General features: G+C 41.2%; 2 protein-coding genes across 5 annotated transcripts; one reads left to right on the forward strand and one right to left on the reverse strand.

Moving 5' to 3' along the window:
* Window positions 1-740: 740 nt before the first annotated feature.
* pomgnt2 (protein O-linked mannose N-acetylglucosaminyltransferase 2 (beta 1,4-)) lies at window positions 741-18,384 on the forward strand. Of its 2 annotated transcripts, none has more exons than XM_080039322.1 (3): window positions 741-799; window positions 939-1,072; window positions 15,092-18,384. In XM_080039322.1, exon 3 carries the CDS (start codon window positions 15,174-15,176, stop codon window positions 16,980-16,982), a length of 1,809 nt encoding a protein of 602 aa, XP_079895448.1. In that variant the 5' UTR covers window positions 741-799; window positions 939-1,072; window positions 15,092-15,173; the 3' UTR covers window positions 16,983-18,384. The 2 variants fall into 2 exon arrangements, with proteins under 2 accessions (XP_079895448.1, XP_079895449.1); XM_080039323.1 differs by having other exon boundaries at window positions 970-1,072.
* A 15,046-nt stretch (window positions 18,385-33,430) lies between these two features.
* gask1a (golgi associated kinase 1A) lies at window positions 33,431-118,754 on the reverse strand. Of its 3 annotated transcripts, XM_080039087.1 has the most exons (6): window positions 118,567-118,754; window positions 74,472-75,614; window positions 68,097-68,528; window positions 64,188-64,310; window positions 38,224-38,327; window positions 33,431-36,736 (listed from the first exon to the last, which is right to left on the reverse strand). In XM_080039087.1, exons 1-6 carry the CDS (start codon window positions 118,567-118,569, stop codon window positions 36,532-36,534), a joined length of 2,010 nt encoding a protein of 669 aa, XP_079895213.1. In that variant the 5' UTR covers window positions 118,570-118,754; the 3' UTR covers window positions 33,431-36,531. The 3 variants fall into 3 exon arrangements, with proteins under 3 accessions (XP_079895213.1, XP_079895215.1, XP_079895214.1); XM_080039089.1 differs by lacking the exon at window positions 68,097-68,528; XM_080039088.1 differs by lacking the exons at window positions 33,431-36,736; window positions 38,224-38,327 and adding an exon at window positions 54,327-55,084.
* Window positions 118,755-137,107: the final 18,353 nt, after the last annotated feature.

Here is a 137,107-nt window from a genome sequence, read left to right on the forward strand (position 1 = left end):
TTTTGACTGCAGGATGAGTTTTGTTGTATTAAATAAAATAATTTTTCCTGAAGACCTCATCATCTGCCTCAAACTGCGTCTTCTTTCATCAACCCACTACCAACGCCGTTTTTCTGAGTAAAGGCCGGAAAATTAACTGCACAGTAAAATGTAAAAAATACAGGCAAGTACTATAATTCCTCAGCTATAAAATACGATAAAAGAAGAAGAAGAGTTGAGCTTCCCTTTGGAAAAGGTGAGGCCAAATCTTAGATAAGGGAAGCAGTGAGGGGTCGACCCTTTATTTAATGAATAAGTGTTTGTCAGATAAATGTATTCAATGTAATTTTGTAGAAAATGTTGAACATGTAATTATGTGTGAAGAAAATTTGATCGGGAGGGGAACATCTTGCGTGATAATATTTATTAATTAAAACTGTCCTGAATGTTGAAGGAACTTTATGAATGAGTTAGAAAACTAGGTGATAAGCCTACGAAGGGCACTTTTTAGTTTTCTTAAAAATCTTGGGATAATTATCAAATGTAGGTTTTTCTTCTCTTTTTTTTCTATTTCGTTAACTTTTCTAATTTTATTATCTAAAAATGTAACCTGCAGTTTGTGAAGCCTGGTGTTACACCCTCCGGTACAGTTGGTGGCGGTATGCACCTACACGTCGGTTTGCAATCCGCAATAAAACAGAAGAAGAAGAAGGGCCAAGCTTCATCGCGAGACCCGAGCGCGAGATTCCCACCCGCGGTAGGTGGAGACCTATGGTGGAGACCTTTAACAGTCTATGGTGGAGACCATGGACATATTATGGTGAGTACACAGCATTTGCGGAGTCGGTATCCAGGCAGCTGCATCTATCCTCTCTCTGCCTTTCTGAATGCTAGGCTAGCTCATTAACAATACGGAATGTAATGACTGAACACCAACTTGTTTTTACTACTGGTGGCAGTATCCGTCAGTATTCTTCATTTATTGCCCAGTGTTCCTGTTAAGGACCGTCTCTGCAAGAGTCTACACTGAGGACTTGACTAGCCAACCTCTTCACTGCATTATAACAATAAAACAACAGTTTCCAGACCTGAGGTATGATTGTTTTAATTTATTTATTTACAGAAAACTGTTTGTTTGTTCATGCGCAGAAAATACGGATTGTATCAATACAATTCTTCCAGACGACTGTCACTAGGCTTTGCCTTTGCAGATGTTGGTAGCCTATAGCTTACTGTATAAGAGATGTGTATGTGTGGCTGCATCCTCGTGAAAAAATAAAATAAACAGTTCAGTAAGAGTTCAAGATGCTTATAGATGTGTGTATAGATAATAATATATATTTCGAAAAGGAGTTATCTAACTCAATGATATATCCTCCTTAAGTGCTGTTAATGTCACATACTGCTAAATATATCATTTAAAATAAAGGCCTACTAGAAAACAATTTATGATTCAAAGGAACAATTCAACCTCTTTAATGTTAGCTTTTTGCCTTACTCTACAGCTAAAGGAAAGGCGAAAGAAACCATTCCTGCAACTGCGTGATTTTTTTATTTATAGGAATAGGTCGCTTATTCAGGTTAGCTTAGCTCAAACACTGGTAGTCAAGGGGAGAAGGTAAAAAGATAAACTTTACAACATCACTTCGCACTCCAGTGTGCTTGTTGGGACTTGTTTATTTATTTACTAATGTTGCGCTCCATATTTTTATGCTTTTTGTGATTTTAGAATGGTTTCTTTTCAGCATGTATTTGATTCTAAAATGACACAACGTGTAAGAATATAGAGCACAACATAATGTTAAATAAACAAGTCCCAACAAGCACACAGGAGTGTTTCGTGATGTTGTAAAGTTTTATCTTTTGACCTGCTCCCCTTGACTAACAGTGTTTGAGCTAAGCTAACCTGGATGAGCGCCCATCAATCATTTCTATATCAAAAATGGATGCACAATTACAGGAACGGTTTCTGTCGGCTTTTCTTGAGCCGAAGAGTGAGGCAAAAAACCAAAACATTTAAAGTGTTGAACTATAACTTTTTTAATGACTTAATGTTTAATGTCAACGGTGCAGCTTGAAAGACCCCTCGTTTTAATTTAAATTGAAATGTTACTGGAATAACTGAGTACTTGTTGTCTATGTTATTTTTCGAGTAACGTTTCACTACTTGCACCTATTATTTACGACTGGTAACGGACAAGAGTTATGGAATGTAGTTCCTCCATGTTTTTATTGTGTACTGTAGTGTAATGTTGGGCATGAAGAAGAGTTTGTACACCTCCGCTATCCACCTCGGCATATGATCTTCAATGCATGTATGCTTAATAGGGCCCAGTTCCTTTTTGGCCACTTGGCCAATGCGTCGTAAAATCCGCTGTTTGCGGGTCTGACAGCAAATTTGCTATCTGCACCATATGAGCAATACAGGGCATGTGCTTGAATGGAAGCTTTTTCATGGCAACAACCACGTTTTGGGCACTGTGCGTGCAGACTGTATGTGAGGACCTTTTGTTGAACTCCCCATGACTCAGCCACTGACAAACTGTTCGGTGCAGGCATCAGCATAGTGCCTGGTGTCAGTTTTTAGAATGGCTAATGCAAATGACTGAAGTTTCCACTTACTGTCAATTATTATTGCTAAGAAGTCCAGTGATTCCCAGTCACCGCAATGTTTTCAGCTCCCGCCACCATCTTTTTTTTGTTCTCTTTTCTTGGTTGTAAAGCTGCTGGATTTTGGACACAATTGTGCTTCTCAATGGCGGCTCGTAAGTTGTGTCAGTAGATGCTATCTGTAAAATCTCTGCTAACCCCCTGTCCTCTACCACCAAAGGCAGTAATGGCTACGCAAACATTCACCTAACTAAAAATTGTAGTGCTTATATCCATTAAAAATGTTACAAATACGTTTTGAATGATCTCTTTTAAATTTATTTTTTTATAATGATTTTTTCCTCTTTTTTAGTATCTACACTCATAAAGGTAGTAACAGTATCAATTATGTTATCTTATTTCATTCCCCAAGTCTGAGCTAAATACAATAAATACAAAAGTGCAAAGAATTAAGGAAAAAGGAATAAATAAGTTTTAATTATCGTAAAGATCTCCTATTATACTACTTTTCTGGTCTTAATTTCTTGTTAAAAATTTAGATTTTCGGGAAACTCTTCCTCTCATCTGAGCGAGCACAGCAGTCTCTCTCCACACTCGGCTTTGTGCTTCTCCGGAGCAGATATTAGTTTCAATTTGGTCAAACATGATTTAGGAAGCTATCAAAAAAATTAGATTTTCATTTAGCATTTTCACAGCATTAGATTGTCCGTGCACAACGTTTTCACATGTTTTCAGAAATAGCCTAGTCGAGGTAGTTTGGGCGGGGAGCGGCCGTGCGTGCGTGCGTGTGTGTGTGTGCGTGCAGCATGCACACTCTCCGTTATAATGACAGCCTACGTTATGATAACAGCCTACTTATGGCGCTTTTCCACCGCACATGTAGCTCGACTCGACTCGACTCGACTCAACTTGGTTTGGTAGCAGCACGGGTCGTTTTCCACCGCAAATAGTACCTCCTGAACGTGGGCGGGGTCGTCGTAAGGGGCTGAAAGCCTACTCCGGAGCAAAGTAGCAAAGCAGAAATTACGAGCAGTTGTTTAGCACTATTAACTGAACCAACCGCCAAAAACACGGATGAAAAATGTTTAAGAAATACCCCCCTTGTATCTGTTTGCTAAAAGAAGTAGAAGAATATTGCTACGGGCCATTAAAAGGGATGGTTGTTGTCCCGATGTGTGACTCTGCCACACAGTCAGCTGTAGGGATGCGTCACGTACATCCCTATGCACGTAAACACGGGCATGATAAAGTTGACTGTTTAGTGCTTGTTTCAGGATACGTGTTTTCAAATGCAAGCCGTGTCTCAGCCTGAATATTTTATTTAGGTAATCAGTTCAGTCCGAGGCTTGTAATGTAATCGCTCGCTATCATGTCTGTCCCAGCTGGCTACTATTTAACCTAGCTGCCCTACATGTCTCCTCTCGTATGTAAGTAACTTCCCCAACAACCAACACTGGGCGAGCTTAGCGAAATATATGGAAAATAAATTCGGATCTGTGATGCAAATCAAAAGAAAGAGAGCCAGAGAAGGCTGCACACGGCGTAAATACACTCAAAAGACCCGGAGAGTTGGGGAGAATAAACAACAGAATGAAGCCGGTAGTCTCTGGCCACTGATTGGCCAGACAATAGTCTCTGGCCAATCAGTGGCCGGCCGTCTGCCGACGTCACCTTTTAGCATCGGCTCAGCTCGCTTGGAACCTAGAGCGAGGCGATACCAAAAAAGCAGCCGCTACCAGGTACCATGAAATTGCGGTGGAAACGCCAAAAATGCGAGTTGAGTCGAGTCGAGTTGAGCTGATACCATGCGGTGGAAAAGCGCCAGTGTCATAGCACTTTCTTGACCGTGTCGGGGAGACTGGAGCTGACTGAATCGTCCGACTCATCACTCTGCAGTGATGTCAAAAATAGCCCAAGAACCTGCAGAACAGAAAAAGCAGAAATCCACAAGAAAACAGAGAGGGGGGGGGGGGAATGAGTTCAGATTGTGTAAGGAAATAAAACTAAAGCATGTACAAAATAAGGGAGAGCATTCTAAAATAGTTACGGTAAAATAACTACAGTGAGTTATTGAACAGCCTAGGCTCTGTAAACGGGCATGTTGCTAGCTAAGGCCCCCCCCCCGTTGTTTACATACATTTTACAGAGCCTAGGCTGTGTATTAACACCAGATATTTTTTTCAACCCGCACAGTATGGACAGGTAGCGCATCGTGAGGAGATATTCAGTGATTTTGACTAAAAGTGATTTTGGCAACAAGCATTCTCCAGAATTGCTGAATACACTTAAAGGTGCTGTAAGCGGAATGGTTCTTTTAGCTAACTTCCTGTCAGTTACTGCAGTTAGCAGTCCCCTCGCTCGTCCCTACGTCACCACATTAATGCACTGCGGTCTTCAAGCAGCGAGTTATCTAGCATCATCTCAAACCCATAAGTGTGATAAAACATGGGAAAAAACCTCAAAACAGACATTGGGAACGATTTTTACCTGCTCTGCCATTGTAGGAGCATAAGCATTCACCCATCTGTCGCTCTGGCGTGCACCGGCAGTGAGACCATGAGTGAGACGGGTTTCGGTTTGTAGCGTTCTCTCTTGTGATTGGATATTAATTTCGGGATCCCCCGTAAAGTTTATTTGCCGATTACATGCAGAGCAGTTGACTGAGAGATCGGCTTTATGAAACGCGCACATTATGTAAATGATCACTGTTTGAATAAAGAGCGATTTAACACTTATATTAACATAAATAAATCGCTTACTTCACCTTTTAATTAGTGCAGTGTATTAGTTTGGGTTGACCCAATATACATTATTAAATAGGGAAAAGGTGGCTGGAATAACATGTTAAGTAATCATTCAGGAAAAGCCTTTGTTGTAAGGCGGATAAGCTAACCTTCAGATGGGTATTTAGCATGCTAGTTCCCTAGTTGTCAGGCAGCTGCTGGCAGTTGACTGTGGGTTTGATTTAGAGTCTCAATAAGGCACTTGTTCTCACAGTATGCAGATGAGTAGAGTTGAGAGCAATACTTTTTCGTTTTCCTGTGACTCCTTAGGGTCATTTATCCTGACATAATCAGTGAGGGTTTAAGGTTAAGACAATGTCTCACCAAACTAAACTGAATCCCAAAGTTGAGAGCTGAAACCTGCTCTGTTGAATCAGTGGATTCATAAAAATAATCATACTACTATAAAAGCAGGCGAGTCGCACCAGTTGGTCGACAGTTGGTGCACATCCAGTGCGCATGTGCCAACGCCCGGTGCGCACGCAGTCTCACAGTGCGCATGTGCGCCCAGTGCAGCAGCATGCAGGTATCATACCTATACTGCTACATACCTGCCACATGAAGCAGCAACGGCCCAGATAACGGACATAAAGTTTAACGGTGAAGCAGCAACGGCCCAGATAACGGACAGAAGTTTACGTACGGCAGGTTAGAGTTTGGATGCAGACTCAGAAATGGGACCAGACTCACAGTGGTCCAAATGATGGACAGGGCAGTGGAGTGCAAAGTCGCAGTCGGCCCTAACAGGGGATTGCGGGTATTCCTTCCAAGGATACCGCATCATGACAGGGCCCAGGAGTCAGTTCCCCTTTACAGTGGTCCGCAGACAGTTCCCCTTTGCCTGGTATTTGCTGTTACCATCAATAAAGGTGGCTCCATAGGCTCCACCAGCCTGGTAAACAGCGTTTTCCACCAGCCTTTCAGGAAGCTCCACTATCTCCCCTCTCTTCCTTCCCTCCCCTCTGCCCCACAAATTCTTGATTTTTACACCCCGTCCCATTTGCCCCAAAGACTCCTGGACTCTGTACCTATTTATACTCAGTCTGAACATTGAAATACACATATAATGTACACTTTAACTTTCCTCAGTTTACTGCATATTGCACATATTGTAAATAATGTTCATCATATTGCACATTTTAATTTGTAATGTGTTATACTGCCTTACATTTTGCACTACTTAAAAATGTATTTATTGTATATTTCATCATCTCTTATTTGAACCTTTTGTACTTATTGCCACCTGGTAACTTGCACAACCGCACTAAACCGTATATATTCACGTGCTATAAAATAACTGAACTTTCACTACAGCATCACAGCTAGGTGATATTACCCTGTGAAAATTGTGCAATACAATGTTACCAGTTCACTTACAGTCCCCTCCATAAGTATCGGAACAGTGAGGCCAATTCCTTTATTTTTGCTGTAGACTGGAAACATTTGGGTGTGACACCAAAATATGAATATGAGACAATAGCTTAACATTTCAGCTTTCATTTCCAGGTATTCACATCTGGATCCAATACACAACTGAGAAGATATCATTATTTGTAAAGGAACACCGCATTTTCAGGCGAGCATAAGTATTGGAACAGATAGACTTTAAATAAATTAAAGTGAATAAAACGTACTATTTTGTTGCAAATCCTTTGCTTGCAATAACCGCATCAAGCCTGTGACCCATTGACATCACCAAACTTTTGCATTCTTCTTTTGTGATGCTTTTCCAGGCTTTCACCGCAGCCTCATTCAGTTGCTGTTTGTGTTAGGGGGTTACTCTCTTAAGTCTCCTCTTTAGCAAGTAAAATGCATGCTCTATAGCGTTTAAGTCTGGAGATTGACTTAGCCAGTCTAAAACCTTCCACTTCTTGCCCCTGATTAACTCCTTTGTTGTGTTTTGGGTCATTATCTTGCTGCATGATGAAGGATCTTCCAATCAGTTTGGTTGCATCTTTCCTTAAATTGTCAGACAAAATGTTTCTGTAAACTTCTGAGTTCATTTTGCTGTTGCCATGATGTGTTACATCATCAGTGAAGAATAATGAGCCCGTCCCAGAAGAAGCCATGCAAGCCCAAGCGATGACATTGCCTCCACCGTGTTTCACAGATGAGCCTGTATGTTTGGGATCATGAGTAGATCCTTTCTTTCTCCAAACTTTAGCCTTTCCATCACCTTGGTAAAGGTTCATCTTGACAACAACACAGTAACACATGATGGCAACAGCAAAATGAACTTAGAAGTCTACAGAAACATTCGGTCTGCCAATTTAAAGAAAGATGCAACCAAACTGATTGGAAGATGCTCCATCATGCAGCAAGATAATAATCCAAAAAAACTGCAAAAACAACAAAGGAGTTCATCAGGGGCAAGAAATGGAAGGTTTTAGACTGGCCAAGTCAATCTCCAGATTTAAACGCTATAGAGCGGGGGTCACTAACAGGCGGACCGCGGTCCGGGTCCGGACCCAGACGCCGTCCTATACGGACCCGGACCTGTAGTCAATCAATTATTTAAGTATTTAAAATTTTGACGGGGCGCTTCTATTTTGACCGGCGCAGCTTTTCTAGACTTTACGGTACTGGTTTCGCGAATCAGGAAATGCTTTCGAGTTAAGCCATCCCGCCTCCTGCTACTCAGGCAGCCAATCGAATCTGCATTCCCGGCTCAGGCTGGCTCACAGACAGAGACAGTGAGCTATCATGCGAGAGATGTCAGAGAGAAGTGCAAGAATTACGAGAATTTCAGCGAAATAAGTCAGATTAGAGTGAGAAAGACAGCGGGAGGAGAGTGAGAGACAGCTTTCTCTCTCGCTCGCCCGCTCGCTCACCGGCTCCGTGTGTCGCGAGCGATCAACAGCTGAGTTTTTTCCTATTATTTACTATCTGTGGTTTTTTCCCCTTTTGTAAGACTGGTGAAAACCGGTCAAGGTGCAATCATGTGGACTCTCTATTACCCTGATGTAGACCTATGTGTGAATGACACAGACATAAGATTGACATAATCACCAATCGCCAGCAGCACTGCATCTACTGCCCACAACAGCAACAGGAAAAACATTATTTAAAAAAAAAAATTGTATGTAGTTACAATTATCTACATTTTAAGTTTTACATATTCTTAGTAATGGCAGAATTTATAAATACAGGTTAATTTTTTAGCAAGATATTTGGCAGTAGCCCCCACTAACATTAGCGAAAGCTAGTGGTCATCCGTCCCTCAGTCCAGTTATCTGGCTGCTAGCAAGTTATGTTGTTTTGTTAATTTTTCTATTCATCTTAACTATATTAAATGTTGACCTTTTCTTTTATTATTTTCCCCAGAATGCACCAGAATGCTCCGATTACATTCTAAAAACACAAAAAAAAATTACTGGGGGGGAAACCCCCAGACCCCCTACAGGGGTTTAGTTTCTGACATGTCACTTTTTCAGAGCTTTTCAAAATTGCAAAATAAAAATCCAGTATTAGACAAAGTGGGAGATTACTATGTTAAACAAACATAGTAGGTATAGTGAAGTTTAGAAATGATACATTGAAAATATTTCTCAAAATTATTTAATTTTTCAAAAATGAATTATATATTTTATCTTTATTTTAAGATTATTATATTTATTTTCACCATTTTATTTTTAAATGCAGCCCTTCTCTATGAAGAGATTAGTTTCAGTTGAGTCACTTAAATAATACATATATCTTCAGTATTATATATCTATAATTATTTAAAAGTGAGAATAAATATTGTTGAAATGTTTTTGAATTGTTCTTTCTATATTGATCTGACAGTCAGTTGTTAATTACATGCAGACGTTGATACAACTACTAGGCTACTTCACTATATATCACACTGAATCACAACGCAAGTTAGACATTATGATGTTCCGGACCTTTTCTTGAGGACATTTTCTCTAACTGGACCTATTTGAATTTTAGTTGAATACCCCTGCTATAGAGCATGCATTTTACCTGCTAAAGAGGAGACCGAAGGGAGTAACCCCCCAAAACAAACAGCAACTGAATGAGGCTGCGGTGAAAGCCTGGAAAAGCATCACAAAAGAAGAATGCAAACGTTTTGTGATGTCAATGGGTCACAGGCTTGATGCAGTTATTGCAAGCAAAGTATTTGCGACACAATATTATGATTTATTTACTTAAATGTATTTAAAGTCTATCTGTTCCAATACTTTTGCTTGCCTAAAAATGTTGTTCTTTTTCAAAAAATTATATCTTCTCAGTTGTGTATCAGATCCAGATGTGAATACCTGGAAATGAAAGCTGAAATGTTGCGCTATTGTCTCATATTCATCTTTTGTTGTCAAACCCAAATGTTTCCAGTCTACAGCAAAAATAAAGGAATTGGCCTCACTGTTCCGATACTTATGGAGGGGACTGTATGTGTGGTTGGGTCTACTTTATTTTGTGCTTTCATCTCACACTTCATAGTTTGCGTACACTGAGAGGAGTTGCTATAGATTCCATTGTACATGTGCGATGACAATAAATGGAATCTTAATCAAACTCCTGACACGCGAGGTAGAGCGCGCGCGAAAACTCTAGTAATAATAATATATTGGATGAGCTTTTCTAGAAACTTAGTGGCTTGATATCGCTTCCATAAAGAGCCCTGCTGCATTATGGGCTTTACTATTGACTTATTAATTATATCAGTTATTTTCTGTGTCCTGCACTGGTATTCGGGTCTTCAGAAATTTGTTGTGTTTAGTAGTTGGCTTTATAATTTGGTGGGATGCACATGACTAGTCGGTTAAACTTTTAAATGCCCGCTGCCTCACTAGTCAGCACCAGGAATGCTAGTCGATTAATAATAACTTGCCAAGCACGTGGACTTGACATGTGTGAGAATGCATGTGTGTGTATAGGTATGGGTCGGTAAAAGAGGGAGAGAGATAAATTAGAGAGAGCAAGAGAGTTCCATTGGAGATAGTCATGCTCCACTAGAGCTCCAATCAAAATGACAAGTGTTTTAAATTGCTTTTTAAATTGAGATAAACTTCAACTCTTTATAAAATGACCAACTGAAGGAAGCCCTTGAGTACAGCAGCTAATGGAAGGAAGACCAGCGGATTGGGAAGACAGATACCCCTTTCACACCAACAGGAACCAAAAGCCAGCTCCGGGCTGGTGCTGGGGCCAGTTCAAAACGGGTTACAGCCATATACCAGTTATGAACCGGTTGGTTTCACACCGACAAGAGCCAGCCATGGAGCCGGCAAGAGAGCAAGGTCATGACGTCACTGTAAACGTGTGTGCACGTCGCCCGACGCCGCTACTCTCGTGGCTAATGCTAAAACTAGCGCTAGCTTTAAGCACAACACCGGCGGATAAATCTTATATTACACATGTTGCCTCTCGCTTTGCTTTGTTAACCAAACAGGACCCATACAGCGTATCTTTGCTGGTCAATTTGATCGCTACGTTCGGTAATTATGTTGCGTTTACGTCACGTAGTAGCGGTGTTTTTGAATATGGCGGGCATGAGGTTTGGGTTGGTCTGGTTGGTCAGGATAATCCCTCCCCCGGCTGCTGGCGCAGGCAGTTCTCATTTTTAGCCCGGCTCAATCCTAGGGCTGGGATTGAACCGGTTTTTACAGCCCGGAGCCGACTCTGGTGGTGTTAAACCAAAAAACGGACTCTAGCTCCGAGTTTGCGGCGGTTTGAAAGGGGCAAGGGAGAACCAAAAGGAAAGCCCATCCAACAGGCGGCTAGCAGAAGAGGAAGCTAAAACCTAAAACCTCAAAACAATGGTGAGACTACAGGCTACAATACTAGACTACATAATCAGAGACACCAAACACAAAAGGACAAATTACACAGACTAATTATATTGAGACCCTATAGAAGCCGTAACCCTAACCCTTTTGAAAAAATAAGGCTGAAGCACAAAACATTTTAGGGCCAAGATTTTAGGGCAGAAGCCAGACACTCTGAGGACTGACCTCAGTGGGACTGGAAAAAAGGCCAAAATAAACAGCCTGCTAATGTTCACTGAAAACACCGAGGCCTGACATAAGGCCATATGTACCCACTACAGCCACTCTAAGAAAAGGGGGATCTGTAATGGGAGACAAATTGTTATTGAGGAGGCCGACAGCGACAATCCACCTTTCACCGTCAACATTTACCACAATGGCACTGCTCCATAAATGAAAACTAAACAAAAATCAAAAGCCTGACTGGGACCACAAATCAGACTCTTAAAGACAATAACAACAACACAGAGAGACCAAAAAGTACACTGTGGCCCCCTACCTGAGCACTGTGACTGAGTGATGTTAACAACGTACAGACTGAGCGGCCATAGAGACAGGCCGATGTAAGAAGGCTTGGCTGTGCCAGCAGTGTGGAGAAGCTGCTGTCGAGACCCAGCAGTACTTCCTCCTACTATGCCCCAAATTTAAAAATGTCACGGAAATATATTTTAGCAAATTCGGCCAAAAAAGCAAATTTTCAATTGACCTGAAGACCAATTAAAAATATTAATAGGCGAGAGAAAAGAAAGCTCCCTCCTCACAGGACATTTTATTTTGACATGTTACAACATGAGAGAATGATCATCTACTCCAGGCCTCACTGTTTTACCAAATTTTCATGATTATTCGATAACCTATAATGTGTATTATGTAGCTTTTCTTTACATTAATTTCATTTCATTTGCAAAATGTTACTATTATTTCTTATCATTAATATTAAAATCATAACATTTTATTTTTATTTATTTTATCTGTATGTTATGTTGGTAACACTTTACAATAAGGTACACAAAATTGTAGTAGCTACTACATACCTACTACATAGATATGTGTTACCTACTACATAGGTTTTTTTTTTGTGTTACCTACTACATAGGGTTTTTTTTTGTGCTACCTAACACATAGGTTTTTTTTTGTGTTACCTAACACATAGGGTTTTTTTTTTGTGCTACCTAACACATAGGTTGCGTTCCGAATCGCATACTTTCTACTATATAGTATGATTCTTGTGGCCAGATTTAGGATGGTTAGAAGTACCCGGATGTCCTACTTCATGCGGCCAAGATTGTTAGTGTTGAAAAGTGCATCCTATTTGGGCGATTCTGACCCACAATCCAGTGCGCACGTGAGGTGACGTAACATCGACGAAGCCTCCATATGAAAACAAACGGGGATGCGACGGATATAAAAGCAAGAGGCAAGATCATGTTATGATGAAATAAGAGAGAAAAGTATGTCCCAATAGTATGCCTACTGCATCCTAACTAGATTCTTTTTATCGTCGGATGTAGTATGTAGAATAGAAAAAAGAAAGAGTATGCTGGGGTTTTTTTTGTGTTACCTACTACATAGGGTTTTTTTTGTGCTACCTATGTGTTAGGTAGGACAAAAAAAACTATGAAGTAGGTAACACAAAAAAAAACCCCTATGTGTTAGGTTTTTTTTGTGCTACCTAACACAGGGTTTTTTTTGTGCTACCTACTACATAGGGTTTTTTTTTTGTGTTACCTACTACATAGGGTTTTTTTTGTGTTACCTACTACATAGGGTTTTTTTTGTGTTACCTACTACATAGGTTTTTTTTTGTGCTACCTAACACATATGTTTTTTTTGTGTTACCTACTACATAGGGTTTTTTTTGTGCTACCTATGTGTTAGGTAGGACAAAAAAAACTATGAAGTAGGTAACACAAAAAAAAACCCCTATGTGTTAGGTTTTTTTTGTGCTACCTAACACAGGGTTTTTTTTGTGCTACCTACTACATAGGGTTTTTTTTTTGTGTTACCTACTACATAGGGTTTTTTTTGTGTTACCTACTACATAGGGTTTTTTTTGTGTTACCTACTACATAGGTTTTTTTTTTGTGCTACCTAACACATATGTTTTTTTTGTGTTACCTACTACATAGGTTTTTTTTGTGCTACCTAAAGGTACGAACACACTGCACATCGCCGCGCGGCGAGTTTCAATAGAAAGTCAATGTATTTCGAGCGCCGCCGCGCGAACCGGCGGCCGGCGGAGAGCGGATCACGCGGCGCGGCCAGGGGCGGCGCGGCGCGGCGCGAATGGGGCGGCGCGGCCGCCGCAGAAGTTGAAAATATTGAACTTTTCGCCGCCGGCCGCCCCGCGATAGCCAATCACCGTCGTTGAGCTCCTCCCGACGTCACTCGGGTGAGTCTGCTGAGCTACAAGACACGTGAAACCTGGCTGGCGGTGCAGTCGGGAAAGGAGGGATAAAGGGAAAAAAGGAGAGAGAGAGAGAGAGAGAGAGAGAGAGAGAGAGAGAGAGAGAGAGAGAGAGAGAGAGAGAGAGAGAGAGAGAGAGAGAGAGAGAGAGAGAGAGAGAGAGAGAGAGAGAGAGAGAGAGAGAGAGAGAGAGAGAGAGAGAGAGAGAGAGAGAGAGAGAGAGAGAGAGAGAGAGAAAAAAAGTTCCAACACATCGATAAAATGTATGACAGCAGTTTAATGAGACACCTTTTAGTAAAAGGAGCAAGGAATAGACTCACATTATAGAAGAGAGAAGGAGAGAAAGCCAGGGAAGATGTAGCCTACTGCAGATGAGTGAATATGCAGAGACAATAAAAACTAAATACGACAACTGACACTTCCAAACATTTCCCTAAACATCTGAAAATCTGTTTGGGTTTTCTCTACATGTTGATATGCCGGCGTGAATGTGTAGCCTATATGCACGGCCATCGATACATATGTGCGTGTGTGTGTGGGCGGGTTGTGTGTGTATGTGTGTGTGGGTGCATGTGTGGGTGTGTTTACGAGGCTTGGGTGGCAGGTGGCGGGGAGAAATGTGTGAGAGGTGCAGTGAGACCAATACAAGGGCTGATGGCAGAGATGATGAAGGCAGAATAGCCTACTTCAGAGACGCTACCAACAAAAACAAATCAGTGAGGATGACGACGATGATGAGAGAGATGTAAATAGCGGGAAGAAACTGGGCGTGCACATTCAATGAGCCATCGGGCGGCGGGGGGCGGCCGGCGGCGGACACAAATGAGCCAAAATGACCACGCGGCGCGGAACCTGCGATTCGCGCGGCCAACCGCCGCGCCGCGCTGTGCAGTGTGTTCGCACCTTAACACATATGTTTTTTTTGTGTTACCTACTACATAGGTTTTTTTTTGTGCTACCTATGTGTTAGGTAGCACAAAAAAAGCCTATGTAGTAGGTAACACAAAAAAAACCTATGTGTTAGGTAGCACAACAAAAAAAAACCCTATGTAGTAGGTAACACAAAAAAAACCTATGTAGTAGGTAACACATATCTATGTAGTAGGTATGTAGTAGCTACTACAATTTTGTGTACCTTATTGTAAAGTGTTACCGTTATGTTGTATGTTCTGATGTTTTCTTTTGTTATTATTTATAATATTTGTAATGCTTTGGCCACACTGTTTACCACAAAAGTCATGCCAATAAAGCGTTTTGAATTGAATTGATAAAAAGGGTTGTTGAACTCTGCAGAAAGGCAAAGCAACTGTATTTAATAACTCATTCGTAATCCGTGCTTTTTTTTTCTTTTCCCTGTCAGCTGTGTTATAGGCTGATAATGTGGTTTTCCGGCTTTACACGCGGCAGTGGAGACAAACTCAAAACAACACAAAATGCGACTAGGCGGTCCGGCGCTAAGCAAAGTATAGCACTTAAGTTTAACTAGAAACCTTGTCAAAACACACTTTAAATAACTAAAGTCCTTTTCTCCATGTCTTCAGTCATTTCCAGGCAGCAGATGTCTCATTGCCATCCTTCTCGGTCTGAGGTCAGGTGGAGTCAGAAGGTGGGTCCTCAGCAGTGATGCGGGCTTCAGTGGGCGGCTGCAGGATGACGGTGGGTGCGCTCCTTAACGGGCTGTTGGTCTCTGTAATCGCAGCTCTGCTTTGGAAGTATTCCAAGCTGAGTGAGCATGCTGCTCTGCTGGAGGAGGAGCTGCACATGACCAGACAGTCCCAGGAGCTCTCACAGGCACATATCGACTACCATGTGGCCCTACAGGCTCTTCAGGAACACGGCACCCGCATGGTCTGCACTGGCAAGATGCACACTGACCGTGTCTGCCGCTTTGACTACCTGTGCTACTGCTCTGAGGCAGAGGAGTTTGTGTTCTTCCACTCCAATTCCTCTGTCATGTTGCCTAACCTAGGGTCTAGGCGCTTCCAACCTGCCCTGCTTGACTTATCCTCAGTAGAGGATCACAACACCCAGTACTTCAATTTTGTAGAGCTCCCAGCTGCTACTTTAAAGTTTATGCCCAAGCCTGTGTTTGTACCAGATGTGACGCTGATCATAAACCGGTTTAATCCAGACAACCTAATGCATGTGTTCCATGATGACCTGCTCCCAGCCTTCTATACTATGAAACAGTTTTCAGACTTAAGTGATGAGGCACGTTTGGTTTTTATGGAGGGCTGGGGTGAAGGCCCATACTTTGAACTCTACCGACTTCTCAGCCACAAACAGCCATTGCTCAAAGAACAACTTAGGAACTTTGGCAAGCTCATGTGTTTTACAAAATCTTATGTTGGCCTGTCCAAGATGACCACCTGGTACCAGTACGGTTTTGTCCAACCACAGGGGCCCAAAGCCAACATGTTAGTCTCAGGAAATGAGATTCGACAGTTTGCCAGGGTTCTGATGGAGAAAATGAATATCACGAGGGTGGAGAATGTTGAGAAGGATGAAGGGAGTACTGAAGATGATAAGGAGAAAGAGAAGAAGGATGAATACATTGTTGTGTTTAGTCGTTCAGCAACAAGGCTTATTTTGAATGAAGTGGAGCTCATTATGGCACTGGCCCAGGAGTTCCAGATGAGAGTGGTCACAGTGACCCTGGAGGAACAGTCATTCCCCAGTATCATCCAGGTCATTAGCAGTGCTTCCATGTTAGTTAGTATGCATGGAGCTCAGCTTATCACCTCACTCTTTCTCCCCAGAGGAGCTGCTGTTGTGGAGCTGTTTCCCTTTGCTGTGAACCCAGAACAGTACACCCCATATAAAACCCTGGCCTCCCTTCCTGGCATGGACCTTCACTATGTCTCCTGGAGGAATACTAAAGAGGAGAACACCATCACCCACCCAGACAGAGCCTGGGAACAAGGAGGCATCACTCACTTGGATAAGGAGGAGCAAGAGCGAATACTGGCCAGCAAAGATGTTCCCAGGCACCTCTGTTGTCGCAACCCAGAGTGGCTCTTCCGGATCTACCAGGACACTATGGTGGACATCCCTTCCTTCCTGGGAGTCCTGAGAGACGGCATAAAGACAAAGCCTGGCTTAAAGAAGTCAAAGCCAGCCAGCACAGTTCACCCAGGCCGGGTCAGACAACCCCACTGTCAGACCTCAGTACAAACCACTAGTGAGGCTAAACTCACTGTCTCCTGGCAGATCCCATGGAATCTGAAATACCTAAAGGTGAGAGAGGTCAAGTATGAGGTGTGGATCCAGGAGCAGGGAGAGAACACCTATATGCCTTACATACTTCCCCAGCAGAACTACACCTTCTCAGAAAACATTAAGCCCTTCACCACCTACCTGGTGTGGGTCAGGTGCATCTTCAATAAGAACCTCCTCGGCCCCTTTGCAGATGTTCTTACGTGCAAGACCTAGTGCAAACACCTTACCAGTGTAAAACCAATGAGGAATTTTTCAGACAATCAAAATGGTAAAGTGGACCGTTTGTCCTGTGGAGGTTGTCAAATGTGGTCTGGCATATCTCTACAGTCCTAGAACAGGCAATTAAATTATTAACAAGTGAAGTTTCCTTCACCAGGACAGAGAAAATGGAACAGCTTTCCGGGTGAACTGCAAAATACTTGAACAACAGAGTCAGAACTCAACTGCAACATCCATTATGGATGGAAATTATATTTCACGTCTACTGAATTGGTCAGAATTTCATTTGAAGATTTATTCATGTGCAAAATAATATATACATTTTTTGTAGAAGTCAACACCTGTTTCTTTAACTTAAAGTATGCAATAAAGCTTTTCTGTGGAGATAAGGGAGAATTTAGAATAGCAAGAATATTTTATGTTTTCTGTATTGTCCGACGTCTACTGTGTGTGTGCTTCCTGTTTGAGTTAGTTTACCTATTGTTTGGTTGCATATTCTATTCATTGCAGAAACTAGACAACCAAAGCAACTTTTTCCATATACTTTTAGCCAATCATTATTCATCCCACAACTTTCCTATGATATAGATCTCTCAGACCCAAGTATAAAGTATACAGTTACACCTTGTCTTTTAAGACAGTGTGAAGGATTTGTGTAAAAGTGTCGAGCTCAACACTTTTTTAATTAATGCCTCGGTAATCAATCCTTTAGACCCTGAAATTAAAGATATGTTTTATCAGAATACTTTATGGAGCATGTAATGAAAGATGAAAGACAGTTATTTTTTTCACATGTATTTTTTATTGTTTTATATAGTCATTAACAAAACGACAGAAAAAAAAACAACCCATCTAATTAACCCAACCTGAGGGCTAAGCTTACAAAGACAAAAAAACTTCAACCATGAATTATTAAAAGTAGCCACCAATTGCAAACATTTCAGTCATCCTGTCATTGCATGCAATCAGATTTGTGAAATAGATCCAGGGGTCATGGGCATAAAGTGAGACCACATGTTTTATCGCAATACTGCAAATACCCTTTTAAGTGAAGACCTCCTTAAAGCCAACAAAAGCTGTTCACTTGCAATAGCGAAACAGCAACCACGTCTGTGGAACTATATAATATACTAAATAAGTCTTATCCATGAGAATTGTTTTTGGCCAAAACCAAGAACAGCGCTTTCAAAGTTACCCACAGAAGGGATGGAGAAACTGAATCAGATAGGTTGCTTTGAATGAATTGAGAAATTTTCTGAGAAATAAAATCCCAACATTTCTTAGAGGATAATAAACCTAAATCGAATCAAATCAGTTTAATTTGTATATCCCAATATCACAAATAGACATTTGCCTAAATGGGCTTCACATTCCGTACAGTATGCCACCCTCGTATGGGCAGAGATATGTGTCAGTAGAACTTGAATTCGAATTGATCGACTTGAATATGAATTGATCAACCTGCATTTGAATTATTGATACTTGAATTTGAATTTATACACTTGAATATGAATTAATCCATTTGAATTAATTATACTTGAATCTGAATCAGTTAATATTCGAAATGACACATTCAAATAAAAGTTCTAAAATTCAAGTTTTCAAATTCAAGTAGAAAAAATTCAGACTCAAGTAGAGAAAATTCAGATTCAAGTGCACATCCGGTTTCTTTGAGGAAGAGCAATCGAGTGCAGATCTCTGATAATAGGCTACAGCGTCCGACCGTTATTTAACGTTCAGGAAATATAAAGTCATAAATGAGTTTGTTTAATCATCATCTGTGTTTTTGACCTCTTGTTTTATAAACAAAGTATCTTTTAGAACACTAATCACGTTTCAGTAATGAAACTGAAAGTAGGCTAGTTATAATATCGCCAATAGGCTATATCAATGAAAACAGACGGTCAAAGCAGCGTCCAAATGAGCTAAAATCCTAAATACAATAAACAGTAACATGGCAAACTTATTTTTAGGTAAGCTCTAATTGATTATTCAAACATTTTTTCACACGTTTACATGTTTTGAGGCGGAGGATTCCTCCGACGCTCTCTGTCCGGCTCATCAGACAGCACTCAGCAGTCAGATGAGCCGGGCGAGCCGTGTGTGTGTGGAACACAGCGCTCAGTTCTGATCTCTCTCCACTATCAGACTGGCATCACTCAGTTCACTTAGTAACTCTAATGTTGTTAGGTATTTATCTTCATCTCTTATTTATTGTAAGTGTTTATGAATGACTGCACGTACAGTGGTCAGATCGCGGACCCCAAACAATGCCGTTGCCTAGCAACTTGCTCGAGCTGACGAGCCGGAGCTTCACTTGTGTTAACAGTGTGTGTGACTCAGGTTGGCTGTGAGCGAGTCTCCCCCTTTGAGAGAGCAGCGGTGCCACACACACACAGAGACAGTGTGCGGTAGTCGCTCACACTCACGTTACTGAAGACAGCAATAGTGTGTGGCGATAAACTCAGGCTGCTGGATAATACATGCGGACGCGATCCGGACGCAGCATAGCTTTAGCCTAGCCTAGCTTTCCCACTTCATTGTATAACTTCCCCCGGGCAGAAATACACTCATAAACTCTGGGAAATGAAGCGCAGGGGGCTGGATTGAGCAGCGGACCCTATAACCAACTAGGCTAAGACCCGACGTTCCTTTACTTTGGTGATTTTTACGGGACATCGGGCGGCCGTGGTTAATGTTACCAAAATAAACACTGCAGGACGAGCTCACTCCCGTCAAGTTGTTTACACGTTGCTTAGCAACGCGCTCCGCTCTGACTGCTGTTGTTGGACTATTTGTGTCTTTCTTAAATGATTACAGATCTAATTGTAAAGTTAACTTGTGAATTTAAGTTGTAAAACTGCTGTTTAAAAGCAACATCACACTCCAGGTCGCAATGTTGTCGCTCTATATCAGCACTGCTGTGTTCGGACGCTTTACTATCAGAGATCTGCACTCGATTGCTCTTCCTCAAAGAAACCGGATGTGCACATCTCTACTTGAATCTGAATGTTCTGTACTTGAATCTGAATTTTTTCTACTTGAATTTGAAAACTTGAATTTTAGAACATTTATTTGAATGTGTCATTTCGAATATTAACTGATTCAGATTCAACTGTAATACATTCAAATTGATTAATTCATATTCAAGTGTATAAATTCAAATTCAAGTATCAATAATTCAAATGCAGGTTCAGTGTTTCCCCTACCATTGAACAGGCCTGGCGGGGCCGCCAGGCCAACGGGACCCCCCGCCAGGCCAACAGCAGCCTAACTTTTAAAAAAATAATAATAATAAAAAAAAAATTATTACCAATTTTTCATTGATTACGTAATAATAATATGCGAGCGTCTGCGCGGCACTGTCGGTCTACCCTTCGTGTGCGCCTGTCTTTACAACCTCTCGTTTGATCGTCCCATCAGCTGATCTGTGTGTCTGCGTGTGTGTGTGTATGTGTGTCTGCGCGCAGCGCGATGCGTGTGTGTATTCGGTGCGGGTGCGCACTTGTTAAAACACGGAAGCCAATGAGCAGGAGCATGACTAGCAAGCAAACGTTGATCTAGTGGCGAAAATAAAACCAGCGCCTGCTCTATGGAGATATTAAGGACTCAGTAACAGGGACGTTGAACAGGAAAAAGTGCTGCGCAAAGTTTAGAAAGTTAAAATCGCTACGTCGCCGTGGCAACACAACCAATCTGTATCAACAGCTGAGACAGCGCTGAAAAAAACGGCATGCACTCGTTTCAGTAAGTTTACAGAAGTGCCACATTGCTACTGCCTTTGACATTCTTCTCAGAAAAGCATTCATTTATTTTCAAGGGACATATTAATTTATTTATTGTTTTAACTGTCAAGTTATCTTGAAAACAGCAGGCTGTTGTAGGCCTACACGCTTTATTTTTGTATTTTCAATGCTACTTTATTTGTATGTTTTAAATTGAGAAATAGGCTAGATGAAATATAATGGTCGGAATAGGGAATTTGCCTTATGTAGCACACATGTTGATAGGCTAATCATGATGTGTAGCCTATGTTAATTCATTTATTTTCAACAAGGCTATTTGCATAAAAAATAAATAAAGAACATTTTTCAATAGGCTAGCTTCAAGGTGAGGTGATTCAGATTATTCCAGAAATGAGTCTAAACAGGACCTGTCTATATTAGATCTCAGTGTTTATTGTTTTTTTATTGAAATCCATGTGTTTTTCTTCAATAGTTTACATGGCTTGTGTCTCCAAATTATTACAGAAAATAGTTATAGGCAGGACATATGACAGTTGTTTACAGAGCACAAAATTAATCAGATTTCGCCTCTCAAAGTGCACCAGATTGATGCATTTAACTTTAAAAGGATAAGGTTTCTTCTGCAGGGGCATGCCCCCAGACCCCTCTAAAAGGTCCATTCTCACCCAGCAGGATCTAAAACTCCTGTGAGAAACACCACATGTACAAACGTACTGAATGTGAAAGTATAACCCTATGCCCTCATTTTTAACAGGCTGTCAAAAGAGGCTCATCCCAAATGGGGTTCGTTTTGGTCAATTTCTTCTAGAAATTTGGTACGCACGCGGCGCGCATACTCTTTATCAGCTCTTACCACCGGGCCTAAAAAAAATTCTAGGGGAAACACTGCAGGTTGATCAATTCATATTCAAGTCGATCAATTCGAATTCAAGTTCTACTGACACATATCTCTGCCCATACACTCTGCCCTTAGCCTGTGTTTAGTCGCCAGTTTGGGTGTGATTTTTGTTCAACAGAGGTGGACGGTGAATATTCGCATGACTTTACTGAATGTAGGAGAAATAATGTGGGAATGTGTATGGTGAATATGGGCATACAATAAAAAACTTTTGTTGTTGGGTGACTAAAAGGCCATACCTCCATGCCACAATTTGATACATTAGTGCTATCAGAGCTCTGAGGGGGAACAGAAAAGGAGAAAACAAAACACATTCACAAACTGAACTACAAACAATGTCCTGATAGACATCATTAAACCCAACAAACACTTATATTCGTGTCCTAGACTCATCTTCAAAACACGGATACACTTCAAAAATTAAATCCACATATACAGCGATGTGCAGAAGAAATTAGTCGTGTTTATGTGGTATTAGATATTGTAAATTAAAAAAAACAAGTCTACCACATTACCAAAAACTAAATAAAACATTTTGAAATAGAAGGGCATATATAAAGTATTTTTAACTGCAGAGAATGAAGAAAAATCAGAGGGCATCTGTCGAGTCTATTTAATCTATCTATCTATAAAGCAAGACACGTCTGTCAGTGGCTCGCATATCTCTCTGAGTTTTAGTCAGATCGGCATGAGCTTCGGGATATTGCTTGCGCACAGCACGAAGGTGTGCATCCTTCATCCTTCATTTTGAAGTTGTAGAAGTTATCATATTTATATCATGCTGGCGAATAGTAGCTTACGTGCGCACGGAGCCGACTAAACCCCGCCTCCCTCTGGCGAGCAGGACACACACAGCAGACCGACACAGCCTTACTTCCTCAACAACTCCTCACCTGCTCCACCTGTCCGCTTTAGTGGTAAAGACTGCACTTTACGCTATTTCCACTGTAATAATACAACACGTCTCGGATGCTTCCCCAAAATGTTTTATATCCGTTTAAAATCTAAACTGAAAGCCCGAGCGCGACCGCGCGCACACACAAGTCCACTCCCACACACCGAGCGCGCGCACACGAGTCCCTCCCCCCCACACACACACAGCTGCCTGCTACTGACACGTTAACGTTAATTGACAGCACGGTCTCGGATGCGGTTGCCCGCGCGCGCACACGATTCCCCCCCCCCCCCTACACACACACACACACACACACAGCTGACAGCTACTGACACGTTGACGTTAATTGACAGTTATCCAAACTCTGTCTTAGCTTTCAAATACCTAACAGTTTTGGTAATGGAGTTGACAATGTTGTCTTGGCGTGCAGCATAGACTCCTTTTATACACAGTGCAGCCATTTACTGATTTACAGATTGTATAGGTAACACCTGTACAGCTGGATTCTTCTTTAGGCTTCAACACTTAATTAATTAATTAATAACATTTTCTGTTTCATTTCACTTAACAAAACACATGGAATTAGTTTGTGGTTATCTTTACACAATACACTAAGGAATGTTGCCCTACTCTATAGCCAACTTCTTATCGCAAAAACTGCAAAGAGTGTTACAACTGTACCTGGTCTCCCCTAAGTTACTGATAATAACCTTCAACAGTGTAAAAATTTGCCATCAATGATAGCAGCCAAATGTACTGTCTAATATCTTTCTTTGTTTACCTGCTTCCTACGGGCACTGCACTAGTTTATTAAAATAAAACAAAAAATATTCAAAGGCCATCTGTTCTGGTTAATTATGAAAATACTGAGGGTCTATTCACATTGGGAAATTCCACTCGTTCACTTGCTGTGGTCTAGACTAAATAGAATTAAGATTTTTTTGTTTGGTGTATAGTCCACTTTCAAATTTTTTGCAAGTGAACTAGCATTATGAAGCAAAACCACACGTGAGCTGAGGTCATTCATTCATTGGACAGACATTCTGCGGCGGGGAAAAGCAGGAAGAACGAAGTGAAAACTGCCATAGTGTAAACAATCATAGATATATTCCATACTGCAATAGTTTTTAAAGGGATTTCATGCCACAAGCAAATAACAACTGTGCTTCATTAAAACTTTACGTTGTTTAGAGAGGGAGGGTAGTATCACAGGGACACAGGGATAGTATCAACAGTCTAACCGTTAACATGGGAAGCAAAATAAAAACACTTACTTTGTGCAAAGTGCAGCGTGAACCTGTTGGCACTGCGGGAGACGCTCCCCTCTCCTTCATCTGATCGCTGAACATATCAGCATTTTTACTCATCCTCTCGATCAAATGTAATATATTGGCTCGGGGCTCCCGGTCAAACCTCAACTAATCTTCCGAACAATGGCGGCAAAAACACTTTCCCATGGCCAAATGTGAAGCTGACGGCGATTTATTAAAAAAAAAAGGCACAGTGCTTGCTGCAGCAGAGTGCTTTTGCTGTATTCACACCTGCCTGAAAGATGGGCACCAAAGGCAGAAGTGCACCTGAGTTTGTTCCAGGCGAACTAAACACGGCAGGTGTGAATACGCCCTGAAATACAATAAAAAATACACTTCGATGCCATCAATAAAGTCCCTTTTGTTTGTTAAATGTAACATAACCCTATCAATTCTGTTACTTGAAATACAATGTATTTTGCCTTGAGGTGAAGAAGTATAATATTCAGTTTTATTTAAGTAAACATTCAAAGCTGTCGTTTAAATTTTTGATGAATTGCTGCTTTTAGGTAGTTAGAATGCAAAAATGTATTTAGATACTTGAATTGAAAGTGTTAGTATGTGATAGACATGTAGCGAGGGATGGTTAATGGAATGGCAAGTTGAACACTGTTATTTTTAATGTTCGAGTACTTTACACTGACGATTATTTTCCATTACCTGAAGTCTTGAATTGTCTTTTTTCTGTTTTCTGATGCAGATGTATTTGTGTGTGTATTATGTAGATTTAACAGATTTTTATATTGGTATTGTGTGTGCAGTGCACGATATGATGGTTTGGATAGGTCTTCGTTTTAATTGATGGTTAGATTTGGGTGTTTCTCTGCCCCACCTCATGATGAGAGTGTACATGTTTACTAAATAAGCAAAAAGTTTAAGTTTTTATTTTTTTCAGTTTCTGTGAATAAAGATGCTGTCTACCAACACTTATTGTGTCTGTTTAATGTGTACAAATAGAAACAACAGGTTTTGGTTTCAGTCCTTGCTAGTCAGGTGGTAGGATGTCCTAGAGTTTGAGAGGTTCCTCCCAGTAACGATGAGGTCTCTGCTTGGATCTGTCAAACGATTAACATTTTTAATAATTCTACCATTCGAAATAGGCCCAAAATTCTACCATTCGAAATAGGCCCAAAAAAAAAAAAAAAAATCTGTATATTGTATGAATTGAAAGATAAAGGACATAATATATACATTTAAATGTAGTTTTATTAATTGAACATCCAAATGATGGTGTAAATACTGCAAATAAATTATAATCAACTAAAACATATGCTACCACACCATACTTCAATTTGGCTGTCTCTATTCCTATGTATTTGAGCAAATATAGCATAGGCTGTTATAATAATGGCATTGGTGAATCCATGGTTTTGCATTCCTGAATACAACCTGATTGCTGTTTGTGCGTGTGTGTGTGTGTGTGTGTGTGTAGAAAAGGCCCCAAAGTTCATAAGTTAGTGTTTGATATTTCTTACAGTGTGTTAAGATGTTTTATTCAGTGTGGATAACTGTCAGTTAGGGCCGTGACGTCAGTCGGCCGGAGAGTCTGTTTAGTAAGTTTCCTTTCTCTTCTCCCTCGGTCAGATGTGCATGTTGCTGCAGTAATCAATCATTCCACATGTGAAATGTGTTTATTTGAGTTTATGTGAATCACCCGTGTGTGAGTAAGTAGCCTACATGCAGTCCCGATCGCTGTTATGAGTTAGTTAGGCTATAGTTTATGCATGTTAACGGCCACGATTCGCGGGTCGCAGCAAAAAATTAAAGTTAGAACAAATTTTCAAATGACCTGTAATTGATTTGAATATATTCTAATACCCCCTCAACATTAGCTTGGTTTACTGATAGGTCAAGAGGGTATAAAATAGGTCAAACTGATAGTGAAGTTAGAAAGCGCCCTCTGCTGGGTCAGAAGGGAAACTACTTTGAATGCTTATGAGACTGCAGCACTCATCGAACAGGAAATTACAGTTTGAATATGAACTTTTCATCCCACCTTCTAAAAAGTGACAGCCCTAGTATATATCATTTTCACATGTCTCCTCATGCACTGTGTCTTGTGTACTTTCAGGAGATGAAAGAAATAGCTGCAGAAATCGACTTCTGCTCCAATATCTTGAAACATGTCAGGACTAAATCAGTCACAATAGGTTTGAAGTACACGAGACAGGATCACAGGTCATTTCATATTCTATAAGAATAAGATATTAACTAATGCCTACAACCAGTAGAAATAAATGGATCAAAAGTGATTGGATGGATGTCTACAGTTTTTGTATGCCTGCAAGGCAAAGCCAGTAGCAACACTTATAACAGTGAAGGGGTCTACCAATTTCATTGTTGGGATTGAAGTTGGCACCTGTGTTAGATGGAAGAGCAGTGCAGATAAGTATACATTGGCGTAATGACGTGGCTCGCTTTACCTGTGGATAAGTAAACTGGTTCTTTAAAAGGTTTTTTAGTTGAACCACCCGCAAACCAGCATCAGAACAGAATACAACCAGATTTGTGTTGGTAGAAAAGGGGCATGTGCCTATGTTACACCACTCAAACACAACGGTAGAAGTAGTATAATAAAAGTAAAGTTTAATTTATTTGCAGCACGTAGAGACACACAAACAGCCAGTTCAGAGTCAGGAGTTCAACAACTAAAAAAACTAATCAAGCCACCCACTGGCCAGGAATGGAAAATGCATTATGGGTAATTCCAGGTGCTACATTCCTCCCCTGCAAAATAAATGTTATCCTTAACATTAGCTAAATGTTCTAGTACCACATGAACTTTGAAAAATCAACATTTACTCACAATGGCAATATCTTTCTTTTGAAAGTAAGTAAATAGTTTAAGAGCATTTCACAGGTTTTACCCTTATAATATATCACTATTGCATACCATGTGATATAATCACATTTTACTCTTAAATGACAAAATTAAGCATTTTAAACTTCAGTTTAGTTACCTCTGAGCAGTTGCAACAATAGTGTAATTATATGCGTTTTCTTTGACCCAAAACCATTTCTGTTCATTCAATATCTTCTCCGGAGACTTCTCTTTTTTCATAGTCTGAAATATAGCTTTTGGAAAAAAAGTTGTCTAGTGGCACAACTTGCCCCCGGTGTGGTGTAAGTTGTGCCTTTGGAAAGAATACCATGGGGTATATTGTGCCATTGATATACAGTGTGTTCCAAATTATTATGCAAATTATATTTTTCTCAGATTTTCCTAAATAGTCGATGCAAATGACAGGCAGTATACATTAAGTCATCAACCGTTAAAGTATTCACATTTTATTGAACAAACCTCCCAATGATAACAGTATTTTTTTTTAAATAAAAAACTCAAAATGCACTGTTCCAAATTATTATGCACGACAGAGTTTCAAAACATTTTATAGGTTGTAAAGAACTAAAAATGGCCATTTGTTGAATTTGCAGAATGTGGAGGTCATATTTATTGAAATCAAAAGCTATTTCAATCAAAAACATCTTAACAGGCCAAGTTACATGTTAACATAGGACCCCTTCTTTGATATCACCTTCACAATTCTTGCATCCATTGAACTTGTGAGTTTTTGGAGAGTTTCTGCTTGAATATCTTTGCAGGATGCCAGATTAGCCTCCCATAGCTGCTGTTTTGATGTGAACTGCCTCCCAACCTCATAGATGTTTTGCTTGAGGATGCTCCAAAGGTTCTCAGTAGGGTTAAGGTCAGGGGAAGATGGGGGCCACACCATGAGGTTCTCTCCTTTTTATGCCCATAGCAGCCAATGACACAGAGCTATTCTTTGCTGCATGAGATGGTGCATTGTCATACATGAAGATGATTTAACTACGGAAGGCACAGTTCTTCTTTTTGTACCACGGAAGAAAGTGGTCAGTCAGAAACTCAACATACTTTGCAGAGGTCATTTTCACACCGTCAGGGACCCTAAAGGGACCTACCAGCTGATTCTGGCCCAAAACATGACTCCACCATCTCCTTGCTGACGTCGCAGCCTTGTTGGGACATGGTGGCCATTCACCAACCATCCACTACTCCATCCATCTGGACCATCCAGGGTTGCACGGCACTCATCAGTAAACAATACTGTTAATTAGTCTTCATGTATTTCTGAGCCTACAGGCCCAGACTGACTACTGAAGGGAAATAAAAATTGAGCGGAAGTACGTAGGCGGGCGGTGCCAGGCTAGAATTTTGTACTTAAAACCACAAAAAAACAAGCAGGCTAAATGACGTCTGTCTATGACCCCGCTTCCACTTGGCATTAACATCTGATTTGTCATCTGATCACATGAATACAGCTCTAACTACAGGTGGAAACACTCTCAAGACGCATTGAGATCGGATCACAAAAACCACATTAGCTTGTGTCTGAATTCAAATAGAAGTGTAAACAGCAATGTGACTCTTGTCCACATTAGGGACCTCCTACTCAACTGCCGCCCCCTGCCTGAGCGGAAATACGTTGAAAATGCATCACTGTTCATGCAGCTTTTATAGAAGCCTCATGAACGTTAGTTGCATCCGCCAGTATTGCAAATGACAAGCTTTCTGTCCTCTGTTTTCATTTCACTGCGTAAATCTGAAAACACGGAAATCGCTGCTATTGACTGGTGCGCTGCAAGCCAGCGACTTCCTGTTCTTATCTGCTTAAAAATAAAAGTCAACTCGCGTTTGGCTAGTAATAGGCTTTTAATGTGAAGGCGCACAGGAAATATCCTGTTCGCACAAGCAGTTACTTTAATGCATATAGAAAGCCGTGTAGCCTACTGGTGGTGGTGATAAGAGTGTATCAGAGGCAGACGTTAGAAAAGCCGCCCGGGGAGCACCAAAGTGTAGGGCTGGCCCGAATTATTCGAATATTCGAATACTCGTTCGGAAAATTAGTATTCGGAGTTTAAATTAGTATTCGGAGCTTCGTTTTTTTTTTTTTTTTTTTTTTTTTATAATTTTTTTTTTTTTTTTTTTTTCAACATTTTTTTTTGCAAGAAGCTAGTACTGCAGTATAATGTCATCAAATAATTTTATATTTGGATATAAAAGTTAGTAATATTGTAGTAGTAGTAGTAGTAGTATTGCTCATTTAGGAGGATATTACATCACTAAGTGTCATAGCGCATCCATTACTTCACCTCCGAGCGCGTAAATCTTCAACAAAATATGCAGATACTGTCAAAATCGGTTCCAGGGAGTATATAGGGATTATTAACGTTTAAAAAAAAAAAAAAAAGATTTAATTTTTTTTTTTTTTTTTTTTTGTTGTTTTTGATGGTGTGTTTTTCTGGAACGAATATTCGAATATTCGCTCGGAAAAACCAACGAATATTCGAAGCCTGAAAAATGGTATTCGGGCCAGCCCTACCAAAGTGGCGTAATAACTTACTTGCCTAAGAGTTTTTACTTTTATATACTATCTATGATATTTACCCGCATTTGGCGAGTGTTAATGTAGAGCCCTCTAAGCAGTGTTGTGCATCGCTCCTCTTTGTCTAAATGTCACCTGTAATTATCTTTGCACGTAATGCATTTTAATAGCAAATGCGATTAAAACTGTGGCACTGTACAGCCCTTTATGTTACTTTACTTGTTTGAAGCCCACCGGTTAAAAACAGCAATGCAAACGGAAATGATATACGTGTTGATTTACATACAGAGCGGGTAAATGCAATCCGATCACAAGTAGACAAAGAAGTCACATGTGGACAGACAAGTGTGAACACACGGACTGAGAGCTGGCCACCTTTGATCGGATTACCAAAATCACATCATAATCCCAGGTGGAAACAGGGCCTATCACCAACTACAGACAGCGCTGCACCACCACAGGTGCGTCCTATTTGCCCAAAGCATTCCATAACACATCCATTGTAGTCTAGATGGAAGAATAGGTCCACGCGCATAGGGTGTCTTTTTTTTTGCAACCTGTTTTTTTCTAATCCTTGAAGTGTCTATTTTAAGATTCTGCCAGGTAACAGGCTGAACTAAGGGGTTTTGTGGTTTATTTTTAACAGTTTATTAAACATTTACCAATTTCGAAAATGAAAAAAGCAAAATTAAAGAAAGCATAACTTTTGAAGAAAAAAACATACAGAGACAAATTAACACATTTGTCCATATAATTCTGACTCAGGGAATTCAGTAAAATAGTTATTTTTAACATTCAAGTACATTGTCCCTGTTTTTCTGGACAAAAACTGTGAAAAACAGCAAAAAGAAATTTATTACATCTATATTTTCTTTTTTTATTATTAAATAAACTAATAAATGTCGTAAAAATGTAACTGTTTAGCAGTAGCTAACTATTAAACTAACTAACTAACCTAGAATTTTGATAAGAACTACATATTCCTACTCCCTACAGTCCAGGGAATAGGTATATGCAGTTCAAATTTAGAGTCTTGGGCCTGCCATATATAGTCTACTTGCCAGCCCATAGGGCCCCATTGTGAACCCAGACATGTTGAGTACCCCAAAGTTTTATGTTAGAAATGTAAAGTATGGGTCCCCAGTAGGTAGAAACTGCCGGATGCTAACTTGCATATGTTGGGCAATTAGCGTAGCATAGCATAATTAGCATAATTACCATATTGACAATATTTCAGCAACTGCTTTGCCGATTTGGACAATATTGGAGTGGTTTTGGGGATTATTGAGGATGATAAATCCATTTCTGACATTTTCAAAATTCAACATGGCCGTTAAAACCGGAAGTGGCCATATTTCCACTCAAGGTGGGACGATTTTGATGAATTTGGAGTCTATTTTCCGGGTTATTTATATGCTTAATACATTGGCTATCACAACAACCTTTGTGCTAATATGATACAGGAAAACCTAGTTAATTCCTATACAGATCCATAGTTAGGTAGCTAGCTAGTTAGCACATTAGCTAGCATGCTAAGTTAAAGCAGAAGTAAGCAATTTGATTATTTTAGCTTTCTTCTTGTCATGTCGTCCTTACAAACATTTTACTGTCGCGGAACTCTCACGTCACATCAGGTGTCAGGGGAGGGATTATTCTGACCAACTAGATCAACTAAAACTTAGTGACCGCCATATTTAGAAACAAAAAGCTACTCCCAGACCGTCGATTTTGATGAATTTGGAGTTGATTTTCAGTTTATATATGCTTAATACATTGGCAATCACAATTAGCTTTTGGCTAATGGGATATAGGAAACCCTACTGAATTCCACTCCAGATCTGCTCGCGACTTACCTTGCCTGATACTGGAAAATATGTAAAATTCCGCTAATATTCGATGGTTTTACCATAATTTTGTTCCCTGAATGCCATGTACATGTACTTCAGTAGTTTCCAGCATGTTTTAAATAGTGCCACTGTCTTCCTCATCCTTAAAAATGTAGGATTAGCCACCAGAACCAAGACCCTAGGTGGTCTAGAACCTAAGCTACATGTAAAATAACAACCGTCGGCGTCCATTTTTAAAATGGCCGCCACTGGTGCCATAGGAAAAATTGGTGATGGCCCTATAGCCAAAAATCTTCCTTAAGGCATGCTCTAACAGTGTGCCAAAGCTCATATTTGTATCATCAAAAGCACAATTCCTTCATATATTGCACCTACCTGATGGACTATATGGCAGGCCCAAGACTCTAAATTTGAACTACATATACCTATTCCCTGGACTGTAGGGAGTAGGGAGTAGGAATATGTAGTTCTTATCAAAATTCAAGGTTAGTTAGTTAGTTTAATAGTTAGGTACTGCTAAACAGTTGCATTTTTACTACATTTATTCGTTTATTTAATAATAAAAAAGAAAATATAAATGTAATAATTTTTTTTTTGCTGTTTTTCGCTGTTTTGTCCAGAAAAACAGGGAAAATGTACTTGAATGTTAAAAATAACTATTTTACTGAATTCCCTGAGTCAGAATTAAATGGGAAAATGTGTTAATTTGCCTCTGTATGTTTTTTTCTTCAAAAGTTATGCTTTCATTAATGTTGCTGTTTTCATTTTCGAAATTGGTAAATGTGTAATAAACTGTTAAAAATAAACCACAAAACCCCTAAGTTCAGCCTGTTACCTGGCAGAATCTTAAAATAGACACTTCAAGGATTAGAAAAAAACAGGTTGCAAAAAAAAAGCCACCCTATGCGCGTGGACCTATTCTTCCATCTACTATAGAGCCCTTTGCCCTGCTTTATTTACGCTTTACTCTTTAATCCTGTGCGGACCGTGTCCACAAGCAACAGGTGCAGCTATGCTATCATCGCACCCCTTTTGCACAGAGTCAAAGGGCACTATAGAAGCGCGATAAATCTGCGTTATTTTTTTTAAACGTGTTATTTTTTCTGTGATTAATTAATAGAACTCTAGTGGAGACGTGGGCGACCCGATTTCGGATAAGCGGTTGAAGATGATGATGACGTTAATTTGACAGCCGTAGAAAATAAAATTCAAACAAAGAAATGTAATTATTTTTTGTATCGCTTTTTGAGATGATCTTCTTTGTCACAGTAAAGGCCTGCTCTATTAATATCTCATATAAAGGGTGCTAAATTGTGTATGATCGTTATGACTACTGTTATAAAGTGTCATTCGGTCAATTATGTCACCGTTATTGCAACGTGTCGTTGACACTGTATGAAAGATCTTTATAATGACAACCTGTGATGAACTAATACATCATTTCTTGTCCATGTCTTGGTCATGACAACTTGACATTAATTAAGCAATAACATTACCAAATCAAATCAAATCAGTTTTTTGTATAGCCCAATATCCCAAATAGACATTTGCCTCAGTGGGCTTCACATTCCATACAGTATGACACCCTCTGCCCTTAGACCCTTAGCTCGGCTGAGAAAAAACTCCCAGTAAAAAACCCTTTACCGGGTTTCAAAAAATGGAGCAATCTCGGAGAGTTGACAGAGGAAGGGATCCTTCTCCAAGGATGGACATAATGCAGTAGATGTCATATACAGAAAAGATGACCTAGCTTTATGTTGAGCTAATGCTAGCAAATTAGCCACGTAGCATTTCTGCTAGTTGGCTTCCTGTCCTGTTAAGCTAATGCTAGCTAGCTAGCCTCGTAGCATATTCATGTCAAAGTAGGCTTTATCATCAAATGTAATAAAAAAAACTATTTAGGGTTATTTGGTAAGATTACAGTAAACATTAATTTATGGAAGTTTTGACGTGCTGTCATGAAACCTTTATTTTACTGTCATGAATGATTCTGTTTTCCTCAAGTTAAGTGAAACCATTTGGACATTTCAATAATATGTCATGAGACCTTTATTACACTGTCATGACTGTGCCAGTTTGTGTCCAGGTGTGGTGTGGAAAGAACATCTTTCTATTTATTTTTAACCCAGCAAAACTACATGTAAACATATAGTGCTTAACAAAACAATTGTGAAATTAACTAATTGATTCACAATAAAAATTAGTAAAGCATTTTATACTTTAAGATCAAACATTATTCAAACCCTACAATGGACAACGAATGGCATTTAAAATGCTTTCATTCCAGCGGTTTTTCATTTATTTCCTTCAAGCACACTGCTTCAGGAAAGAAGAAAACAAAAGTCTGTTTTAAATAACATTCAAAACACAAAATATACTCGTTTTTTAGAGGCTCAGTACATAATATTAAGTCTATTAGCCCTGATAGCCTATATAACTAGGTGGCTGTAATGGTAGCTAGCCAGATGAACAGCAACACATGTCAACAACTAAAATTACTTTTCATCTACAAATTCTTATCGCAGCTAAACTGTGCTGTGCTGATCTGCTAATATCAGAAGATACACTTCAGGTTTGTCGGCCAGAATACCACTTAAGGCCCAATATGTCAGAATATGAAGCAAGAGAGATGAGATGAGGAGTGAGGATTGACCCGCTGTTTATTTCTCCTTTTTTGTACAAGCACAGCAGCATACAGAACCCGGGAAAAGAACAGACGTACAGACGCTCAGGCTGACTGACGTCACCTCCGCTAACTGACAGTTACTAGGCCTACGTCATTTGCACTAAATAACACACTTCTTAATAACAGTATAAGGAAATAATAATCACTAACTTATTAACGTTGGACTCCAAAATTGCATCAAAAAGGGGAGAAGTTTCTGTAGCATGTATTGTTGATTTATTATGATTTTTTAAAGTTTAAAATTTAGAAGAGTTTTGTCATCAGGGGCCTGTTTCAGGAGGCAGGGTTTACAAACTCTGAGTTCAACCCTGCACTCTGAGTTGACCAACTCTGGGAAGAGCAACTCTGGGTGATCAGTTTCAGAACAGGTGATCAGTGTTGGGTCAGTCAACTCAGTCTGCTCACATTTGGTTAAGCGTGTGCGTAAAAGCCATCATCAATGGATCGCTGATAACATGATTCACCATGGAAACAGGAGAATCAAATGCTTGATCCTCCCACTTATTCACTTCTGAAAAAAAAACCTTCCCCACGTCTCCACTCCTCCCACTAGAGTTAGAAATATTAATGAATGAGGACTTGTTGTACGGAGAAGAATTAACAGGGATATTATCTCATAACTCTGATCTAATTACCTCGACAATTCAGAAAAAATGGGGCAAAATTTTTTTGTTAAAAGCATCATTACCTTTTCCGTATGAGAAGCAATGGCCTATTTTAAAAAGTTACGCATATCAGCAGCAGCAAAAGTATTGAGCTGGTGCGGCACAAAATAGCTGACAGCGTTTTATATTCGCTGTATAATAGCCTAGGTAGTCAAGCTATAATCATGTGCAGTAAACAGACTGTCGTCCTTTTTTAAATGAGGAGTGACGGATTTAACGTCAGACAAATTAGGCGACACTTTTCATTGAAGAGCCTGATTGATTTATGACCAAATCCATGTTCCTCAAGTGATCACGGTTTAAATGATTTAATATTTTCTATAGGCCTATTCATATTAGGCTAATTCATATTTAATGAGGCTCCTCTGTGACTTTGGGATCACACAAGTGAACAGTAGGCCTAACGATCGCGTGCAGCCTCAGCATGAAACATTTCAACCTGACAGAAATCTGTTCAGTGGCACAGATGTAAGAAAACTCCCTTTAATAAAAAAAAGTATGAGATACAATACAAATAGGTTTATTAATCTGAATGTAGAGCATGTTCATAGTGTGTTAGGTGGCCGCCTTTATGAACGACACAAGGGCTGAGAATACTGATCAGATAAATGATCGATCAAATGTAAAAATCATCAGGAAATGATAAAAACATCCCGATGGAGACTTCTATGGAATGATTCTGCTTCAAACTGTACATTGTGACATGCTTCCTTCAGTTGGAGCTGCAGCGTAAAGTCACACAAACTCAGAGTCGGTTCCCTCAAACCTAGCAAGCAGGTTAAGGTGCGGCCACACTACACGCGTTACACACGCGTGTAACATCGGCAATTTTTCCATAGGGAACCATTCGTTTACGCTCGTAGATGCGTTACAAGCGCTAAAGCAACACTCTAGGCGCGTTAGCCGCGTATATACGCACCCAACGCGCCTACGCACAGAGTTCAAAAAGCTTTTTACGCTCCTACGTGTGACGCTTAGTCGCGTTGGCCATTCAGCGTTGGGCTTGACCCGACGTCACATACATTGGCACGGTCGGAGAACAGTGTACACAGAGGCTGAGAGACACCGAGGAGGAAAATGTATTGCGAGCGGCCGGTGCTGTATGACAGCAGCTCGGGAATAGAAGACGTGGGGAGAGTAAACCAGGAGAATGGACTTCCTGGTTTATTCAGTGAATATGTGTAGCTGTGCTTTAGCCGATGAACCAAGTTAACGCCGGATAGCATTAGTTAACTCACCCGGTTGTGTGCGGGCGGCTAGCGCCTCATATTATGAACCCAAACATGACGGCTATGTCCGGGGGACTTTCACGACAACTACAGCGAAGCACCGGTGTTTATCTACGCCAGTCACGGTCCCCTGTCACAGCCAGGTAGGGTAATGTTGGCTACTTGCCTTTATTTTGTGCCGCCGTGCATCGATGCTGCTGTAACTGTGTTTGTTATGTAGCTGCCTTGCTGTTTGTATGAATTTCCGAGCGGCGTGAATATGCAATGCTGTTTTAATGCTATGCTATTTGAGCTGTTCAGTTTGTCTTTTGGCACAGTTGTTGGCCGTGTTGTTGTTTTTGTGTGGACATGCACACTGTTGTGTCGGGTCGGGTCTGATCGCAGCCATGGTTGATTAGGGGAAATAAATTGTCGGGAGGGAGACTAGGCACGTTACACGCGTAGAACCATTTTTGACATAAAATGATCAAGCAACATTTTAGCTGCGTTACGCGCGTAGTGTGGCCGCACCTTTAGACTCACGGCGTATGTTGCCGCAGTAACGGATTCTGAGTTGCCTCAAAACCCACTTCCTGAAATGGGCCCCAGGACTACTAGCATACAAATAAGACTGATTCACTTTGGCACAGGACTGGACTGTGTGTGCAAAGTTTAGTGAGTTCACACATGGGAACATGGATTTCCACTGAAGAAAAAGGAGAGGAATACTACTGGCAAAAGAAGAGGGTAGCATTGCTGCTTGGCCTGAAACATTTCACATCTTAAGGTTCTCTTTATGCAGGAACCCTTTTATTTTGGTACAGCATGTCTCTCTTTGATTCCACTAAATAGATGTCAGAATCAGCTCATCAAATCCAATGATGTGATTCTATTCTGTTTGAGTTTGGTGGTGTCAGTTAACTCACAGGTCCCTCTCAGGCTGTAGTTTCATGTTCCTGATGTACTGCAGTAGAAGCTTGCCTCTGCGCTCTACAGTGTGGATGAGAGGCCTGATCCCACTGGCGCCTCCTCGGCTGGCCCACAGCTCCCTGTCTGAGTAAAGAGAGCGTAGAAGAAGACTCTCCAGACAGCCCGACTGGAGCACTGACACTGCTTGTTCTGGAAACCTGACAATAGAAACAGCATTGAATTGGATGTGTTTAGCTCTGCTGACTTGTTTACCGTCTAGGTCTAATGAAAGCCTCTCTAACGGCTGAAATAGCCTTTCTACCTTACCGTTATTACTGATTCTAAAGCGATAAAGCCAAGTTGCCTTTTATCTTAGCATCTTTAGAGACGCCTTACCACTAGCATTGCAAATTAATACAAATAAGAACGCTTTGTTTGCACAGCAGATTGTAAAAGTGCCTTACAATTAAATATGCAAGATTTTAATGAGGCTGGTGCTAAAGGAAAGGTCAAAAGTGTCAAATTCACATTTTTACAATAATATTTTTTGTAATTGTAGTCAACTCGAATCATGTCCATTCAAGGCAGGGAAAGGCTCCAGTATGAAGCAACCAGACATTGTCTTTCAGAAGATAAATGTGACGTTCCCTTGGAAAACACTTGTTTCATAATATAACTCCCGAAACTTGGCAACTAAACTCCAGACAATTTTGCCTCAATGTTCCAAACCTTCCCTACAGGGAGTTTTCAGGACTCAGCAAGGCTGCTTTCACCTGATACTGTATCTTCTGTCATTCACTCTAAAGGCCTAATTCCACCGGCTGCCTGTCCGGTCCTTCTCCTGTCAGGTTTTTACTTTGGTCAGTGTGTGAGCGTCCACTAGCTCCGCTGCACCGTCTCTCTGCTCCGCTGCTGCTCCAGCTGTCCGCTGAAATACGCACTGCTTCTATTTCTGCTGGATGCCGGAGCTCATCGCATCAATTTAGCACAGAACACATCGAGAGAGACAGGAGCACAGACGCCGACAAAACAATAAAACCTCCGGTTAATTTTCAAAATAAGACACTCGGTGTTCACTGCAGGTAACAATCTCAAAACAGAGACACATACAAGCATGTCCACTGTTCTTTTACTCGTTCAGATGGAAACAATAACCTTCCGTGCGTTCGTTGTTGTGTAAATACCATATAGGAGAATCATATTATCAAGAGCGGTCACCCGTCACATTTATTACCGCGGGAGCTCCTCGGTCTCGCGACTCCAGCTGTTCAGCGGAGCTGGCCGTGCCTGCTTTGAAAACGGAGCCGTTGGGTGTTGACGGACGTGGGCGCACGGAGCAAAATCGTTGGACAACGCACGCACAGCCAGTGGAATTCCGAGGTAACTGTTCAGAAAATGTTCAGTTCATGCAAACAACATGTGAAAACTGGAGTTTATACAAAGGGTAACTTCTATCAGTCATTCGGCATGAATCCAATGCAAACCTTGTCTGAAAGATATTGTAAGAAAACAATTTGATTTGAAAGTTGTTAGATGTGTTTTATTTTCTCATGAAATATTTTCTTACATCAGTGTTAGGATCTATAAATCACACAACACAGAGTTGGAAAGGCATTTGCAATCACAGCATGGATGCCAGAGTATAGAAAAAATTTAAGAACTTAAATGTGTATCTCCGTGCTTTGAAATGGTGTGTTACACTCACTCATCGATGCCTTCAAGCAGCCTGAAGTTGAGGTTGTCCTGGGACTGCTGCGGTCTGCCAGCGTTGTCTATGAACACCAGTCTGGAGGGATCTGCCTTTCTCACCTGAACAAAGGGACAAACACACAGTCAGCAGGAAACCAAAGTCTCCTGGGCTGGGCACCACCTGAACAGACAACACCACTCAGCAGTGAAGAAGGCACAGCAGCAGGATCCTCAGGAGAAATAACCTGCAGGAGCAGCTGCTGGTGTCCTTCTATGGCTGCTCCATGCTGCCGTACTGTAGCTATGTGCTACATCGGATGCTAATGCAGCGGTTACAGGTGGTTCAGATTAATCCTGCTATTAGAAATTAATCTGAAGATTAATAATACCTTAATAATTTATTAAAGTTCAAAGGGGCACCACCATTCATTTAAGAAATGGAAAAATAATAGTAAATTGTCTCGTTTAATCAATGATTTATTCTCAAATGTTGATTAGTTTAATGTTCAGTTAAATAAATCAATATTAATAAATCCTGTGCTGTGTCTGAAATCGCGCACTTCTGTACTTACACTTACTTTTTTGAGTGCACTTTGCGCAAAACCGGAGAGTGTGCCAAAATGCAGTGCACTGTAAATTCCTCGGTCGTGCACTCAAAACAGTCTAAAACGTGAGTGTGGAGCGATGGACACTTTCCACACTCAACGGCCGCCATCTTGCCTACGTAACGGAGAGGACGGGACATTCTAATCAAAATAGACGAGCTTGAAGCAACCATGGAGACGGACGCGCTCTACAAAAGTTAAATTACACGTTGTTGTTTTTGTTTTTCCACGACTAATGTGCCTGTTTTGGTAACACAAGCAGAAAAAAATATGCAAAGTAAAGTCAAAATGCAAAGTAATTTCCGGTAGGTGCGCGACGGCAGTTGTGACAGTACACTGTAGAAATGAGAGCACTGCGTCTATAAGTAAGTGTACTGTAGGGATAATAAAGTGCACTCAATGTAAGTGCACTTACCTAAGTGCGCGATTTCAGACACAGCACTAGTCTCAATGATCATTTCCATAAAATAATGTAATCAAATAATTACTATTATAAATTTGGTAATATGATCTTAAAGGCCTACTTCACCGGTTTGAATATGAAGGTGTATTGAATTCTGAGATCCTATGTAGTATAAATGTGCAAAAAAAATTAAAATCGGTTCATCCTAGCCTGAGAAAAGGCAGAAAGAGGGTTTTTTTAACCCTATATTTCTCTTTCTCGTGACATCACAGAAAGAGAAATATAGGGTTAAAAAAAACGTACTTTGTAAATATTACTGTGATGTCACAGTAAAAGACATCACAGTAATATTTACAAAGTAAGTTTTTTTTAACCCTATATTTCTCTTTCTGTGATGTCACGAGAAAGAGAAATAGAGGGTTAAAAAAACACTCTTTCTGCCTTTTCTCAAGCTAGGATGAACCGATTTAAAAAAAAATCGCACATTTATACTACATAGGATCTCAGAATTCAATACACCTTCATATTCAAACCGGTGAAGTAGGCCTTTAACACTAAAGGCTACAGAATCATTGTACTTGTTGGTTGCGGACTTCCCAATAATATTCACACAAATGAATGACAGAAACTTTTAGTTACAAAAGAAAATGCATGTAATTTATTAACACAAAGTAAACAAAATCCAACACATTTAAAAACCACTAAAACTAAAGCACACAGAGAGAGAGAGAGAGTGTGTGTGTGTGTGTGTGTGTGTGTGTGTGGGGGGGGGGGGGGGGGGGGGGGTATCTGTGTCTGTGAGTGCATGTATGTGTAGATGCAAATTGGCCGGTCTTTCACACCTTCCTCCCTGTGGTGGGGGAAGAGAGGGAAGAGAAACAAAAGGAGCCTTTGGCCAAAGGTTCCTTTAAAGGTAATTCAAATCAACATAAATGTTTGGGTATCTAACCAATAAGTTCAATGTAATATCACAGTATTGTAAACCCAATTACTAAGTAACAATGAACAGTTCAAAATCAGTAAATATACATTTCCAAGTTAACAGTCCTTTAAGCCATGTGTTCTGGCTAAGCTAAGCTAACTGCCCAGTGGTTCATACGATACCAGATGCTGATACACAGCGTTTGTTGCAGTGTGAGAGGTTCTGGATCCTTTGGCATGAAACAGGGGTTTTGCTTCGCGGGTCGGTCTTGATGCAGTTCGGATGAACTGGTGCTCTCTGGATCTTCAGTAGCAGCATGCTAACTGGCGTTGTTGCCTCTGGGCTACGGTTGTAGCTCTTAGCTTGATTCTTAGACCCTGTTTCCACCTGGCATTAACATCTGACTTTTTGAATCTGGTTACAAGTGGACAGCTCTCAGTCCGTGTGTTCCCACTTGTATTTTCAAATGTGACTTCTGTGTCTACTTGTGATCGGATTCCATTTACCCGCGCTGTATTTAAATCAACACGTTCATCATTTCCGTTTGCATTGGTGTTTTTAACCGGTGGGGTTCAAACAAGTAAACATTCAGTGCCACAGTTTTAATCGCATTTGCTATTAAAATGCATTACATGCGAAGATAATTACCAGTCTAGGTTGACGAGATATGCTACTGTCTCATTTGGACAAGGAGGCGCGATGCACAACACTGCTTAGAGGGCTCTCGCCAAATGCGGGAAATCTCATAGATAGTAGCCTATATAAAAGTAAAAACTCTTAGGCGAGTAAGTTATTACGCCTCTTTGGCTGGTGAAAGATGTGTGTTTACCGGGCGGCTTTTCTAACGTCTGCTACACTCTTGTCACCACCACCAGTAGGCTACACGGGCGGCTTTCTGTATGCAGTTAAGATAGGCTACTGTATATGCGAACAGAATATTTCCTGTGCGCCTTCACATTAAAAGCATGTTACTAGCCAAACGCGAGTTGACTTTTATTCTTAAGCAGATAAGAACAGGAAGTAGTTGCCTTGCAGCTCTCCAGTCAATAGCAGCGATTTCCGTGTTTTCAGATTTACGCAGTGAAATGAAAACAGAGGAGTAAGCTTGTCATTTGCAACTCGTTCATGAGGCTTCTATAAAAGCTGCATGAACGCCAGTGATGCATATTCAACGTATTTCCTCCCAGGCAGGGGGCAGCAGTTGAGTAGGAGGTCCCTAATGTGGACACAAACCACATTTGTGTTTCCACTACCAAATGAATGCGAACACAAGAGACGTAAACCACCTCCGAATGTGGTTTTTGTGATCCAATCTCAATGCGTCTTGAGAGTGTTCTCACCTGTAGTTAGAGCTGTATTCATGTGATCGGATCACAAAAACCACATGTTAATGCCAGGTGGAAACGGGGTCTTAGCTTCTTCGTCTTAAGGGTCTGGCCTTGGTGGGAGCTTGGTTCGTTTTCTGGTTCTTCTGGTTGAGAGGGGCTTCACAGCTGTTTGGACAGGCCGTGTTGTAGAGCCTGGATCAGGGAGACCAGAGCTTGTCTGGGTCCAGAAGGTTGAGCTACCCCCGGTCGGGGTGGTTAGCCAGGCAGGAGAGAGCGTGCTACCTTCCTTGAGGTCGTAGAGTAGAGCGTTCCACCACCTCAGAGGGTGGTTGAAGAGGAGAGAGCACCGAGCACCTCGGATGGTGCTTGAAGAAGAGGCTGGCTGCACCACTCCGTTCGGAGATGCAGAGACAAAGAGAGAGAGCTGTATCAGCTCACTAGCTGTTATCAGAAACAGCATAAGACTTCTGACCAATGACAGAAGAGACAGGGGGGGGACATCCTGGCTTGGGCTGGCTAGGACAGAGGAACTGATAGGTGTGAAAACACAGATAAAAGCCTTGGCTCAAACATTGGAATGTTGGGGGTTTTGACACCAACATTTTGCTGTAGAGTCAGAAACAAAATAATTCACTTTAGAGTCAAAAGTCTTAATGAATGAATGAACCCATGTACATATTCACTACACTAACAGCTCTGGGCCCGGTTTCCCCGAAGCCTTCTTAACGCTACGTCATTCGTAACCACTAATCAGAGTTCCTTCTTAACATTTTGCCTGTTTACCGAAACGTTCTTTGCTACGAATCTCTTTCATACGTCATACGTTGGTAAGGTTGGTCTGGAGCGCCCTTAGAGCCTTCTTTGCTCTATAGTAGTGATGTTTCAGCTCCTGACGCTAGTTGCCGCCACTTTACAGTAACACCTCGTTTCAACATACTATGTCACTCGTGTCCGTTTTACGCTTGGTGCTTCTAGTGTCCAACGGAAGGAAATGTGGGGTCTGTGTCTCTGGCGATGCCGCTGCGATCGCAGGGACTCTCACTTGTGTCATTAAACTAATAAATCTGACTGTATTTCATATCAAACGGACACAGCGATGACTGTATTAAATAACAAACTGTTAAAAACGATCCAACTGTATATAGTGTATATCACGTAGGCCTATATTCAGTGTTGGGAGTAACGCGTTACAAAAGTAATGCATTACTGTAATGCATTAAGTTTTGCTGTAACGCGGTAATGTAAGGCATTACAAAAAAAAAATGGTAATATGTCACTCGGTACAAATCTCTGTAACGCGCGTTACAATGCATTTTAAACCCAACATTTACTGGTTTGTTGTTTTTATACAAATTGGCCAACACCGCGAGATTCGCAGAGGAGAAAAAAACTTGCGCTAATGTTAACTTTGTGTTACTGCTAGAGGAGAAGAAAACTCCATTTGCTGCTACAATTGATTCCAAAGATGCGCTACTAGCTTCCGTCTCACTGCCCAAGTTTAAGCTGCGCTGGGTAAAAGAGGAAACCAGAAGAGACCACATCACTCACCTGCTCCTCATCAGTTAATCAGCCCCAGTATATATCTCAGTTCAGTTCCCTCAGTCAGTTGCCAGATTGTCAGATGTCCTAGTGTGTTCACCCAGCTTTCCAGCATTCGGATTTCATCCTGTGTTCTGAGCCTGTTCGTGTTTCGACCTGTCTTTGGACTTTCCCTTTTGCCTGCCCCAACTGGACTTGTTTGCCACATTGTCTTACTACCTGGTTTGTCATCCACTTCATTAAAATCTATTTTTGAATCTGAACTGTTTCCTGTGTCCTGCAATTGGGTTCTTGTCTGTCTTTCCCTGAAACCCTGACACACAGTAAAAGTTGATGGCTTTGTCGATTCATGCCTCTGACACGTCGACTCCCAACATAATGAGTCGAGGCTTTGAATTCAATGCTGGGGATGTTGCGCTCTTTGGCGATTTCCCGTGCCTTTTTATAGCCTACTATAGTCTCAGCCCACCGCGTTCTCTCCCCCAGCGCAAAAACGCACGTCCCAGCCGCTTCAGAGCGAAAAAAAGAAAAGAAACAAGGTGGACACAGGCCCTTAAGATGAATAATCGCTCTGGTAACGGGCATTCCCTTACTGGACGCCGAATATTAGACCCCAAATATAAGACGACCCGACTTTTTACGACCTTTTTGTAGGGGAAACCCCCAGTCTTATATTAAAACCATCACCGCTGCATGTAACACTATTACATTGGTGAAGTTTGTATTTATCAATGTAGCGAGTTGCGAGACAAGTGCAGGCTGAGCTTTTTTTTCAGCACCCCCTGTTAAGAATATGTTCCCGCGGCTATGTGCGCGTCTGTTTTATGTTGGCGAGCCTGAGTAAGTAGCCTATATTATAGAGAAGTTTCACATCAGGCCAGCCTATTATGTAGCCTAGTGATGCGGCGAGTCCTTTTATTTATTTATTTATTTATTTTTGCCTCGCACCCGGCCGAGAGTCAAGCAGCTCCGCCGGGCGGAGTCCGCCCGACAGCATGTCATTCGAATAGGCTGCTGCATCCAAATCATCCCGCAATCACCAATTTGATACCAGAAAAGTTGCCAGCGTGTCTGTTTCTCCCCAGCGCACATTCAAAATTCCATTTAGTCCAGGACTAGGCTTAATCCATGTCTGTGAAACTGGCCCTTAATGTTTATAAATATCCTATATTAACCATACATTAATTAAGCATGAACCAAAAGTTGATTAATATAATAATAAGCATTAATTAACTGTTAACAAATGTCATTTTTGTAACATTACTTAAGCATAATTAACCATTTATTAATGCTCTTTGTGACCCTTATTGTAAAGTGGAAACAATTTATCCATTAAGTGACACTTAATAAATGCACACCAGTGCTGAATAGGCATTACTGAATTATAATTAACCTTAATAGGCATTACTTAAGTGTAATTAACCATTTATTAATGGACTTTGTGACCCTTATTGTAAAGTGGGAACCATTTCTCATGAATTAACACTTAATAAAGGCATACTAGTGCTGATTGAGCATCACTTAAGCATAATTAACCATTTCTTAATGTTATTTGTGACCCTTATTGTAACGTGGAAACCATTTATCACTTGTTACACTTAATACATGCAAAACAGTGCTGAATAAGTACAATCCATCAGTCAACAATGCTCTTTGTGACCCGTGTACATTCTCTATAATAACAATATTAAACATACTGAAAATACAAAAATATTTCCAACTGGAAATCAATTCATGACATCATTCTGTTATCAACACAATTCAGTCACAATTTTAAAAATAAAGAAAATGTTATTTTATTTTGAATCTTTAGTTTTATTTGGGAACACGGCTCTCACATTTGATATGAATATCGTCAAAGAATTCCAAAATAGTTTCTTCAACAAATTATATCCAGTTTAATGATTTTCTCTGAAAGGAATACACAGGAGGAAATGGATCACTAACATCAATGGTGAAACAAGACACAGTGACTCAGCAGTTAGGTTTAACAGGTAAATGTAAAATATATGTATTTTCTACTCTCTTCCTTGAAATGTGTATCATTGTTGCAACATAAACAAAAGTAAAATACACTAAGAACATAACAGTTCTATTTTTAATCATGGACTGAAGATAAAACAAAATAATGATCACTCTATTGTGACTAAACACTAGTTTAACCTGGTCTTATCACTGTTATTTCAATGAGCACATATGTAGGGGAGAACGGGGTAATTTGTCACACGGGTTGGTTGTCACAATCGTTATATCTCGGAACCAGAAGGCGCTGTCTGTGAAATTTTGGTATGTAAATATCCAGAATTGGGATCAGAGGTCACCTACATAGTCTTCCTTGGAGTTAGACCGCTGAATTTGAGGTGAGACGACTGTTTGTGTTTTTCATGTCAAATTGAAAATATTTAGCTCCTCAGTATTTTTCTTCTAGGCTTTTACACAATGGGTTTATAACAAAACACTTGTTACCCATACAAAGTGTGAAGGGTAAACTATAGTTTAGATTGTGGTTAGCAAGCTAATTAGTTGTCAGATGGTTGTTGGCCTTGATGCTAGCAAGAAATTCAAGTTGGGGTTGGTCATCACATTTTTTGGGGGGTTGGTTGTCACATGTTATCTCAAGGCTGCAGCCAGAAAAGGAACCCAATAACGAAATAAATTGTCAAGCTGTATCCTCACTGACACCCCAGAGAAGGAAAGAATAGAGCAGGAAAAGGCAGCTAGCATGCAAAAGAAAAAAGGGCAACAAAATCAAAACAACCCAGTGCATCCCAAACTAGACCAGCTGCCAAGGCTACAGTAAGTTATGTAGGCCTATTTGTCAACTTGACAATGCAATTAAACTTTCAAATTTAGTTCTACTTTCTTGCCTTCTTTTTAAGATTATTCCCATTAAGATAACATTGTGACAAACAACCCCATAGTGTTTGACAACCGACCCCTTGATGGGGTTGGTTGTCACAATGTGTAAGGGTGTCTTTGATGATTAATTTCTTCTTTATTACAATAAGATAGAAAAAGTGAGGGGTACACATTTCAAGCCAACACCTTAAGCTTCAATTTAATGTAGGAATGACTATTGAAAGATGTTTAGGTGATAAGCAATTCTCACTAGAGTAAAAAGTGTGCCTACTTACCCCGTTCTCCCCTATTTCATTTAACCTTTATTTATACTTGAAAGATCAGTTAAGGGGTGACCCTCATTTATAATCTCTCGCTCTCTTTAGATCCAGTTCTTGGGTTTGCTGGCCACTCCAAGCCTGTGCTCCTCTCCAAAGCAGCTGGAATCCAAGAATCTTAAAGATATTTTTTTGGGGCATTTTTATGCTTTTATTGATAGTGCAGAGAGACAGAGGTGAAATGGGGCAGAGAGGGGAGTGACATGCAGAGAACGACCGCGGGCGGGAATCGAACCCAGGTCTGCTGCTGGGCCCGGCCCGGGAGGGGGACGCCTTACCAACTGAGCTAAAGGCGCCCCCCTTGCCATTAGCCCAACAAAATTATTGATGAGTTAACCAAGATTTTCGTGAGATGATATAGTGGCGTGTATGTAAGAAATGAATAATGTGAAATATTTTAGCGACGCAGCCTCCCGCTAGCATAACAATGTTAGCGTTAGCGTTGCAGCTAGCTTGCTAACTAACTATATGAGCACCGTTAGCATGAGGCTTGCGCTGGCTAGCTTCACAGGTAACTTTTAGCAGTAATTGTAGGTGGCTAAATAAAGTGTGTGTTTATAGACACCAAACCATATGTGAATACATGTTAGCATTTTCTATATTCAAAGTGCACGTTGCTATTCCAGGCTAAAATGGGTTTAAGCCGAGCATGTGTTGTGTAGATATTAGGGCTACATGTTTTTTTAATGAAAAAATAGTGTCCACTTGTTAAAAGTTCAGTGAGAATTTTATTTGATTAAGGTACCAAAGATATTTCAGTTAAGCAATTAATAATAATAATACAGAATGTGGAACCGTAATGCTATGCTATAATGATTTAGATAAAGGAAACAAAAATGCATTTGAACTGTTTACTGATTATTTTAATTTTTTCCCTACATCAACTGGGTGATTAGACAAGATTCTTGGATTCCAGCTGCTTTTGAGAGGAGCACAGGCCTGGAGTGGCCAGCAAACCCAAGAGCTGGATCTAAAGAGAGCGAGGGATTATAAATGAGGGTCACCCCTCAACTGATCTTTCAAGTATAAATAAAGGTTAAATGAAATACATATGTGCTCATTGAAATAACAGTGACAGTTAAACAAGTGTTTAGTCACAGTAGACATAGAGTGATCATTATTTAGTTTTATCTTCAGTCCATGATTAAAAATAGAACTGTTATGTTCTTAGTGTATTTTATTTTTGTTTATGTTGCAACAATGATACACACTTCAAGGAAGATAGTAGAAAATACATATATTTTACATTTACCTGTTAAACCTAACTGCTGAGTCAGTGTGTCTTGTTTCACCATTGATGTTAGTGATCCATTTCCTCCTGTTTGTTCCTTTCAGAGAAAATCATTAAACTGGATATAATTTGTTGAAGAAACTATTTTGGAGTTCTTTGACGGTATTCATATCAAATATGAGAGCCGTGTTTCCAAATAAAACTAAAGATTCTAAATAAAATAACATTTTCTTTCAGGCATTTCTTTCTTTCTCAGCTGAAATTTGTTCTCTCACACTTTGAAAACCCCTGGCTTAAGTGATGCTCAATCAGCACTTGTATGCCTTTATTAAGTGTTAATTCATGAGAAATGGTTCCGACTTCACAATAAGGGTCACAAAGTCCATTAATAAATGGTTAATTACACTTAAGTAATGCCTATTAAGGTTAATTATACTTCAGTAATGCCTATTCAGCACTGGTGTGCATTTATTAAGTGTCACTTAATGGATAAATTGTTCCCACTTTACAATAAGGGTCACAAAGAGCATTAATAAATGGTTAATTATGCTTAAAGTGCGTATTGGAAGTTAGATACTGCAGTGAAGAATCATATAGGAAAGAAATTCTAGTATAACATTTTAATATTTGTTTTTATAAACCTACACTAGAAGTGGCCTCTGGAGCCGTTTTTGTGATACAATTTTACTTCTGCATCTCAAAACGAGTTTTCGAATGTGACGTAGCAATTGGTCGACGAACATTCTAATCCATAGACTACTTGGTGAGGGAGATTGAGTTATGGTGAGAGGAAAATCAGTGGAGAATCGGTCTGGTGAGTGACTGGCATTAGAGTTAATGTTAGCTTATGACAGAAAATGCTGGACATATTTCAACACTTAACAGTCAATCACTTTACTGGTATTAGGTTATGAAGCTGCATGATGTGTAACTCCACACTACCTCTTGCATCGCTCTCTCTCTCTGTCTCTCGTCAAGCGAGAGACAGAGAGAGAGAAAGAGAGAGCGAGAGAGAGCTAACGACAGAAATTACGACATTTACCTCTGTTGAGTGAGGTGAACTTGATGCAACTTTTTACTTGTGCATATCTTGTGACATTTGTATATCTTTTTGTCATAGGTAAAAGTAGGATATTTGTAATGAAACAGAATAGAGTGTGAATGCTCATCAGGTTAAAAACTGACCATAGTAGGGGGGAGGACCATAGGGCCATAGGAAGTAGTAGGGGGAAGGACCTTATATGGCCATACAGTAGGAAGGAGTAGAGGGAGGGGGCTACCGGGGTTCCCCCGTGCAGCTGTTCCTTTTTCACTCCTCTCCCAAGTCTCATTGGTTCTCAGTTCACTATATAACAGCCCGTTTGGCGCAGAACTGGGCATTACTATATACTATATAGTTTGTCACGGTCTGTTCCAGCACACTCTATCTGTCCCTTCAACCATAGAGGCAGAAGAAAAACTTAGAAAACTGTGAGTTCAAAATACTCTGAAAACACTTCCTTGAAACTCTTGACACAGATGACTTGGTCCAATGGTAAACGAAAAAAGGGGGAAATGATAGAATAGGAAATCGGACAGAATGTAAAGGAAGTAGCAAGATATTGGTGGTCTAACAAGGCTCCTTTAGTTGGGCAATACCTGTTTAAGTCCTTATCATGTTTGAAAATTTCGAAGTAAAGCTTTAGACGATACTTATTTGGCATGCATGCATATGTCTGTGTATCGTTTCAAGATTTACAAAAATTCGGAAAAGAGATCAAGTCAACAGATATTAGGGGAAAAAGAACTCTATTGAATGAGTTATAGGCATACAACCTCTTTTCTTTTCCTTTCTTGTCCATTTTATGTATTATACCTATACTCTTTTGTATTTTGTAAATAAAATCCCTTAAATGTTGTAAAGCCTCAGTTGTGAATTAGTTTATAACTGGAACAGAAGGACTTTAGGTATAGGTTTGTTCTTCAAAGAGATGGTTCCGTCCTCGGGGAGGTAAGTACAATTCGATTCCACACAACGGCACATTACTGATTTAAAACACACACAATCTCATACACCTAATCTTTAAAAATAAAAGAATAGGTTATAATACCTTCCCAGGTTTAAACGAGGATGTTTAAATTCTGAAATAGTTAAATTCTGAAAATAGTACATCTGTTCTATTTTACTAGAAGGGTGGTTTACAAAACTAAGTTGCGTACAACTTATAAGCAATAACTTGTGAATGATATCTTCCGTGAAAAAGGAGGAGGATTTTCTGAAGCAATATTTAAAAGGGTTTATACTACACGGAGATCGGCATCATCATTAAGGATGAGGGGGTTCTGATGAAGTAAAACGCTGAACACGGTGGTATATATTGAATATTGTACTTTATTTAGAAGTAAACTCAGGTAGTCCAGAGGGTAAAATCCCGCGCTTTTAACCGCAGAGGCCGGGGTTCGCATCTCTTGCAGGAACTGTGGTGAGAGGAGAGACTTCTTTATGAAGAAATAATAAACAAATAAAGCATTGTGTTACAAATTGGTTAATACGGGTTTGATAGGACATAACTAATAAACTTAGATACTAGCTTTTCATTATAGATCAGACTTTGGAAGTCGAGATCGCTTTACCTCACACACCTTTTATTTGATAGGTGCCTGTGTGGGAAAGCCAATGAGCTCAGCTGAGCAGAGCATGTGCTGCAGGGAGGTGGATCCCTTCTGGGCTCTGGTGGAGACGCTAAACACCAGACCAGACATAACATGCCTGACTCAGTATCCAGGTTTAGCTTTGAGCCCCTTAGTGCTCCAGATAGCATACCTGAGCTTCAGACAGGAGCATGGCCCTCTGCAGGCCAGCAGACACGAGTATGTCAATCAGTATAACCCATAACAGAAACTATTATCTCCAATTAATTATTCCACACCATGCAGCTAATGTGTCCACAGGAATTGAAACCACACCGATTGTTTTCTACAATTAGAATATAAGCCTTGAGGGCAAAAGTAAAGTAAATAAGTCTTGATGCCGAGTAAACACGTAAAGAGCTTACCCCACCAAGAAATCACAAATGTAGGGCTTTTTAAAATATATATTTGGTTTAACGTATATATGGTCAAATGGAAAATACAAATTAACCAATTTAAAATTAGAATGCACTCATAATAGCATACCTCCTAGTATAGCTGTTTAATCCTCAGATATTTTATTAAGAGAAAATGTTAAATTTTATATCTGGCTCTAGATAAAACTACCCCCAATCCTCAGGTGTTTCCAGAACAAGACTTTATTACAAAACACAAAACTAAACTAGTAACCTTATCCTTGGTCTGTGGCTTAATTCTTTACCAAATTTAGTGTGTAGGAGCTTAGCTCAAAACAGCACCTTTGCTCTCGGAATCAACATTCTTATGTTTTGAAAAACAAAGAAAATCCTACATATTATTTTTCAATGGGCATGTCCATAATAGATTATGTATAAATCTATAACTATTTTTAACTTCCAATACGCACTTTAAGTAATGTTACAAAAATGACATTTGTTTATTATTATATTAATCAACATTTGGTTCATGCTTAATTAATGTATTAAATAAGGTTAATATAGAATATTTATAAACAATAAATAATGTATTAATTAATACCTTAGTTAACATGAACACATTAGTAAATGCTTACTACACACATTAGTTAACAGTTAACTAATGGTTAGTTAACCCTTATTAAGCATTAACTAACCATTAATTAGCATCTGAAAATTTAGCTAGATAACTTCCCTGATGAGAGGACCTACAGCTATCTGTGTACATGATGAAAAACAGGGGTGACAGTACACACCCTTGGGGTGAACTAGTGTTGTTTTTGTCAACGAAATGTATGACAAAATATCGTCGTCAACGAACCTTTATCACGTGACAGAAACGAGACGAGACGCAACGTAAATGGTGGTCATGTGACGAAGACTATAATCAAATATATAATGCTTTATTGTTGACGAATAAAAACGTGACTAAATGTAGTTTGCAAAAACGAAAACTCTGCTAAAATATATTTTCATGTTCATTGACAAAAACGAGAGGACACGAAATGTTATAAGGCTATTTTGTCTCGCCATTATTATTATTTTGGAATATTTCTGTTTCCTGAGTCTCGGGGCTGCGAACAGGCTACGGCTTCAGATTAAAAGCATTTCACTAGTTTAACATGAGCATTTAACTAGACAAATGTGAGTTGGCTTTTATTTTGAAATAGCAGGAAGTTAGCAGGTGACGTTACTTCCTCAATCCCCACTCGCGGCAATACAGAAGCTAACAAAGCATTATCCCCCAAAATCAATAACACGGAGAAAATGACTGCTGAACATTTACATTGCGGGCTGCAGCCTGAAGTTAGGCTAACTGTCAATATGCGGCCAAACGTACTCGCGTCGTCTTGACTGGATTCCTGTCGGACATTAACCATGACTCCTGTGTTCCCTGCTCTCCTGATACATGCAAAGTCATGTTGAAAAAGTATTCCATTGTTTTCTGAAGGAGTAGTAGCCCTGTTTGTAGACGTCTATCCATCAAAACTATGACGTAGGTCCTTAGCAACGGTCATTATACCCTTGACAGCGGTCTTGCTGAAAATAACAGACCTGTAGAATGCCGTGATTTACATAGGATTTTCAAAGTGCCATGTATTAAGTTCTGTCAACAAATTCCACTGTATGCCGTCTGTGCTTCCAATCGCATGGTTCAAACCATTTGTGTTATATCTTGTAATACATAATCTGACTTCAGTTTACAAGCAATACAAGTCATACACAAACATTTTATTTGCACTTTGTTATTATGTTGTTGTAGCTCTAGCATTCAAGCACCTCGTTTCTCTTAATTAAACTTGAATGTAATGTCAATTTTTTGCTGGCATTGTCATTTGAAGCTATTTTATTTAGGCCTATTTATTTTATATAAATGTACGTCATTAGACAGGAGATTTTGAAACACAAAGAGAAGCTGTCCGAGCTCCACCAGACTGCTGTTCAGGTTGAGGAATCCGGCATTCTTTCATGTTTGGTAGCTCAAATAAATATGATGTAAATTAAATCAGAGCGTCTTCCGTGTCTGAAATAGCATGTATTCTTGAGTCTATAAGGTAAAAATAATATAGTAAGATAAGATAACCTTGTTTGACTTGTGAAATGGGGGACTTAAAGAACATTTTGATTTTGTCTGTACTATACTAGGTAATTGTACTATATTAACTGGGTATAATTGCATTACTAAAAAGACTAAAATACAAATGTCATTGACTAAGACTAGACTTAAATGTCATCAGCTTTTGTTGACTAAGACTAGACGAAAATAGTCCCAGATAATTCTGACTAAGAGAAAACTAAAATGCTCTAACAACAGCAGAGTGAAATAATCTCTTGCTATGATTTTCAAAAACACAACAATACTAATCACATATAAAGTAATCAGTGCAAACCTGCCAGCCTGAGAACTAAAAACACACATACATTGAGGCTTCTGGGAGGATAATATTTGCTTCTGTTGTATCATTTAAATATACATCCTTCTCCTGGGGTAATGTGCAATTAGAGATGAATTCATTAGTCTTTGAGCCATTACTGGGTTAGATAAAGAGAAAACACACCAAAGGCCAAGCCATTTGATAAAAGGCACTATATTAGTCAGTATACTGTCTGTGGAGTACCACTACAGTAAGGGTGTATTCACACATGCCGTGTTTAGTTTGCCTGAAACAAACTCAAGTGCACTTTCGCATTCAGTGCACATCTTTCAGGCAGGTCTCAATACAGCAATCGCACTCGAGGGCGGACAAAACAAGCGCTCCGAGACCCAGCTGAAGAGGCAGTCTCGGTTCGCTTCAAAGCGCACTCTGCTGCAGTTCGTTTGTGGTGTGAATTTGGCCTGACTCGATCCGCCCCAAATGCGGATATCCTGCTGGATATAAATCGGCCCGTAGTCAGCTGTGTCTGTTGTTGTTGTCGCAATTTAAAAACATGAGTCGTGGCTATTTGGGCAGACGCCCATATATGTGATGCAAATCACACAACACGTTGATTGTGTTTAGTAAACATGTTTATCTATATTTATTAATAGCTGCTCATCAGGCGTTCATTCAGGTCGCGTTGACTTAGCGTGAGCTCATGGAGTGAGACACGGGTCTCTATCTCACTGCTTGCCTCTCTTTCCGTCGCTTTCTTTCTCTCCACTCTGCACTCCCGTTCTGACAGCTAGATAAAAACTATTGCCGATCCTCCCATCAATCGCAGATAGTAGCATACGTTTCCTTCGCCAATCGGTACAACCCTAATACCCACGGTTTATTAACCTGAACGCCTGCAACAATACTGTATGAAGAACAAATTACTTTGCCCAAATTACCGCAGGTCCTGTGAGCATGGATGTAAATCTACAGTTGGCTAGGCTAGGCCAACATACACAAACGATTTTGAAATTGCAAAAACCTCCCTTGACCTGTGGAACCAATTTTTAAATAGTTTCTGCCATAAGTTCTGAAAAAGAAAGTTAATGGACTAAGTTTGTTATTTATTGAATAAGGAATTAAAATATGAAGAACATTCAGATTATTCTTCCCCAAAAAATATCCCATTTTTAATGTAGTCTAATTAAAATATTTTATTCTGCACCTAACACATATTTTCTAAATTGATTAAACTGTTCTTGTTACTCGATTAATCAGAAAATGTAAACCAATTGATACAGTTCTACAATTGGTTGAAAAGGTGGTAATGATGGGTTCAGACTGCTGAACATTTTTTATTTTCTGTAATTAGACAGCAGTTGTTAGTGCATTGAATATTTGTTAGTCATATTTAATGCAACCTTTTACAGAGTATACTGTAGTGTAGTTTGTCGATTTCTGTTACCACGGCATTGGTATTATTGTTTCATTTTAGAGGTCTTAAAAAGGTATTAAATGTCTTTAAATTTGAACATTAAAAATGTGCAGATACCATGCCAGGGGAGTAATGGATATGCAGCATCTCCTTAGTAGCACATCTACTCCCTCAAATGTTTCTATCCATGGTGGCAACAGTATGCCACTCTGACCTCGATCAAAAAGAGTAGAAAGGGCAAAAACCCGAGCATCATGTACTTTGTCAGGCTGTCCAATATTAATGTCCCAGAACTTCAATTTGTGGTCTACCACGGCTTGGAGTATGACTGAATATTGACCCTTGCGATTAAAGTAGTCTGCTGGGGTGTTAGGTGGAGCCTTGATGGGAATGTGGGTGCCATCAATGGCTCCAACAACTTGGGGGAATCTCCACTTATCCCTAAATCCTTGTGTGATTGTTCTGAAATGAGTAGCAGATGGTGTTGTGATGTAGAGTGGTTTCATGATTGTGTTTATGGCGGTTACTACTTGTTGAGTGATGAGGCAGCAAGTGGACAAACCAATACCAAAGAGGTGAGACATGGACCTGTACTCAAGGTTGGTTGCTAGCCTCCACAAACAAACTGCTACCCGCATTTCAACTGATAGAGGTCTTCTATATGTGGTTTGCTGGTGGGTCAAACAGGGCCGGAGAATACAGCAGAGACACAGGAATGTACATCTTTGCATTCGGAAATTTAGCAGCCACTGTGTGTCAGTCCATGTATCATTAATCAGGTGCCACCAATCTTGGGAGCGTGGATTGACCCAGATTCTCCTGTAGTGAAGGGAAAAAGATACATTGTCATATTGTAGAAATGTGAAAGTACCTGAGTTAGCTGGCCTCTATATGCTACACACATTGTCAGACAGAGAGGAACATGCAGAAACAACAACAGACAAATCTGAAGACATTTGCAATTGACCTTTTCATTATCAGGGCTAGTCAATGGGGACTTTTTGGTTTTATTTTTGAAATGGGTGTAAATAAGCCAAGCCACAAGGGGGCAGTAGAATAATGGCCACAGGTCAAATAACCATAATCAAAATAACCATAATCATTGATAAATAGAGTGCGTTTGGAACTTGGGATAAACAATAGTTCTTACCGCAAATTATACAAAAACACAAGTCATTTTTATTGCATGCCTGGACTGGTGGTTTTTAAACGTTTTAAGACAAAAGGAAATTATAAGCTAAAATCAACAGCAGCAGCAGAACAAAAGAAGTGAACAGCAAAAAGGTAGGCTATGCACGTCGTTAAAAGCTCGCTATCCAAACACCACCATCGCGCTTGGTGTTAAACCAATAATGTGCAAACCGGAAAAATAATAGGTAAATAAATAGATTAAATGGTGTCTAATGTGTGATAGCAGTAGGCCTACATTGCAGTAGCAGATGGAGTAGGCTCATAGCACTATCCTTTTCTGATGTAAAAATACAGTGACAGGTTGAATCATCTCTCTCTCTCTCTCTCTCTCTCTCTCTCTCTCTCAATTCACATTCAAAAAGGGCTTTATTGGTATGAAAGTTTTAAAAAACAATATTGCCAAAGCAAAGCATTAAATATATTTCAATTAGGGCTGTCAAAATTATCGCGTTAACGCAGGGTGATTAATTTCTGGAATTAACGGCGTTAATTTTTTTAACGCATGTGCATTATGATCCGCCCCGTGCATCCCACCCGCTCTACACTACAGTCACTCTAACGTTGTGGCTGACCCAGGATCAGTAGCTATCGCACGGCCAAACATAGCAGCAGCTAGTCTGTGTTTTAAACTAGTAACCACAGACCTATAACTGCTGCTAACGGCCACGTCTGTGTCGTGGCTGGCAGTTGCTCTCGGAAGCAACAGGAGAAACATTCTGCTCCGTTCACGGGAGGAAACAAACGTCTGCAGTTTTCAGAGGTGTGTGTGATTAACACGTGACATCAACATAACGTCGGCTACACACAAACACACACACACTGTAGCGGAGGAAACTGGTGGATGTACCGGTAGCGCGCTGATCTGCTTGTATCACTGGTTTCACTTCAGAGGTGTCGGCCAGAACAACACTTATGGCCAAAAACGTCAGACTATAAGCATGAGACGAGGAGAGTAGGAGTATGTTTTATCCGCTCTTTATTTTCCTTCTTTCACAGACACAGCAGCATAGATCGCAGGAAAAGAAACACAGGCTTAAACTCCGCTCGTGACTCGTGAGGAGACGTTACAACAGCTGTTGCGACCCGCGAATCGTGGCCGTTAATAACATGCATAAACTATAGCCTAATTTATAACAGCGATCGGGACTGCATGTAGACTACTTACTCACACACGGGTGATTCACATAAACTCAAACCGACCTGACAGAGGAAGAAGAGAAAGGAAACTTAAACAGACTTTCCGGCAGCACCTCCGGGTTACAGAGCATGGGGTAGGTACGATCGCTCTATAGCTCCCACAAAATATTGCAGACCTAACTGATTAAACCCTATTTTCGTCGATTTTTTTTGTGCTTGTGTTGCCGGTAACACTGATACTGTTTTGGAGAAATGCCTAGAAGCAAGAAAAACGCAAAAAAAGATTCGGCAGAGTCAGATATGTCCTCGGACAGCGTGGTTAGCATGGTTAGCGTGGTTAGCTAGCTCAGTGGCTTCCATTTCGGATCTGCTTGAACAGCATAGAGCAGCCATAGCCGCTGAGTTTAAATAATCTTTCGCCAGCATGAACACTAAGCTGGACAACATCCAGGCCGTGGTCTCAAGCCAGGGGAAACGTATAACCGATCTCGAGGAGAATGCAGAAACTGTTTGCGGACGCCTGGAGTAACTTGAGGCTACGTGCTCCTCACTGCAGGAAGATAACAACCTGTTGAAAGCTAAACTATCGGATTTGGAAGGGAGAAGCAGGAGACAGAACGTTCGTATTGTGGGCTTACCAGAGTCACTTGAGGGTGCGCGCCCCGCCGCCTTTTTCTCCGAGCTCCTCGTCGAGGTGTTTGGTGGTCGAGTTCTCCCTTCTCCCCCAGAGCTGGACAGGGCTCACCGCACTCTGGCACCCAAACTGGGCCCGCATGAGAGGCCGCGATCTGTCGTCATCCGCTTTCACCGATACCAGACTAAAGACCTGATCATGAAAGAGGCACGTAAACAGGGCGAGCTGGAGTACCACGGCCACAAGCTCCGGTTCTACGAGGACTACAGCGCGGAGGTCGTGAAGCAGCGGGCTGAATACAAGCGGGTCATGGCTGAGCTTTATCAGCGCGGTCTCCGTCCTTCTCTTCTTCATCCTGCGAGGCTTCGTATTACTCTCCAGAGCGGCGAGAGAAAGTGGCTGCGGTCTGTCTCTGAAGCATCCAACTACATATCTACACTGGGTGTGAGTCTGTAGTAAATACGATTGCCTGCTGTGAGTATACAATGTGGACAAATGCTCTTTTCATATCCTCAGTCAAACTCTCAGACAGATGGTACTAGGGGAGAATGGGGTAAGTAGGCACACTTTTTACTCTAGGGAGAATTGCTTATCACCTAAACATCTTTCAATAGTCATTCCTACATTAAATTGAAGCTTAAGGTGTTGGCTTGAAATGTGTACCCCTCACTTTTTATATCTTATTGTAATAAAGAAGAAATTAATCATCAAAGACACCCTTACACATTGTGACAACCAACCCCATCAAGGGGTTGGTTGTCAAACACTATGGGGTTGTTTGTCACAATGTTATCTTAATGGGAATAATCTTAAAAAGAAGGCAAGCAAGTAGAACTAAATTTGAAAGTTTAATTGCATTGTCAAGTTGACAAATAGGCCTACATAACTTACTGTAGCCTTGGCAGCTGGTCCAGTTTGGGATGCACTGGGTTGTTTTGATTTTGTTGCCCTTTTTTCTTTTGCATGCAAGCTGCCTTTTCCTGCTCTATTATTTCCTTCTCTGGGGTGTCAGTGAGGATGCAGCTTGACAATTTCTTTCATTATTGAGTTCCTTTTCTGGCTGCAGCCTTGAGATAACATGTGACAACCAACCCCCCAAAAAATGTGACGACCAACCCCAACTTGAATTTCTTGCTAGCATCAAGGCCAACAACCATCTGACAACTAATTAGCTCACTAACCACAATCTAAACTATAGTTTACCCTTCACACTTTGTATGGGTGACAAGTGTTTTGTTATAAAACCATTGTGTAAAAGCCTGGAAGAAAAATACTGAGGAGCTAAATATTTTGAATTTGACATGAAAAACACAGTCGTCTCACCTCAAATTCAGCGGTCTAACTCCAAGGAAGACTATGTAGGTGACCTCTGATCCCAATTCTGGATATTTACATACCAAAATTTCACAGACAGCACCTTCTGGTTCCGAGATATAACGATTGTGACATCCAACCCATGTGACAAATTACCCCGTTCTCCCCTATACGCATTTTTTCTCCCTTTTTTTTTTTTATTAGTAAATTAGCTGGGCGAACGTGACATTTTTGTTGCTTGTCATTTTGACGTATTGTCTAGCTCACTCGCTTTTTTTTATTTGTATCTCTATTTTAAAACGGCTAGATAAGCGTGTCTGTTCTTTATTTTTTATTTTTTTGCCATTTGGACAGATTGTCTAACTCACGCCTTGTTCTTTTTTTTTGTATTTCGAATTTGTTGGTTGAGCACGGTATGTTTGTTTAGTGTGTTGTCATTTTGACAGTTTGCTGGATTGTTCATAGTGTTACTAGCTGTTATGGGGTGAATTGTACAAGACTTACGTGGGAAGCTAGCACAGGTTAGAAAGTTAAGGCTTGGAATGTTTGTTGTGAGACTAGTAAGGGTCTTTTGGGGTTTGCTGTTTAGAGCAATATATGGGGTGGGTTCTGGGTGGGATGGGGTGGTGTTAACTGGGGGTTTAGCTGATGGGTTATCACCTGCTGTGTTTTCAGTTATCTGTGTTTTCCTTTTTTTTTTGTGTTTTTTTCCCTCTGTATTTTGCTACTCTTTTTGTTATCGGAGCAACTCTTTTTACTCTCACTATAACTGAGCTAGATGAAGGGCAATCTTAATTTAATTAGTTGGAATGTCAAGGGGCTAAATCACCAAGTGAAAAGGGGTAAGGTCTTAACCCACCTAAAACGGCTCAGGGCTGGAATAGTTTTCCTTCAAGAAACCCACTTACATGACTCTGACCATGGGCGACTAAGTAAATGCTGGCGTGGACAATTTTTTCATTCTAATTTCAGGGGTAAGGCTAGGGGCACAGCTATCCTTATTGATAGTAATATTCCTTTTGAGTCCTCAAACATTATATCAGACAAAAATGGACGTTTTATTATTGTTTCAGGCAAACTTTACAATAAGTCAGTCATCTTGGCCAACGTCTACGCGCCTAACGTTGATGATGTAGAATTCTTTAAGAGATTTTTTTCTCAACTCCCCGATCTCAATTCCCATTCTCTTATTTTTGGTGGGGATTTTAATTTTTATCTAGATCCAGTCTTAGATCGCTCTTCCCCCAAACTTGCCACTCTTAGCAGATCTGCAGGTTATATCAAATCATTCCTTGCTGATTATAGCCTCTCTGATCCATACAGGTTTTTATACCCCACAGGAAGAGAATATTGATTCTTTTCACATGTCCACCACACTTACACCCGAATTGATTTTTTTTTTTGATAATTCATTGATGTCAGACCTAAAGTCATGCAGTTATGAAAGTATTGTGATCTCAGATCATGCTCCTCTGCTCCTTCAACTGGCTTTCTCTGACGTTGAGTATACAAGAAGACAGTGGAGACTGGATCCATTGTTGCTCACAGATGAGAGTTTTCTTTCACACATCTCTACACATATTAAAACTTTTTTGAGTATAAATAAAACACCAGATGTGTCCAATGCAACAATTTGGGAAGCCCTGAAAGCCTATTTGAGAGGTGAAATTATATCATTTGCAGCATACAAAAATAAGTGTACAAAACAGAAACAAACTGAAATAGCTGATCAGATTCTGAACATAGACAGACAATATGCTAATTCACCTTCATCTGAACTTTACAAAGAACGTTTAAAACTTCAGACAGAATTCAACCTTCTTTCCTCTCGTCAGGTTGCTGACCAGTTGCTTAGGAGCAGAAGTACTTTTTACGAGCATGGTGACAAGATTGGCAAACTCCTGGCCAATCAACTGCGCGGATTTAGAGCGAAGCAACTCATCCCTGGAATACGGACAGACAGTGGGTGTACAACATCAGATCAGTAATTGATAAACGAAAAGTTCAAAACATTCTATTCAAATTTGTATAGTTCTGATTGTACAGTAGACGCAGCGGTGATGGAAACCTTTTTCAGGAACCTAAACATGCCTTCCCTTTCTCAAGACCTGAGACATAGCCTTGAGGCACCTATTACTCAGAGGGAAATTATTGCAGCAATAACATCTATGCAACCAGGCAAATCTCCTGGTCCAGACGGACTTCCATCTGACTTTTTAAAGAAATTTTCAGCCGAATTATCGCCTTTTTTATGTTCAGTATTCTCAGACTCATTTGACTCAGGTAAACTTCCGCCTTCGTTCTACCAGACCTGTATTTCCCTGTTGTTAAAAAAGGATAAAGATCCTCTAGATTGTGCATCATACCGACCAATTTCACTATTAAATACGGATGTGAAGATACTTGCTAAAATTCTCGCCCACAGTTTGGAGGATGTTCTCCCCTCTATCATATCCCCCGACCAAACTGGGTTTATAAAGGGACGCCAATCATTTTATAATATCCGCCGGCTAATGAACATTTTATATTCTCCCAGAAATATTGAATCAGAATGCCTCGCTTCTATGGATGCTGAAAAAGCATTTGATAAGAGTAGAATGGATTTTTTTTTTTTTCACCCTTGAGAAATTCGGTTTGGGTCCTGTTTTCACTTCTTGGGTTAAATTATTATATGCATGCCCTTCTGCCTCAGTATTAACAAACAGCCGTTACTCAAGTAGTTTTGATCTGCACCGTGGGACCCGGCAGGGTTGTCCTTTGAGCCCGCTCCTTTTTGTTATTGCAATCAAACCACTTGCGATTGCCATCAAAGGTAACAAACAGATTCAGGGGATATGGAAAGGAGGAATTGAACATAAGGTATCATTATACGCCGATGATTTACTTTTGTTTGTCGCCAAGCCAGCCACCTCTTTACCGGAGGCACTTTCTGTGTTGGAGGTCTTTAGTCAGTTTTCTGGCTATAAACTTAACTTGAGCAAGAGCGAACTCTTTCCGATTAATAAAGAAGCTCTTAAACTTGATTATACAGCTCTCCCACTCAAAGTGGTGACAGACCATCTGAGTTACCTTGGGGTATGTTTTACCAGAAATTTTAAAAACCTATTTAAATCGTACTTCCTCAAATCATTGGATCAGGCGAAGCAAATATTATCGAAGTGGTCTCCTCTGGCTTTCTCTCTCATAGGTAGAATAAATTCAATTAAAATGACATTACTCCCAAAGTTCCTATATCTATTCTTATGTCTCCCCATCTTTCTCCCCAAATCCTTTTTTCAGGCCCTTGACTCTTTAATGATAAATTATATTTGGAATGGTAAACACCCTCGGTTAAGGAAAGCATTTCTTCAAAGACCAAAACAAACAGGTGGAATGGCCCTCCCTAATTTCCAATACTATTACTGGGCTGCTAATATCTGTTCTTTAGTGTATTGGGTGCATTTTCACCTTGACGACTCAGCCCCAGTCTGGGTAATAATGGAGTCCAGCGCTGTTAGCCCATTGTCTCTATCTGCCCTCTTAAGCGCCGCACTTCCACTCTCTTCGGCTATTCCCAACAGTAATCCCGTGATTAAGCACTCCCTTCGAATCTGGACCCAATTTAGGAAGAATTTTGGAATGCAGAATTTTTCACTTTTCAGCCCAATTGCAGTTAATCATTTATTTATTCCCTCGACTGTGGATGGTGCATTCAAGATCTGGCATAAAAAAAGCTTAAAATGCATCGGTGATTTATTTATTAATGATGTATTTGCTAGTTTTTCCCAATTGACAAAACATTTTGGTATCGAAAAGACAAATTTTTTCAGATTTCTGCAAATCAGGCATTTTACGCAGAAGTTAATTCCCCAATTCCCTTATAAACCGCCAGCCAATCATGTCGATTTGTTTCTTTCTGTAAACCCCACATTAAAAGGCTCAATTTCTGTGTTTTTCAACCTTATTTCAAAGTTGCATAGCCCCTCTTTAGCAGCTATAAGAACCCTGTGGGAGCAGGACCTAGGCTCTGCCTTCACAGATCACATGTGGGATTCAGTCCTGGATCGGATACACTCTACCTCCATGTGCGCCCGACATGCTCTTGTGCAATTTAAAGTAGTACATCGTATCCACATATCTAAAACTAAATTAGCTCGTATGTTTCCCGATGTAGACCCAACCTGTGATAGCTGTAAGAGCGCACCGGCATCACTCTTTCACATGTACTGGTTGTGTCCCACCTTGACTGAGTTCTGGACATCAGTTTTTCAAACAATTTCTGAAGTACTTCAACATCGAATTGAGCCGAACCCTTTCACTGCAATTTTTGGCATTGCTCCAAATCCGGGCTTGCCTAAAGTGAAGCTGAAGGTACTGGCCTTTACTTCATTACTTGCTCGTAGGGTTATCTTACTCAAGTGGAAAGATCCTGCTCCTCCTTCCCACTCACATTGGATTAGAGACATTATGGCATGTATGAATTTAGAGAAAATACGTTACACTACCCAGGGATCCGAGAATAAATTTGACAGAATTTGGCGCCCCTTCCTAAATTATTTAAAAAAACCAACAATAATTATAGAAGAGTAGCTACCCCCTCCCCTCTTTTATTTGATTTAATTTTATTTCTTTATGTGTTTTTTTTTAATTTTTTTATTGATTGTTTGTTTTTGTTTCTTGTGGTGTGTGTTTCGTGTTGTTGGATGTGAGGGTGGGATGTGGGTGGGGTATGTTTGGGAGAAAAAGGGGAAAAAATTTGTTTCCTCGCTGTGCTACAATTCCGTTGTTACTAACATTTAATAAAAAAACCTTTGAAAGAACAGACTCTCCGGCTGAATGACGTCACGGCCCTAACTAAACAGTTATCCACATTGAATAAAACACATCTTAACACACTGTAAGAAATATCAAACACTAACTTATGAACTTCGGGGCCTTTTCTAAACACACACACACAAACTGCAATCAGGTTGTATTCAGGAATGCAAAACTATGGATTCACCAAATACATGCCATTATTATAATAGCCTATGCTATATTTGCTCAAATACATATAGAGACAGCCAAACTGAAGTATGGTGTGGTAGCATATGTTTTAGTTGATTATAATTTATTTGCAGTATTTACACCATCATTTGGATTTTCAATTAATAAAAAACTACATTTAAATGTATGTATTCTGTCCTTTATCTTTCAATTCATATAACAATATACAGAATTTTTTTTAATTTTTTGGGCCTATTTCGAATGGTAGAATTAATCGTGATTAATCCACAGAATCCTGTGATTAATCTGATTAAAATTTTTAATCGTTTGACAGGCCTAATTTCAATAAATCCAATATTCAAACAATACACAATATGAACGATATATACATTATATATATATATATATATATATATATATATATACACACACACACACACACACACACAGTTTTCACGTCGTTCTTTCTGCTTTTATACGCCCCAGAATGTCTGCCCAATGAATGGATGACTTGGCAAACGTGCTTTTGTTTACAAATTATAGTTCTATTGCAAGAAGGGCCGTGTGAAACTGAACCGCACCAAACAAAAGGATCAACATAGTACTTGGTCCGGACCAAAGGAAGTGCACTAGCGGACTTTCCTGGTGTGAATACACCCTAATACTACCTGTGATACATACCAGGATATGAACCAGCAGAAGGTCCTTGGTTTTGCCACACCTGGTGTGCAGCAGATTCTCCACACAAAGCTCTGTGGGCTCAGGCATGAAACCACAGCAGTACCTATCCAGCCTATCATTGACCTGCAACAATACACAAACAACACAAAGGCATGAGCTTTCATTGTGTGATTGTATATATTTTTTTTTCTTAGATCATTTTTTGGCATTTTCAAGCTTTATTTGATAGTACAGAGTTGACATGGGGAGACAGAGAGAGAGAGAGGGGGGATGACCTGCAGTAAAGGGCCACGGGTCGATGATTGTATCATTTCTAGCTAGGTAACAAATAGGCCTCAGTTTGGCCTCTCAGATTGCTGGTGGATTGCCCCCTGGTGAATGTAAGATATATGCATCCTGAGATTGGAACTATAGTTTTCGTTATTATTTGTATAATGCGGTGGCTAAAATAACCCTGAGCTGGAATGAGCTAGAAACAACTTGAAATGCTATGCACAAGCTCCCCAAAAAATATGATCCATAAAATATGGCAGCCTTGTTTTTTATGGATCATATTTTATATATTTAATATATGAATAGGAGCACAAAAGCATTTGTAGCAAGACATGTACGGCACAAATGCAATAAGATTCGTGCAGCAAGAAATACTAATTACTTTCAATTTATATAACGAAGTTACTTAAGTTAACATTAATTTGTTCAAAATGAAATACAATTTTTTTCCTACTTATATTAACAAGTTACTGATGTTTTATATAAATTGGCTCAACTAGAAAAATTATTGTTTTCCAATTTATATTACCAAGTTTACAAATTTCTCCAGAACAAGTTTAATACAAAGATTCTATATAATTAGGGTCCCACTAATAATCGGCCTGGATTATCGGGCAATATTTGTAATTTTACAGATTATCGGTATCTGCGCTTTATTTGAATGATAACCGATAAAGTCAATTCATTAAAATGTGTGCTACTATGCTACTATGGCTCTTACTGCTCTGTGTCCCTCCCTCTGCTACAGTTTCATTCATGTCTCGCCTACAACACTATCTGATTGGCTAGTTGTTATAAGACTAATAGTAAATCGACACACTGAAGCCATATAATGTCGTGCACACTACCACCCATCACAAATCCCTGGATGTGCTAAAAAAAGTTTAAATGCACATACAATTGTACATGATTTTCAAAGCGAGGAAGGTAAAATTTAACCAGGCACTACTAAACTTTAGGAGTTTACGTATGAATGTCCCATGATTGTCCACACCGAATTTAGTGTCAAACCTTGCACCAGACTAGACTTTAGTGGATTTAGCCATATGTGACAAATTGTACTTTATTCATTTTTTTATCATAATTATTATGTGTTTTTAAATGTATTGATTTTTGATATTTTCTTTATTCTACGGTGACCTTGAGTGTCCAGAAGGACGCCAGCAAATAAAATGTATTGATATATACACTGCCTGGCAAAAAAAAGTCACACACTCAAATATCTTGTTGGACCATATTTAGCTTTGATTAAGGCACATATTCGCCTTAGCACATTTTGATAAGATTTATTTGGCACAAGGTTGCTTAAAACCTTGACCTGACCAACTGAAGCAACCCCAGATCCTACTGTACACTGCCACACAGGCTTGTACAGTAGGCACTAGGCATGATAGGAGCATCACTTCATCCACCTTTCTTCTTACCCTGATGCACCCATCACTCTGGAACAGGGTCAACCTGGTCTCATCAGACCACACAACCTTTTCCATTGCTCCAGAGTCCGATCTGTACGCTCCCTGGCAAATTGAAGCATTTTATCCTGATAAGCCTTAACGCTTCGATCTGCATAGTCCATATCCATTATGTTCTCTTTGCATTGTGAGTGTGGAAATGCTCTTACTTTCACTATTAAGCATAGCCAGGAGTTCTACTGTCGATATTTTAAATTGATTCCACCAAATAATTGTATTTATTTTAGGTGATCTCCCATCATGATCATTAAATTTTTTTTTCAGACCGAATTTCTTCCTCAAAGACGGTTCACCACTATCTATCCAGGTTTTAATAATGCGTTGGACAGTTCTTAACATGATTTCAGTAGTTTCATCTTCTTCTGATTAGTTTTCTTTGTTTCATGCAGCCAGGCCAATAATTTCACCCTTCTGAAACATTGTTACATCCTTTCCAAAACCACAGTATATGTATTCTGTCATGGTTGTTTAAGAAATAAGAAACTATTCACTGCATCAGTTAGGGTTAAACAACTTGGTGCCAACTGAAACATATTAATCACTGCAGTTTTTGACCGATAGAGGGCTATTACTAGCCTGGAAATCCAGACCTGTGCTCAGCGTGTTGGTCTGGGCACGGACGTAACTGAATGCCGTCGAAGCCGTGATAGTAAACAACGGAGATGGCTTCGGATATGTTGTTTGAGTTTGAGACGGCTTTGGCCTCGACACTTTACGATTTGGAAGACGGCACTCAAATCTTTCATTAGCAAGGAAGAGGAATGTTCTACTTTGCCGACCGACCACGGCAAAAGTTTAATTTACCAGTTAACCCGCTGTTCGCTAAATGAACAGGGCTTAATACGTCACCTTGTTCATTGCTCTGATTGGTTGTAGTGCTATCCAATTGTGTGCAGTGGTATTTAAAATGCATGCGTAGGTGACGCCCCTTGAGTTGGGAAGGTCTATTGATCGTGGCCAGACCCTCTATCTTTCTAGCCTGGCACCACCCGCCTACCTACTTCCGCTCAATTTTCATTTCGCTTCAGTAGTAAGTCTGGGGCTGCGGTGTATTCATGTGTTCCAGCTCAGGCAGATTTCTGCCAGTCCAATCAGCGAACAGAGCGAGTGGCTGAGAACGATGACGTCGAAGTTGCGTGCCAGTTTCAGTTGAAGTCATAAGCCGGCTCATGACATACATCACAACCAAACGTTATGCGATTGTTTGCAGTTTGTGGTTGCGTTCCGAATCGCATGCTCTTTCTTTTTTCTATTCTACATACTACATCCGACGATAAAAATAATCTAGTTAGGATGCAGTAGGCATACTATTGGGACATACTTTACTCTCTTATTTCATCATAACATTGCGCCTTGATCTTGCCTCTTGCTTTTATATCCGTCGCATCCTGATCGATGTGACGTCACTTCACGTGCACACTGGATTGTGGGTCAGAATCGCCCAAATAGGATACAGTTTTCAACACTAACAATCTTGGTCGCATGAAGTAGGACATCCGGGTACTTCTAAGTAACCATCCTAAATCTGGCCACAAGAATCGGGACATCCTAAATCTTTTTTCTACATACTATATAGTAGAAAGTATGCGATTCGGAACGCAACCTCAGTTTCAGTTGAATGCTGCGTTCCTTTATACTCGGAACACGGAAATTTCCGACTTGGTAGTTCCGACCTGTCTGTGTTCCAGTGCATCTGCTCGGGAAAGTATGGACGCCTACAACCTTTCTCATCCTAATAACTAAACATTAGGCTCTAGCAAGTTACCGTTGCCAGGTACCAGTAGATCCATAGACTACAATATGTAGTGAAGTCGGAAATTTCCGAGTTCCCTGTACAACTGGAACGCACCGTCAGAAGCCGGCTCATGACATACGTCACAACCAAACGTTATGCGATTGGTTGGCAGATCCAGAGTGGCACTGGGCAGATCCAATAGTTTTAAACTTCTACAGACACCCGCCTCCAAGTGAGTGAACGTTTGTCAATAGAGCAGTTCCAGACCTTCTGTAAAAATGAAATGAAGTACGATGGTCTGGTAGGACCAGGCTAATATCGTTCTAGATATGGGTCTTGATTTCCAGGCTAGGCTATTACCTATTTGCTTAGTAAAATCCAGGTGGTAACATTTATTTTGGCGGGGTAGTGTATTATAAAATATCTTACCTGTAGTAAGAAGTCAAAAATAGCCAGTCTCCCCCACTCTGTGTGTTCAACTCCCACACAGGGCGCTGATCTCAGGTCTACCTCACTCCCACAGTGGACCTTCAGCAGCTCCTTGTACTGTACCCAGCTGAGTGCTACTGAGTTCTGGTCGTTGTTTCTATCAGAAAGGTGCTGAATATCTGGATCCCACCACACTACAGGTCTGGGGCTGCCTCTTATGTATCGATACGGTAAAATCTCACTGTGAAAGGTCCGCAGCAGCGCAGGAAGACTTCTGTTGAGTCCTAGCACCCTGTCCAGATGGAAGGCAAACACTTCAAACCAGTCATCAGTGCGTTTGATAAGGATGCAGTGCCCCTGCTGACAGCGCTCACTGTGGGTTTCTGGATGTCTGTGGCTAGGTCCATAATTAGATGAATTCTTCAATGATGGCTGTTGTAATGGATAAATAAAGTTATATAGCGTTAAACTTTCATTTATAAAACACAATGCACTCAATATCAGGAGAAACAGGCTATAGCCATGAATATTTTGGTGAAATGGCTTCTATTAAGATAATGTGGGGGTTGATGTACTAACAATTGCCAGACATTGATAGGCTATGGGGAACAGCCATCACTGCAAGTCCATGCTGTTAAAAATGTGCGTACATGAGGTGAGAGCTGCCCTGAGATGTGATCGTACCCCACTCACGTCCAAATTGATCAATGCCGAGGTTGCATGGAAATGTGCTTATGCCAACTATTCTGGTGTACGCACCTTTGATAAATGAGGGCCAAAATGCTTTCTGTCTTGAAGATTTTAATTGAACCAATAAAACAGTTACAGAAAGTCCCACATATAATATGTATTTGTACAGTTTACAATAAGGGTCACAAAAGAATAAATAAATGGTGATATAGTATGTATTTATTAAGTGTTACTTAATGACCAAATGGTTTTCCACTTTACAATAAGGGTCACAGGAAGCATTTATAATTGGTCAATTATGCTTAAGTAATGATGATGAAAATAAAGGAACAAGCAAACCTTATGTTAATTGACATATTTATCAATCATTAAAAAATTACTTAAATGTTAACAATAGCAACTAATTAACAGCTAATTAATTGTTGGTTCAAGCTGTATTAATGTGGTAACTTATGTTAATACCAAATGTATAAAGATTGAATAAATGAATAGCTTGGTCATCAATAATAAATATTTACTAAACACGTTAGTAGCCTATACAGTTAACTAATGGTTAGTTAATGCTCATGAAGCATTTACTAACCTTTATTTAATATACCCTACTAGTAAAGTGTAATTTTTTTAATTATCTTTTGTATCAGTAGTAGTGTAGTCAGCAGCAAAGTTTATTCAAATACATATTTTTGAATTAGGTATTCATCTTTATGTCTTTACTGCCAGTGAGCTTCAAGCTAAATTTAAAAGCTGATTACTAAACAAGCGATTCTGGAGGATGCTTGTTGTCAAAATCAATGAATATCTCCTTCAGATACCCTACTTGTCTGTACTCTGTGTGCGATGATGTTTTCGGTACATGGTGGTGTCTTATGGCTAGCAACATGCCTGTTTACAGAGCCTAGGCTGTGTATTAACACTGTTTTTTACAGGGCACACACAGTATGGAAAGGTAGCAATTTGAGGAGATATTCACTGATTTTGACAGTGATTTTGACCATAAGCATTCTACAGAATAATTGACGGCACCTTAAAGTAATTTTGCTATTCTTATCCAATTAGTCATCTATTTGTTTCAATAACTGATAGATTAAAGCTGGGGTATATGATTTGGGAGAAAATAGTAGTTGGGATAGAGACTCGAATCCAAATACCCCAACCGCTCCACTTGTGTTCTCTCTGGTCCCTCCCTGACAGCTCTACACCAACAACGTCGGTGCCAAAGTGAATGGACAGTCCCAACAGCCAATAAGAACGGAGAATCAGAGCGTCGCTCTGATTGAGCAAAGTGATGAGTAGATATTCTGAGACCACTTCACCTACATACAGCTGAATGGCCAGTGTTGGGAAAGTTCTTTTTCTACGTGAACTAGTTCAAAGTTCAGTTCACACCCTTTAAAATGAACTAGTTCAGTTCATAGTTCATAATTCAAAATTATGAACTAAGTTCACAGCTCAAAAATGAACTAGTTCATAGTTCTTTTTTTTAAATATGTTGCTGCAGGCTATTATTTTTCTAAATAGTTGCCACATTCCATATAGAACCACATACAGAAATTATTTCAATAACATTCAGTCCACACTAGAAGCCAGCTGCAGCTTTTACCCTTACAGTATATTCTCAAAAACATGAGGAAAATTTGCTGTTTGAATGATCTTTTTAATGAAGAATTATTCAAACAAAAACGGTTAAGGTGCAAATGTTTTTCCATTTTTATAATTTTACAAACCTGGAAACAATTCACATGAAATTTCATTCAAAGAAAGCGATACTGGAAAAATATACCAGGGAGGTTCTACAAACAAATTAGCCTACAACTTAAACTAGGAAAACCCTCAAGGAGACCATTCTAAACTGCAGTGTAGGGCCTACTGTTAACAACAAAGTCCAGAAGATGTGTTGACATACTTATTAACACAAACACAATCTGAGGTAGGTAACAATCATACGAAGAAGAGGGTATAGCCTGAGGCTAGGTCCATGGCCTGAGTAAGTGCTGCTGCATTCATTTGTTTTTGTTTTTTTCCGCGGTGTTTCGCATTTTGATGACGCAGCGGCGGTGCGACGCTGTGGTGGCATGTGTTGCCAGATTGGGTGTTTTTCAGCTACATATTAAGGGCTGTTTACGCTGTCTTTTAGCGGGGGTTTTCTATGGAAATCTGGCACTCGATGAACGATTGAACGACTGTAAGAGCGCCGTTCACAAACGCCAGAATGAGCGCGTTCGCAAAAACGTTCATGAGGCAGAAATACATACGTTCAGTTCACGTTCGCCCCCAATATGAACGAGTTCATGAACGATCGTTCATTGAACGCGTTCAGGCACAACACTGTGAATGGCTACATATAGCTTCATGATTGATTTAGTACCACCAACCCACTTTGCATAGTTAAAATAAAATGTGTGGACAGCTTTTAAGATATTTCAATAACATTTGAGGAACAGATCAACATTAAAATCTGAGCTTTAAAAGGCCCTGAACAGCTAACATGACTCTGGTCATGACTGACCTTTCATCTTCATCTTCCTCCTTGCTGCTGGTGGATGCTTGCTCCCTTTCTTTTTCCTTTTTTAATCTCTCCTTTCTAGGCATTATACTGCAATTTGTAAATAAAAAGAGACCAACCATATAAAATAAGACTGCTTGGTTACATTACAACCAGGCACAAGGCTACTTTTTCTGCAGGCAATTGGGAATTGCCTGTTTGTCATTGATTTAGCAAATAAATGACTGCATGTGTTAATTATATAGCCTAAAGTAAACCTAAACAACACTAAATATTCAGCATACTGATAGATTCACATGCTGTACCAATGACAAACTCCGCCGACATTAGTTGTGTTCATCACGTCATATCTATTTTTTTTTTGGGCTAGCTTGTTAAGCAGGACAGTCGGCTAATTTATGCCCAGCTGTGTGGCGCTGCATGATAGAGGCTACTTTATAACAGAGACAAATAAATGCAAGTTATAGCTTGGCAACTGAGGCTTAGGGGGCAAACAATACACTCTTGACTCCATTCATGTGTGTTACCTCGCTGGTGGAGCAGGGCAGGCCGGGGAGTAGGTGTGTGTGTGTGCAGCAGCTGTGAACTGCTGCGGCAACGCGCCTCCGTTTGTGTCCACTCTGCGCGTTCACGTTGACAAAGGAAGTGTGTGCAGAGGAGGAGGAGGGGGGGCATATTTATTGGGGCATTATTGTCAAACGTTTTTAATCGTTGAGCATTTATATATGATAATGTCGGCATGGGCCACATACACTGTATGAAAAAATTTTTTAAAAAACGGACTTTCAGATTTTTTTTTTCTTTTTCAAAAGGGCATTTGATTGGGCCAGGGGAAAAGGGCAGGTGCTTCAGCACCACTTCAGGTCTACCTGTGCACGCCACTGTCCAGTTACGTCCGCCCCAGAGCACCATACATAGGGCTCTGGCCCGCCCATATCAGATAGAACCAATTGAAACATAGCTCAGGATTTCTTGACATATTTAATGAGCTTCAATGGAGAGTGCCCAGACCAACACATTGGTGTTGGTCCGCAGCACATTTCATTTACCGGCACCTAGTGGTAGGTCTGGATTTCCAGGCTAGTGCCATTTCCTTTCCTATGCCAAATAGACGAGATGTAGAATCACAGCCTGAAATGGCCTGGAGAAAGAGGAGATTGTCACACACCTTGGGACCAAGTAACTCCTTTGTCTACTTTATGCACCATATCCGTCTTGTTTTTGTTGCTTTCTTTGGTTCTTGTGCCATAAACAGCTTGTGTGCATTCAGACCAGCATGATGCAACAAGAGTACTAACAAGTCTGTGTCATCACCTACTGAGACTGTGTCTTTTGTTCTAGCAGAGGTAATGGCAGTTTGGACAATGAGCACATCTGCATCGTGCTTTGCATGGTTTTTGATACACCATTTTTTCTCTTACAAGTTTCTTTGAAAATGAATTTTAATATGCAAATGAGCTATACACTAATCAAATACAGGCTACCCAAAACATATCTGCATAGGCAATGCAGCTCAGGGTTCACAAACTTTATTTGTTTTATCTGTTTTAACAATTGATTTCCAGAAAAAAAAAATGTTGGAAGGATAAACAAAAATCTGTAATTTCATATAAAAAATACTGGCATTGATAAAAATTAATTAATAATGGTTAAAATAAATACAATTCATAAAGGCTCAAGGGGTTCACATACTTTCAAGCAGCACTGTATGGTGCATAAAGTAGACAAAGGAGTTACTTGGTCCCAAGGTGTGTGACAATCTCCTCTTTCTCCATGCCATTTCAGGCTGTGATTCTACGTCTCGTCTATTTGGCATAGGAAAGGGAATGGCACTGAAAAAGGTAAAAAATGACACTAGCTATCTAATTCATGAGAGACACCTGTTATACCCCTGGCAGGTAAGCCAGGCAGTTTTTCAGGTTAGAGGCCAGTCTAAAAGCAGCATTGCCATCACCCATTGGCAGTAAGATGATTGGATATTCAATAAGTGTGGAGCTCATGTGCATATTCAAATTAATTTAAAAAGAAACTTGTAATACAAAAAAAGTTAGTTTTCAAGTATACTTTTACTTTGTAAAGTTTTATTGTGGTAGGAGAAAAGGAAAAAATTAAGCCCATTTGGGTTTATTTTGGGCATGTACGATTCGTGTATAGCTCATTTGCATATTAAAATTCATTTTCAAAGAAATGTTTTAATTATCATGGATACTTTCATTGTGTAAAGTTTCATGTTGATAGGACTAAAGGAAAAAAATAGCCCTATTGGGATTTATTGGTGTCTCACCTAATTGGCACACATCTCGGATTGATGAGAATTAAACATATTTCCTCAACTAGGATTTTTTAGTATGTTGTTCTGGACACCTCATAGAAATTATCTGAGCTGAAAAAAAATCGTTTACAATTTCGCTATTTCGCCTGGTCTATATTGGCAAACGTTCACTCACTTGGAGGCGGGTGTCTGTTGAAGTTTAAAACTATTGGATCTGCCCAGTGCCACTCTGGATCAGCCAACCAATCGCATAACGTTTGGTCGTGACGTATGTCATGAGCCGGCTTCTGACGGTGCGTTCCAGTTGTATAGGGAACTCGGAAATTTCCGACTTCACTACATATTGTAGTCTATGGATCTACCGGTACCTGGCAACGGTAACTTGCTAGAGCCTAACGTTTAGTTATTTGGATGAGAAAGGTTGTAGGCGTCCATACTTTCCCGAGCAGATGCACTGGAACACAGACAGGTCGGAACTCGGAACTAGTCGGAAATTTCCGTGTTCCGAGTATAAAGGAACGCAGCATTCAACTGAAACTGGAGCGCGACTTCGACGTCATCGTTCTCATCCACTCGCTCTGTTCGCTGATTGGACATCCAAAAATCTGGATGAGCAGGAGCTCATGAATACACTGCAGCCCCAGACTGACTACTGAAGTGAAATGAAAATTGAGCGGAAGTAGGTAGGCGGGTGGAGCCAGGCTATGAAGCCATACCATACAATTTACTTGACCTGACATAACAAATAATAAGACAGTACGAAGTCATAAGTGACTTGTTGATTCACTTTTAAAATGTAACAGCTGTTAAATACAGATCCTATAAATCAAAGTATGTGGCTGCGAGATAAATAGTTTAAAAATACAGATCTACACATTGTGTGTGAAACTTGATCAAATGATCTACTGACCTGAACCTTCTGGTGTGCAGGGGGCTCCAGAGCCACTTGGAGAACCTGTCCATGGGCTGGTACACTGGCCTTACTAACCACCTCACCCCCAGCAAGGAACTCCATCTTCTGGATGTCATCCTCACTGAGCCAGGGAAGAGGACAGAGATCTGAGCCAATCCTGATCCTCCTGAGGTCACTGTCTGGGAAGTCTGGCTCTTTAAATCCCCCACACCAGCATCTGTCATCTTTCTTTATGACTTGCTTTGGTTTGGACAAAGCCTTTCTGCGCTCCAGCGCTCCAGGTTTCTTTTTCACTTCAGAGGAATCCTCTGAGAGATGATGGTGTTTTTTGAGATCCTTAAAGGGCTTTTTCACAACCTGCTGCTCCTTACTGACTTTGTCAGATTTCCCAGTGTGCTGTCTGTGTTTTTCCAAAGACTGGTGATATTCATTCAGCTTTAGACTTGAATGACTGGTATGTAATTGTGTGTCTGTGTTCCTGTTAGTGGGTCTATCCTCCCATTTGCCTGCATGTCTGTCTACAGCTGCTCTGACACTTATTGGGGTATCTGCTGGAGCAGGGATAGGTACCACTGTAGACTTGCTCCTTTCCAGATGAAGGTATGTCTTTGCAGTGTGCTTTACTACAGCACCATGGTTGTTTGGTTTAGTTCTACGCTTTGACCCTGTCTTTTTGACAATAAACTTTGGGATATGGGGATGACTGGTATTATACTGGATGACACCTGCCAGTTCTAGCCTTTTGAAAGCAATGTCATTGCTTTTGTGTTTAATTTTGCGCATGTCTGTGTGACTACTCTTGTAGAGGCTGTTTTTGGCATTCCTAACAGCGTCCCAAAAGTATGTAGGTGCCATTGAATGGTTTAACCTCTCTTTTAGAGTGTTGGATTTCCAGGCTCTGCTGTAGATGTTAGTGAGTGGCTGCTGGAAGGCTGGAGAGGGCTCCATAACCCTGGTGCTACATCTGAAGCCCTGGCTGGAGCTCAGAGATGGGGAAGACTGTTTGTCAATGTCAGCCAGTGGCAGAGGAAGGAGGAGAGTCATCGTCATCACAGAGAATATAAGGAGGAGGAGGAAGAGTGGGGAGAGGAGCAGCAGCCATTTATGACCACAGCACAGTTTGGTCCACACTCGCCAGGCCTGGAAGAAAACATAAGTAAAAAAGACAAGTTAAAGGGAGGCCATGAATTGAAAAGAAAGCAATTGCACTAAACAGAATGAGAAGTTGGATTCCTGTCTGGTTAACTAAAGACTACACTGACAAATCTGTGATCTAATCATAGTGATAGGACCTTAGAGTGGTTATAACGCAAAATAAAAATGGCATGACGAAGAGAGAGCAGAGTTTACAATTCCTGTTTCAACTGCTATAATCTGAATATGTGAGTAGCAAAGTATAAAGCTAGTGTCAGCTGGGTCAGTGTGTCTGACAGTTTACAACAAATTAGAATTATCCTGCTGAGAACAATACATTTGTGGAGTGCCCTTAATTCAGTACAGCCTTCAGCTTGCTAAGCAGCAAGGGGGAAAGCCATATTTCACAAGAAATGAATCATTTCTCCAATATGGCTTATATTATCCTGAATGCTGCATGAAAGGGATTTTGCTATAGGATTTCAAAGTGCTGGTCCTTTATATACTGTTAGGGTGTAGTACCTGAAATATTATACACTGCTTCCATTAAAGGTCAGTGAATAAGGGCAGAACATGTGGAGCTCTATCAAACTGAAATCCAAATGAGGGTGTGCGATATTGAGAAAAAATATCACTATTTATGGGGATTTTGCCAATAGCGATAATTGCATCCCTCAAACATTTGTAAAAAAAACAAACAAACACTCACTAAAAACTCAAAATTGTGTTTGTAAAACCTCTGGTTAATAATATATTAAATGTCAGTGATTATATTAATATAAAACTTATTTAAGAAAAACAGTTCTTATTTATTGACTTAAAACTGAGGGTTGGGCAATGTTTGGAGGGGTTACTGTACTGATGCAATTCATGAAACAAGTTAAATATGTGTATTTATTTATTGGTTTTATTTTTATTTTTTTTATATTTACAACAACATTATCGACACCATCAAATGAAACAACCCACTGCATAAACAGACAATACTAAAATCAATGTTGATATCGCATTCCTTCAGGAGACACATTTACTTACAGTGGATCACTTTCGGCTGAAAGGGAGTTGGGCAGGACAATTTTATCACTCCAATTTCCATTCCAAAGCTAGAGGGGCAGCAATACTTATTAACAGAAACACACCATTTACTATGACTAGCGTAGAGGCTGACCCCTTGGTGCGATATGTTATTGTAGTGGGACAACTTTACTCTTTACCAGTTATCTAGGCCAATATATATGCGCCAAACTGGGACAACCCTGGGTTTTTAAAAAAAATAAAAAATCTTGTCTACCAAATATGTCATCACACCACCTTATTCTTGGTGGTAATTGTAGTTCATCCAAAAGGGCATCCTTGTCTAAATCAGCACGTTCAATTAAAGTATTTCTTAAATCATATGGCGTTGCTGATGTGTGGCGATTTCGCAATCCTACCTCCAGAGAATACTCTTTTTTCTCCCCCGTTCATAAGAGTTACTCCCGTATAGATAATTTTTTCCTTGATAAAATACTTCTTCCTCTTGTAACCAAGTGTGATTACAAAACAATAGTTATTTCAGATCATGGTCCACTAGCTATGGAAATGCGTATCCCTAACACACAGTCCATTTACCGTCCCTGGAGACTTAATTCTCTGCTTTTATCAGAAGAAACTTTTACTAAATTCATATCTTCTGAGATGACATCATTCCTGGAGAGTAACCAAACACCAGGGATGTCTTCTTTAACTGTATGGGAGTCACTAAAAGCATATTTATGGGGCCAGATCATTTCATATTGCGGCTACATCCACTGCCAGCCAGGCTACAACCACAGCTAGCCAGGCTACATCCTCAGCTAGCTGGGCTACATCCACTGCCAGCCAGGTTACAACCACAGCTAGCCAGGCTACATCCTCACCTAACTGGGCTACATCCAAAGCCAGCCGGGCTTCAACCACAGCCAGCCGGGCTTCAACCACGGCCAACTGGGCTTCAACCACAGCCAGCCGGGCAACAACCACGGCAAAAGGTCTACACAGTGGTGACTCAGTCTGCCCTGCAGTCTGATACGCATGTTGACCCACAGCTTCCTGGTATCGAAGGTAACAATCCAATAGCAAAGTGTAACATTAACTCAAATAAAAAGCTACGTGTGGCCAGAGGGCTAAGGGATGTAAATGGAAAACAAATCATTAATCAGGCAATCACAAAAAACAGAAAGTGGAAAGTCTTTCAAACTGTCAACCACTCCAGAATAATATGGGATCCCAAAGTTAAACCTAAGGGTTTATTTGGTGGTCATCTTAACATAAGAAGTATTGTATCTACTAATGTAATCAAATTTTGATTTTCTCTGTCTATCTGAAACTTGGCTACATGAAAACTCACCAACTGCAGCACTAAACATACCAGGCTATCAAATGCATAGAAGAGATAGGGTGAAATCAAAGGGAGGCGGGGTTATGGTCTATCTGAAGGATTGTATCCAATGTAATGAATTACTGCTGTCAAACTGTGATTTGGAATGTATTGGCTTGAATATCACTCTATCACCACAAATGTATTTTATTCTTATTGTAATGTATCGCCCACCCTCCTCAAATAATGATTTTTATGAAAAATTCCAAAACATGCTCAAGGAATGTAATTTTAAGAAAGAGGTGATAATAATGGGAGATTTTAATGTAAATTGGGAGGATAGATCAATTAGAAAGAACCTCAAGCAAATAACCGATGGGCTAGATCTCTCACAGCTGATTAAAGGTCCAACAAGAATAACCCAATCCACCAGAACTCAGATTGATTTAGTGTTCAGTAACAGACCGGAGAGAACCTCAAAAACTTACAACATGATAACTGGGCTTTCTGACCACAATCTAACTCTTGTGGTCAGAAAGTTAACAAAAAAGAGATTTAGCTCCTCTACTAAGGAACATGAAAGCATTAGAATCCCCAAGAACATGCAAGAGTGTTTTAAAAACGCTATTCATAGTTTTAACTGGAATGATCTGTTATTTGGAAAAAACCTGAGTGAGGGCAGTCAAATATTCTCAAGTAAAATTCAGAGTATAATTGCAGAATTTTCTCGTAGCATTAGGAGTAGGAAGAGAGAACAGTCTTCCCTGGATAAATGCAGACATTTTGAAACTAATGAAAGAATGTGATCTTGCATTAAAAATGGCCATTAGAACAACATTTTATCATGTGATAACAGGTCTGAGGAAAGCTAGGGCTGATTTCTTTATTGCTATAATTAGTGAGGCACGGGGTAACCCGAAAATAATATGGACTCAGTTAAAAAAACTCATGGGACAACATCATAGCGCAGGAAGGTCAATTGAACTTGACTTGAATGGAAAGCTGACCAAGGACCCAGCTGAAGTAGCAGAGTGTGTAGCTGAGCAAATCATACACCACCTGAACAACAGCTCATTCCCCCTCCATCCAATGCAATTTGGCTTCAGATCCAACCACTCAACCGAGACGGCTAATTGTTTTTTCATTGAGAAAATTAAATCACTGTTGGATAAGCGTGGCGTTGTCGGTGCTGTCTTTCTTGATAATAATAATAATTGATTGGATTTATATAGCGCTTTTTTCCCTTAGGACTCAAAGCGCTTACAGGGTTCCAGGTTCAATTCGTTCACACACAGTCATATCGGTGGTGGTAAACTACGAGAGTAGCCACAGCTGCCCTGGGGCAGACTGACGGAAGCGTGGCTGCCATTCAGCGCCTACGGCCCCTCCGACCACCACCTCAAACATACAGCAATCATACAAATTCACACAAGGCAAGGTGGGTGAAGTGTCTTGCCCAAGGACACAACAACCATGACACAGGCGGCCGGGCGGGGATTGAACCGCCAACCCTTGGATCGTTGGCCAACCCGCTTAACCACCTGAGCCACAGTCGCCCCGTAATCTCCGTAAAGCATTTGACACTGAATCACAGGGTTCTTTTATCCAAGTTATCCAATTAAATTTTTTCAGTTGAGGCACGTCAATGGGTTGAATCATACCTTTTTAACCAAACTCAAACTGTTAGGATAAATAACCAGCAATCTGACACCCTCTCCTTGTCCACTGGTGTCCCGCAGGGATCCATACTGGGTCCACTTTTATTTTGTTTGTATATCAATGACTTGCCGTCTGTGTGTCCGGAGGCCCACATTCAAATGTATGCTGATGATACTTTGCTGTATGTGCATGGATTGACAAAAAACGAAGTTGCTGCCAAACTCACAAATGCTATGGTGAAAATTACAGCATGGCTCAATCAGTGCTGTCTCCAACTAAATGTGTCTAAGACTGTTGGTATGTTCTTCTCTAAAACAAATGACTCTAGTGTAAACCCAGATGTTCTTGTGTCAGGAGAAAAATTTGAAATTGTTAAGGAATTTAAATACCTTGCCATTATTCTAGACTCCAACTTTAATTTCAGGGCACATGTAAAAACTGTCTGTAAAAGGATCAAATTCAATCTCGCCAATTTCAAATTTATATGAAACTCTATGTCCACCCAGGCAGCCATGATGTACATGCATTCAATGATATTCTCTCACATGAGTTACTGTCTGACGAGCTGGTCTCAGGCTAATCACACAACACTAAAACCACTACAGTCTTTGTATAAACAAACACTGAAAGTTCTGGACAAAAAACCAAGGCAATTCCATCACTGTGCAATTTTAAGAAAACATAATCTACTGAGCTGGGAAAACATGATTAAGCACAAAAATGCATGTCTCTTTTACAAAATCATACATGGCATGGCCCCTCCCCCACTTAGAGAATTTGTAACTATTAGAACAAACCAACATCGGATCACAAGAGGAGTCACGAGAGGGGACTGCATTATTCCATTTAGGAAAAGTGCCTTTAGTCAGTCAGCCTTCTCTGTTGCAGCCTCACGTGAATGGAATAACATCCCAACATGTATCAGAGACCTAAACACATATCGGTCATTTAGTTTACTTCTTAAATTTTTTTATTCCCGAGCTAAGGGTGTAAGGGCAGGGTGTCATATTGTATCATATTTCATATTGTATGGAATGTAAAGCCCACTGAGACAAATGTATTTGTGATTTTGGGCTATACAAATAAAACTGATTTGATTTGATTTGATTTAGTTCTAATCTGAAACAGTGGCTCATTGATAATATGTCCTGCCAGCACTAAACTTGACCCGCCTGCTCATGCCTCCTTGTGTCAGCGTGTCTGTCTGTGAATTTGTCCTGCGTCTTGCAACACTTACTTTGCTTGCTTGTTTGTATGCTTTTGTGTAGCTCGTTCTGTCTCTCCTGTACTATTGTCATGTCGACTTTTTGTTTGTTTGTTGTGCATGTACTGTTTTGGTGGGCTACTGCCTTGATGTCTAACACATCTGATGTTGCTATAAGTCCTGGTCTACCTTTTTAATTTGTGTTTGTCTGATGCTGACTCTTGTTTGTCCTGCATGCTTTATGTATTTTAATGCTTGAACTACTGAATACTTGTGGTTACAATTAATGTTTTATCTGTTGCTTTTATATGTAATATTTTTTTAACTCTTTCTTTTATTTGCTTATTTGCTTTTTAGGGAGCCTATTGTTACATCTGGCCAAGGACTGCAGATGGAAACTAGCCTTCTGGCTAAATCTGGCATATTTACAGAAATGTTTATTAATATGCACTGTCCTTGTCAAATAAATAAATAAAATCAAGAAAGAGCAAAACACTGCACGCCTTAAAGAGCTGACGGATGATATTCTTCAATTAGACAGGCTATATAGCCATATGCCCTGTGCCGATACAATGAAAAAGCGTATATTTTTGCAGACCGAGTTTGATCTCCTGTCAACACGGCAGGCTGATAAATCTCTAAATCGCGGCATGGATCCGATGAGCACGGGGAAAAGGCTGGGAGAATACTTGCTCATCAATGAGACAAAGAACTGCCAATCAGACCATTCCTGCAATCAATGATGAGCAGGGCTTAAAAAATACGGATAGCCAAAACATTTATTCTTGTTTTCAAACTTTTTACCAGTCACTGTACACCTCTGACTCTAGTGCAGAGCCTTCCTCGTTGGAAGATTTTTTTGATAATGTACATGTCCCCTCCATTAACCTTGAGGTGGCTGCTCAATTGGAGGAGGACCTCTCAACTGAGGAGATAACATTAGCAATTAGATCAATGCAAGGTGGCAAATCACCGGGGCCCGATGGTTTCCCCACAGACTTCTTTAAAATATTCTCAAAACAGCTCTCCCCTTTATTGTTATAAGTCTTTGAAGAATCTCTTTCATTGAAATCCCTACCACCAACCATGCGACAGGCAGTTATCTCTTTAATCTTTAAAACAGACAAGAACCCTCTCGAGTGCGGCTCATTCCGTCCAATCTCCCTTCTTAACACTGATGCCAAAGTTCTTGCTAAGGTCCTCGCGCGCCGTTTGGAGGAGGTTCTGCCCTCTGTCATATCACCTGACCAAACAGGCTTTATTAAATATCGGTATTCTTTTTCTAACATCAGAAGACTTCGAATATTCTTTATAGCCCTTCTCCACCCAGTGAGCTAGAGGTAGTGCTTTCATTAGATGCTGAAAAGGCTTTCGACCGGGTGGAGTAGGACTATCTGTTTAGCACATTGAAGAGATTTGGATTTGGCCATAAGCTTATATCATGGGTCAGACTTTTATATACTGGCGGCTGTGCGCACTAATAATAATGTATCCACTTACTTTGAGCTACAACGCGGCACAAGACAGGGATGCCCTTTGTCCCCATTGCTATTTGCAGTTGCAATGGAACCACTTGCTTTAGATCTCAGACAAAATGTAGACATTAAAGCAGGGGTCCCCAAACTACGGCCCGCGGGCCAAATGCGGCCCGCTTTTTATTGGCCCGCGGCCGATTTTAAAAATATAATGATTTTTTATTTTTATTCTTTTTTGCATTTCTTAGTTAACCCACTAGTGCAGGGGTGTCTAACACTGATTGATTGGCCCGTGGCACATTTTAAAAATATAATGTAATATGGCGCTTTTAGTTTTTAAATAATTTAAATGCACTCATTATATTACAGAGAAATATGTCCCATAAAAGAAAATGAGCAACAAGCCCATCCCAGAGGACCCTGCATAATATTTTATTTTAAATTAATATTATTATGGAAAATCTATGTGTCCTTCTCCAATAGCTTCTAATTCATCTGACACAGTGTCTCCATTTTTTTTTCATACAAAATTCTTCAGATTTAGCCTCTTAATTTCCCTCTCAAAGTGCAACAGATTCATGCATTTCACTTTAAAAACTTTAAAAAATCTCCCGGGGGTATGGGTCGGGACCTCGGCTGGATACTATTTTCACCCTGCTGGACATTGGACGCAAAGGCAGAAAACACTGGGTGTATCATTGGCATATAAATAATAGGGGAAATGTGTCTGTTTAATGTGCAAGGAAAGTGTTGCCGTGAAGAAGGATTACAATTTACGAAGACACTATGAAACTAAACCTCAGAGCAGCTACATGTCCTGATAAATGTGTTATTTTTGCAAAGTGGCCCGGCCCTTCGTAGATTTTTCTGTATGTAGCCCTCAGTGAAAAAAGTTTGGGGACCCCTGCATTAAAGGAATCCAGCAGGCAGGGCTGGAACACAAAGTTTCACTTTATGCTGACGACATGTTATTGTACATGTCCCAACCCCTCTCAAGTCTCCCAAAACTAATGACTTTACTTACAAAATTTGGCAAAATGTCTGGCTATAAAGTCAATATTCACAAAAGTGAACTCATGCCTATTGGTGATGGGTCGGATGTCTCTCGGCTCAATTCCTTTTAAAATTATCCCTAAAAATGTTAGGTACCTTGGGGTAGGGGAGAACGGGGTAATTTGTCACACGGGTTGGATGTCACAATCGTTATATCTCGGAACCAGAAGGCGCTTTCTGTGAAATTTTGGTATGTAAATATCCAGAATTAGGATAAGAGGTCACCTACATAGTCTTCCTTGGAGTTAGACTGCTGAATTTGAGGTGAGAGGACTGTTTGTGTTTTCCATGTCAAATTGAAAATATTTTGCTCCTCAGTATTTTTCTTCTAGGCTTTCACACAATGGGTTTATAACAAAACACTTGTTACCCATAAAAAGTGTGAAGGGTAAACTTTAGTTTACAGGGCTGCCAAGTTTCACCAAAAGTTTGGAGTGAGATTTTTTGGCCGAGGGACCCAAAACCGTGTCCTCTCTCCCACCCAATAATTTTTGCTAGTGTCCTGCAAGTTTATATATTGTTCATAATAAATCAGAAATAAAGACAATTGGAAAATGTGATAAAACATCAAAAATCTTATTAAAATAAACAAATTCATGAATTGCAAAGTCGTAGGACAGGTTTTAATTAAACATTGGGTGTGGACACATTATAAGTGGGGGTCTGGGGGTCCCCCCTCATAAAATTTTGAGCATTAAACACTTAATTTCCTGCATTCTGGTGAATTTTTATGAAGCAATGTGTGCCTTTTCTGCATTCATTTTTATGTAAAGTAAAAGAGAACATTCACGGTTTCGCTGACACAAATGTTATTGAATAGCATTCAATTCATGTGTAGTGCTTTCAAATATCTCCTGTAGCCTAAAACATTTGGTTAAACCGTAATAAAGGTAATAATTCTATATCATGTCTACTATTGAGTATGGTATTTTACTAGCAGCATTAGGCTTTATTCAAAGAAAAAAAAATTAGGGAACAGTTCAACACCAATGCAAACTACTGGGCTAAAATAAAACATCTGGGTTACTTGGTCCCTCCTCTTAAAGCGGCAGTTGAGAGTTTTTTTACTGTAATATTTGGCAAAACTGTCATAATAGCCATTCAGCTATATGTAGGTGAAGTGGTCTGAAAATATTTTTTTATCACTTTGCTCCCCCCTGCCTCTGTGTGCTGCCCCCCAAAATTGCCACCACTCATGTTAATTTTGACCAATCAGAGCGAGGTCAGATTCTCCGTTCTTATTGGCTGTGGGACCTTGGCAACGACGTTGATGCGTGAGCGTTCACGACCCTAGCAGTCTGACACTAGCCTACTGTTTGGTACAAGGCTACTACGGCGGACAGCGAGTGGCAATGTCTTCACAAACGAACCCTCAATTTACCATTCCCAGGATACTTACAACTAACACCGCTAAGACAGCAAAAAAACGAGGAAAGACGAATATTGAAAAGTTAACTGCTGAAAGGGAGACGGAGAGAGCTTGAAAAAGTACACCGGCCATGTCTTCTTGCCCTATCACATCAAGACCTCTCCGACCGCGACCTCGCAACTTTTTTTTTCAAGACAGCGACAAGCGACAAATCTAGCTTTTTTTCTGGTGTTATTGGTGACTTTTTTCGCCAAAGCAAGTATCATCTCTTCTCAACGAGCAGCGGGAGCCCCGAGCGGAGAGGTGTATCTCCTGCTCTGACCGCAGCTGGGAGGGGCTGCTGTGCGAGGACTGGGCCGTCTGTCAGTGCTCTGTGACGGGGGACGGGCCAGGAGGCTCCCGCTGCTCGTTGAGAAGCGTTAAGTGATATTTGCTTCGGCGAAAAAGTCACCAATTACACCAGAAAAAAGCTAGATTTGTCGCTTGTCGCTGTTTTGAAAAAAAAGTCGCCAGGGGGGCTGAAAAGTAGCTAAATATAGCGACAAAATCGCTAAGTTGGCAACACTGCCCGAGCAGCCCCTCCCAGCTGCGGTCAGAGCAGGAGCATTGATAGGAGATACACACACACCTCTCCGCTCTGTTACAATTAGTTTGCTATCTTGCCTGGCTGTTACAGCTACTTTTGTTAGGCCTACCAGCACACTTACAATGATTTTAAGCTAACATACATGGTATGTCTGTGATTAAAATGTATGCTCAATATGTACGTATGTAGTTATCATTACTAATGTTTAATCACCTCGGAATCGGACATGGTGTTTGTCTCCTGTCAATGTAACTGAATTCACATGAACGCGCGAAGCTGTCGTTCAGAGGGAGGAGCTACAGCAGGTAGAGCGTTGGGAAAACAGCCGTTGGGATCCCAACGGCTCAAATTATCAACTGCAGCTTTAAGCTACCTTGATTTGTGTTATGAAAAGTGCTATAAATGTGCAATACATAGGCTACAGTTCATTACACAGAAGAATAAAAGCATTTTTATTGGCGGATGAGCCATTTGTTACTTTGCAAACCTAATTTTCAAACTAAATTACCAAAAAACAATATACAAAACGATCCAAAGATCTTCTGAATTTACTTGAGTGAAATTGAAGGGTTAATATGTTTGATGCACGCGCGCTCACCGACCGGCGGGGACACAATTCTTATCATCGGTAACTTGGCAGGCTATCAACACACACCTCAGAAGAGAAGGTATAGGTAGGGGGCTCGCCTCCCGCTTCGAATGCACAGTGCACATCAAAGCATAACGTTAATGCTCGTTCAGAAAGAGGAAGTCACGGCACTCATGTCTGTTAGCTTTTCAAAATAAGAATTTGAAAATAAAAGTCCTGCAAAACAAATGTCATTTTGGGGATTAATTTCTGCGCGTGAGAAATTTGAGGAGTGGCGTGTGAGAGTGTGAACGGGTTGATTTGCGTGTGTCTCACGGCCAAAGAGTGAGACTTGGCAGCTATGAGTTTAGATTGTGGTTAGCAAGCTAATTAGTTGTCAGATGGTTATTGGCCTTGATACTAGCAAGAAATTCAAGTTGGGGTTGGTCGGCACATTTTTTGGGGGTTGGTTGTCACATGTTATCCAAAGGCTGGAGCCAGAAAAGGAACCCAATAACGAAATAAATTGTCAAGCTGTATCCTCACTGACACCCCAGAGAAGGAGAGAATAGAGCAGGAAAGGGCAGCTAGCATGCAAAAGAAAAAAGGGCAACAAAATCAAAACAAACCCAGTGCATCCCAAACTAGACCAGCTGCCAAGGCTACAGTAAGTTATGTAGGCCTATTTGTCAACTTGACAATGCAATTAAACTTTCAAATTTAGTTCTGCTTTCTTGCCTTCTTTTTAAGATTATTCCCATTAAGATAACATTGTGACAAACAACCCCATAGTATGTGACAACCAACCCCTTGATGGGGTTGGTTGTCACAATGTGTAAGTGTGTCTTTGGTGATTCATTTCTTCTTTATTACAATAAGATAGAAAAAGTGAGGGGTACACATTTCAAGCCAACACCTTAAGCTTCAATTTAATGTAGAAATGCCTATTGAAAGTTGTTTAGGTGATGAGCAATTCTCACTAGAGTAAAAAGTGTGCCTACTTACCCCGTTCTCCCCTATGGGTCACACATAACCATAAAGATCTATATGTTGCTAATTATTAGGGCTGGCCCAAATAACATTTTACAGACTTTGAATACTCGTTGGATTTTCCGAGCGAGTATCCGAATACTCGTTCTAAAAAACACACAATTAAAACCAACATTAATAATCCCAATGTAGTCACTGAAACCGAGTGTGTGAGCCGAGACAGCAAGCTGCGTAGTTTGTTGATGTTTTAATAACTTTTTAACGGTAATAGTCGGAGTTCCTTACTTTTTCCCCGTTGAACCTTACAGCAGCTTTTCAATTCATCCCGTCACATGCATCTTTTCGGGGATTTATAAATCCATACGAAGATCGAATATTGATATTCTTTTGTGTCCATATTATATCCATTATTGACCGCGTATTCCCATGATGCAAGCAAGTCACTCACTGTTGATGATAGGCAATAGCAGCGTCGCATAGCGAAAGTAGCCTACACAAACAGCTGAGCTAAGCTAACATTAGCATTACGCCAAGCATTACTTTTCCTTCCAAAATTGCGCAAATGTTGTGGTATAGAGTTAAGAGGAACACATAATCTATTCTTCCTCCATCTCTCTCTCCCTACTGCGCTTGGTGCCGCTTTCAGTTTGCCTCACTCTGGTAACATCACATAGCCTACAGCTGATGTCACCGGTAGCACTTTGAAAGGTCAGCGGCCAAAGTTCAAATAATTCGATAATATATTTAAAATTAACGTCTAATTTGTATTTTACAATGTTTGTATAACTTGTGTATCTAAATATTATTTGCTGACAAAATATGTTGCAGTTTGAGCTACTTTTGAAAAAATTAAATAATAATAATAATAATATTCCGAATACTGAATTGAGCTCCGAATACTAATTTAACAAACGAATACTCAGATATTCGAATAATTCGGGCCAGCCCTACTAATTATCAACCTTTATAAACTAATCTGAAACGAGACTTTGTGCGCTGGGACCATCTGCCTCTCTCTTTGGGTGGAAGAATCAATGCGTTAAAGATGAACATGCTGCCCAAGTTTTTATATATTTTTCAATGTCTTCCGTTTTTTTTAACATAAGCTTTCTTTTCCAAACTGAATAATCAGATCTCAACCTTTATTTCAACAAAAAAACACCAAGAATTAAAAGAACTATATTGCAGAGACCTCGTACAATGGGAGGATTGGCACTCCCAAATTTCATGTATTACTATCAGTGTTGGGAATAACGCCGTTTAAAATAACGGCGTTAGGTAACGCCGTTCTTTTTTCAGTAACGGCGTAATCTAACTAATTACTTTTTCCGTCGTTACAACGCCGTTATCGTTACTGAACGTTAAATGCGGTGCGTTACTATGAATTGATTGAATAAACTGTGTAATCCGAAAGCACCCCTGGCTCCATACTACACAAACTGCTAGTAAGGAGAACGGTGGGTTAACAACAAGATAAGCAATTGTTATTTCTTATACTGTTTTAAGATGTGTTTTATTCAGTGTGGATGACATTATAACTGTCAGTTAGCGCCGTAACGTCAGTCAGCCAGCCGGAGCGCCTGTTTAGTGAAGTTTCTTTTTCTTTCTCTCCCTGTTGTGTGAGTGTGCGCGTTGCCGCAGTAACCACCTATCAATCCACGGTTGAAACGTGCTCTCCCTGAGTTTGTTTCCCGATCTCTATAAATGATAATTTATGCACGTTATTAAACAGCCGCGATTTGCCGGTTGCAAGAGCTGTTTAGCGTGTCATCATGAGCCGAATATTGCTACTGTTATTTTCCTGGGATCTGTATGCTGCTGTGCATGTTAAAGAAGGAAATAAACATAGGATAAATCCTTACTCCTCCTCTCATCGTCTCATGCTTCATAGTCTGACGTTTTTGGCCTTAAGTGGTGTTTTAGCCGACACCCCTGAAGTGAATCCAGTGATAGCAGATCAGCACGGTACATTCAGCAGTTTCCTCTACTAGCCTACTTTTGTTGAGAACAAAATAGACTAGGCCTAGTGCAGGATAAACCTCTTGCTGTCTGTTGATGTGCAATAAATATTGAAGGTTATGTAGCCTACAAGTAGGCCTACCTGTCTGTTCTACTCATTTCAACTGACTTGTGAAAACTGCTCAGAAAAATCCAAATTTGTTGACATACAGCAAATTTCTTTTTTTTTACAGTAGGCTAACGCAAATAGTTACTTTCCCACGTAACTAGTTACTTCTATTATAAAATAATTCAGTTACTAACTCAGTTACTTTTGGGAACAAGTAGTGAGTAACTATAACTAATTACTTTTTTAAAATAACGTTCCCAACACTGATTACTATTGGGGCGGCCAACATAAGAGCATTACTGTATTGGTTGAGGAGCGACACTACTGCCCCTGCGTGGACAATTCTCGAGAGGGCTTCAGTTGAGTCCACCTCTCTAGCAGCTTTATTGCGTTCCAAACCACCATTCACACAGCCTATTTCTAGCTTCACTTCTAATCCAATTATAACACATTCAATTAAAATCTGGAATCAGGTTAGAAGATCTCTTTCCCTTAAAGATTTATCAATGGCTGCACCAATTGCTAAAAATCACATGTTTATTCCATTGATGATGGATGAAGCCTTTGATGCTTGGTCTAGGAAGGGGGTGGTCTCGCTTTATGATCTCTATATCCATGGTATGTTTGCCTCCTTTGAACAGCTGGTACAGAAATATAGCATTCCCAAATCACATTTCTATAGGTATTTGCAGCTTCGGAACTTTTTAGCCTCAAATTCTGATTGCTTTCCATCGTGCCCTCCCAGTTCACTGTGAGACTTAATTTTCAATTGTAAATCGGTTAAAAAACGGGCTATGAGCAGAATCTACGAACAACTCAATATAAACGACTTGACACCATTGGACATCCTCAAAAATAAGTGGGAGACGGACTTCTGGCACAAAATAATACAGAGAATTTTCTCGTCATCCACATGTCTTAGACATGCTGTTATACAATTTAAAATTGTTCATTGTCTGCACTGGTCTAAAGTCAGACTCTCTAAGATTACTGATATAGACCCCACATGTGATCGATGTAGGCAGGATCCCGCCACTCTGCTGCATATGTTCTGGACATGTCCAAGACTTTACATGTTCTGGCTGAATATTTTTGAGACCTACTCTGTGATACTTGGAAACGTAGTCGAGCCATCCCCACTAATTGTTGCATTGTTTGGTGTGGCCCCGGAAGACGCCTCTCTTGGTAAAAGGGAAGTCAACATGTTGGCCTTCTGTTTGCTTCTAGCTAAGAGGCTGATACTGTTTAAATGGAAAGACCCTATTCCACCGACACATAGTCATTGGATCAGGGAGGTCATGTGCCATCTAAAGTTGGAGAAAATCAGATATACAGTGAGAGGCTCTACTGAGAAATGTTATAATATTTGGCAGCCTTTTTTTACTTTTGTTGAGGGAATGGAAGCTGACAACATGACAATGTAAACAATTTAATTTCTATAATTTCTATTTACTTTATGCTATTTATATTCCTTTACGGATGTTAGTGTAACGGGTGTGCAACAGTTCTTATCATATATATAAGTGCACATCCGTTAACGGTGTGATCGTCTGCGTTGTGTTCTGGGTAACTGTGTGTTGGGTGGGTGGAAGGACTGGAGACTGGACCACAAAGGAGGCTGGCTGTTGACATTTATTGCATCTGTATTAGCCAAAAGAAACAACGTGTCACAAGCATGTAACGGTCGTAGCCGGGACCACATTCCCTCCTCCGCTCAGACAGTAAAAAGCATTCTCTCAATGTATAAAATAATATGAAAATAAATAAAACAACACACCAAATGCAATCCACAAATGTAAATATAACTAGCATTGATAATAACATAAACAGTTAAAACATTCATACCTGTATTAGCCAAAAGAAACAACGTGTCACAAGCATGTAACGGTCGTAGCCGGGACCACATTCCCTCCTAGTAAACAAACAAACACACGGGGAAACACTATAATACCCGGACGCACATGTACACAACAAAAACTCTCAAAAAGTGCATTTACTAAGTGCTAGCTGCTAAAACAGCGCTGTAGCATGTTTACAGACTTAATCTCTAACACATAAAGCTGCAAGTTAAACATTTTCATTGTACACAAAACGACCTATATGCTAAAATATGACGAGAAACACCACAACGTACCTCCGCTCAGACAGTAAAAAGCATTCTGAGCTTTGGCGCCGCACACACGTCACAAAACACGGACCTCTCTTAAAGCTACAGTACAGGTACAAAAACACATCAACGTAGGAACAGGAACAGGTTACCAAATGTACCTAAACACATACTGGTACATTAAAATCAGCATTGGTGACATTTCAACACAACTAAAAAACGCTGTTTCACCCTGGTTACATACACCCCTCCTGAAATTCACCAACATCCTGATTTAAGGATGTCTTCTCAGGCATACAAAAGTCTATCACTGACACAACCTGGCACAAATGAACAATGGACCTAGTCCACATAGTCAACTTGAAAGCTACCTTAATACAAGGTTTAGGAAAGAAAGAGGTTGATCAAATCTCTAGATTCCCCTTAGTTTGATGTGACGCCTCGTACGTCACACAGCATTTGGCCTAAAATACATAGTCCATAGACATTTGCAGGTGTATAAAACCTCATAGTTGGCCCCTTTTGAAAATGTATCACATAAGCACTTTAGTGAACACTTAGTCACGCCCAACTTTTAAAACAGCTGGGAACGGCCGTCAATAAAAAACTTGGACCTTTCAAACAATGGTCTCTGAACCATAGATTCTATCAATCTGTTCACTGATTTCACCAATCTTCCAGCACGTGTTCTGACAGTGCCGTCATCCTCAGCATGTGCATGAGAGTCAGTGCGACCTGAGGTGTCAGCATGCTGAGCTGGCGGTGTGTCTCTGTGCGGAGCGACTGAGATGGATGGACAGTCATCGATAACAGCAGCAGGACTGAGTGCTGGACTAGGCTGAGCATGCTCTTCTGCAACCGCCAACTCGGACTCAGGTGAGTCGTCAAGTGATGAGATTGAGAGCTCCTCTTCATCTCTGGAATCTGACACGTCCTGGGCATGTTCACCCTGAGTCAATTCTCCAGACACTGAAGCCATCACATCATCATCAGAGACGCGATCTTCCTCATCAGACTCCTCTTCAGCCCACGACTGATCAGTTGCATCAGCAGACTCGGCTTGGTCCAATCCAGGGAGAGGCAAGAAGTTCACTTCCAGTAAGAGATTCCTGTGCACAACTCTTGTGTGTCCCACAGCATCCTGTATTTTGTAGACATGGATACTTGGATTCACTCCAACCACTGTGTACACTCCATCTTCCCATTTGTCGGCTAACTTCCTCTTTCCTCGTTCCCCTTTATTTGATACCAACACACGATCTCCCACTGACAGGAAGGTGCCCTTGGCTTGTTTGTTGTATTGTCGGGTCTGGTGCTGCTGCTCAGAGGAAGTATGTTTCTGAGCGATCTCCATAGCACTTTTCAGGCCAGAAAGCAGGGATTTTGCATATGTGTCGTAGTCAGCAACGTCAGGGTCGTCCAGAACCCGCCTGAACATGACGTCCACAGGCAGTCTAGGGACACGCCCAAACATGAGGAAGAATGGAGCATAACCCGTCGTCTCGTGGACGGTGGCGTTGTATGCGAACGTGAGGGTCTGGACTTGTTGGGACCATTGCAGTTTTTCCTTTAGGGGAAGGGCGCGGAGCATGTTGCCCAAGGTGCGGTTGAATCGCTCGGTTCCCCCATTGCCCATCGGATGGTAAGCTGTCGTGTGGGATTTTGCAACACCAGCCAAACGGAGGAGCTCCGCAATCAGGTTGCTCTCGAAATTGGCGCCCTGGTCGGAATGTATCCTCGCCGGGAAACCATAAACACAGAACACATTATCCCAAAGCTTCCTTGCGACCTGCTTTGCCGTTTGATTGGCACAAGGGAAGGCATGAGCGAGTTTGGTGTAGTGGTCGGTGACCACCAAAACATCAACGGACCGCTGCTTGCTGTCTTCGGCAGTCCAGAAATCCATGCACACTAACTCCATTGGAGCTGAGCTCTTGATGCTTTCCAGAGGAGCGCGAGCAGCTGGTTCCGGTGACTTCCCAAACACACATCTCTGACAGAATTTTACATGTGCCCTCACATCCTTTTCCATATCAGGCCAATAGAAACGCTGTCTTGCAAGCGAAAGAGTACGGTCCTGGCCCTGATGACCTGCCAGATCATGGATGCCGGACAATGCTTTGTCCTTTAGACTCTGAGGCAACACATATTGGGATCGTCGCTGCTTGGAAACAGGATCTCTTGAGACCCGATACAGAACTCCATCATGGACTTCTAGCCTGTCCCATTGCTTCAACAATCTGAGGACCTTTGAGTCAGCACCATGCCTTTCTCGCCTAGACGGTCGTCTCCTGGCAGAAACAAAGGGCAACACCTTGGAGATGACCGGATCTTGCTCTTGAGCCAGCTGTAGCTCCTGGGCAGAGAACATGGGCAGCGCATCCTGACCACTCGAAAGATGTTGGACTTTTTGTGTTAAGTAGAGTGCCCTGGACTCTGCTGTGTCATTCCAGGCACAGTGGGCCTGACAAAGAGCTCTGATCTCGGCTGTGTCATACCCCGTCCCGGGTAGTGGATGGTTTTCCAGTCTGAGGGTTTGAGACTGGCAGCTGAGCCTGAAAACATCCTGCACAGAATCCTCTTCCACCTCATCGGCTTCCTGAGTCAGAGTGGAATATGGCTCCTTAAGCAGCCTGTGGCCAATGGTTCTCGCAAAGGGATCGCGACTCAAGGCATCTGCCACCACATTTTTCTTCCCAGGTAAGTGTTTGAGATCAAAGGTGTATGACGCCAGCTTAGACACCCAGCGGATCTCACATGCGTCCAGCTTCGGCTTTGTCAGAAGGTAAGTAAGCGGATTATTATCCGTCCAAATGGTGAAGCTATGACCCTTCAGCCAGTGACTGAACTTTTCACACACACTCCATTTCAGGGCCATGAACTCCAGCCTGTGAGCTGGATATTTCCGCTGTGATGCGCTGAGGGTCTTGCTCGCAAAAGCAATCCGTCTGGCCTTGGATTCTCCTCGGGGCACTTGGGAGAGCACCGCACCAAGTCCATCCAAAGACGCATCTGTTGACAAGATAAATGGTTCATTGAAGTCCGGATGAGCCAGCATGACGCAGTCCAACAGCCTGGCCTTCATGTGTTCAAAAGCGCTTGCACATTCCTCTGTCCAATCCGCAGTAGTGAGTTTACGGTAGGCAGATTGGGGCTTTCTACCCTTAGCTGACTTCCCTCACCTCTTCTGACCAGCTGTAAGTGCGAACAGCGGCTTTGCAGTGGAAGACAGGTTGGGGATAAAGTGTTGATAGTAGAACACCATGCCGAGGAATGATCTGAGTCTTCGAACAGAAGGCGTGCATCCATCTGCATCCATGAGGTCTTGTACCTGCATGCTGTTGATTACTTCCACCTTGGCTGGATCGACGGACACACCCCCACCGTTAATGATGTGGCCAAGGAACCGGACTTGCTTCTGCAGAAGGTGGCACTTTTTAGGAGCCAGTTTCAGGTTGTTCTCCCGCAACCTCTGAAACACTGCTTCGAGTCTGGACAGAGCCTCTTCCTCCGTTGGGGCAAAGACAAGAAGGTCACCGAGATAACACAGAAGCTTTGTGAAGTTCATGTCGCCAAAGATACCAGTCATCACCCTCATGAAGGAAGCAGGGCTATTACACAGACCTTGTGGCATGCGGTTGTATTCATGCAGCCCGAGAGGGGTCGTGAAAGCTGTGTACTTCTTGTCGTCTTCATGCATCGGAATGTTGAAGAAGCCAGAGGTGAGGTCCATCGTGCTAAAGAAGCAGTTGCCACCAAGGGCAGCGAGACAGTCTGACTGGTGAGGCAGGGGATGTGCGTCCTTTATAGTTCTGACATTCAACCACCTGAAGTCATTGCAAACCCGCAACCCACCATCCTTTTTCCACACCATCACCAAAGGAGACGCATATTCGCTTGTGGACTTTCTGATGATTCCCTTTTCCTCCATATCAGTGAGAGCCTGCCTTAACTTCTGATAGTGGGCTGGAGGGACTCTCCTGTATGGTAGGCGAAACGGGCGATCGTCAGTGAGACGGATGCGGTGTGCGTAACCCTTGACCTCACCGCAGTCAAGCGAGTGCTTGGAGAAGATGTCTTGATAGTCAGTTATCAGTTGCTTGAGCTGGGACCTACAAGCTTCGCTAACCTGACATGAGGCTACATCGACGTCGCTTAGACCCAACTCTGACAGACTTTTGCCGGACTGGGATGAAAGACTAGCACCGGAAGAAGCATCATGCTGTCGTTTCTCGGTGTCGGGTTGCTCTTTCTCCGAAGCTGCCTGTGAGCCCTGGAAAACATCAAGATCCTCGACTGCCAAGCACGGGAACACATCAGCCAACTTGCAATTCCTCTTCAGTGTAATCGCTTTGTCAGATGGGTTCACAACAGTCATTGGCACCCATCTATCACCCCAGAGAGGTGTGACAAGACGACCCACTAGGACACCTCGTGGCATGGCTTTTGAGTTGGTCTGCTCCACGTCAACAGTGCTGCCAGGTGACATAGGCGACTTGGCAGGGAGTCTGCCCCAAACCAAGTGTTCATGCTTGGGTAGGAGGGTCACAGCCTGGGTGAGCTTAACCGTTCCTATCTTCTCAGGGACTGCGCTCCCCTTCCAGCGCTCGACATTTGTGAACATGGACAAGAAGTGACCGACTTCGGGGTCAGATTGATGGTCATGAAAAGATGCAAGATCCCAGTACTCGCCACCACCCTTCAGGACATGAGTGACATATTTGATGATATTCGAGCCCAATATAAGATCATCCTGCTGGCCAGACACAACCAAAGTGGATACAATACATGGAACACCATACAGCTGCATCTCCAAGTCATAAAAGCCCTCAGGCTGGGTCTTCAGACCACCACAACCAATCAAGACAATGTTCTCTTCGGGGTACTGCTTCTCTGGCAAAACATCAGCACATCTGAGCTTCTCTACTGCTTCTTCACTGATGCTACATACCATAGAGCCAGAGTCCCACATGCCTTTAAGCTGCACACTGTGGTTGACGAGGACTGGAGCATAGAACAACTCTCCGAAAGCTTTGATTCTCTGGGTAGCTTGAATGGCTATTTTTGTACCCTTAGGTGCATTGGCACAGCTCTCTTCATATAACTGAGCTAGGTCACAGGTTTCAGAAGGGGTTCCATTTACGTTACCCACACCGGGCCCCTCAAGGTGTGGGTTTAACAGTTTAACTGCTGAGACTGGCCACCAGCGCTATCATCAGGCTGAGAGCGGCGCTAGTTAGGCTGCCGGTTGTAGCTACCAGCACGGCCATTGTGCTGAAAGCGGTGCTGGTTCGTCCGTTGAGGACAGTCCCTCTTCCAGTGACCGGGACACAAGCACTGTAAACATAGGTTCTCCTGCTTACAGTGTGACAAAGTGGAATGATTAGGAGCCCCACAGACCCTGCACACTCTCTGGAAAGAGCTTGGCATGGCAGCTTGGGTGCCGGGGTTGGAAGGCACTTGGGTATGCACTGTGACCAGCCGGTCCAACAGGTTTACCAAACTCTTCATGCAATCATTGTCGACACCAGCAGTGGTCAAAGGGGCTGGAGGCTGTCTCGGTGGAGCAGCAGTGTTCAAGAGAGGTGCCTCTTCAAGCATAGGTACGTGGCACGAATGAGCTCTGTGCTCTACAACACCTGGCTTTAGTGGTCTTGCAGCTGCAGATCTTGATTTCTTATCCTGCATGTGCTCATCGAGCCTATCTTGAATTTCACAGGCCGACCATTTGTCAGCAGACTTGAACTTGAAAACACTGTAAAGAGGCTGGTCCGGGCAGTGTTTGATAAACATCATGCTGACCTCATGGCCCCGGGTCATCAATGCTACGACCCTGCCTTTTCAAGCACTCGTTAGCTACATCCACCGTTTTATTTAGCCTAACCCAGTACTCCATAGCATCTTCACCTGGTGTGGGCAGCGTGTTATAGAAATCTGACAGGGGCATGCTTAAGTATGACAGTTCGCTGAAATGTTGTTTCAGAGTATCAAAAATCACATGTGGATTTGTAGCGTGATTGATAGATGTGTTACGCAGCTTTACTCTCACCACATCTCCTGCTTTGCCCATAAGCTTTGCCAGAATCTCTTGTGATTGCTCGTGAACTGGGATGGCACGTCTCTTTAAATACAGGGTCATGAGATTTTCCCACTCGTGAACTGTAAATTTATCTGAGCCGTCGCCCCTGAATAAGGGAGGCTCCTTGGCGGCTGATTGTAGCACTACACTGACATTAGGCAGTGTTGTCTCTGTTGGCAGAGGAATACCCGTGCTGTTTGTGCTCCTATCAGCCTGTAGCTGAGCTCTAATAGACTCACCCAGCTTTTCAGCTAACTGTGTAATGAGCGAACCTAAGTCTGGGTTCTGATTGAAGTGGCTCGGCATGGCACGGTCTACATACCGAGTTGAGGTCAACTGTGGGGTGCCCAACGCTGTGACTCCAGGCCCTGGTGTTCTGGTTTCTGAGGGCTGATTCAAAAATCCCCTCCCCACACCAAACTGGCACTCAAAAGAAACGCGCTCAGCATCATCACCCCCACTACCCAGTGAGTATGTTCTGCCCTCTGCCATATTAAACGCCACTTTATCAACACAATGATAAAAGAAAATAACTGTTCAATGAAATCACAATGGATAAATTGGGAGCACGAAATGACAGTACTAAAAGAGCAAATCAATTGGCAACCATATATACAGCATTAAATCAGTACTTTACAATTGACAAACGTGCTGTAACTGCCTTTTTTTTTTAGCACTCAATCAGTTCACTGAGATGGTAGAAAAAGTCCACAATGTGCAAACACCTACTTCATTCAGCATCGACACATGTGGATAGGCCTATATAAAAAAATAAATTGTCCATTCAAAACAAAATAAAACCCTGAGCACTCTCCACGGAAATACCTCAGTACCACAAAAGGCCAGTGGCAGCAGCTTCCTCGGCGAACGAGGTGATGTCGTCCTTTAAACCAATCCTTGAAAGGTCATGGCACCAATGTAACGGGTGTGCAACAGTTCTTATCATATATATAAGTGCACATCCGTTAACGGTGTGACCGTCTGCGTTGTGTTCTGGGTAACTGTGTGTTGGGTGGGTGGAAGGACTGGAGACTGGACCACAAAGGAGGCTGGCTGTTGACATTTATTGCATCTGTATTAGCCAAAAGAAACAACGTGTCACAAGCATGTAACGGTCGTAGCCGGGACCACATTCCCTCCTCCGCTCAGACAGTAAAAAGCATTCTCTCAATGTATAAAATAATATGAAAATAAATAAAACAACACACCAAATGCAATCCACAAATGTAAATATAACTAGCATTGATAATAACATAAACAGTTAAAACATTCATACCTGTATTAGCCAAAAGAAACAACGTGTCACAAGCATGTAACGGTCGTAGCCGGGACCACATTCCCTCCTAGCAAACAAACAAACACACGGGGAAACACTATAATACCCGGACGCACATGTACACAACAAAAACTCTCAAAAAGTGCATTTACTAAGTGTTAGCTGCTAAAACAGCGCTGTAGCATGTTTACAGACTTAATCTCTAACACATAAAGCTGCAAGTTAAACATTTTCATTGTACACAAAACGACCTATATGCTAAAATATGACGAGAAACACCACAACGTACCTCCGCTCAGACAGTAAAAAGCATTCTGAGCTTTGGCGCCGCACACACGTCACAAAACACGGACCTCTCTTAAAGCTACAGTACAGGTACAAAAACACATCAACGTAGGAACAGGTTACCAAATGTACCTAAACACATACTGGTACATTAAAATCAGCATTGGTGACATTTCAACACAACTAAAAAACGCTGTTTCACCCTGGTTACATTAGGTTGTGTTGTAATATTTGTATGTATATGTCTGGTATCTGGGGGCTGAGGGGGTTGTTTAAGTTTGTTTTTCTTTGTAAAATGTAAAAAACAAATAAAAAACCTTGATAAAAAAAATACGTAGAATAATCAATAAAAGTGATTTCATAACAGCATATTATTGGTTGAGCGTTAATTCAAAATTCACATTTCAGTCTTTCAATCAGACTTGCTCTAACAGACTTGCACCAAATCGCCTCATTTTGTATATCATCCTGTACTTTTTTAAGAATCATCCATGACAAAAGAAGATTGTGAGAGTTTCCATAAATACAGTATTAGAAAAACCAAACCCTATTTCTATATTTAATATAATTATAATAACTTGAAAACCACCCAAATATGATGCCTTCACATTGAATGTCAACTCCGTCATTTGCCTGTCACCACCGTCAGACAGGAAATCTGACGGAGTTGACATCTGACGTGTTGACATATATAACGTTTCTTCAACAAAACAAATGGAATTTATCTAGTAGAAATTTGGTTTTTCTGTTGATGTTAGGGGCTAGTATGAACTACTTTAGGAAAATAAAACTATCAAAACATTTCAAATAACTTCTTCAGAAATTGTAAGTCGTGTTGACATATCATTGTTGTGACGCAGGACTTTCAAGATTTGGAATGTAAAATATTCTAAAACTACAACAGTTATCAGAGCCTGTCTGACTCTAATGTACTCTGCAGAGGTAGAATGTGACAAGAGGTCCTTCATAGTGACAGCTGCCCCTTATTTTACCTGATTTTATTACATTTTACATAATGAAATGTCTGACGGTGGTGACAAAAAGTGTCCCACCACTTAGAATCCTTATAAAACATGAATGTGTTGTAGAAAAACTGTTTTCATTGATATGAGAGATTATTTAGTGTTGCTTTTGATGACAAAAGCTCTTTTTAATAATTAAAGTACATTTTTAATAGGTTTTATTGCATATGAATGATTGAACCCTTCTCTTTGGACACACTGTTTTGGACATCATGAGAAGATAACAAGTGTCATAGATTTGACATAATAATGATAAAATTAAATTTAAGGGGATAATTGTGTCCTCTAGACATTCTATTCTTAATCCCTAATAACATCGACAATTTTAAATATTTTTAAACATAACATCAGTTACATATGCAAGACGGTCTTTTGTCCCGCTTCTCAAGAATCACTGTTAGCCACTGAGCTAACCAAAGCTAACCCCATTCAAGGAATTGGGGAGAGAGGCTGCTGCTGTGCTCTGCTGTGGGAGAGCTAGACGAGCGTCTAGTCATTCGGCAGCATGCAGCACTGTGGCTGCGACCTGACCGCCCTTGTGTTGTTATTTATTGAGGGTTCAACACTGCTCAATTGATTGAAGCCTAGAAACGTCCCGACGGAGCAAAAGAAAAAAATGTTGCATAGTCAACCTTTAAGTTAAATTGCTTTAATTCTATTACATATGCTTCCAGGCAGTAGACCAGTCATCATCCTTTATCTCAACACGTACCCCTGGTGGCATATTCTTTAAGCAGATTATAGAGTCCTTATAGAAGCCCTCTTCTGTTGTGTAAAAAACTGTTTCTCTACACATGAAACATTTTGACTGACAAGGAGTGTAGATAACAAAAAAAAAATCTTGTTTTGGAATACAGTGTTTATCAGAGTTGACTGAAAGACATAAAAGTATTATTTTACACAGCTGAAGGCTGGTGTGTGAACTAACGCTGCTAGTGCTGTAAAACTTTGCACTTGAGTGATTCTGACCCACAATCCAGTGCGCACCGGAAGTGACTTCACGTCGACAGAGATTCCATATGAGGCAAGATCAATGTGCAATGTTATGATGAAATCCATAAGTAAAAGTATGTCCCAATTGTAGCATACTGCATCCTAACTAGATTATTTTTATGGTCAGATGTAGTATGTAGAATAGAAAAAAGAAAGAGTATGCGATTTGGAACGCAGGGACAGTTTTGAGCGCTGGGCACAGCCACCCCAGACAGTTGTCAGGGAATATGTCTAATTGCATGTTTGTCATTATTTGATACTTTGGTATCGTTTAACCTGACTATAAAACGTTATAACAGCATTTATAGGTCAGAAAAGACCACTTTACGTTACTGCAGCTTTATGCTGTTTTACAGTGTGCTATATTGTTTCTTTGGGGATGTAGTTCGCAGGTGCACCTCTTCAATGCATGCAAACACTTTGTGGACAAGCTGTAATTCTCCAGAGTTTAACTTGTATAAGTATTTTAAGTGTAATATTTACCATACAAAGTACTCTGTTTGCTTTTGATAATAAGCCGGAAGCTGGTTGCCAAAGTTAATCCACAAGAAGACCATAAGAACGGAACTCAGCCGAGTGAATCAACGTTGATGAAAGACTGTTGCTGAGTTGCTATCCTAGCGGCTCGTGAGGAGTTGTCACCATCTTCTGGATGTCTCAGAGAATTGCAGGCAAACCACTTCAACCACCACACACATATAGAGCTCTATAATTTTGTTTTTGATGGCCAGCGCTTTTCTTCTTTTTTTCCCGATGCTAAAGACAATTAAAGGACACTTGAAGATTTAATTTTATTTTTGAATTTTTTTTTTGGTTTATGGACACGTATGAGACGCTCAATTGAAAGGATGAGTCAGGTACATTTGTGCAGAACAACAAGTTTGTTGTTGAAAGACAATTTAATATTGGTTTATTTTCACGAGAGAAATATATTTTTCTTTTGAATTTTTATTTCCATTTAGGTATACTGTTTTATGGTTTTCCTGTCTTCCAGTATGATGAAGTAAGATGTATTTCAGTCTTGCAATTGTTGATTAAATCTGGATAGATAGTAAACTGCTATCACAACCCTGAGTAAATTCTGTTTATTGGTTACACGTACACCACCCATCCTAATATTGAAGCCTACTTTAACATTGGAATCATGTCCACAAGATCAGCACCTTAAACCTACACCAATGAAAGCCCAACTTCTATCCTCCTAAGTTATAAGTGAAGATCTGCCGTTTCATTTCTCACCAGGATAACCCAGATAATAGTTGCCTCTCTCTCTCTCTCTGCTTAAGTAAACACAGAGTGAAGGAATGTTTCAGACCCTTGAGACATATTTCCCATGTAAGAGCCATAAAAGACATTCCCAGATCCTTCCTGTGAAAGGATTCCATTATCATTCCCTTCAACTGGAATGCCCTGAACCAGGCTAGCACTGAGAGAGAGAGAGGAGAACACATACCTAGAGCTGTTTATATGCCATAAGGAATACTTCTGCAGTGCAGATAGTAGGGATCCACAGACACAGTACTTGTAAAGGCAACACAGTGAATCATGAATAGTATCAGCTAAATGTGTGTGTGTTTGTGTTGGCATTCAAATGGATATTTAGTCCAGAAATTATTAGTGCATATGTGTAAACTTCATCGTCATCTGCTCTTGTTCAAAATTAGGATATTAATTAGACAGTTGTTTTCAACCTTTTAGTGCCCAAGGCAAAGACCACAGAGCAAGCCAAAATCTCAAGGAAGATTTTCATAAACGTTTATACAGTTTAATTGTTTAAAAATCCCAAGACCCAGCTGGATTCTTCTCACCCTTTTGGGAACCACTGAACTAGTTTCCTTTTTCTTCCTTCATTGTTTACTAAACCAACCAAATCAATTAGCCTACATTACAATTTTTATTACACTTTTTTATTACATTTTTAGTGTATGGGCCTGCCCTAATCTTAAAGGTGAAGTCAGCGATTCTGCAGAACTCTTTTTGTCAAAATCAGTTTTGTACAATTCAGTAAATATCTCACAATCCCCAACCTGTCCATACTATGTTTGCACACTGAAAAAAAGAAAACTGGTGTTATTACACATTATATGCTATGTAAAATGGTACATAAACAAGGGTTATGTAAACAACGGGCACCAACCATAGCTAGCAGCATGCCTGTTTACAAAGCTTAGTATGTGTATTAACATTAGATTTTTTTTCATCAACCTAGAAAAGAACAAGTCTGAGGCTTCTGGAAAAACGCAAAATGATTCCTCTTAACTCCCTCTGGCCCTGGCTCCAGATGAGGTTGAATGTTTGTTACAATCTACAGGTTTTTTACCTTTCAAATGAGCTAACTTGAGTTACATTTTTTTATTATAAATATGGTGTTATTAATTATTATGCTAATAGGGGAATGACAATGAGCCTAGACACTTTCCTTTCTATTGTACTGTATGCACTATGCAGTACATGATCATTAAAATACACTTAAGCCTATTCTGGGAAGATTTTGTGTTTGGCAAATTCACGCATAATTAGTTAGATTAATTTAAATATTTATTCAAACATTTGTGAAAGAAATTGCAATACAAAAACAAATTGTTTTAATGTCAGTAATCAACTTATAAAGTTTCATGATGATATCTAGAACCCCAATTCTGGAAAAGTTGGGACGTTATGTAAAATGCTAATAAACAGAATGTGATCATTTCCTAATACTTTTCAACATGTATTCAAAATAAAACGGTACAAACACATCATATGTATTTGTTTAAACTGATAATTAATTGTTTCTTTGTAAATATACACATTTTAGGTTTGATACCTGTTGGGACAGTGGCATGTTTACCACTGTGTTAAATCACCCTTTGTTTTAACAACACGAGTAAGCGTTTGGGATCTGAGGACATTAATTGTTGACATTTTGAAAGAAAAATTATTTCCCATTCTTGCTTGAAATACAACTCAGATGCTCAACATTCCGGGGTCTCCATTGTGATATTTTGTGCTTCATAAGGCAACACATTATTTCAATGGGAGACAGGTATGGACTGCAGACAGACCAGTCTAGTACCTGCACTCTGTTCCTATGAAGCCAAGCTGTATTAAGACATGCAGAATGTGGCTCTGTATGGTCTTGCTTAACCCAGGTATTCAGGTCCGGGGCTATTTTGGTCATTTTCATACTTTTGATTCATCCTCACTATACTACATCCTTACTAGACTACATTAATAACTGTTTATCATGCATTGGCATGGTATCCTTTTGGAATGAAAATGATACATTGTTTAAATTTTTTTTCATAAATAAAAAAAATTCAAAAGTGTGGCATGCAAAAGTATCCAGCCCCCCTCAATACTTTGTAGAACCACCTTTCGCTGCAATAACAGCTGCAATTCTTTTGGGGTATGTCTCTACCAGCTTTGTATATCTACAGACTGACATTTTTGCCCATTCTTCTTTGAAAAATAGCTCGAGCTTCAGATTCAATGTCAGATTGGATGGAGAGCATCTGTGAACAGCAATGTTCAAGATATTCTCAATTGTCTTTTGGTCTGGACTTTGACTGGACCATTCTAAAACATGACTATGCTTTGATCTAAACCATTCCATAGTAGATCTGCCTGTATGTTTAGACTAGTTGTCCTGCTGGAAGGTGAACCTCTGCCCCAGTCTCAAGTCTTCTGCAGACTCTAACAGGTTTACTGCCCTGTATTAACCATCGTGCCTGGTCTGATGAGTCTCGATATCAGTTGCGACATTCAGATGGCAGGTTCAGAATTTGGCGTAAACATCATGAAATTATGGATTCATCCTGCCGTGCACCATCAACCATGCTATGTTCAAAGTCAATTAAACCCCCTTTCTTCCCCATTCTGATGCCCGGTTTGACTTCAGCACGTTGTCTTGATCACGTCTGCATGCCTAAATGCATTGATTTTCTGCCATGTGATTAGCTATTTGTTTTTATAAGCCATTGAACAGGTGTACCTTATAAAGTGGCCGGTGAAACTGTGTATATACACTCACCGGCCACTTTATTAGGTACAGCAGTTCAATTTCTTCTTTACACATATAACTAATCTGCCAATCACATGGCAGAAACTCAATGCATTTAGGCATGTAGACCTGGGGCCGTATTCACAAAACATTTTAAGGCTAAAGCTGTGAACACACCGCACTGGCCGCGTGGCGAGATTACATACAAAGTCAATGTACTAGCGCGTGGCCACGCTTCCACCCAAGAATCGGCATCCAGCGGCCGACGCTTACGCGGCGCCTGGCCTCGCCTCATCGAATTGCGTGAATCGAAGGCCGCGATAGCCAATCAGCGTTGAGACTGCCCGGTGGTCTGCAAGACGAGGTGGGCGTGTGGAGTGAGGACATTGGGCTTCCAATACATTCTGCAACTATGTGTATTTTGCATCTGTTTAGCTGTTGGTTGTACTTTAGCCAAGGTAGCGCCGGTTAGCATAGTGAAACTCACCCAGCTGTGTGCTGTTCCTGAGGATAATATGAACCCAAACTTTGTCCTTGTGGAATTCCAATATAGTACAGCGAAGCACCGGTGTTGTCCTCCGCCAGACCCGGCACACTTTCACTTTCAGGTAGGCTGATGTCTGCCTTCACACACTGCTGGTGTTAATGTGTTTAGTATGTTGCTGAATTGCTGTTAATATGTGTGTATTTGCGATCGGGGTGCGTCTTCATGCTGTTTTAATGTTATTTGTGACATGACTATTTTTTGGCACAGCTGGACCATGTTGTTGTTGTTGTTGCACCGTAAGTGTGACGGGTCTGATCTCGGCGTCGGGAATACATGGCCCAATATGATCAAGTGGCGAGCCTCTTGCATTCACGCGGTTAACCGCCGCCTTCGACGAGGCGGCCGTTGCGGTGAATATGGCCCAATATGACCAAGCGGCGAGCCTCCTGCGTTCACGCGGCCAGTGCGGTGTGTTCCCAGCTTAAGAGTAGGTCCTAACGTGCTGATTTAGGAGTAACTCTGAAAAATAAGGGGCGTTTCACTCCTAATTTTAGGACTCCTAACTTTTTAAGATAAGTGTAATTCACAAAGCATTTTAGCGCTAAAACTAGCTCCTAAATCTATGAAAAGCTAGAGACTCCTAAATCACTACGAGTAAATCACAGACAATCATTTGATGGTGTTTTGGAGAGATTTAATGATAGTGAGCTTTACAAAGGGTACCTTAATAGCTGTAAGGGTTTAATGATCTTAGTAAAGCTATATTTAGAAAGTATAGACACATTTATATTTATTATATTTATATAAAAAAATATTTATTAAGTTCCTTTTCCTGCGTGTCGCTGTACTTTAATACAGCGACACGATATGGATATCTCCCACAGTGTTTCTATCATAAATTCACTCTTAGATCTCATTCCCTCTCAGCCAATCACTGTGGGCATAGAAGGTATGAACACGACATCATCCATAGCAACAGGGTCAACACCGCCCTCTAGTCTTAGCTTAGGAGTTCCTCCCATCCCTTAGTAAAAGTTGGTCTTATCAGCTTTGTGAATAGGTTTTAAGACCTGCAGTTATTTTTTCTATTAAGACGCAGTTTGGTTTGCGCCGGGCACAGCTGCAGTGCTGCCAGAGCGCACGGGTACAGCGCTTTTTCTCTCTCCAAGTGAGGAAAAATAGAAAGTTTGCATAATCCGGTTGAAATATGGCCTGCACTATTGTGAGTGCTTCAAGATCCGATCATAAGGAGTCACTGGAGAACACGGACATAGCCTAATCCGGTGCAAAGTAGGGCTGGGCGATATGACGGTATACCGTGGACGATATAAAAGTGTCTACCGGGAGAGATTTGGCCATACTGTTAATACCGCAGAGAAAAAAGATAGAGCGGGAGGCAGCTGTCCCTCCAAGTCCCTGCAGTTACACTGCAGTTACACCGCCGCGCCACACGGGGGCTCTGCAGCAGAGTTCTGGGCTGCAATACAGCTTCTCTACCCGCAACAGAAGAATCTGTTGCTCTAGCTGTCTAGCTCATGGTCTAGCTCCGGTGCGCCATCACTACAGTTAACAAACCAACTCCGTGTCACGGTGGCAGAGCAGCTGGTATTAATGGTCAAAAATGTCATCGGGCAAAGGAAACTTGCTGCTGTGTGCGGCGCTTCAGCGTGCTGTTGCCGTGACGCAGAGTTGGCTTGCTTTAAGCCGCAAACTACATGGGTTAGCTCTATTAGCTAGCTGGCTAACAATGACATCTTTAGCATCTACTCAGGGCTTAGTCTGGCTGAACCGTTTCCGCCAGCGTCTATTAGCGCTGGCGTCGGCTAACAACGCTTCGCCTCCATTTCCTGTTGCTGGCGTTCCCGTATTGAGCTCCCCCTCAAACTAGGAAACAATTCGCTCACAGTCAACCTGTGTGCTTCTGTGCAGCGCTCTCCCTCTCTCTCTCTCTCTCTCTCACACACACACACACACACACACACACACACACACACACACACACACACACACACACACACACACACACACACACACACACACACACACACACACACACACACACACACACACACACACACACACACACACACACACACACACACACACACACACACACACACACACACACACACACAGGGTGTGAGAAGTCACATTACTGTAGACAGAAATAAAGTGTGGCTATACTTTGGGATAATAATATCGGCGGCGGTCCGGGACGCTGCGCAGCCTAGCCTAGCTGTCCAACTTCATTGTACAACTTCCCCCGGGCAGAAATACCCTCATAAACTCTGGAAAATGAAGCGTGGTGGTTTGGATTGAGCACCGGGCCTTATAACCAGCTAGATTAAGATCCGCCGTTCCCTTTCTTTGGTGATTTACAGGACAACGGGCCGCCGATGATAATGTTACCAGAGATAACACTGCGTGACTACTAGGGCTGGCCCGAATACCATTTTTCAGGCTTCGAATATTCGTTGGTTTTTCCGAGCGAATATTTGAATATTCGTTCCAGAAAAACACACCATCAAAAACAAAAAAAAAAAAAAAAAAAATCTTTTTTTTTTTTTTTTTTTTAAACGTTAATAATCCCTATATACTCCCTGGAACCGATTTTGACAGTATCTGCATATTTTGTTGAAGATTTACGCGCTCGGAGGTGAAGTAATGGATGCGCTATGACACTTAGTGATGTAATATCCTCCTAAATGAGCAATACTACTACTACTACTACTACTACTACAATATTACTAACTTTTATATCCAAATATAAAATTATTTGATGACATTATATTGCAGTACTAGCTTCTTGCAAAAAAAAATGTTGAAAAAAAAAAAAAAAAAATTATAGGGGAAGGTGGGGTGATTTGTGCAACTTTTTACTCAAAGTGATTTTAAAGTGAGGCCTTGACAGTTATGTCTCCAACTCAAATATGTACATATATTTCAGGATGTTGTGCATCCCTGGCAATAAAAACTTTGGATCTGGAATAAACTGTTTAAGAAATATAGCTTTCGGAAAAAAAGTTGTCTTGTCGCACAAATCACCCCACTACGTGGGGTGATTTGTGCGTCATTGTGTAACAATGACAAAGTCACCATCATCATCTTTCTGGCCATCTGAACTCTCATCAGTGGTGTCGTTAAGTGGAATTGAGATGTCACTCTCTTCTGAGCTACTGTAGACAATCACTTTCTTTTGGTGACCAGCGTATACAGCCATGCCACTGGCACAACTCTCAGAAATGTACTTTGCACTAGTTGCTCCGTGCTTGTGGAACCAACTGCCACCTGACAAATGTGATTCCCCCTACATTTCTGCCTTTAAATCAAGGCTCAAAACCCATATGTACACCCTGGTGTTTCCTCCCCATTAACCTCTGCACTACTTACTTACCTCTGCACTACTATCTGTGTTTATGTGGATGTATGGGCTTTACGTCTTTTATTTTGGTTATTGTTATTTTACCTTCATTGTTTACCTACTGAATGCACTATGTACAGCACTTTGGACAGTGCAAACTGTCATAAATGTGCTTTTATAAATACATTTTACTTACTTACTTACTTATAACTCACCCAGGCCCTTGCGCACAAATCACCCCATCCCCAGAATTTTGGACAATAGGCATGATGCAGCAATTTAGGGTTGACATTGTGCTAATTATATAGACTCAAAGTGTAGCATACCAAAGCACTAAAACATGTGTCAAATGTTTTCAAACGTGTCTATAATTGTTCAGACACAATAATCAAAAAACCTTGATCATGGAAATTTTACTTTGAAAGGCAAAACACAGTTTTTTGAGCTTAAATGTGCTTATATCTTATTCCTTGTGTCTCCCTTCTTTACAGGATGAGTCAAATGGATGGCTCTTCTTAAATATGTGGTCACATTTCCAATTTCTTCCACGGTTTTCTAGAAACAAGGGGTTTTGCAACTTCCAAAATGCACAAATCACCCCACCTTCCCCTATATAAAAAAAAAAAAAAAAAAACGAAGCTCCGAATACTAATTTAAAATCCGAATACTAATTTTCCGAACGAGTATTCGAATATTCGAATAATTCGGGCCAGCCCTAGTGACTACGTGGCTAGTTAATTCCGGTTAAGTTATCCCATGAGCTCTTCGGGGGCTAAAGTGTATGGTGTCTTGACATGCTGGTTAGAAAGCAACACACTGTGTATTCCTTTTGTCTTTAATAGTTTTTTTGTGGCGTTTGCGGGTTAGATTTAGCCATTTCTCTGACAGCCTCTGGACGTGAAGATGTTCCATCAGAATAAGTTCCCCCCTGGCACTATTTTGCATCGACACCGCTGCTGTTTCCCGGAGTTAGCCCCGCCCTAGATGATTGTGATTGGTTTAAAGAAATAAAAACAGGCCAGCCCAGTTTCCCCCCGAATAGACGGCTCTAAACGGTGTGCTTCCAGACCATACTACTTGCTGTAGTTTGGTCTGGCTTTGCGAGACTACTCAGGGCTTAACCCCCGTGCTGTTATAGGTGGAGACAGCCAGCAAGGCTGGTTTTATGTAACTTTAAAACATGTCAAACTTGAAAATATTATTTGTGTTGAAGCTGGAGTTAAAGTAATACCAGACATTTGCACACTAGTTAATTTTGAGAGCTTTTTTAAAAGAAGATGAGCAAATACTGCAGGAAATTCAAGTCTTTCATTATTTTGATATAGGCTACTATCAATTGGAAAATGTAGGCTATTTGGTTGATGCTGTCATTTTTATTTTGCACTGACTGACTAAAGCCAGACTGGTGTGGTATTTTGCACCAGTTTTTCTTTTGTATGGATACTATAAATACTATACCGAAATTGCCAAAAGATGTATCCTGAGGCTGTGGAAGTCCGACTTGGCCCCCCTGTTTGAAACCTGGCTGAGGGAAATGGTGGGCATTCTACATGTGGAAAGGCTACGACATGAGCTGTCAGGTCACCCCCATAAATTCCCCGCTATATGGGACCCAGTGCTGCGGCACTTAGGGAACCAAAATGTGTGAGGTTTGCCCCAGTTTTGTTTTTGTTTTAGCTTTGTTTTGTTTCTTGTGTATTTATAGCTTATTTTCATAATCATTTTGTCTTTTTTCTGTATTCCTTGTCTGTTTATGTGAGGGAGGGGGGGGGGGGGCGGAAGGGGGGAAGGGAGAGTGTGGTGTATGTATTGTATGTGTTTACTTATTCTGTTTTTTTTGTCCATATGTATAAAACTATAAAACCACTCAAATAAAAGTTTAAAAAAAAAATACTATACCGTGATATATAGCCATATCGTGATATAAGATTTGGTCCATATCGCCCAGCCCTAGTGCAAAGGACTCTTTGGGACTCATAATAGCCTTCATCTGACCTGCCACACAGAGTTCTCCTCAGGTGTAGTGTCGGCAGTGTGTCCGTCTTGCAATCAAGCCAAGATTAAATTAAGCAGGGAGCTTTATAACATTTGGGTAAACTAGGAAACGTTCACTGTTTTGAAATAGTCAAATTTATACCGTCTACACATAGTGTGTGTGTGTGTGTGTGTGTAGCCTACGCGTGTGTGTGTGTGTAGCCTACGCGTGTGTGTGTGTGTGTCTTGATAATTAGTATTGATTTCATGTCCGAATATTTGAGGCCAAGCTCAAAATAAACGTTGATAAATCTCCCACACGGGTGTGTGCGCTCCATTGTTATGGTTGTTGTTCCTCTGACCCGGAAGTAAAATTCTGACCCGGAAGTTGGATTGCGATATCTTGCAAAGAGTTTTGCGATATAACGCAACGTTTTTTGCGAGATCTCGCAAAGTTATTGCGTTATCTCGCAAAGTTATTGCGTTATCTCGCAAAAGAATATCCTTTTTTTTCTCAACCAAAATTATTTTTTTTCCTCCATGTCCCTTGCGGGGCTCCGTAGAGCTCAGTACATTGAGAGCCCAGCTGAGAACACAATGAGTAGCAGCAGGGCAGCAGACTGTGTTAAACATACAGTACAAAGACTAACGATAATGTGGGTCTGGAGGATTCTGTGTGCCAAGCACTGAATCTAAATGTGGGCCTTAAAACGGCAGAACAGTGGTAGTTAGAACTGAGATCGGCAGAGAACTGGAACGCCTTGTTTTAACAATTACTATATTCTTTTAAAAAGTAGCATGAACGTGCAGCACTTAACAGTAAAAAATAACCCTGAGATTTCAGCAACAAGGCTAAAGATGAGAGAAGAATTGGCAGAAACTCTTAGTTTCCGTGAGATAGTTTAAACCAGGAGTCTGTCTGCTCTACATGTGCTACCAATTTGTAATATGAGACCATAGGGACAACTTGAAAGACAGCCATCCCCCATCAGGAGGTAGGGCAAAGCAGTTTTTATATGCCTGTCAAATCTACTTCCCCAGTTTGCTTGTTTTTTCCACCCCACGTGCAAATTTCAGTGGCTGAATATAGTGTTGACTGATGCAGATTACTAGACGGACATTCCTGAAGCAGAAGGCCTGGGTTATTGTGCCACATGTATAGCATGGACTGCAGTCAACATCCCCTATTACACAGAGATTGTGGCATATTGACAGAACGACAGTGCGCCAATATGCCAGCTCTGCTTGGTTCTGTGTTATTTACACAGAACCAAGCAAAGCCGCACTTGAGGCACGTTGAGGAAGTGTCTGCATCTCTCCCAATCTCCCAGTGTGAAGACCCCGGGCTACTGCTCATAAATTATGGAATTAGATTGAAGTATCATAATCCATGGGCCCAATCAGATACCGGAACCATCTGTGTGGGCAAATTCCAGTTGTGATTTTTTATAACCTATACATCCCTAGAAGAGGTTTTGTTGTGACAGACCTTTTATATTGGTAGCTTTTTAGTGGTTCTCCCCTCTTAAAGTAAATGCTTTTGTGATGGACACTGCATGTGAGTAGGGTAACATTTTTAACTTATAGATATCATCATGAAACTTTGCCAGTTGATTACTTACATTTGAACAATTCTTTTTTATATTACAATTTTGTCAGAAATGTTTTTAGGAATTAAATGTATCATAAATCAGACAATTAACAACATATGAACAAATCCTTCTGCAATAACCTTCAGAATAGTAGTAGGAATGATTATGGAAAGTTTAGATGATGTAAGTGCTTCAGAAATTGATTTATGATTTTCTTCTTAAAAACATGCCCAAAAGGCAATACTATTTTGTGATAGTATTTTTAGATATATATAGGGTTGCAAAGGGGTGGAAAGTTTCCGGTAAATTACCGGAAACTTTCCGGAAACTTTCCATGGGAACTTTCGCTCAGGAATTTTGGGAATATTCGATTTTTGGGAATTGACTTGAAATTGGGGGAAATTTAATGGACTATCATATTCAAACTTAAATGTAGTTCAAATGTTCAAATGTGTGTCTTCAAAAGTCTTGTGCTCTGGGCTTAATGTAGCCTCAATGCTCCAGGGTTCTAGAAATCATCTGTGCATGTGATGGAGGAATGCACAGTGCATGTAGGGGGCGTGGCCTCAATACCCCTGCAGTAAGCAGTGTGCTGTGTGCATGTGATTGAGGAAAAGCACATATTCTCAAGTGTGAAAGCATGAAAGCTGGTTTATTTAGTCAAGAATATGCTAAATATACATTTCCCCCGACTATATTTAAAATCACTGTTAAGGTCAAACCTTAAATTTGTTAAATTTTTGGTTTATTCCCGTTAATTCCCATTAATTCCCAAAATTCCCGTTAATTCCCGTTAATTCCCTTGGAAAGTTTCCAACTTTGAAAATTCCCGGAATTTTGCAACCCTAGATATATATAATGAAAAGAAAAAAAACTGTATCCATCAGTTCTGTTAAATCTTTGGACACATATAGGTTGTAAAAATGAAATAATGGTTTTAACTCTGGCTATTTCCAAGACCTAGCTTTTGGGCTAATGAATGTATAATTAGCTAGACATTGCTAAATTTGCACATTTATTCATAAATTTCTGAAAAAATTGTAATATAAATGTTTTTTTTATTAATGTTAGCAATCAACTGGCAAAGTGTCATGATGATGACAGTATCTATAAGTTAAATGTGTTTACCCTATACACCTGCAATGTCTCTCCTCCTTTACAATAGCCTTTACTTTAAGAGGAGATAAGATAAAAAGCTACCAATATAAAAGGTCTATCACATCAAAACCTCTTCTAGGGATCATGTATAGGATATAAAAAATCACAACTAGAATTTTCCCACCCATATATATATATATATATATATATATAAATAGACCTATATATATATACACACTACCACGGTCGCTCATAAAGTTGAAATAAAATATTAAAAAATAATAATAAGATACCTCTTCTCATGAAATGATTGTGACAATGTGATTTATTCTTGATAGATAAACCCTGCGTTCCAATACCCATACTATCTACTATTTAGTATGGTTGAAAAGGGATTGAGGAAGGATGTCCCGATTCTTGTCGCCAGATTTAGGATGGTTAGAAAGACCCGGATGTCAACTACATCTGGCCGAGATTAAACAAAAATTAAACAAAATTAGGGCAAGCAGGCCATGGCATCTTCTCCACCCCCTCTGCATCAAGAAATCCTCTCACTGCAGCTGCCCTGTGTGGTCTCTGGTTGTGGTCTTGCAGCCTAAAGTTGTTCCCAGACCCTTCTTACTTGTGGGAGGCAATAGTTCTCCAGGATGTCCCTGTACAGTGTTGATGTTTCCATCCAGCTCCACCAATGGTGTTTTTCCTCCATAATGAATACCGGCCCATACCATCACTGAGACGCCACCTAAATGAGTGGTTTCCTGGATGCAGTCATCACAGAGGTTCTAACCTCTTAATAGCAGCACGCTTTGTCTCTCATCTATACTGTTAAGACAACATGTCGCTAGTGCCCAAGCTGTAATGCCTGTAGGGGGGGGCCATACTCAATATTAGTGAGTGAGTGACATTTAAAAGAGTAATATTGGAACATTGGTATGCATAAAATCCCCTCGAATTTATGTTTAGTGTTCAATTGACCAAGGTGCAAACATTTTAACAAAACCCTTTCTATTGTTAAATCCCCAACATTTTGTTTAAGCCTGAAAACACAGTTTACAAAGATTAATTGTGGTTTAACTCTCACTGTGATATGTTTGGATGAGATTGATCAATAAAGTTCGGAGAAGATACACTTTATCCATCAAGAATAAATCACATTGTCACAATCATTTCATGAGAAGAGGTCAACACAAGTGTTTAAGGAAATGTCTAATTGTTTAGCTTATGCAACAGCCTTTCCACTCAGTTACAGTAAAAATAAATTAAATGTTATTGTAAACACGATAAATCGACTAACACCAATAGACAAACCAACTGATTTCGTTTGAGTCACAATTCAGCTGCATCTACAGGTCCAGCATCTGCCTACTCAGCACTGACTTAGCCTAAACTGTTCTCAGTTTATTAAAGGTGCTGTAAGCGGAATGGTTCTTTTAGCTAACTTCCAGTCAGTTACTGCAGTTAGCAGTCCCCTCGCTCGTCCCTACGTCACCACATTAAAAGGTGAAGTAAATGGTTTATTTATGTTAATATAAGTGTTAAATCGCTCTTTATTCATACAGTGATCCTTTACATAATGTGCGCGTTTCATAAAGCCGATCTCTCAGTCAGCTGCTTTGCTGCAAATAAACGTATTGGAGGATCCCGAAATTTTTATCCAATCAGAAGAGAGAATGCTACAAACCGACACTCGTCTCACTCATATATCAGTGTTTCCCCTACCATTATACAGGCGGGGCCGCCAGGCCAACGGGACCCACCGCCAGGCCAACTGCAGCCTGACTTAAAAAAAATAAAAAATAAATGTTAATTAAATTTTTATTGATTCCGTAATAATCATTTGCAAGCGTCTGCGCGGCACTGTCGGTCTACCCCTAGTGTGCGCCTGTCTTAACAACCTCTCGTTTGATCATCCCATCATCTGATCTGTGTGTCTGCGTGTGTGTGTGTACGTATGCGCGTGTGCATTTGGTACGCACTTTTTGACATGCAAGCCAATGAGCAGGAGCATGACTAGCAAGCAAACGTTGAACTAGTGGCGAAAATAAAACCAGCGCCTGCTCTATGGAGATATTAAGGACTCAGTAAGAGGGACGTTGAACAGGAAAAAGTGCTGAGCAAAACTTAGAAAGTTAAAATCGCTACGTCGCCGTGGCAACACAACCGATCTGTATCAACAGCAGAGACAGCGCTGAAAAAACGGCATGCACTCGTTTCAGTAAGTTTACAGAAGTGCCACACTGCTACTGCCTTTGGCATTCTTCTCAGAAAAGCAATCATTTATTTTCAGGGGACATATTAATTAATTTATTGTTTTAACTGTTAAGTTATCTTAAACAGCAGGCCATAGTAGGCCAACAAGCTTTATTTTTTTGTATTTTCAATGCTAGGCCTAGCCTACTTTATTTTTATGTTTTAAATTGAGAAATAGGCTAGATGAAATATAATGGTCGGAATAGGGAAGTTGCCTTATGTAGCACACATGTTGATAGGCTAATCATGATGTGTAGCCTATGTTAATTCATTTATTTTCAACAAGGCTATTTGCATAAAAAAAAATAAAGAAACATTTTCAATAGGCTAGCTTCAAGGTGAGGTGATTCAGATTATTCCAGAAATGAGTACTAGACAGGAGCTGTCTATATTAGATCTTACTGTTTATTGTTTTTAATTTAAATCCACGTGTTTTTCTTCAATAGTTTACATGGCTTGTGACTCCAAATTATTACAGAAAATAGGCAGGACATATGACAGTTGTTTACAGAGCACAGAATTAAACAGATTTCGCCTCAAAGTGCACCAGATTGATGCATTTAACTTTAAAAGGATAAGGTTTCTTCTGCAGGGGGATGCCCCCAGACCCTCCTAGAAGGTCCATTCTCACCCAGCAGGATCTAAAAATCCTGTGAGAAACACCACATGTACAAACATACTGAATGTGAAAGTATAACCCTATGCCCTCATTTTTAACGGGGCTGTCAAAAGAAGCTCATCCCAAATGGGGTTCGTTTTGGTCAATTTCTTCTAGAAATTTGGTACGCACGCGGCGCGCATACTCTTTATCAGCTCTTAACACCGGGCCTAAAAAAAATTCTAGGGGAAACACTGTATATAGTATATACACTCCATGGTCTCACTGCCGGTGCACGCCAAAGCGACAGATGGGTGAATGTGTATGCGCCTACAATGGCGGTGCAGGTAAAAATCCTTCCCAATGTCTGTTTTGATGGTTTTTATCATGTTTTATCACACTTATGGATCTGAGATGATGTTAGATAACTCGCTGCTTGAAGACCGCAGTGCATTAATGTGGTGACGTAGGGACGAGCGAGGGGACTGCTAACTGCAGTAACTGACAGGAAGTTAGCTAAAAGAACCATTCCGCTTACAGCACCTTCAAAGGCCAGGACACACCAGCCCGATAATCGGCCATCAGAGAGTCTGAAGGGGGGTCGGGCTTCTTTTCAGCCGGCGTCGGGCAGTCTTTCAGTCGGAGCAATTTGATTGGTGGAGGGCTAGCGAATCAGTGAAGCCCGGAAGTGAGGCGGGTAGCACAAACAGCTGACAACAGTATCGCATCGCTAGCCATTATTTTAATGTCTTTGTTTGTTTCGTTCAGCAAGTAGCCTACTCACATGCATCAACCCTTCTTGACTGCTCGACACTCTCTGCTAAAAATGGTGCTCTTTATGGTCCATAGATATAATATGTATTCAGTGTTTCCCCCACGTTCACACAGCAGCGGCCCGCCACCGCTGCTATTAAAATCCTCCTCCTCATTATTCTACTTTTTTTCTTTCTTTTTTTTTTGGTACGTAGCTCATTTTAGAACCGGGGCAATGCCAAACATAAACGCTGACCATGCGTCGGAGGTGAATGTAACTTACTCGGCGGAAAACAGAAACTAACGGAGGGGAGCGGCTCACTGTAGAGTCCCTTTAGTCGCGCTGTCAGTTTTCCGTCAGGGCTCTGTGTATCCGGGCTCGAGACATACAAACAGATCGCGGAACATTCACTAACGAAACAGTTAGTGGTTGGGCGAAGAATGTGGACTACTGTAGGCTACTGGTGCAAATTCCACAACTCATTCCTTGTGTTACAGTTTAGTACAATATGTATTAATTTATATTTGGCTGCTCCACCAGTCCAGGCAGGACAGGATAGTTAAGTTTCAGTTTCGTTTTTCGGACAGCTGTTCGCTCAGCTGATGGGCTCGAGCCTCACGGAGCAGACAGCGGGAGTCAGTCTAAAGTCAGCGATGATCACTCTCACAAATCAAAAAGCTAAATTATTAAATAAAGCTATCTCTTCCTCCCTCTATCTGTCTGCATAGGGCCTATATTTCTCTCTCCACTGCACACTTAGTCACTGCCACTAGTTTTAAGGAAGCAGAAGGAGGATTATACCCTCATTTTGCACTTTATTATTTTTAAATATTAGAAGATTGCAGGCAAGTAAAATACCACCAGCCACTACATTCTCAATGATAGAGACGAATAATTACCTTTTTTAAATCAAATATTTGAACAATACAGGAGAATAAATATTTGAAAGCAATACAGAATGCATGATATTAAAGCATTGTATTGTATTCTATTTTTGTCACCAGGAAACTACATGCTGTAAATTAGCCTACTTTACATACATTTGGTGCATAGAAATTCACCAGAATGCAGGAAATGAAGTGTTGAATGCTCAAATTTCTGGGGGGACACCCCCAGACCCCCACATTAAAATGTGTCCCAAACCAAGGTTAATCACAACCTACACCCTTGAAATTCATGAATTGTTTTGTTTTATTTGTATCTATAGGCCTTTGTATAAGGATACTTTGTAATTTTTATCACATTATTTTAAATTAAAGTCTTAAATCCTGCTTATCAATTGCTCATAATAACCAGTAGGTCTACTTCTGTGTTGGACATTACTGAACCTCTTCCCATTTACAGCACCCAATGTCCCTGTCTAGTTCCATGTCCCCAAAAAATCAAATAAAGGAACCCCCCCCAATTTACCGTGTCGTCTAGAGGGGTCGGGTGTTTGTCACCTTTTTCACCTCTTATGAGTTTGCAGGTCTGGTTTAAGCATTAATCAAGAACTGTAAATAAATTGTGCAAATAATTTTCTGCGTTGTGGCATTTTGTGTTTAAATATTCATTTCTATACAAAAATGTCAATCTATAAATAAAGACACAAAAGGCAAAGTTGCAACACCAATAATCCCATCTATCTGAATAGTAATTAGTGCTATATGAAACGCGCACATTATGAAAGTGATCACTGTAAGAATATAGAGCGATTTAACACTTGTATTAACATAAAGAAACCACTTAAGAAACCTTTAATTCTCCATCTTGTTTCTGACTGTAGCCTACGGATTAAATAAAGACCTTACCATGGTTCATATTCCCACTCTTGTGCATTCCACTCCAGTCTCGTAGCCATAGATAGTATATGCTCGTAGCATACGTCATTTATCCCGTCGCACAGAGTTTGATGGATCTCCACACGGACATCGGACAGCCGGTGTTCCTGAAGTTGCAGCCGGGCAACCCATTCAGCAGCTTTGGTTTGAAAAAATGTTCCACGGTAAGGCTCACTAAAAATTATATGCTGAGTTTAGAACGTGCCCAAATGGCACATTTAACGTCGCCATACGGTCGATTTCTCTGCCGCAAAGTGATCGACAGCCCAGCCTCCCTTCACAGGGAAACGCGCTGCTCCACGCGAGCGTCTGGGAAAGCTGCTTTCAAAGTAAAAGACCCAATGTTTAAGGAGGAACGAAGTCTGCTTGGAGTGAAATATGAGAAGACCGTTCCCCTTTACATAATATGTATCCCCGCTGCCAGAAAACACAAGACAGAGCATTGCCACGAAACGGGTTAAAAATACTACTTGTTTATGAGGGGAAACCATGCAAAAATGAGCCTATTAGTATCTTATCTGAGAATCCGAATGAGAAATTCATATCATATTTGACGTTGTTATCCTACAAGGGAAGTCACACACCACATAATATTCGGTTAACAACGTTCTGAGGAACAGCTTCTTTTTTTAACTGCTTAGACCAGGGGTCCCCAAACTTTTTTCACTGAGGGCCACATACAGAAAAATCTACGAAGGGCCGGGCCACTTTGCAAAAATAACACATTTATCAGGACATGTAGCTGCTCTGATGTTTAGTTTCATAGTGTCTTCGTAAATTGTAATCCTTCTCACGGCAACACTTTCCTTGCACATTAAACAGACACATTTCCCCTTTTGTTTATATGCCAATAACCCAGTGTTTTCTGCCTTTGCGTCCAATGTCCAGCAGGGTGAAAATAGTATCCAGCCGAGGTCCCGATCCTCCTAGAGGGGTCCGGGGGTATGCCCCCCCGGAAGATTTTTTAAAGTTTTTAAAGCGAAATGCATGAATCTGGTGCACTTTGAGAGGCTAAATCTGAAGAATTTTGTATGAAAATGGAGACACTGTGTCAGATGAATTAGAAGCTATTGGAGAAGGACGCATAGATTTTCCATAATTATAATAATATTAATTTAAAATAAAATATTATGCAGGGTCCTCTGGGATGGGCTTGTTGCTCATTTTCTGTAATATAATGAGTGCATTTAAATTATTTAAAAATTAAAAGCGCCAGCTCAGTAGCTGTATGTTGGATACATACATGTAATTTAATTTGCTGAAACATAGGGTTTGTATTTTTTCAACATTGCACCCTGTTTTGTCCCATCACTGATATAACAATATATATATATATATATATATATTAGTGCTGTCAGTTTAACGCGTTATTAACGGCGTTAACGCAAACCCATTTTAACGGCGTCAATTTTTTTATCGCGAGATTAACGCTCGTCATGGCCTAGGAAACGTTGTGGTTGTTGTTTCTCATGCTGTTGTATCAACTAGTAATGTTAGAACAACTGAAACACCACAAACTATACATATGGCTCGCATTTAAGTTACTGTCAATTCAAACGGAACATGTCCTACAGCGTAATTTCAATAAAATCTTTTAACTGGCAAACGGCGAAACGTCAAGTCAATTCTGACTTTTATTTTGAAGCAGAAATCGGAATCTAGCACTTCCTAGCTCAGCTGCGCGACCTTCACTAGTCTTTCGTGTGTGACTGAGACTACGCGGAAAAGAACAGAAAAGAAAGCCTGTCATTTGCAAAAGTCCTACTTATAACCCTGCGAGCACACCAAAACCTCCATGAATGTTAGTGGCAGCAGCCAGTCATTCATTTTCACTTTAATTTTCGCTCCGAAGCCTCGGCTGCAGCAGCACCATGGCAACCACCTGCACGCAGGCATAGTGTGTCCACTCCACACAGTCTGAAATAAGCTGTGGATGAAAGACTCCCAAAACATTTAGGCCTACAACAACCAGTTTAATTTAGCCTTAATACTAATTTGTTTTATATACCCTATGTTGTTTTATGGTTTGGTTTTTAAATAAAAAAAGAAGTTCCAATATGTTTGTGAATGCTGTTCTATATATTGTTATTTGCACTGAATTGCAAATTATGATATTTTAGAATGATGTAGACATCATTGTAATTCAGTGTATTTCTTCTTAAATATCATATATATATATAAATAAATAGCCTTAGGAAGTTTTACACATCATCATACACTATAATATTTTAAGCTGTTCCAAAGAGGGAAAGGTTGCTTCGCTAACGTTTATTTAAAAAAAATATATCATAGTCTGTTGACAACTACCGGAAAAGATAAGGTGGAGTATTTACTTTCATCATACTCAGTGAATGAGTTGATGTTGTGATTCAATCAAGCCACCTTAAATGTCAAAATGATTACTGACAGTTGTGTTTGTTTTTATTGTCTCTCTTCCAGGACATAATCCCCTGTTAGGGGGATTTCTGCTCGAGGGTCTGCATCTGTTTCAGCGCTCGTTTGATAAATGAGGCCGACCGTGTGTACAGCTCTCTGCAGTCCGCTCAGATACAAGCTGTCCACAACCAATGAGCTGCCAAGTGATCACAAGGCTGCCGCTCAAAGAAACATATTTTGATCTATTTTTTTTTAGCTTATCGATTAGGCATACCATGACTGGTACAGCTATTCTAGGAAAAACATATGCGAAGAGAAGACCATTATTCTGGAAATAACTCCAGGCCCTGTACCAAGGGGTCCACGGATCAGGAACCAGAGGTTGGGAATCACTGCTCTAGACCGTCCTCTAGGCCATCCTACGGATATGTTCTGCTTATTCAAATGGACATTCCTCAGGATCCCAGAGGCAATACTGGGAGTAACACCTAAAGGTCTGGATAGCAGGGCAACAAAATACGTTTTGAATATATTAACTATTATGGTTAACACCAGACCCTCCCCACAATACATGGATTCAAAAGGTTTGGGAGATTTACCATGAAGGCATCAGAAATCCACCAGTACCAAACTATGGAGCCCTGTCCTATCTTTATTGATGAGTGAAAGTGTTCCCCAGTGGTGTACAGCAACCTGCTTTACATCAGCATGCTATCCCATCCCTGACTGACAATTGCATCTGTAACTTTATATTTTGGAGCAGACATTTTTATGTTTATTTATATTCTATTATTATTTTATATGGACATGTAAATGTATGTTTGAATGGACACTTGTCATAATACACACATTTTTATATGTTTTGTTTGAATATAAGTAAAATAAAGCTGGAAAAAAAACTAAGTAATTTTTTGGAAATAAATGTACATATTGGGACAGATATTATGCCTATACAAATCAGCAATTTTTATCAACAGGAATTGCTATTCCTAAGTCAAATAACAACCTCTTTCCTTGCGTTCCACTCCCTGATTTTATACACGGCCTCCCTGGAATCTAATTACCCAAAATCCATTTGAATAAACAGAGAACATACATTTTTGTAACTACTTTAATTAAGTGATGTCTTTCAATAAGCCTGAAATAACAATTGGTAAATGAAAGTCAGGAAGTCAGAATTTCAAATTAGAAAGGTATGAAGATCAATATGTTCAACAAAACAATAATTGAGATTAATTTACATGTAAATTAAAAGTAAACACAGAGGTATTATACTAAATATTTAAATAACATTAGCTCAAAGTCACTTAGATGTTTCACACTTCAGCTAGTGTATGTTAGGGGCTGTTTATACGACAACACGAAACGGTGCATACGCGAAAATATTTTCGCAGATGCACTATATCATTTACATGAAAACAGCAAACGCAGGTGTTCTGTTCAAGAAATGTCAATGTGTATTCAATTGTATTGAGACTGCTTTGTTAGGCTGCACTACACTATTTGTGGTGCAATGGCGACGCCTAGTGGCGAACCAGAGATAATGTTTTTGGATGACGTTACTGTATAAGTAAGTGAGGTTTAGTTTCCACATGTTTCAAACGGAGAAGAACTGTACGGCTGTTCTGAATATCGGATCCTCGGAGGAATGCGTCCGTAAGTTTTCCTTTGGTTATTGTAGGTAGATATCGTCATTAACAGCTATGTGAATATGTAGGCAATTATTTAACAGTTGTCAAGATATTATTTTGTGTCAGCTTAGCTAATTATTTTGCTCTGTGTGAATTAAGCTAGCTCTAACTGCACGTGCGCAGGCTAACGTGTGTATAAAATGTGGATATTTGGCTCATTAGTAATTATACTTTTGTTTGTATTTCATAGTTTTACGATAAAAGAATTGGACTCTTCAATAAATCTTAAGAAGATAAACCAGCCTGATTCTTTGCCGTTCGCTATCTGTCTATGGCCATTGTAGACACAACTGCTAGGACAGAATAGCAGGCATGAAACCGCAAGTTTTTGAGATCAACTCCCAGGGAGGATTTTTTGGAAAACACAACGGTTTTGGTTTCTTGTAAACACAGAATAATTTTCCCTGGTAACGCTGACGTCACGGCTCCACTTCACGTATGCGTAGTCTATAACATTTGCTGTCAAAATACCCACACGCGAGTTATAAAGTTAGAAGACAACATAACATGCAAGGTGTCTCCGCGGCACCATCACTGTGATCAGCGGAGAGTGTCTGGCAGGGCTCAAATATAACACTCACCATAGTCTAATGCCTCGTTTCCACCGAGTAGAGCGGGTCGGATCGGAGCGGTTCGGTCCGGGCGCTCCGAGTAGTTTGGCTTTTCATTTGCCAAAAGTTGGGTAGGGTACGGTTTAAGCGCACCTAACCGCTCTGAGCCGCTCCTAATCTCAGTACTCCTCCGTTGGGGTACTAGCCGCCTGAAAGGGTGCCGAAAAGGCGGAGCTACACACTGCCGTCATTTGATTGGTCGAAAGAATCATTTCCGCCATGTTTAGTCATCTCGGCAAGAGTGAAGAGAGTCTTGTGTTTTGGCGAAAATGTGAGCACAGCACTGTTTATTGTGTGGTGTTTTTCCTCGTCAATAAATTAATCATTTGGTTACACTGTGTCCCACTGCTAGTCACGTGGCTGCCGCAGCCAGCACTGTTCGCTCACTGTCTCTATGAGTTGCACCGAGCCGTCTCTGTGTGTTTACGCCATAGATAGTAGCCTAGTAAATACACGCTCACAACAACACGGGGGGAATAAATAAAGAAGCGGCTGGTTTGACCAAGCGAAAACGAGAGACCGCTGGCTTGACCACAGTTGGTCGAAAGAATAATTTCCACCGTGTGTAGTCATCTCGGCTAGAGTGAAGAGAGTCTTGTGTTTTGACGAAAATGTGAGTGCAGCACTGTTTGTTGTGTGGTGTTTTTCCTAATCATTAAATTAATCGATAGTTACGTATGTAACTACGGTTCTATGAGTTCCGGATGACCGCCAGAGGCGGTGCTTTCAGCACTGGATGTTCCATCGCGCGCATGCGCAGGTCGAGATCTTATACCAAAATAGTCACCTGTGACACCTGGGTGACCCCGGGAATGTCTATATATTCCGGAAGTCACTCGAGGATCTGTTCCAACTGGATCTTCTCACGGTATCTGAGAAGTCTGAGTGACAGAGAACTCTGGCGGTCATCCGGAACTCATATAACCGTAGTTACATACGTAACTATCGTTCTATTTCGTTCCTACTGACCGCCAGAGGCGGTGCTTTCAGCACTGCATGACTTATACCAGAAGAGTCCTCACCAATTAAGGGCTTACAGCCGTCAACAAGACAGCCGCCATCCCACAGGATGAGGAGCAGAAACATTTACTCTGTAGAGCCGCGCAAACGTACATGATGAAGACCATGTAGCCGAGGCGCAAATGTCCTGACGTGGAACCCGCTTCAAGGCAGCCCAAGATGTAGCCATACTCCTGGTAGAGTGGCACTCAACGGCCAAGGCCCGGGGAGCCCCTGTGCTCTATATGCATTCACAGACCACATCCACAAGCCAGTGGGAGTGTCTCTGTTTGGACAGGGCAGCCCCCTTCCTGCAGCTTCCATAGCAGACAAAGAGGTTATTTGTCTTACGCAAGCTGGTTATTGCCACAACATATGCCCTAAGCACCCGCACCGGGCACAGTGGGTCTGACATTCTTTCTGCACCCCCTAGTGAGCCCAGGAGATTAAAAGCAGTCAACTCGATCGATTGGTTTACATAGTAGGGAGACAATCGTTTGGATAGGAAGGATGGATTTGGCGAGAGCACCACTCCTGACCCTTCTACATGCCAGCGCAAGCACGCCTGGCTCACTGACAAGGCATGGAGTTCACCGACCGTTTGCAGTCGCAATGGCAAGGAGGAATGCCGTCTTCATAGACAGCCGCGTCAGGTCTGCCTGACTCAGCGGCTCAAATGGGGGTAGACCTAAGGCCCTCAGGACTACTTGCAAGTCCCATGATGGTGCCCTCAGGGGTCGTGGTGGCTGAATGAAGCCTCTGGCCTCCCTTCAGTAACTGCCTGACTAGGTAGTGGGACCCTACCGTCTGGTTATCCACCCTTGCATGTGCGGCCGATATCGCAGCCACATAAACGCGCAGGGTGGAAGCAGCTCTCCTGTTGCCCACACAGACTGCAGAAAGTGTCGTATCACTCTCAATGAGCAAGTCCCTTGGACTTCGCCATGTGCCATGCACTACTGTGCAAACAACTTCCACCTGTTTGCATAGAGCCATATAGCGGAGAGTGCCCCTTGAACCTAAAAAAGGTCTGGACCTCTGACTGGTCGCAATACGTCAACAGTGGGTCCTGGCTATCAGGAGCCACACGCCCAGCTGCAGGCGCCCCGAGTTCGGGTGCCCTACATGTGTACGCCTACCTGAGACAGAAGTTCCTGTCTCTCTGGAAGGCACCAAGGGTCTCCTTTTAGTAACCATGGCCTTCCTGGCCCATGTGGAGCCACCAAACGTAGGCTGTAACTGCAATGCTGGACCCCGTCCAGTGTTGCCAGTAAAAAGAGAATTAGAGGAAATGCATAAAGCAGGCTGACTGGCCAAGCATTAGCCAGAGCCTCCTGTCTTAGGGGACTGGTCCTCTCCACTCTAGGAGAACCAAGGGGGACAGTGGGTCTTCTCTTCGGAAGCAAAGAGATATGCCACTGCCCTGCCATACTTGTCCCAATCATGCCTACCACCTCCGGATGGAGTCTCCACTCCCCGGGGGGTGGCCCTTGGCGAGAGAGAAGGTCTATCGCTGTGTTCCAGACACCTGGAACATGGACAGCTTAGATAATGGGGGAGCACCCCCATAAGGAGCCCTTGCGTAACCCGCAGGCCCTGCTTCAATCTGGTGCCCACCTGGTGGTTGAAGCCTGAGTGCTAAGAACCCTGCAAAGAGTTCCAGCCTATAACATGCTCCAGTCTCTGCTGGGCATCCTACTGGCCTACGACAGTCCTGCGCTAGTAGACTGCGTCCAAGTCTGACAAGGAGGTATCTGTCTCTACAACCTCACACCGGGAGATTCCTCCCTAAGGGCGACCCTGCAATCAGGGATGCCCTCTCTCTCCAGGGTCTGAGGGCCCGAAGGCACTGCCCAGACACCCTGACCATCTTGCGTCTCTGCCACTTGGGGTCCAAGTGGAGACCATTCGCCCAGATCTGAAGAGAACTCACTTTGAGAAGGCCTAGTCGGACCCTCATGGATGCCGAGGTCAGCATACTTATCAGTCAAAGGAAGAGGCTGTATTCCAGCAGCCTCCCCTGCATAAAGTGCTGTAGTAGCTGCCGAATGGTAGCTACGCGCTCTGGAGAAAGGCAGGCTCGTATGGCCGCCGAGTTGAGCACCAGCCCCAAATAAATCACAACCCAACACATGGTGTAAGGTTGCCCTTTGTAAGATTGATCGTAAGGCCAAGCCTGTTCCCGGCTGGCTAAGGAGCGTGGCTGTGTCCCTGACCGCCTGCTCCTGAGTTGGGCGAAATGATCAACCAGTTGTCTAGGTATGGCAGTACACCATACCGCTGAGCTGTAATGGCGACAGGGATGCTGCCACACACTGTTTAGTATACGCAGAGCCAGGGACGGCCCAAACGGAAGAACCCTGAAATGCACCTTGCCCAGAAATGCAAAGGGGAGGACCACCTGTGGCATTGGGCAGTAGGGACCTGAAAGTAGCGTCCTTCAGGGCTATTGACACAACCCAGTCCGCCTGAGCGATAGACTGGAGGCCACCTGCAACACGCAGCATGTGGGAAGGAAGAACCGTGAGTCGCCGATTCCGCCCTCTTAGTCCAGAATGGGACGAACCCGCCCCACTTCCTTGGTACCTGAAATTAGGCTGAGTAGAACCTACCGAGCATCGAGAAGCACCCCCAGGGACTCTAGGGGAGGGCGGTGGCTGGACGCCGACTTCCTGGCGCCTGAAATGCCGACCGTAGCACGGTGTTACGGCGCTGTTCAGAATGTGCTGAGAAGCACTGGCCCCTTGATTGCCCACCTGGACGTGGTTGAAGATATTGGCACGGGGTACCACAGAGGTTCCCGCCCTGGAATCAGGCTGAGGCGCACGTTGCAGCGTGCAACTACTGTCTAGCCTGGTCAACGTGAACACTTTGCACCGGGGCCTGAAGCGTGCAGCCTGGGATCACTGGAAGAGAACGGAGGGTCTGTCGACACACCTCCGACTGGGACGCACAGTTGGCATCAACCTGCCTAGCTCCATAAGTCATAATGCAAAGTCTGCAGTGAAGCATCACTGAGGGTCCGTGCTCAGTGACCAGCACCTGACCCCTGTATGGTTTGCGACCAAGCCAGGACTGTGTGAGAAAGCAAATTCCCAAGACGTCCCACACGGGCAGCAATGTCGTAACTCCTAGTAAGGAGGTCGTATGTAATCTGGCACTGGGGCCAAGGGCAGCGCACATCGGTTCTCAGAGCCTCGTCTGGGGAGACAACCAGGGATGCTATAGCAGGCTCAATCGGAGCTAACCAGTCCAAGCCCTAACTATCAGCATTGTGCATGGCTGCCAGAGCTCTGCTGTCACTAGTGTGATGAGAGAGCCCTTAAATCTGGCAAGCATCTACGGAGCTCTGCGAAGTAAGGCTCAGAGGGAGGCCCAGAGAAAACGGAGTATTGAGGGCCCACCGAAAAAAGGCATTCACAGGTGCAGATGAAACCAGAGCTTCATCTAACCCAATACTTGGCAAGTCACGGACGGACACTGACCCTCTAGCCGAGCTGCCCACCTGTATGACATTACAGGACGCAGCTGTGGACAGCATGTCATCCCCTGAGTAGGAAGGATGCACAGCCGCAAGGCCACTGCCGCTGGTACCCTGAGCTGGTTGGAGGCTAGTAGGAGAGCTTCTACCTAGCAAGCCTCAGTGCCTGAGGCATGAAACTACAGTTCATGCATGGGTTATCTGACAGTGCTTCCCTCAGGTGCTCACCCCGAGCCCTGCAGGGCACTTGTCATGGCCATTCTCCACAGTAGGGAGGCCATGAAGGCGTCACAATTATGGTTGTTTAGCATGTCAGCAATTTAGCAGGCTAGGCTAAATGAATTAGTAGCCTACTCAACCGAGCTTCAGGCGCAAGCACCAGAGCAACGGAGCGACACCCCTAAAAGTAACAGTGACGGCGACTTTAGGAGGCCTAAGCTGCCCATTGTCGAGCCAATTAAAATATGCATCTGTTTAAGGTATGCAACCGGGCTTCAGGCGAGAGCAACCGAGCCACGGTGCGACATCGCTAGAATAATACAGTGGCGGTGTAAAACTATGCCGCCCACTTGCGAGCAAATACAGTAGCCTGCGCAGACCCGACAACGGTGTGACAGCTAAAATAACACAGTGAAGGCGACTTTTGGAAACATAAGACGCTCACTAATGTATGCAACCGGGCTTCAGACGAGAGCAACCGAGCCTCGGTGCGACATCGCTAGAATAATCCAGTGGCGGTGTAAAACTATGCTGCCCACTGGCGAGCATAATTACAGCAGGCTTCGCACACAAGCGCAACGGTGTAACGTGGCGCAAATAAGCCGCTTACTGGCAAGCAAATAATGCCTGCAACCGGGCTTCAGGCAAGAGCAACCGAGCCACGGTGCGACACCGCTAGAATAATACAGTGGCGGTGTAAAACTATGCCGCCCACTGGCGGGCAAATACTGTAGCCTGTGCTGACACGACAACGGTGTGACAGCCAAAATAACACAGTGAAGGCGACCTTTGGAAACCCAAGACGCTCACTGGCTAGCAACTAATGTATGCAACCGGGCTTCAGGTGAGAACAACCGAGCCACGCTGCGACACCGCTAGAATAATACAGTGGCGGTGTAAAACTATGCCGCCCACTGGCGAGCAAGTTACAGTAGGCTAGGCAATCAAGCTTTAGGCGAGAGCACACCCAAGCAACAATGCTAGAATAATACAGTGGCGGTGTAAAACTATGTCGCCCACTGGCGGGCAATTACAGTAGCCTGTGCTGACACGACAAGGTGTGACAGCCAAAATAACACAGTGAATGCGACCTTTGGAAACCCAAGACACTCACTGGCGAGCAAATAAAGTAGCCTATGCAACCAGGCTAAGGCGTGAGCTTTTGATTTGATTTGATTTATTAGGATCCCCATTTGCAACACACCGGAGTGAGAGCTAGTCTTCCTGGGGTCCGAAACATACAATATAGACAACAGACAATCACTTGTTTGACATTATGTCAAACCGAAATAGACAAATAATAACAACAATATTACACAACACTATGATTTAAAAACATCATAATTACAAATATAACAAAAGAAAATAAAGATAAGAAATCTACAAAAGGAAATGAAACATTTAAAATGTATACATTACATATGGACCAGATGTTTTTTTGCAGACTTTTTAAAGTTGTATTTGCTATTAATGCTAAAAGTAATGTTTTTTGGCAGTTCATTCCATAATGAAAGTGCAACGGTGCGACACGGCTACTAATAATACAGCGGTGTGAAACTAAGCTGCCAACTGGCGACACACTACAGCACCCTACACACGTGCAACAGTGTGACACGGCTAAAATAACACGTGAAGGCGATTTAGGAAACTAATTCGCCCACCGGCGAGCAATACAGCAGCATACAGTGTATACAACAGCATGTGTGTGTGGCACGGCTCACCCACTGGCAAGCAAATAAAGTAAGCTATGCAACGCAAGGCTTAGGTGAGAGCACACGACTGGTGCGACACAGCTCAAATACAACAGTGAAAGCGACTTCTGGCCCGAAGCTGCCCACTTGACGAGCAAATAAAGTAGCCTATGCAACCGCTCTAGGCGCACTCAGCAGCCAAGCAACAGTGCGACAATGCTACAAAATACTGTGGCGGCGCTGTCGATTAAATCAAAGTAAGCAACCGTTCTAGGCGAACTTAGCACCCGAGCAACAGTCAACAATGCTAGAAAAACAATACATTCGAGCATACAATTAGCAACCAGGCTTAGCGATAAACACACAAGCAACGGTGCGAACAAAGAATAACACGGCAACTGTGAAACCAGCCGCCGCCTGACAAGCTCAATTAAAGCAAGGTGGAAAGGTGATATTAGCTTCCGCGGTAGCCGCCGGCTACGCGTAGCCTTCACACTTTACTCACCCCTGACCGGCCGCAGCCGAAGTCGAACGAATTGCAAGTCGCAGCCTTTGGTGGACGAAGGCAAATCGAAGCACCAACCCTTAGGTTACAAAGCTACTTGCGACAAGCTAATGGTATACTATCACACAACAATGTGTGTGACCTGCTAGTCCACGAGAAGATAGAAGGAACAGATCCTTGAGTGACTTCCGGAATATATACATATTCTCGGGTCACCCAGGTGTCACAGGTGACTATTTTGGTATAAGATCTCGACCTGCGCATGCGCGCGATGGAACATCCAGTGCTGAAAGCACCGCCTCTGGCGGTCAGTAGGAACGAAATAGAACAGTTGGCTACACTGTGTTCCACTGCTACGATGTCACGTAGCTGCCGCAGCCAGCGCTATTCGCTCACTGTCTCTATCAGTTGCACCGAGCCATCTCTGTGCTCACAACAACACGGGGGGAATAAATAAAGAAGCGGCTGGTTTGACCAAGCAAAAACGAGAGACCGCTGGCTTGACCACAGTTGTTCCACAGCCCGATAGTTTGACCCACATTCTGGCGGCGGCTATCGCAGTCCAGCCTAAACCCCGCCCTACCAGTAAGGGTAGGGTCGGCGGTGGAAACACCACCGAGATTCTTAAAAGTGAGCTGTCCCGCTCTGAGCCGCTCCGACCCGACCCGCTCTACTCGGTGGAAACGAGGCATAAGCGATTAGTAAGTTATTGAGACCACCCGCCACTTTGTCTGGGGAAAGATTCGTGCTCTGCCGGTTTTTCTAGCAAAATAAACGTGTGTAGCTTCTATATGCCAGGGACAAGGCTCTCTCTACATTGAAAAAGCATCTGAGTTTAAAGCATCTGAGTTATGCTTTAAAAAGCAAATTTCATCCGTAGTGAAGAACAGCTTCTACCAGCTCAGAACCATCTTTAAAATAAAGCACTCCCTATCATATCACAACCTTGAAATAATTATCCATGCTTTCATTACATCACGGCTGGATTACTGTAACTCCCTCTACCTTGGTCTCCCTCAGTCCCTCATATCACGCCTCCAAATAGTCCAGAATGCAGCAGCAAGACTGTTGACTGGGTCAAAAAAGTGGGAACACATCACACCCGTTCTTGCTGCCTGGCTGCCTGTACAACATAGGATCATTTTCAAGACAGTTCTCATGGTATTCAAAGCCCTCAATGGTCAGGCCCCATCTTATATAGCGGACCTTGTACACCCCCACTCAGCCGCTAGGACCCTAAGATCCTCCAATAAGGGTCTTCTCCACATCCCCCGATCCAGACTAAAACAAAAAGGTGACCGGGCCTTCGCAGTAGCTGCCCCACGCTTGTGGAACCAACTGCCACCTGACATACGTGATGCCCCCTCCATTACTGCCTTTAAATCAAGGCTCAAAACCCATCTGTACACCCTGGCTTTCCCTCCCCATTAGCTATCTGACTTCTACACTACTGTATATGTTTGTGTGTGGAAGTCCGGGTTATATGTATTTTGTACTTTTATCTTTATTTTTTCTATTGTTGTTGTTGTTATTTTAACTTCATGTTGGCCCATGTTGGCCTACTGAATGCACTATGTACAGCACTTTGGTCAGTGAAAACTGTTATAAATGTGCTTTTATAAATAAATTTTACTTACTTACTTACTTACTAAAAACACTATCCATAATTCAGCGCGCAGCGGTTAAGTTACTGTTCAACAAAAGGAGCATTAAGGCTACGGCTTCACAGTAAAAGCATTTCACTGGACAAACGTGAGTTGACTTTTATTTTGAAGTACGCCTAACAGGAAATTAGCCGCTCACAAAGCCCCTTCACTATCAGCATGTCTTCTGTTTTAACGAGTTCAATGTGGTGAAACAAGAGGACAGAAAGCTTGTCATTTACAATACTTGTAACCCCAAGCTTACACCAACCGCTTTATGAACGTTAGTGGCATTCATTTTAGGTTACAGTAAGGTTTTATGCATCAAATTGTACCGGAAGAGCTATCTACTACTAGGCTAAGTGTAGTCTGGCTGAACCGTTTCCGCCAGCGTCTATTAGCGCTGGCGTCGGCTAACAACGCTACGCCTCCATTTCCTGTTGCTGGCGTTCCCGTATTGAGCTCCCCCTCAATCTAGGAAACAATTCGCTCACAGTCAACCTGTGTGCTTCTGTGCAGCGCTCTCCCTCTCTCTCTCTCTCTCACACACACATACACACACACATACACAGGGTGTGAGAAGTCACATTACTGTAGACAGAAATAAAGTGTGGCGATACTTCGGGATAATAATATTGGCGGCGGCGGTCCGGGACGCAGCCTAGCTGTCCAACTTCATTGTACAACTTCCCCCGGGCAGAAATACCCTCATAAACTCTGGAAAATGAAGCGTGGGGGTTTGAATTGAGCACTGGACCTTATAACCAGCTAAATTAAGATCCGCCGTTCCTTTTCTTTGGTGATTTACAGGACAACGGGCCGCCGATGATAATGTTACCAGAGATAACACTGCGTGACTATGTGGCTAGTTAATTCAGGTTAAATTATCCCGTGAGCTCCTCGGAGGCTAAAGTGTATGGTGTCTTGACATGCTGGTTAGAAAGCAACACACTATGGGCCGGTTTCACAGACAGGGCTTAGATTAAGCCAGGAGTAGGCCTTAATGTGGACTAGTTAAACTGGGATGTTTAAGTCACTGTCTTGGTTATGGCTGTTATGGCTTTGGCTTAGTTTGTCTGAGACTATGAAGTCCTGGGGCCTATTGCATAAAACTAAGATAAGGGATTAACCTAGGATATTTCGGTTATCCTGGCTTGCGTTAGCCATGATCTGGTTGCATAAAAGCAGAGGGACATAAGTTACCATGGAGCAACAGAATACGTTTATCCTGGTCCCGACCAGGCTAAACGTAAAGGATAAACGTATTCTGTTGCCTGATTGGCTCAGTCAGCTGTCACTCCGATCTGAAATCAAGGTGTTTAACAGTTATTCCATGATCTTCCGTGTATTGCTTTATTTTCATTAGCCTGTTTTAAGGTACCACATAAAAGACTGCATTGTCATTTAGTTAAATAGTTCTTCTTTTTTATTTATTTAACCTGAACCATTTATAATTAACTTAATTATAATTAGATTAAGATGCAATGATATAAATTATAATAATTTATGTGATAGTCTGTTCATATTGCAGGCTATATTTATACAATTGATTATCGATGGCAGATGACGTTGCAAGTGTGGGTCAAATAAATTCACTTTGTACTTATCACTATATCGAGGTGCATCTGAAACAAAATTCAATATCAATGAAAAATTCATTTTTTCTGTAATTGAATTCAAAAAGTGAAACTTGAATATATTCTAGAAATTCATTACACATGAAGTGAAATTAATCTAGAATAAACATACTTTTTAGAAGGTCGACATTTCTGTATTATAAATCCTTTTTCTGATTGGTTGTATGTACATACATACATCTGTATGTAACATTCTAATATTTTGAGATACTGGATTTTTTATTCCATGATCAATCAATCATCCAAGAAAAGGCCTGACATATTTCACTTCTTGTAATGAATCTATGAAAGTTTCACTTTTTGAATGGACTTTCCATGATATTCATTTTTTTAGATGCACCTGCAGACTGCTCACTGTCAACTATTTTATCATAAAACAATGCAGGGACATCAAGAACAGTTGGCAGAGAATACATCTCCTGTATGAAATGAACTGACCCCTGATTTACGGTTTAAACTAGCAAGGCATTGTGGGAAAATGGGCCGTCTTTTCAATTTTTCCATCAGTAAATCTGTGTTCGATCTTTGGGTCTACTTCTGAAAGCTGTGGGCTGGCATTTAACATAATTACTTACACCTGGCTTGACAAAGCAGCCCCTTTACATCCTGGATTGGCGTTTATGCAACTGACTAATCCAAAGTGCCCAGGCTAGACTTTGTCAAGGCTGGCTTTATCAATCATCCTGGATGTCTTTATTCCACTTTTATGCAATAGGCCTCTGGAGTAAGGTAAGTAAGCCTGATTGTAAACACCTGCCCATGAGCACATGCTGCTGTTCCAACAGTGATCATAAAAACCCGGAGTGGAGCAGAAACACCATTGCTTGTGAGAAAAAACAATGGCAGAGGCTAAAAAAAATCATGTCAATAAACTTTAATGAATTTGAAAAAAATCTCTTAAAAAAATTGTTTGGAACCATCCGGTTATTGAATCTAAAAGCCATACTGCTGGGACTGAGCAAATAAATAGTTGGGCCACAATTTGCAACAAATTCAATTAATTAAAATTAAATTAAAATGTTACTAAGAGAACAATACACCAACTTCAGGTTATCGTCATTATTATCGGTATTTCACATCTTTCTCATTTATAATTTTGACATTATATTTGCACTGATAGACTCTGTGGAAAAACCCGAATCTCACCTTAAAGAAGAGCTTGCCACACTTTCAACAAAGGACAAAAAAGATAACGTTGCATGGAAGTTAGCCCGAGAATTCCATGAACAGAAAATGCAATATCTGAAGGAGCTATGACATGAAAATTAAAATTCTACAGGTGGAATTGGACATTATTTAACCTATATTTCACCAGGCAAAATTGCTTGAGGTCAAATTACCTCTTTTCCGAGCAAGGCCTGGCAGAAAATGGCAGCAGTTAGAATGAATGAAATATAAGACAAACATAAGAAGAAAGCACAGACATGAGAAAACAGAGACAAATACATTCCAGAAGGCAAAAAAGAAGAACAATTTTGAGGCAATGAGAAAAGTTTTAAAAATCATTCTTAGTGACGAGTTCCTGCAATTTGAGTTTTTTTTTAATAGTGTTCCAGGCGGAGGGAGCAGAGTACATGAAAGCCCTCTTCCCAAACTCAGTACGGGTTCTGGGGACAGAGGTGGAAAGAAAGTCCAGAGAGCGTAAACTGTATGACATGAAGTTGGAAGAGAGAGCTATGATTCAAACAAGATGACTGAGACAATTGTGATTACTAATCACAGTGAAGATATAAGTAGAAAATAAAAGGTGTTCATGGTGTGTTTTGTCATTTTGTTATTTTAAATCACAACAACATTTGAAAACAGAATTGTTTTAGACACTCATTTTATCATGCTGAATACATCTTCAATTTAAATGCATCCATCTAATAAGGTCAAGCAAAGTTGTTATTTCCAGTGCATTTTCCATATTGAAAGCGGTCTCGAAATGTAAGTTCATCAAATAAATGTTTTGGATAAGACCTATCCATAAGTACTCTTCTGGCTGGCCTCTGCAGTGGGAGTTGGTCTTCATTTAGATATTCCAAATAGTCCATGCTCTCTCACAAACACCACTAAACTGAAGTTAAACCTGCCTCCTTGGAGGATTAATTTAAGGTCAAATTTAGACCTATAGTAGCTCTAGTCGACAGTCTTGCAATTGGCTTTGTTTAATCCAGAATAGCTTTAATCTAGGACTATTTTAAACTGAGTCTGTGCAAGTGGCTTTGAATTAATCCAGCTCAACAGGCATTTTAGTCTCGGACTAGGTTTAAGCCTTGTCTGTGAAACCGGCCCCATGTGTATTCCTTTTGTCTTTAATAGTTTTTTTGTGGCGTTTGCGGGTTAGATTTAGCCATTTCTCTGACAGCCTCTGGACGTGAAGACATTCCATCAAAATAAATCCCCCCCCGGCACTATTTTGCAGGACACCGCTGCTGTTTCCCGGGGTTAGCCCCGCCCTAGATGATTGTGATTGGTTTAAAGAAATAATAACAGGCCAGCCCAGTTTCCCCCCGAATAGACGGCTCTAAATGGGGTGCTTCCAGACCATACTACTTGCTGTAGTTTGGTCTGGCTTTGCGAGGCTAAGTGTCACCGCTGACTATTGGCTTGGCATGCCTACTACAGCGATTTCGGCCCGTTTCCTCTGAAAACATGTGTACGAGTGAATATTTCAAATAAATTGCGTCTGAACGTTTTTTTTTAAACCAAAAACGGGAAAACTGTCCGGTTTTCACTGTGTAAAGGGCCCCTTACTCTAGGACACCAAATACAGATACGCATGAACAAAACATCAAATATGGGGCTGATCAGTAGCCTGGTCCAACCAGACCATCGTACTTCATTTCATTTGTACAGAAGGTCTGGAACTGCTGTAATTGGCAAAAGTTCACTCACTTGGAGGCGGGTGTCTGTTGAAGTTTAAAACTATTGGATCTGCCCAGTGCCACTCTGGATTAGCCAACCAATCGCATAACGTTTGGTCGTCACGTGTGTCATGAGCCGGCTTCTGACGGTGCGTTCAAGTTGGACAGGGAACTCGGAAATTTCTGACTTCACTACATATTGTGGTCTATGGATCTACCGGTACCTGGCAACGGTAACTTGCTAGAGCCTAACGTTTAGTTATTTGGACGAGAAAGGTTGTCGGCGCCCATACTTTCGCGAGCAGATGCACTGGAACACAGACAGGTCGGAACTCGGAACTACCATGTCGGAAATCTCCTTCTTCCGCTCTGTTCGCTGATTGGACGGCCGGAAATTTTCCTCAGCTAGATTCCACTAATACCACCCAGCCCCAGACTGACTACTGAAGGGAAAATGAAATTTGGCCGGAAGTAGCCTAGGTAGGCGGGCGGAGCCAGGCTAGCTGATCAGTGGGCTGTACTGACAATGTAAAGACATATGTACTCAACAAAGGTTCAGTGTATAACTTTAACACCTTTTGGACAGTCATATTACATATACTGTATAGGGGTGACAAATTAATTGAAAAACCTTAATAAATGATTGGAATGCTCTACCCTAGTTTGAGGGGGTTCAAGGGCTCTGGGAGGAAACAATATTCTGGCATGGTTTGGTTTCAACTGTCCCCTTAGACTCTAAGTAAATTATGTTGTATAATTTTGTATTGATGTGCGGTGAACCTAGACATCAATACAAAATTATACAACAT

This window comes from Ammodytes marinus (assembly GCF_949987685.1).
Source record: "Ammodytes marinus genome assembly, chromosome: 13".
Taxonomy (NCBI): Eukaryota; Metazoa; Chordata; class Actinopteri; order Uranoscopiformes; family Ammodytidae; genus Ammodytes; species Ammodytes marinus.

Bases quoted from the DNA above. Each gene is read 5' to 3' on its own strand.
- gask1a (XM_080039087.1), bottom strand. The intron at 64,311-68,096 runs GTAAGATATTTT...GTATTGTTGCAG, and splicing joins TTTTTGACTTCTTACTACAG to GTCAATGATAGGCTGGATAG. The intron at 38,328-64,187 runs GTATGTATCACA...CCCTTTGTTCAG, and splicing joins TTCTGCTGGTTCATATCCTG to GTGAGAAAGGCAGATCCCTC.
- pomgnt2 (XM_080039322.1), top strand. From the start codon at position 15,174: ATGCGGGCTTCAGTGGGCGGCTGCAGGATGACGGTGGGTGCGCTCCTT.